Source organism: Carcharhinus amblyrhynchos, chromosome 9, assembly GCF_965287045.1.
Source record: "Carcharhinus amblyrhynchos chromosome 9, sCarAmb.v2.hapA, whole genome shotgun sequence".
Taxonomy (NCBI): domain Eukaryota; kingdom Metazoa; phylum Chordata; class Chondrichthyes; order Carcharhiniformes; family Carcharhinidae; genus Carcharhinus; species Carcharhinus amblyrhynchos.
The window spans coordinates 95,942,525-96,066,676 of NC_137332.1; the positions used below are offsets into that span (position 1 = coordinate 95,942,525).

Here is a 124,152-nt window from a genome sequence, read left to right on the forward strand (position 1 = left end):
GTTAATGTAAGCCTACTTGTGATAATAAATAAACTTCTAACTTTTCATTGGGAGAAGAAATTCTTGTTAAATGATCACCCCCTTATTCTGCGACTCTGCCCTCTGATCCTACACTCTCCCATGAATGGAAACATCCTCCCAACATTTACCCTGTCTAACCCCCTAAGACTCTTATATGTTTGAAACATATCACCGCTCATTCCTCGGAACTCCAAGGAGCACAGACACAATCTGTTTAATCTTTCCTCATATATCAGTCTCTCTGTGCCCAGGATCATCTGAGTAAATCTCCTCGATACTGCCTCCAGTGACAATATATTTCCTTAAATAAGGGGACCAAAACTGTCCGCGATACTCTAACTGCGGCCTCACTAATACCTTGTACCTTGACAGGGATGGTGGGGTGCTGCTGAGGGAGGGTGGATGGGAGTGAGGGTGTTTCACTGGGAGCCCGGGGCTGGGATTTATCGGTGCGCACCTCCAATTCCAGCCCCGCCCCCGTGACAGCCGCTCAGGCTCGCGCTTCCTCACATTCCAACTCCCGAACGTGAGGCGCCAACTGCCGCTGCGCGTGAAAGAAATGACAACTCAGGCATCACGGGCTGGGTCTCCCCCTGATTCCATACTGCCATCCTCACTGTGCAGGCCCAGGGACACATGGATAATGGACCAACAACAGAAAATGCTGGAAAATCTCAGCAGGTCTGACAGCATCTGTGGAGAGAGAGAGAGAGAGGAGCCAATGTTTGGTCAGAGCTGTGGGTCATCTCATTCTGACCAATGATCGTGTCGGGAAGGAGCTGCCCTCTGCTCTGTGATTGGCCCAGCAGACTGATTGACAGGTAAGTTCTGGGCGGGATTTCAAAGTGGTTCTCTCTGATTGTCTGTGAGAAAGTCACTGATCATTCTGGGAGCCCTGTGTCGGGGCACAGTGTGTTTCATTGTAAATCCACCCTGGAACACTGGATACTGGAAAAGCAGAGCGGTTCCAGCAGTATCTGTGCAGAGAGAAAAGAATGAACTTTCCCAGTCTGTATCTCTCTAGAGTTGACTGGGATTTTCCGCTGGGAAATGCCGGCTCCATTGGGGGAAATCTGCACCACCGTAAGATCCCAGCCTGGGCATGGAGAGGCAATCCTCTCTGTGAACTGTTTCACCCACCATCAGATGCTGCTGATGCTGATCCGTTCATCATTCATTTTCTGTCTCTATATTAAACAATTACAGTGACAGGGTAATAAACATTTCCACACACTACCCCCTGATCACAGTGAGAGCCATCCACACAGTGATAAACTTCAATAATCCCCCACTTTTCCCAATGTCAGAATCCTGTCTGAAACAGAATCAGATTAAACTGGGTCAGTGTTGATGCTGCAGAGTCTCAGAGCAGGGAATAAACACGGAATCAGTCACTCGGGACTGGTCTGTTATTTATCGTCATAACCAGGGAAGATGTGATGTGAATTGTGGATTGAAATGGAGAGAAACAGTGATATTTGGGAGGATGAAGTGTGAGACTATGGGGGCAGAGTTGGTGGGGGGGGAGCACAGGGAGATGGAGAAAAGGATCAGCAACATTCTGGGAACCCACTGTCCCGATTCCAATCAGTGACTGGGAATTAAACATTCGAAGGAGGAAACTAATATTGTTTATTGTGATTGGAAAACACAAAAAAAATGTTGATAAGGATCCAGTTTCCTGTCTTCATTAAAATGTGATCAGTTCCCTGAAGTTAAGCCACACAACCATAGGCTGAATGATTGATTAGTGTTGCAAAAAGAGCCGATGAAAGGGAAAGAATTTCTAACGTTTATTTATTTTTCACAAGTAGGCTTACATTAATACTGCAATGAAGTGAATGTGAAAATCCCCGAGCTGCCACACTCCGGCACCTGTTCAGGTACACTGAGGGAGAATTTAGCATGGCTAATTCACCTGTCCTGTGACCAGTTATTAGGAAATTGTCCATTTCCAGTTCCGACACTTCCATGTTGAGTTTCCTCCCCCATCAGGAATGAACATGAAAAGGGGCTTGAAAATTACGAAGAAGCCACACTGCAGACAACCATCATTTTAGCCTCTGCAGGCTTTGGGCCCAGTCAGGCCACCTGCCCCGACAAGGGTACAGACTGTTAGACTTATTAAAAACCTTGTGAAACTGCAATTTTTCCAGTCCGCTTTAGGTTTCCCAATTTGAAATTGAGCAGATGAATGGTCTGGTGTGAGTGCCCAGCAGTTGGCCAGGGAGGACAGTCCTCCCACAGTCCCTTTCAGCTTGCCTGGCTGTAAGAGCAGACACAGTTTGCCCTGTAGATGGACATTCCCCTCCCCTCACCACACTTCCCCTCACCCCCATTATGGAGGCCTGGCTTCTTTCCTGGTTTATTTTGATGTTTTTCGGAAGTGACTGACATGGACCTTCCTGTTGAAGCAGCTTCTCAGTTACACACCTTGTACTGCAGCTTGTCGAAAGCTGGAGGAATCCGAATTGGCTGTTGGGGAGCGAGCCCACTACTCTTAATTATAAGGGAAATGGTTTCCATGCCAATTATAAATGTTCTCCCACAGAACACCCTTAACTGTGATCTGTACCTGTGTGTGTACACCTCTCTTTGTAACTGTGAGTATGTGTATACATGAGCGTACTGTTTCTATTTGTGTGCGTATATAAGCATGTGTGTGCTTATTTGCGCACCAGTGTGCGTGCATGTCTGTGTGTTTACATGTGTCTGTTTGTGTATGCTTGTGGGTTCATGTGTGTGCTTACATATGTCTGTGTGTGTGTGTGTGTGTGTGTGTGCGCACGCGTGCTGGTGTATATGTACATGCTTACGTGAGGGTGTATGTGCATCCTCACTCCATAACCCATTCAATTATCAATTACAATTTAAATGCAAAACTTGCAACAATTCTACAAACCCTGTAAGACTGTTAAATTATTCAATTTCTTTCCAGTTGCTTCTTTTTTAGTCTCAATGGGATGTGAAAATTACTGGCTAGGCCAGTATTTATTGCCCATCCCTAGCTGCCCTCACAATGCTCTTAAAGTGGGAGTTCCTGGGTTTTGACCCAGTGACGGTGAAGGAATAACAGATATATTTCCAAGTTAGGGTGGTGTGTGGCTTGGAGCAGAACCTCCAGGTAGTGTGTGTTCCCAAGTATCTGCCGTCCTTGTCCTTCAAGGTGCTAGTGGGTTTATAAGATGCTGCCCAGGGAGCCTTGGTGAGTTCCTGCAGTGAATCTTATAGTTGATTCACACAGCTCCACTGTGTATCAGTGGTGGAGGGTTTGAATCATCGAATCCTCCAGTGCAGAAGGAGGTCTTTTGGCCCATTGATTCTGCACCGAACGCAATCCCACACTGGCCCCATCCCCATTAACTCATGCATTTAGCTGCAGTAATCCCCATGACACAAAAGGGTTATTTAGCCTGGCCAGTCCAGCTCACCCGCACATCTTTGGACTATGGGAGGAAATCGGAGCACCCGGAGGAAACACATGCAGACACGGGGAGAATGTGCAAACTTCACACAGAGAGTGACCCAAGAATCAAACCCGGGTCCCTGGGTGCTGTGAGGCAGCAGTACGAACCACTGTTCCACCATGCTGTTCCTTGTGGAATGGGTAGCAATGAAGTGTGCTGCTTTATCCTGAATAGTGTCTGTTGAGTTTCTTGAGTGTTTTTAGAGTTGCACTTATCGAGGCAAGTGGAGAGAATTCCATTACACAGAAACATAGAAAACAGAAGTAGGAGTAGGTTATTCCACCCTTTGAGACTTTTCACCATTCATTATGATCATGGCTGATCATCAAATTCAATATCCTGATCCCCTTTCCCCCATAACCCTAAATCCCAAAAGGCCCAAAAGCTCCATCTCATTTATTCTTGAAGTCAGATAATGTTTTGGCCTCACCTACTTTCTGTGGTACTGAATTCCACACATTCACCATTCTCAGGGTAAAGAAATTTCTCCTCACCTCAAACTATGACCCCTAGTTCTGGACTCCCCCACATTTGGAACATTCTTTCTGAATCTACCCTGTCTAATCCTGTTAGAATTTTATAAGTTTCAATGAGATCCCCTCTCTCTCTTCTAAACTCCAATGAATACAGTCCTCACCCTCCTGACTTGTGCCATGTAGATGGTGGACAGGTTTTGGGGAATCAGGAGGTGGTTACCCACTGCAGGATTCCTAATCTCTGACCTGTTCTTGTAACTACTGTATTTATATGGCTCATCCAGTTTTGTTCCTGGTCAATGGTAGGCCCCAGGATGTTGCTAATGGGGGATTCAGTCATGGTAATACCATTGAATGTCAAGGAGCAATAGTTAGATTCTCTCTTGTTGGAGATGATTGTTGCTTTGCACTTGTACAGCCCAAATATTACTTGTCACTTGTTAGTCCAAGCCTGGGTATAGTTCAGGTGCTGCTGCATTTTGGACATGGGCTGCTTCAATATCTGAGGAGACATAATGCAGCTGAACATTGTGTAATCATCAGTGAACATCCCCACTTCTGACATTATCATCGAAGGCAGGTCATTGATGAAGCAGCTGAAGATGGTTGGGACTGGGACACAAATTCCCTCAGGAATTCCTGTAGTGATGCCCAGAGACTGAGATAATTGGCCTCCAACCACACAACCACTATTTTTTGTGCAAGTTATGATTCCAACCAGTAGAGAGATTTCCCCCGATACCTATTATACCGGTTTTACAAGGGCTCCTTGATGCCATAACTCAGTCAAATGTGGCCTAGATGTCAAGAGCTGTCACTATCATCTCACCTCTGGAACTCAGTTCTTTTGTCCATGTTTGAATCAAACCTGGAATGAGGTCAGGAGCTGAGTGACCCCGGAGGAACCCAAACTGGGTGTCACTGAGCAGGTTATTCCCGCTTGATGGCACTGTTAATAACCCCTTCATCACTTTACTGATGATTGACAGTGGACTGATTGGGCTGTAATTGGCCCGGTTAAATTTGTCCTGATCCTAGTGTACAGCACATACATTTTCTCCATTGCCAGTGTTGTAGCTGTACTGGAACAGCTTGGCTAGGGGAGCAGCAAGTTCTGGAGCACAAGTCTTCAACACTATTGCCGAGATATTGTCCTTCCACACCAACACACTCACTTTGAGCTTCCCTACACTTCTCATTACTGAGAAGCTGGTGAGCCTTCACCTCCAGCTCACTGGGAAATGTGTTGAAGTTTGATTCTCTAAAGTTAGGACACGGCTTCCTCTCCTCTGTCTCTCGCACTGACATCTTCTTTTCTGTTAACAAGTCAATCAATGCTGATGGAAAACAGTGAATGATGCTGACATTTGGTCTGAACTCAGCCAGTTCACATTGGATTGAACATCACCAACTGTCCATTCTAATCATCACAAGCTGCTGAGTGAATGAATTAAACCTTTCCTGTGAAATCAGTGAAGAAGAATTCAGACAAGTCAAACACTGACAATTATTTATTGATTACAATCCATAGTTATCAGAATTACAGTGAAACATTGATTAAAGACTTCTCTCCATCAATAAATTATAGCTTAACGTTTATTTATTTGGGTCACAAGAAGGCTTACATTAACGCTGCGATGAAGTTACTGTGAAAATCCCCGTCGCCACATTCCAGTAGCTGATTCTTTACAGCGAGGGAGAATTTAGCATGGCCAATGCACCTAACCAGCACGTCTTTCGGACTGTGGGAGGAAACCAGAGCACCTAGAGTCATGGAGGTTTACAGCATGGAAATAGGCCCTTCAGCCCAACTTGTTCACATACCCAGTTTTTACCATTAAGCTAGTTTAGTCCGTAGCCCTTTAGACCAATCTTACTCTTGTAACATCAAAATGCTTTTTAAAAGACAAAAGTGTACCTGCCTCTACTACTTTAGGCAGCTGGTTCCAGCCACTCACCACCCTCTGTGTAAAAACATGGCTTCTCTCAATCCTTTTGTATCTTTCCCCTCTCGCCTTAAACCTATGTCCTCTAGTCTTAGACTTCCTTTTACTAAAAGATGTTGACCATCCACCTTATCTATGCCCCTCATTATTTTACGGACCTCTGTAAGATCACTCTTAAGCCTCCTAAGCTCCATCGAAAAAAGTCCCAGTCTATCCAGCCACTCCTTGTCACTCAAACCATCAAATCCCAGTAGCATCCTAGTAAGTCCCTGTGGTCACATAGTAGTTAGCATTGCTGCCTCACAGCACCAGGCAAAAGAGCATTTTTGAACACATCTGCATCAGAGCAAAGTGGACTGGTGTCTATCAATATGAAATCTGACATTCTGCAGTGTCTGACTCCACTCAGAATTACAATTTATATGAAGAAAATTAATTTCTCAGCAATCATTCACACTGAGAGATTTGACATGTTTTTCAGCCACTTCCTGTAACTATGATGGGAGGTCTTTCCCCATTGAGTGTCTCCAGTAGCTGCCCCAAGCTGTGTTGTGTCCCTCACCAGTATTCCTGGACCTTGCATTGCGACAATCTGAAACCCTCAGTCATGGAGAACCTTTTGCCCTGGAAGACTGTGAGTTTCAGGCTGATTTTCACTGAGTTGACGGTCCTCCAGGAGACAGTGTTTATCTCAGTGTGTGTTCCTGGGAACAGCCTGTACAGTGTCCAGTCCTGTATAAAGGAGCTGCTGGGGTGAACACTCTGTGACTGTGTGGGAATTCATCAGATCAAATTTCATTTTCCTTCATCTCAGACAACTTATAAAGTGAAGGGGAAAACTGCCCAGCACCAGAAAAATGTTTCCAACATCCTGATTGTCTTCTCCATTACTGGACTTCTCACACAGTCTTTTATACTGAGTCTAAAAAAGTCTTGATCAAAATCAGCAAACATTTAAAGATATTTAAAATTCTGAGTGATCAGAAAGTGAGAAAAGTGCACAAAATGTGAGTATTTCATTCCCAACAATCTGTCCCTCAGTCACTTACTGGAGCTGTTGTGTACATCCCACTTGGTGAATCTGCAGAAGTAAAATAAATATCAGTTAGAATGGGGAATAATCCATTCTCGGAGAGTGAGAACACAACAAGTGTGAGGGAATGGAGATTGTGTGAGAAATACTCATTCTCACACTCCCCTCCATCCTTACACTTTATGAAGATCCTGTAGATCTCTTCCATTCCATCCATATTCAGTAGGTGAGGATGTGAGTGTGTGCGGTGGCTTTAATGATCAATATTACACCTGGTCTGGGCTGATCACACAAAGGAAGATCAGACAGGGAACAAGATGTGTTTATACGTGTGTATCTGTGTGTGGGAATTAAATCAGTTCATTCAACAGTGTCCTGTACTCCCAGTACTGGAGATTCCCCACACTCACTCTGGCCCCTCAGTTCTACATTCCCCTCTCTCTGATTCTTACCTCTCCTTTGACTTTTCCAGATGATAATTCCGAATATAACAGCCAGTGCTGAGATCACTGATCCGATTATAATTCCAAGATGGGACCATCCCCCACTGTTTCCCGGGATTTCTGAAACACATTTGAATAATATGAGGATTGTCTCTGTTCCCGGATCCATTCCCAGTTCTGTGTTCATTGGGGACAATTTGAACTGAAGTCGCCCCAGTCCAAATGGGATTGGTTGAAGCTTTGGCCCCATGGTGGATAAGGGACTGTCTACGGACCTGCTCTGGATGGACTTCCAGAAGGTCATTGATAAAGTTCCACACAAGAGATTCTTGACAATAATCAGAGTGTTTGGAATTGAAGGGAATCTTTGCCATGGGGTGAAAATTGGTTGGGAGGGAGGAGGCAGGGAATGGAGAGAATGGGAATGTGCTCCCATTGGCAGGATGTGATAATTGCCCAAGGAGCTGTACTGGGGTCTCAACTTTTCACCATCGATATGAATGACTTGGTTGATGGAACACAGAGTTGTGTATCCAAGTTTACAGATGGGACTATATTAGAAGTCACAATGAAGGGACATTAACTGATTAAATTAATGAATTCCATCTGCCATAGTTTTCCCCAGTGTGGGGAAGCAGGGGATCATCCACATTAAATCTAATGAAGTAACATTAAATTATTTAACATGGGCAGTGGAAATCTGGAACTGTCTCCATAAAAGGCTGTGGATGCTGGGGTTTATTCAAATGAGGTGGAGAGGTTTTTGTTGGGTCAAGAGAGATGGTATGGTGGAGGGAAAGGTAGTGTAACAAAGCAGAAGGATACAGTAATGTTGCAAAGCAGCTATTTAGGTAATGATACCCAGACTGTGACAGGAAGGGACACAGTGAACAAACATTAAAAAAAAGCAGCAAATTGGGTCAAAGGGGGAAAAGTGATAGAGGCAAAATGAATGGCTCTTTACCTAAATGTACCTAGTATCTGGCAAAAAGTCATGAATTAACAGCACAAGTTGAGGTTAATATGCATGATCTGATAGCCATTATAGAGACATAGTTACAAGGACAGCAAAGTTGGAAATAAATATTGAGGGTTATGTGACTTTTTGTACAGCCGGACAGGAAGGAAAGGATGGTGAGGGAGTTTTGTTGGTGCGAGCTGGAATAAAGATAATAGCAAGAAATGGTCTTGGATCAGGAGATGTAGAATCCACATGGGTGCATTTCCAAAATAACAAGGGGTTGAGTGTAGCCCCTAACAGTAGCTAGACTACAGGACAGTGAATAGATCAGGAGATAATGACGACATGTAAAAAAGGCAGTACGTTATTCATGGGTGACTTGAATCTTCATGTTGATTGGGGAAATCAATTTGGCAGAGGTAGCCATGAGGAAGGATTCATAGCATGTATTTGGGAGTTTCCTAGAATAATATGTTGTGGATGCAACCAGGGATCAGGATATTTTGGACCTGGTCAAGTGTAATGAGGCAGGTTTAGTAAACAATCTCAGCATTAAAGATCCCCTGGAAACAGTGATCATAACATGATAGAATTTAGCATTCAGTTTGAGAATGAGAAACTTGGATCAGAAACAACTATGCTAAACTTCAACTGGTAATTACAAAGACATGAGGGTAGAGTTTGTGGAGTGGATTGGGAAAGGAATTTAGCAAAAAAAAGACAGCTGATCAACAACGACACTTGCTTCTAAAAAAAGTTCATAATGGACAGCAACAATATATCCTAGTGAGGAAGAAGGATTCCAGGAACAGAATAAATCAATCATGGTTATCCAAAGAAGTTATATATAATATTAACGTGAGAGAAAAAAAAACATAAAATGTGGTAATGGTTGGTGGTAATTTAGAGAATTAGTAAAGTTTTAAAATCTAACAAAAGATGACCAAAGATAATATAAAGAGGGAGAAGATAAACTATGAGCATAAACTTGCAAGAAATATAAAAATGGACAGTAAGAGTGTCTTTAGGTATATTAAGAGTAAGACAGAGGCCAAAAAGTGAACATGGCCTCCTTGGAGAATGAGGCTGGGGAAATAATTCCATGATCTATAACAATAGGGAACCAGAAAATGGCAGAAGTGTTAAATGAATACTTTGTGTTGGTATTCACAATGAAAGACACTAATAACATTCCAAAAATACTAAATCATTAAGCAGAAATGCTGAATAAAGGAGTGGGGGAAGAAGTGGGGAGCGCTAGAGAAAAACTACTAGGGAAGTTAATGGGGCTAAAGTCAGATAAATCCCATGGGCCTGTTGAATTGCATCCTAGGATATTAAACAATATAGCTACAGAGATTATACACTTCCAAGAATCTTTAAATTCTGGAATGTCCCAGAGGATTGGAAAACTGCCAATTATTCAAAAAGGGAGGGAGACAAAGTAAGCCTCAGCCTAACATTAAAAAATGTTAGCATCCAATATAAAAGATATAATAGCAAAGCATTTAGAAATACATAATATAATCAAGCAGAGTCAGCCCAGCTTCATGAAGGGGAAATCATACCCAACAAATTTATTAAAATTTGTTGAGGTGGTGACCAGCGAGAAAGATAAAGGGAAACCAATAAACGTAACAAACTTGGATTTCCAAAATGTGTTCAATAAGATATTAGAATATAGAACATAGAATATTAGTGCAGTACAGGCCCTTTGGCTCTTGATGTTGCACCAACCTGTGAAACTAATCTAAAGCCCATTTAACCTACACTATTCCAATATCATCCATATGTTTATCCAATGACCATTTAAATGACCTTAATGTTGGCGAGTCCACTACTGCTGCAGACAGGGCATTCCACGCCCTTACTACTCTGAGTATAGAACCTACTGCACAGAAGGCTACTTGATAAGACCCCTTGCTGCTGGTGGTAGTATATTCATATGAATAAAGGATTGGCAACTGATAGATGACAGAGTTGGGATAAGAGGGGCATTTTCAGGATGGCAACCTGTAACTAGTGGATTACGATGTGGAGATGCTGGCATTGGATTGGGGTAAAAACAGAAAGAAGTCTCACAACACCAGCTTAAAGTCCAACAGGTGTATTTGTAGCCAACGCCACAAGCTTTCAGAACAGGCTGTCCCTTCGTCAGGTGAGTGGGAGTTCAGATCACAAACAGGGCACAAAGACACAAACTCAATTTACATGCATAATGATTGGAATGTGCGTCTTTACAGCTAATCAAGGTACAGACAATGTGAGTGGAGAGAGCTTTAAGCACAGGTTAAAGAGATGTGTATTGTTTCCAGACAGGACAGTTAGTGAGATTTTGCAAGCCCAGGCAAGTTGTGGGGTTACAGATAGTGTGACATGAGCCCAAGATCCCGGTTGAGGCCGTCCTCATGTGTGCGGAACTTGGCTACCAGTCTCTGCTCAGCGACTCTGCACCGTTGTGTGTCGATAAGGCTGCCTTGGAGAATGCTTACCCAAAGACCAGAGGCTGAATGCCCATGACCGCTGAAGTGTTCCCCAACAGGAAGAGAACAGTCTTGCCTGGTGATTGTCAAGCGGTGTTCATTCATCATTGATGAAGATGAACATCTCGGCAAGGCCATCCCCACACCCCCACTTCTTGCCTTCAAACAACGGCACAACCTCAAACAGACCATTGTCCACTTAAAACTACCCAGCCTGCAGGAGAATAGTGACTACGACACCACACAACCTTGCCACAGTAACCTCTGTAAGACATGCTGGATCATCGACATGGATACCATCATCCCATGTGAGAATACCATCCACCAGGTACACGGTAAATACACTTGCAACTTGACCAACGTTGTCTACCTGATACGCTGCAGGAAAGGATGTCCTGAGGCATGGTACATTGGGGAGAACATGCAGATGCCACGACAACAGATGAATGAACACCGCTCGACAATCACCAGGCAAGCGTGTTCTCTTCCTGTTGGCGAACACTTCAGTGGTCACGGACATTCAGCCTCTGACCTTCGGGTAAGCGTTCTCTAAGGTGGCCTTCACGACACACGACAGCGCAGAGTCGCTGAGCAGAGACTGACAGCCAAGTTCCACACACATGAGGACGGCCTCAACAGGGATCTTGGGTTCATGTCGCACTATCTGTAATCCCATCAACTAGCCTGGACTTGCAAACTCCCACTAACTTTCCTGTATGGAAACAATACACATCCTTTTAACCTGTGCTTTTGCAAGTGAGATTTTGCAAGTCCAGGCAAGTTGTGGGGGTTACAGTTAGTGTGACATGAATCCGAGATCCCGGTTGAGGCCGTCCTCAGGTGTGTGGAACTTGGTTATCAGTTTCTGCTCTGCGACTCTGCGCTGTCATGCGTCGTGAAGGCCGCCTTGGGGAACACTTGCCCGAAGATCAGAGGCCGAATGCCTGTGACCGCTGAAATGTTCGCCAACAGGAAGGAAACAGTCTTCTGGTGATTGTCAAGCGGTGTTCATTCCTCTATTGTTGTAATGTCTGCATGGTCTCCCCAATGTACCAAGCCTCGGGACTCCTTTCCTGCAGCATATCAGGTAGACAATGTTGGCTGAATTGCAAGAGTATGCACAGTGTACCTGGTGGATGGTGTTCTCAAGTGAGATGATGGCATCCATGTCGATGATCCGGCATATCTTACAGAGGTTGCTGTGGCAGGGTTGTGTGGTGTTGGGGTCACTGTTCTCCTGAAGGCTGGGTAGCTTGCTGTGGACAATGGTCTGTTTGAGGTTGTGCAGTTGTTTGAAGGCAAGAAGTGGGGGTGTGGGGATGGCCTTGCCGAGATGTTCATCTTCATCAATGATGAACGAACACCACTTGACAATCACCAGGCAAGACTGTTCTCTTCCTGTTGCTCTCTCCACTCACATTGTTTATACCTTTAAGAATTGATTAGCTGTAAAGACTCACATTCCAATCATTATTCATGTAAATTAAATTTGTGTCTTTGTGCCCTGTTTGTGAACAGAACTCCCACTCACCTGACGAAGGGACAGCCTGTTCCAAAAGCCTGTGGCGTTTGTTACAAATAAACCTGTTGGACTTTAAGCTGGTGTTGTGAGACTTCTTTCTGTTACTAGTGGATTACCACAGGGATTAATGCTGGGACCACAATTATTTACAGTGTATATCATCAATGACTAGGACGAGGGAAGTGGAGGTACTATTGCCAAGGTTGTGGATGACACAAAAATAGGTAGGGAGGCAAATGGTGAAAATGACACAAAGGGCCCAATTTTACCTTTTTGATTCAAAATACTGGGCAGATTTGAAATTGGGAGTGTTTTAGATCTGGTCTCAGGAGTCCACATGTGCCTTCTGCCTGCAAAAATTCAGAATCGCCCGGCACAAGCCTGTGGACAGGGCTTAACACACCCAAAACCCTGCAGCTCCGATCGGCACCTCCAACTACGCATGCGCAGAAAGAAAGATGATAGAATGCTGCTCCCCTACCACATCCATCCTGGGCCAGATAATGCCTCCCTCTGGCCTTCACAGACATTGCCCCACTCCCCCAACATTCCTGATCCCTTTATCCCCCCACAGCCCCGCCACCCAGACAGATCGCGGGCCCCTCCTCCCTCCCCATCACTGAACTCAGGCGGAGTGACAGTGGACCACTCCTCCCTCCCCATCACTGAACAGAGTGGTAGCAGACCCCCCTTTCCTCTCACTGATCTCAGGCAGAGTGACAGCAAACCCCCTTCCCCCTCACTGAACTCATTCAGAGTGGCAGCAGGCCCCCCCCCTCACTGATCTCAGGCAGAATGACAATGGATTCCCACTTCCCCCTCAGTGATCTCAGACAGTGTGGCAGCGGACCCCCCCCTTTCCCCTCACTGATCCCAGGCAGAGTGGCAGTGGGCCGCCCCCACTGATCTCAAGCAGGAAGCTGTTGGACTCACCTCCCTCACACCCCCACCCCCGCCTCCAATCATGCATTTAAATGGCCATTGCGCCTGGTCCCGATCGTAGCTATTTTCGGGCCTTGGTAAACGGAGAACCGGCGCAGATTGCGCTATTTGCCTCACGCCCGACTTTACCAAGTTTTCGCACCTGAAAATGAATGCAACTTGATGGTAAAATGGGGCCCAAAGTGTGCACAGAGGGATGTGGACAGATTAGGTGAGTGCGAAAAAATTGGCAGACAGAAAATAATGCAGGGAAATGTGAAGTTGTGCACTTTGGTAAGAAGAATAAAGGAGCTGAATATTACTTAAATAGAGAAAGACTGCAAAAATCTGCAGCACAGAGGAATTTAGGGGTACTCATACATAAATCACAAAAAGCTAGTACATAGTTCAGCAAAAGGGGTGATCTTATAGAGACATAAGATAATGAAGGGGCTAGATAGGGTAGAGGCAGAGAGACTCTTTCTACTTAGAAAGGAAACCAGAACTAGAGGACACAGCCTCAAAATAAGGGGGAGTCAGTTTAGAACAGAGTTGAGGAGGAACGTCTTCTCTCAGAGGGTAGTGAATCTCTGGAATTCTCTGCCCATTGAAGTGGTGGAGGCTACCTCGTTGAATATGTTTAAGTCACGGGTAGATAGATTTCTGATCAATAAGGGAATTAAGGGTTATGGGGAGCAGGCGGGTAAGTGGAACTGATCCACTTCAGATCAGCCATGATCTTATTGAATAGTGGGGGAGGCTCAAAGGGCTAGGTGGCCTACTCCTGTTCCTATTTCTTATGTTCTTATTAGCAAGTAATAGAAAAGCAAATTGAATGTCGATCTCTATTTCAAAGGGAATGGAATATAAAAAAAAAGAAGTCTTGCTAAAACTATACTAGGCACCAGTTAATGGCACATCGGCAAAGCGGCTTGCGTTGCTACCTCACAGCACCAGGGAGCCAGGTCCAATATTGGCCTCGGCTCTATGTGGAGTTTGCACATTCTCCCTGTAACTGCGTGGGTTTCCTACAGGTGCTCAGTTGCCTCCCACAGTCCAAAGATGTGCAGATTATGTGGATTGGCTAAATTGACCCTAGTGTCAGGGGATTAGCAGGTTAAGTATGTGGGGTTACATGAATAGGGCTTGGTGGAATTGTGGTTGGTGCAGACTCGAGGGGGCAAATGGTCTGCTTCTGCGATGTAGGGATTCTTTGAATCTCATTCTGTTAGATTATAGCTCGAATACAGTGGGCAGTTTTCATCCTCTTATGGAGGCACTGAAGGCAGTTCAGAGAACGTTCACTAGGTTAATCCCAGGAATGGAGATATATTCTAATGAGGAGAGTTGACATGATTTTTAAGCAGTAAGAGAATCTAGGGTTATGGGAATCAGGTGGAAAAATGGAGTTAAGGATTTCCATATCAGATCAGTCATAATATTATTAAATAGCACAGCAGACTCAATGGGCCAAATGGCCTACACTGCAGCTACACCTTGTGGCCTTACAGCAGTGAAGTCATATCCAGTACAGTTCCTTACCCCACTGATGGAGCTTGGGCTCTGCCAGGCTGCTGTGTTCAATTTGACAGGAGTATTGATCCTCATCCCCAGCATTTATTTCAATCTCTTTCTGGATCTGATGGGTCCCATCGTGGTTCGGTCGAATCCCCGAGGATAGTGTCTCAGACATTACCTCTCCATTCCTTAGCCAGTTCACCTCGATGTCTACAGGATAAAAGCCAGTAACCAGGCAGGAGAGAGTGAGGGGCTTGTACTGACGATTGGGCTCACTTCTGGAGATGAAGACTTCAGGCTGAACTGTAATGGGAAAGGGTGAAAACACAAACAATAAACCCACACTGAATGGAATGGGAGAACGTTTCAATGAGCTGTATTTCATGTATTCTGGTGGGGTTGGGAGCAGGCAGAGCAAAAACAGAGAGATCCGCTGAGTCCGCATGCTACTTCAGATCATCCAATCAAGTGTCAAGACTACCAATTTGTGTCTGCCTAGCAGGAACTGTGCCAGTTGGCAGTGTGAAGGGGGTCGGTGCAGGAACTGTGCCAGTTGGCAGTGTGAAGGGGGTCGGTGCAGGAACTGTGCCAGTTGGCAGTGTGAAGGGGTCTCAGCACCCAATTAGGAATCTAGACAGGGATCTTGTGGAGCTAACAGGAAGATGGTCATGACTATACATTGAAGGTCCCCTGCTCTCTGAATGAGTTTTAGAAACAGCTCAAAAAAGTCAATAAATTATCTAAGAAGCTTAGAGACACAGTCCCTTCATCAACAGAATCTGCTGTTACATTCAACCACAATGCTGAGGACAGGAACTTTCTCTAAAACTTGTGTGGCTTCTTTATACCTGCTCTAAAGCATTTATAGATCCATAGACTTTTACAGCACAGAGGGGCCATTCAGCCCATCATGTCCATGTGGGTCCACAAAGATCTGACTACACGAATTTCATTTTCCAACATATTCCAATAGCCCTGGAGGTTATGGCAGAGCAAGTGAATATCTAAATCCTTCTGTAATGTTTGGTGAATTTCTGATTGTAGCAGCGAGTTCCACTCTACTGCAACCCTCTGAGTGAAAAGGTTTCTTTTCAACTCCTCCCTTAGATTTCTACTTCTATGTCCCTGGTTATTGACCCCTCCACTGATGGAAAAGGACATCCCTTTCCATGCTATCGATGTCCCTCATAATCCTAAACACTTCTATAAAGTCCCCTCTTCACTGCCCCAAGGAAAACAGTCCCAACCTATCCAATCTTTCCCCATAGCTGAGACCCTCCAGCCCAGGCAGCATCTCTGCACCCTTCCCAGTGCAATCAAACACTTCCTATAATATGGTGATCAGAACCACACACACTATTCCAGTTGTAGCCTAACGGTATTTTCTAAAGTTCCAGCATGACCTCCCCGCTCTTGTATTCTAGCTTTCAGCCAATAAAGGCAAGTATCCCATTTGCCTTCTTAACCAACCTTATCTACCTGTCCTGCTACCTTCTGCGATTTGTGGATCTGCATTCCAAGGCCTCTCAGTACTTTCCAGGACCTTACCATTCATGGTATTCCTTTACCTTGTTAACCCTCCCCATCTCTCACTTTTTCAGGTTGAATTCCATTTGCCGCTGCTCTGTCTACCTGACCAGTCTACTGATCCCTTCCTGCAGTCTACATCTACCCTCCTATTTGCTATTTACCATCCTAACAATTTTCCTGTCATCCGCAAACTTCTTGATCAAACCCACTATATTTAAGACCAAGTCATAAATGTACACCAGAAATAGTAAGTGCCTCATCCGTAGCCCTGTGGGACTCCACTGGAAACAGACTTCCAGTCACAGAAACATCCCTCACCCTCTGCTTCCTACATCTTAGTCAAGTTTGGATCCAATGTGCCACTTTGTGTTGGAGTCCACAGGCCCTTACTTTCTATTTGTTATGAGGGATCTTATCAAAAGCCTTGATAAGGTCCATATAGACCACAACAAATGTATTACCCTCATCAAGACTCCTAGTTACCTCCTCAGAAAAAGCTGATTAGATTTGTTCCCTTAACAAGTCTATGCTGACTCTCCCTGATCATTCTGTGTCTATTCAAGTGCAGATATATTCTATCTCTAACAATTCTGTCCAGTAACTTCTCCACCTCCAGCTTAGACTGACTGGCCTGAAATTTCCTCGTCTATCCCCTTTTTTTTGATAATGGGACAATGTTAGTTGTCCTCCAGTCCTCTGACCAAAGGGGATGTGAAAATTAGTGGCAGTGCCCCCGATATCTGCTCCATCCCCCTTTCAACAGCCTGGGACACATCTCAGCCGGGTCTGCGGGTTTATCCACTTTAAAGGCTGTTGAACATACCAGGATGTCCTCTCTCTAATACTCCACAGTGCTCTGTCCTGATGTCTACACTCACATTGTCCTTTCCCATTGTGAAGACTGATGAAGGTATTCACTGAGCACAATACCCAGGTCAGTCCCAAAAGTCTGTCTCCCCAATGACTGAACATTGCTATGGGCAACAAACAGATACACACAATTTCCTCTTTAGGAAGCAGACATTTCCATCTGCAGCTCACTAATGGTGTGACAAACTCAGATTCCCCAATCTCTATGATCGCACTACATTTAGGTAAATTTGGGACTGGGCTCAGACTGGGGATGCCTCAGTAATTCAGACATAGATCACTAAAGTCAGATCAAAAATGAGACTCCATGAGATACCTTTCCGTTCAAAATATTCCTTTCCAGCTTGTAAGTATCTTTTCAAATACTGCACACAATGTACTTCCAAAGTCCTTTTCCAGTGCTTGTTCCAGGATTCATTCAGATCCCATTCCTCTTTAGTCTTCACTGCAAAGTGATTGGTTGCCACCCATCTCATTCTGCTGGGCTCTAAACTAATATAGTCCTTTCCGTCAAATCCAAACCGCATCGATCTCTTAATGGAGCCGTCTTCAGTGACCTCGACAACCATAATCAACTGGAAAGTGTGAATTCCTGTCAGAGATTGATAATTAATGATCTATCATTAATGGAAAATCACTAACAATCAGATCAAAGTGGAAAGGGATCTAGTATCAGATAGAAAGGGGATTAGACTCAGAGTGATCAGAGGGGAAATCGGGGATCTAGTGTCAGATTGGATTACAGTGACAGCACGATCAGAAGGGATCCGGTATCAAAAGTGAGGATTGGAGTCACAGTGTGATCAGAGGAGACTGGGGATCCAGTATCAGATTGAAATGGGTGATTGTGCGGCCCGGGGGTCGGTGCCGGGACACGGACTGAGCTCAGCGGCCCGGGGGTCGGTGCCGGGACACGGACTGAGCTCAGCGGCCCGGGGGTCGGTGCCGGGACACGGACTGAGCTCAGCGGCCCGGGGGTCGGTGCCGGGACACGGACTGAGCTCAGCGGCCCGGGGGTCGGTGCCGGGACACGGACTGAGCTCAGCGGCCCGGGGGTCGGTGCCGGGACACGGACTGAGCTCAGCGGCCCGGGGGTCGGTGCCGGGACACGGACTGAGCTCAGCGGCCCGGGGGTCGGTGCCGGGACACGGACTGAGCTCAGCGGCCCGGGGGTCGGTGCCGGGACACGGACTGAGCTCAGCGGCCCGGGGGTCGGTGCTGGGGACACGGACTGAGCTCAGCGGCCCGGGGGTCGGTGCCGGGACACGGACTGAGCTCAGCGGCCCGGGGGTCGGTGCCGGGACACGGACTGAGCTCAGCGGCCCGGGGGTCGGTGCTGGGGGATAGACTGAGTTCTGCATTGGGTATTGTGTGATGAGAGAGATTTAATTAGCAACCTTGTGGTGCAAGATCCTTTGGGGAAGAGTGGTCATAATATGGTAGAATTCTTCATTAAGATGGCGAGTGACACATTAACTTGAAGACTAGAGTCCTGAACTTGAGGAAAACTAACTTTGATGGTGCATTGGCTAGGATAAACTAGCAAAAAATACTTGAGGGGTTGACAGTGGACGGTCAATGGCAGACATTTAAAGAACACGTGGATAAACTTCAACAACTGCATATCCCCGTCTCGTGTAAGAGTAAACTGGGGAAGGTGGCTCAACCATGGTGAACAAGGGAAAATCAGAGATAGTGTTAAAGCCAAAGAGGAGGCATAAAAATTGGCCAGAAAAAGCAGCAAACCTGAGAACTGGGAGAAATTTAAAATCCAGCAGAGGAGGACAGAGGTTTAATTGGGAAGGGGAAAATAGAAAACGAGGATAGGCTTGCAGAAAACATAAAAACTGACTTCAAACCTTCTGTAGGTATGTGAAGAAAAAAGGACTGGTGAAGACAAATGTAGGTCCCTTATAGTTAGGATCATAGGAATTCATAATGAACAAAGAGATGGCAGACCAGCTGACCAAATACTTTGGATCTGTCTTCACTAAGGAGGTCACAAGTAACCTTCCAGAAATAATAGGGGACAGAGGATCTAATATGAAGGAGGAACTGAAGGAGATCCTTATTAGTCAGGAAATTTTTTGGGGGGGAAATTGCTGGGATTAAAAGCCGGTCAGTCCCCAGGGCCTGATGTTATGCATCCCAGAGTACTTAAGGAAGTGGTCCTAAAAATAGCAGACAGGTTCCTATGGACTCTTAAAGAGTTCCAGTGGATTGGAGGGTAACTAATGTAACCCCACTTTTTGAAAAAAGAGGGAGCAAAAATGGGAATTATAGACTGGTTAGCCTGACATCAGTGGTGGGGAAAATGCTGGACTCAATTATTAAGGATATAATAATTGAGCATTTGGAAATCCAAGTCAACATGGATTCACTAAAGGGAAATTGTACTTCACAAATCTTCTGGAATTCATTGAGGATGTGACCAATAGAGTGGACAAGGGAGAATCAGTGGATGTTGTGTATCTGGACTTTCAAAAGGCTTTTGACAAAGTACCACACAAGAGATAGTGAGGGACGTTAAAGCTCATGGTATTGGGGGTAACGTATTGATGTGGATAGAGAACTGGTTCGCAGACAGGAAACTGACAGTGGGAATAAATGGGTCCTTTTCAGAGTGGCAGGCAGTCGGGTAATGATGGGGTCAGTGCTGGGACCCCAGCTATTCACAATGTACATTAACGCTTTGGACAAAGAATTGAATGCAATATCTCCAAATTTGCAAATGACACTAAGCTGTGTGGCAGTGTGCGCTGTGAGGACGATGCTATAAGGCTGCAGGGTGACTTGGATTGGCTAGCTGAATGGGCAAATATAACATAATGTGGATCAATGTGAGGTTATCCACTTTGATGGCAAAAACAGGAAGGAAGATTATTGCCATCTGAATGATGGTAGTTTAGGAAAAGGTGAAGTGCAACCTGGCCTGGTGTCATGGTGGAACAGTCGCTGAAGGTTGGCATGCAGGTACAGCAGGCAGCGAGGAAAGCTAATGGCATGCTTCTCTTCTTAGCAAGAGGATTTGAGTAAAGGAGTAGGGATGTCTTGCTGCATTATACAGGGTCTTGGTGAGACCACGTTGTGAGTTTTGTGTGAAGCTATGGTCTCTTAGTCTGAGGAAGAACAATCTTACTATTGAGGGAGTCCAGCGAAGGATCACCAGACTGATTACTGGAATGGTAGGACTGACATATGAAGAGAAATGGGATCGGCTGGGCTTGTACTCACTGGAATTTAGAAGAGTGAAATGGGATCTCATAGAAACATATAAAATCCTGATGGGATTGGACAGGCTGATGCTGGCAGAATGTTCCCGATGTTGGGTAAGTCCAGAACTAAGGGTCACAGTCTAAGAATAAGGGATAAGCCATTCAGGATGAGATGAGGATGAACTTCTTCACTCAGAGAGTTGTGAACCTGTGGAATTCTTTACCACAGAAAGCCGTTGCAGCCAGTTCATTAGATATGGTCAAGAGGGAGCTGGACATGGCCTTTGTGGTTAAAGGAATCAAAAGCTATGGAGAGAAAGTGGGATACGAAAAGTGCATGATCAGCCATGATCATATTGAATGGTGAAGCAGGCTTGAAGGGCTGTTTGGCCCACTCCTGCACCTATTTCCTATGTTTCTTACCCGATGTCTGGTTCATGCTCTTCATGACTGTAGACAGGTAATCCTTTGTTACGGTTGAATGTCTGTTTCCAATACTAGACAGATCATCCCAATAGGCCTGTTTGAAAGATTCTATCAGGAACTGCTGTCTGGGGATAGTCTGTCGAATGTTACTGTCGTGATAATTCACCTGAATTCCGTTGACCATCGCAACTTTAGTCACCTCAGGGAAATCTGTCATTCCGGAGACTGCGGTGTATACTGCAATTATTGAATCAGTAGCTGGAAAATAACCAATTACAGTGGCAGGTTAATAGACATTTCATTACACTACCCCCTGATCATAATGAGAACCATCCACACAGTGATAAACTCCAATAATCCCCCATTTTATCCCAATGTCAGAATCCTGTCTGAAACAGAATCAGATTAAACTGGGTCAGTATTGATGCTGCAGAGACTCAGAGCAGGGAGTAAACACAGAATCAGAGTCACTCCGGTCTGGTCTGTTGTTTATCGTCTTTGCAGTAATTTGTTTTTAAATTGCAGCAACCTTAAATCACTGGAAGGGATCCAGTTTTAGTTTCACTGTTGGTTATGAGCAGAATCCCGCACCATGGGATGAGGCGGGAGTGGAAACATTCACTGTATGAACAGTCTGACTGTCAAACAGGGGGATGGACAATCCAGATGGATCTCCACTGTCCTTCACACAGTTTTTTAATCACCCCTTTATACACACTCACTAAGATGTTGGTGGTCTGAGATAACCTGACCTATTCAACCATGAGGGCATCACAGCTGATCTTTGGTTGGGTGAAGCCTCTCCACAGTGTTTCAAAGACTTGAGCCCAGGAGTGATGAAGGTGTGTTGCTTCTCCCAGTTTTTTTTTGTTGTTTTTTATTAGTCACAAGTGGGGCTTACATCAACACTGCAATGAAGTTATTGTGAAATTCCCCGAGTCCCCAACTCCGGCACCTGTTCGGGTAAATGAACCTAACCAGCATGACTTTCAGACTGTGGGAGGAAACCAGAGGAAACCCACACAGATACAGGGAGAATGTGCAAACACCACACAGACCGTGACCCAAGCTGGGAATCGAACCCAGCTCATTGGCACTATGAGGCAGCAGTGCTAACTATTGTGCCACCATGCTGCCAATTGATATGAAAATTAAAATTGTCCATTTGAAGCATTTTCCATTTGTTCCAAGCTTCTCTGCTCTGGGTGTTTGTACATCCTGCTGTCAGGAGATCTGAACACCAATCCCATCAGGGTCTTCCACACTGTGCTGTCTTCAATGGTGTCAAATATCAGGCTGGCTGTATAACAGTGTCTGAGCAAACATCACCCATTTCAAACTCTCACCAAAAGATTCAAATTCACCCCAGAGAGAGAGAGAGTGAGAATGGAAGAGGGAATTCTGTACTTACCGGGAGAGACCCAGGAAAAACACAGGGAGATGGAGAAAAGGATCAGCAACATTCTGGGAATCCACTGTCCCAATTCCAATCAGTGACTGGGAATTAAACACTCTGAGGAGGAAACTAACACTGTTTATTGTGATTGGAATACACACAATAAACAAGCAGTCCAAGGAGATTCAGAAGGGCAGAAACGGTTCAGACCAGTCGTCTTATTTCCTCCTTTTACTGATTTTTATTTCTAGTTTGATCATTTCCTGAACTTAAACTTCCTGGTCAAGTTCTGATTGGTTAGCCTCAGAAAAATAGCCAATGATAGAATGAAGAATGAAGTGTCAGCAGTTACCAGGCAGATTAAACTCAGGCAGTCGTTACTCATCAGAAAACGCTGGGAAACCTCGGAAGGTCTGACAGCATCTGTGGAGCAAGAATACAGCCAATGTTTCGAGTCTGCATGACTCTTTGTCAGAGCTGAAGGCAAAGAAAATAGGACAAGATTTATGCTGTAAGGGTGGGATGGTGGGGGCTATAATGGATAGGGATGGCAAAGACAAAGGGAATGCAAATAGTGGCAATAAAGGCCAGGAATGGTGCTAATAGGATCCATTAACATCCATAATGTGTAAACAGTAGAACAGAAGTATAGAGTGTCAAACAACCTGTGGCATGTGGCAGATGGCCTTCACGGGGTGCAAAAAGGGGAAACAAGATGGAAAGTGAGATTTTAGAAGTGAAGGAATGAAACAATGGAAGAAAATAAAAATGACAGTAAGAATATAAAGTAATAAAAATGGATGAATAAGATAAAAAGAAATGAAATAAAATAAATGGAATTGCGTGAAGGGAGAGTTCATGCTCTGAAGACTCGGAATAGTGAAGCCCTGGCCAAGAAGAAGAAGGAGGCACATGACGTGCATAGGCAGCTGGAATCAAGTGAATCCCTTGAAGAGTATAGGGGTGTAGGAGTTGAGTTAAGAGAGAAATCAGGAGGGCAAAAAAGGGGCACGAGATTGTTTTTGCAGTTAAGGCAAAGGAGAATCCAAAGATCTTCTAAAAATACAAGTGCAAAAGAGTAACAAGGGAGAGAGTAGGACATCTTAAGGATCAACAAGGTCATCTATGTGCAGATCCACAAAAGATCCAAAATGACTATTTCTCATCAGTACTTATTGTTGAGAAAAGCATGGATGTTAGGAAATTTGGGGAAATAAATAGTGACGTCTTGAGGAATGTACATATAAAAGAGAAGGAGGTGCTGGAAGTCTTAAAGCACATCAAGGTACATAAATCCCCGGGACCTGATGAAATGTGTCCCAAGACATTGTGGGAGGCAAGGGAGGAAATTGTGGGTCACCTGACAGAGATATTTGAATCATCAATAGTCACAGGTGAGGTGCCTGAAGATTGGAGGGTGGCAAATGTTGTGCTTTTGTTTAAGAAGGGCTGCAGGGAAAAGCCTGGGAACTACAGGCTGGTGAGCCTCACATCTGTCATGGGTAAGCTGTTAGAAGGTATTTTGAGAGACAGCATGTACAGGCATTTGGAGAGGCAAGGACTGATTAGGGACAGTCAGCAAGGCTTTGTGGGTAGAAAATCATGTCTCACAAATTTGATAGAGTTTTTTGAAAAGGTAATCAAGAAGGTAGATGAGGGCAGTGTTGTTGATGTTGTCTACATGGATTTTAGCAAAATCTTTGACAAGTATGGTAGGTTGTTGTATAAGATTAAATCTCACGGGATCTAGGGTGAGGTAGCTAAATGGATACAAAATTGACTTGATGACAGAAGCCAGAGGGTGGTTGTAGAGGGTTGCTTTTCAAACTGGAGACCTGTGACCAGTGATGTGCCTCAGTGATCGGTGCTGGATTCATTATTATTTGTCTTTTATATGAATGATTTGGATGGGAATATAGGAGGCATTGTTAGTAAGTTTTCAGATGACGCCAAGACTGGTGGCATAGTGGACAGTGAAGAAGGTTATCTATGATTGCAATGGGATCTTGATCAATTGGGTCAGTGGGCTGATGAATGGCAGGTGGGTTTAGTTTAGATAAATGCATTTTGGTAGATTGAAGCAGAACAGGACTTACTCAGTTAATGCTAGGGCACTGGGGAGAGTTATAGATCAAAAAGATCTAGGAGTACGTGTTCAAAGCTCCTTGAAATTGGAGTCACAGGTAGACAGAGTGATGAAGAAGGCATTCAACATGCTTGGTTTCATCTGTCAGAACATTGAGTACAGGAGCTGGAATGTCTTGTTGAAGTTGTACAAGACATTGGTAAGGCCACACTTGGAATACTGTGTACAGTTCTGATCAACCTATTATAAAAAGGATGTTATTAAACTAGAAAGAGTGCAGAAGCAAATTACTGGGATGCTACCAGGACTTGATGGTTTGAGTTATAAGGAGAGGCTGCATAGAGTGGGGTTTTTTTCTCTGCAGCAGAGGAGGCTGAGGAGTGATCTTATAGAGGTCCACAAGTAATGAGGGGCATAGTCAATATCTTTTCCCAAAGGTACAGAAGTCTAAAACTAGAGAACACAGGTGTAAGGTGAAAGGGGAGAGATACAAAAGGTCCCAGAGGGGCAATTTTTTCACACAGAGTGGTGAGTGTCTGGAACAAGCTGCCAGAGGTAGTAGTAGAGGCAAGTACAATTTTACCTTTTAGACATTTACATGGGTAAAATGGGTATAGAGGGATCTGGACCAAACACAGGCAATTGGAACTAACTTAGGGGTTTAAGTAAAAAGTGGCAGCATGGACAAGTTGGGCCGAAGGGCGTATTTGCATGCTGTAAATCTCTATGACTTTATGAAGCTGTTGAACTCAATGTTCAGTCCGGAATGTTGCAAAATTCCTAATTAGATGCTTAAGTTAGAAGATTAGATGCTGTTCTTCCAGTTTGCGTTGGACTCTCTGTGCCTATCTCTGCTGCCCTCTCTCCCATCCCACAGATAGGCCCCTTTTGTATACTCTCCTGCCAATCAGTGGACATATAAAATGGCAAAGGATCGTTGTTGGTGCAGTCTTAAATGGACTGAATGGCCTCCTTCTGCACTGTGGGCATTCTGTGATTCAAATATATTGACAGGTTAGGTGAAAGGGCAGCAAACTGGCAATTGGAATTCAATGTGGAGAAATGTGAGCATGTTCACTTTGAATGAAGGAATGAGAAGGCAGATTATTATTTAAATGGAGAGAGACTGCAGAAAGCTGCAGCACAAAGGGACTCAGGGGGGTCCTTGTTCATGAAACCCAAAAGCTGTACCTGTACCCAACAGATACAGAAGGTAATAGGAATGGTAAACGGAATGTTGGCTATTATTTCAAGACAGCTGGAGCATAAAAGTGAAGAAGTGTTGCTGCAACTGTACAAGTTACTAATGAGGCCACAATTATGATACTGTGTACAGATTTTGATCCATTATTTAAGGAAATGTATACTGTCATTGGAGGCAGTACAGAGGAGATTTACTGGGATGATGCTGGGTACGGAGAGACTGCCATATGAGGACAGGTTAAACGGGTTGGATCTGTACTCAGGGTTCAGAGGAATGAGAGTGAAATGACTGAAACATTTCCGATTCTTAGGGGTTAGACAGGGTAAATGTTGAGAGGATGTTTCCATTCATGAGAGGGCGTAGAACCAGAGGGCAGAGTTGTGGAATAAGGGGATGATCATTTTAATTTTATTTTATTTTATTTATTATTGTCACATGTATTGACATACAGTGAAAAATACTTTGAGAAGGAAGTGAGAGAGTGCAGAATGTAGTGTTATAGTCATAGCTAGGATGCAGAGAAAGATCAACTTAATGCAAGGTAAGTCCATTCAAAACTCTGACAGCAGCAGGGAAGAAGCTGTTCTTGAGTCATTTGGTACATGACCTCAAACTTCTGTGTCTTTTTCCCGAAGGATGAAAATGGAAGGCAGAACGTCCCCTGAACCCAATGGCTTGCACTCCAGGATCTTAAAGGAGGGAACTACAGAGATCATGGATGCATTAGTTGGCAGCTTCCAAATATCCTTGCATTCTGAAACTGTGCCAAAGGATTAGAAACATGTCAATGTGGTGCTCGTGTTCAAAAAGGGAAAGAGGTGAAATATAGGAAACTACAGACCAGTTAGTCTAGCTTTGCTTGTTGGAAAATATTATTGAGGCGAGAATAGTAGTGCATTTGGAAAGTCAGCATCTGATCAAACACATTTAGCATGGTTTTCTAAAGAGGAAATAATATCTGACAAATTTACTGGAATTCTTTGAGGAGGTACCAGCCAGAGTAAATAGAGGGGAACCAGTAAATGTTATACATTTAGATTTTCAAAAGGCATTTGATAAGGTGCCATGGAAAAGGCTCCTATACAACATTGGAGCTCATGGTGTTGGAGGTAATATTGTGGCATGGATAGAGGATTGGCTAATTAACAGGAAGCAGCGAGTAGCTATAAAGGGATCTTTCTCAGGTTGGAGGGCAGTAACCAGGGCAGTGCCACAGTGATCAGTGCTGGGACCACAGATCATCACAACATATATGAATGATTTGCAGGAACAGGGTGTACTGTGGCCAATTTGTGGATGATACAAAGATGAGAGAGAAGGTAGGTTGTAAGGAAATAATAAATAGTTTACAGAGAGACATTGGCAGGTTAGGAGAGTGGACAGAAAAATTGCCAAATGGAATTCAGTGTGGGAAAATGTGAGATTGTTCAGTTTGAATGATAGAATGAAGAATCTATCTAACTCTGCCTTAAAAATATTCAAAGCTTCCACTGTCTTTGGAGGAAAAGAGATCCAGAGCATTGTGACCCTTTGAAAGAAAACATTTCTCCTCATCTCTGTCTTAAACAGGAGCCCCCTTATTTTAAACACTGACCCTGATTTCTAGATTCTCCCACAAGAGGATACATCCTCTCCACATCCATCCTGTCACTATCCCTCAGACTCTTACAGCTCACACCATGAACCCTCACACTGAGCTCTGTGTTCCTGGGTACCCCTGTGCTCACTGACCTGTAAGTTCCCAGTCAAGCAACCTATATATCCAGAAGATATAGGATCAAGTGGAGTCCATTCAGCCCATCGGGTCACCTCCACCATTCAATGAGATCATGATAGATCCTGATGTGATAATCCTCAGCTCCACTTTCCCACCTTATCCCCATAACCCTCCATTCCCTAGCTCATTAACAATCTGTCTATCTCAGCCTTGAACATACTGATGACCCAGCCTCTACAGCTCTCTGCCGTAAAGAATCGCAGAGACACTACGCACTGAGAGAAGAAACTCCTCCTCATCTCTGTCTTAAATGGGTGAGCACAGTAAGAAGTCTCACAACACCAAGTTAAAGTCCAACAGGTTTACTTGGTAGCACAAGCCACAAACTTTTAGAGCACTGCTCCTTCATCATGTCAGTGGGAGCTCTGTTCACAAACAGGGCATATAAAGACACAAACTCAATTTACAAAATAATGGTTGGAATGTGAGTCTTTACAGGTAATCAAGTCTTAAAGGTACAGACAATCTGAGTGGAGAGAGGGTTAAGCACAGGTTACAAAGATGTGTATTGTCTCCAGCCAGGACAGTTAGTGAGATTTTGCAAGCCCAGGCAAGTCATGGGGGTTACAGTTAGTGTGACATGAACCCAAGATCCCGGTTGAGGCCGTCCTCATATGTGCGGAACTTGGCTATTGGTTTCTGCTCAGTGATTTTGCGTTGTGTGTTTTGAAGGCTGTCTTGGAGAACGCTTACCCAAAGATCAGAGGCTGAATGCCTGTGACCGCTGAAGTGTTCCCCAACAAGAAGAGAACAGTCTTGCCTGGTGTTTGTCCATGCATCCGTTGTCATAGCGTCTGCATGGTCTCCCCAATGCACCTTGCCTGGGGATAGCCTTTCCTCCAAGATGATCGTGCATATCAACATATCATGGCTTAAACACCTTACTCTGAGATTTTGCCCACTGACCCTAGACTCTCCAACAAGGGGAAACAATCTCTCAGCATCTACCCTGTCAAACCCCCTGAGAATCCTCTATGCCTCAATAAGGTCACCTCTCATTCTTCTGAACTCCAATGAGTACAGGCCTAACCTACTCAACCTCTCCTCGTAAGAAAATCCCTCAACACCTGAGCTGAACCTCGTGAACCTTCTCTGGACTGCCTCCAATGCCAGTATATCTTTTCTTAGATAAGGGGACTAAAACTGTTCACAATTTTCAGTTTCAGGCCAGAAGTGGTCTAATTCGTGACTTGTGCAGTTTTAGCAAGCTTTCCCTATTTTTATTTTCCATTCCCTTTGAAATAAAGCCAGCATTTCCTCTGCCCTGGATTTTCACAGAATCATAGAATCCCTACAGAGCAGTCGGAGACCATTTGGCCCATTGAGTATGCACCGACAGAGCACCTTACTCAGGCCCAGGCTCAGCCCCTGCCCTATGCCCATACACTTACCCCACTACTACCCCTAACCTACACGTCTTGGGACACTAAGGAGCAAATTAGCACGGCCAATCCACCTAACCTGCACATCTTTAATCTGTTTTTTATTCACTCGTGGGAGGTGGATATCGCTGGCTGGGAGCATTTATTGCCCATCCCTTGTTGTCCGAGGGCAGTTAAAGGTCAACCACATTGCTGTGGCTCTGGAGTGGGGAGGAATTTTAGCCTCATGCAGAGATTCTCAGATATACATTGAAGCTGTAAAGACAGAGAAATGGTTTAACAAGCTACTGGTTACTTTGGGAGTTGACAAGCCCCAAAGAATCTATATCTCGAACACTTAACGGAACAGCAACCTTGGTGAGTTGTTGCAGTGGATCTTGAGAATTTTAAAATTGAAATCTCTCCATCCCTCACCCCTTCCTATTTCTGTAATCCCCTCCGGTTTCACAAACTCTGTGAGATCTCTGTGTTCCTCTCATTCTGACATCTCCAGTATCAGGGATTAGAATCTCCCCCACACTGGGAACTGTGCCTTCAGTAACCTCAGTCCTTCACTCTGTAATCCCCTCCCTACACCTCTCTGCAGCCTCTCTTTAAAACACTCCTTTAACCCTGGAATTTGGAGACAGTTTTTGTGCACTGAGCTGTGTGTGTCTCTGGGTCAATCTTTGTTTTATAAAGCTGTCCTTGGGGAGGTTTCACTTTGTGAAAGGCACTGGGTAAAGATTAGATTTTTATCAGCCTGAATCTGAACCAGTCTGAGTTTGATCTTCCTGGTAACTAGTGACAGGCTGGCTGTTTATCTCATTCATTGGTTAATTTTCTGAGACAAACCAATCAGACATCCTCTGGTTCTGCAAGAAGGAAATGCTCGATACAGACGGGAAAATGGAGTTTGGATAAGGTTTTGGGTTTTTATTTCATGTTTTCCCCCAGTTTATAAAGTTGTTTCATCCTCAGAGTGTTTAATTCCCAGTCACTGATTGGAATTGGGACAGTGGATTCCCAGAATGTTGCTGATCCTTTTCTCCATCTCCCTGTGTTTTTCCTGGGTCTCTCCCGGTAAGTACAGAATTCCCTCTTCCATTCTCACTCTCTCTCTCTGGGGTGAATTTGAATCTTTTGGGGAGAGTTTGAAATGGGTGATGTTTGCTCAGACACTGTTATACAGCCAGCCTGATATTTGATACCATTGAAGTCAGCACAGTGTGGAAGACTGATGGGATTTAGTGTCGAGGACATGTAGACACATGAAGGGCTGGTTCCTGGAATGAAGGGATTGTCCTATGAGGAAAAGGTCAGGTTTGTATCCATTGGAGTTTGGGAGAATGAGAGGTGATCTTATTGAAACAGAGAAGATTCTGAGGAGAGTTGACAAGATGGATGCTGAAAGGATGTTTCCCCTCGTGGGGGAGATGAGAGCTGGGGGGACACAGACTAAAACTGAGATCAGAGAAGCTGGGAGCAAATAGAAAATGATTCCAATGGACAATGTTAATTTTCACATCAATTGACGGAAGCAATAGCTGTGACGATGGTGATGTTCTATCATGCTTACTGGGTAGTTTTCAATATGTTTTATAAAGTGGCAAGGGAACAGGTTGTACTGGATTTAGTAACAAGGAAATAAACAATAATTAATATAAATCAGGACAGCAAAGGAAACAACTCCCAAACAGTGAACATCGCATGGTAGAGTTTGATGTTTAGCTCGAGGTGGGGAATTAAGTTGAAGAAAGGCTGAGACTTCCCTGGACTGAGAATGAAGCTGAGCCTGTTAACCTAGGTCCGGCTGTCAGGAACAGACCTACAGAGAAAAGTGAGAGCTGTTTAAAGGAGAATTTAGTACAGGACAAGACCAAAACATTCCCATAAAGGGCAACAGCTTCACTTCTGCCGACAGCCAAAGTCCAAATGTGGGGCGTGACAGTGTAAAGATTCAGGACATAGTTCAACACAGATATAGAGAGGTGTGTGGAAGCAGGTATAGAGTAAGGGAGTGGCTGGAGGGAGCTGTGAGGCCACTAAAGAACAACAGGTAGAGGAAGGTTTATCAACCTGGGATGCCCCACGGCCTCCATATAGACAATTAAGTATTGTTTGTAAGTCTAGTCACCAGGCCGATTTGGAAAAGACAGCAGGCAATTCATGTACAGCAAGATCCCAAAGACAGTCCTTCACATTGACCAGGTAATCTGTTTTGCTTATGTTGGTTCAGTGATCAACACGAACCCAGAGAAATGTACATAAACTATCTGCTTGTCTTTCAAATAGAATCATATAAACCCACCTGAGAGAGCAGAAAATGCAGCATTTCCAACAGTGTTCCCTAACACTGACCCTCTGACAATGCAGCACTCCCTCAGCACTGACCCTCTGACAATGCAGCTCTCCCTCAGTACTGACCCTCTGACAGTGCAGCACTGCCTCAGCACCGACCCTCTGACAGTGCAGCTCTCCCTCAGTACTGACCCTCTGACAATGCAGCACTCCCTCAGCACTGACCCTCTGACAGTGCAGCTGTCCCTCAGCACCGACCCTCTGACAGTGCAGCTCTTCCTCAGTACTGACCCTCTGACAATGCAGCACTCCCTCAGCATTGATCCTCTGACAGTGCAACACTCCCTCAGCACCGACCCTCTGACAGTGCAGCACTCCCTCAGCACTGACCCTCTGACAGTGCAGCACTCCCTCAGTACTGACCCTCTGACAGTGCAGCACTGCCTCAGCACCGACCCTCTGACAGTGCAGCACTCCGTCAGCACCGACCCTCTGACAGTGCAGCACTCCCTCAGTACTGACCCTCTGACAGTGCAGCACTCCCTCAGTACTGACCCTCTGACAGTGCAGCACTCCCTCAGTACTGACCCTCTGACAGTGCAGCACTGCCTCAGCACCGACCCTCTGACAGTGCAGCACTCCCTCAGTACTGACCCTCTGACAGTGCAGCACTCCCTCAGCACTGACCCTCTGACAGTGCAGCACTCCCTCAGTACTGACCCTCTGACAGTGCAGCAGTGCCTCAGCACTGACCCTCTGACAGTGCGGCACTCCCTCAGTACTGACCCTCTGACAGTGCAGCACTGCCTCAGCACCGACCCTCTGACAGTGCAGCACTCCCTCAGCACCGACCCTCTGACAGTGCAGCACTCCCTCAGCACCGACCCTCTGACAGTGCAGCACTGCCTCAGCACCGACCCTCTGACAGTGCAGTACTCCCTCAGTACTGACTCTCTGACAGTGCAGCACTGCCTCAGCACTGACCCTCTGACAGTGCGGCACCCCCTCAGTACTGACCCTCTGACAGTGCATCACTGCCACCCCCGCCCCCCCCCCAGTTGTTTTTAATCTCAGTCAGTCGATGCACAGTTTTTCATCTGAGCCTGGATTGCTGTTGTTGATTTGTGTTTGACTCGTTTTGAATAAGTTAGCACTGATTTCCTCCAGCGTTATTTCTCGTGTTCAGATAGAGCTGATTGGTGGGGTGGTGCGGGGGGGTGGGGAGTGGTGATGGTGGTCTTGGGAGTGTGACGGTGGGTGGGGGAGAGGGATGTGGTACAGTCTGTGTGTGAACGTCCTTCTGAATGCGGTGAATGTATTTGCCGAGACAGATAGCCACTCGTTGAGATATTACTACACCTCGATGTTGAACAGTGGTGGCCTGCCGCAGTTCATTCATGTTGGAGTGCTTGATGGCGTACCGATCACTTACTATGACAGCAATGGCAAGACAGACATAGCACGGCAACCATGGATGAACACATCAGTGGAGGAAGGTTATTGGGCTGAAGAGACACAGAGGCTGATGGATCGAGAGAAGCTGTCGATGGCCAATGTTCGCATCGCAACTAAGAGAACAGGCAGTGATGACAAAGGTAAGTGTACATTTGTGATTGAGAGTGAGCCAGGTTCACAGGGAGTGTGTAATCGTGAACACATTCATGTTAGAGAATGACCCAGGTTCATAGGGAGTTTGTAATAGTGAATATGCTCGTGTTAGAGAGTGGCCAGGTTCACAGAGAGTGTGTAATAGTGAACACATTCATGTTAGAGAGTGACCCAGGTTCACAAGGAGTGCGTAATAGTGAACACATTCATGTTAGAGACTTACTCAGGTTTACAGGGAGTGTGTAATAGTGAACAGACTCATGTTAGCGAGTGATCCAGATTCACAGAGTGTGTAATAGTGAACATACTGATGTTAGTGAATGAGCCAGGTTCACAGGGAGTGTGTAATAGTGAACATCCTCATGTTAGAAAGTTACCCAGGTTCACAAGGAGTGTGTAATGGTGAACACAGTTGTGTTAGAGAGTGACCCAGCTTCAAAGGGAGTGTATAGTAGTGAACACAGTCATATTAGAGATTTACTCAGGTTCACAGAGGCTGCAATAGTGAACACAGTCATGTTAGAGAGTGACCCAGGTTTACAGGGAGTGTATAATAGTGAACACATTCATAGAACATAGAACAGTACAGCACAGTATAGGCCCTTCGGCCCTCGATGTTGTGCCAGGATATGTCCAAACCCAAGATCAAGCTATCCCATTCCCAGTAATTCTGGTGTGCTCCATGTGCCTATCCAGTAACTGTTTGAAAGTTCCTAAAGTGTCCGACTCCACTATCACAGCAGGCAGTCCATTCCACACCCCAACCACTCTCTGAGTGAAGAATCTACCTTGGACATCTCTCCTATATCTCCTACCATGAACCTTATAGTTATGCCCCTTAGTAACAGCTACATCCACCTGAGGAAATAGTCTCTGCACGTCCACTCTATCTATACCCCTCATCATCTTATAAACCTCTCATCCTCCTCTGCTCTAAAGAGCCCCCAGCTCCCTCAACCTTTCCTCATAAGACCTACCCTGCAAACCAGGCAGCATCCTGGTAAATCTCCTCTGCACTCTCTGCAATGCTTCCACATGCTTCTTATAGTGAGGTGACCAGAACTGAACACAATATTCCAAATGTGGTCTCACCAATGTCCAGTCTGGTTGCAGCATTACCCCACGGCTCTTAAACTCAAACCTTGTGTTAATAAACGCTAACGCACTATAAGCCTTTTTTACGGCTTTATCCACTTGAGTGGCAACCTTCAGAGATCTGTGGATATGAACCCCAAGATCTCTCTGTTCCTCCACGTTCCTCAGAACCCTGCTGTTGACCCTGTAATCCGCATTCAAGTTTGTCCTATCAAAATGAATCACCTCACACTTATCAGGGTTAAACTGCATCTGCCGCTTTTCGGCCCAGCTCTGCATCCTATCAATGTCTCTTTGCAGTTTGCAAGAGCCCTCCATCTCACCCACTACTCCACCAATCTTGGTGTCGTCAGCAAATTTACTAACCCACCCTTCAGCCCCCTCTTCCAAGTCATTGATAAAAATCACAAAAAGCAGAGGACACAGCACTGACCCTGTGGTACACCGCTGGTAACTGGCTCCAGTCTGAAAATTTTCCTTCCATCACCACCCTCTGTCTTCTATGAGACAGCCAGTTACTTATCCAATCGGCCAAATTTCCTTCTATCCCAGACATCCTTATCTCCCTCTTGAGCCTACCATGGGGAACCTTATCAAAGGCCTTACTAAAATCCATGTATACGACATCAACTGCTTGACCTTCGTCCACACATAGTTACCTCCTCAAAGAATTCAATCAAATTTGTGAGGCAGGACTTACCCTCACGAAACGGGGCTGACTATCCCAGATTAAACTGCATCTTTCCAAATGGTCATACATCCTATCTTTCAGGACCCATTCCATTAACTTACTGACCATTGAAGTAAGACTAACTGACCTATAATTACCAGGGCCATTCCTATTTCCTTTCTTGAAGAGAGGAACAACATTTGCCACTCTCCAGTCCTCTGGCACTATCCCTGTGGACAGTGAGGACCCAAAGATCAAAGTTAAAGGCTCTACAGTCTTATCCCTTGCCTCCCGAAGTAGCCTAGGATGTATCCTATCTGGCCAGGGGACTTATCGACCCTCAGATTTTTCAAAATTGCTAATATATCTTCCCTCAGAACATCTACCTCCTCCATCCTATCAGCCTGTATCACATACTCATCCTCAAAAACATGGCCCCTCTCCTTAGTGAACATTGAAGAAAAGTATTCATTTCAACACCTCATCTATCTCTTCTGACTCCATGCACAAGTTCCCACTACTATCCTTGACTGGCCCTAACCTCATCCTGGTCATTCTTTTATTTCTCACATAAGAGTAAAAAGCCTTGGGGTTACCTTTTATCCCACTCGCCAAGGACTTCTCATGCTCCCTTCTAGCTCTCCTAAGCCTTTTAACTAATTTCTAGCTACCTTGTAACTCTCAAGCGACTCAACTGAACCTTGTTTTTTCATCCTTACATATGCTTCCTTTTTCCTCTTAGCAAGAAATTCAACCTCCCATGTGAACCATGGTTCCCTCACTTGGCCATTTCCTCCCTGCCTGCCAGGGACATACCTATCAAGGACATGCAGTATTTGTTTCTTGAAAAAGCTCCACTTTTCATTTGTGCCCATACCTGACAGTTTCTGCTCCCATCTTATGCTCCCTAATTCTAGCCTAATTGTGTCATAATTACCCCTGCCCCAGTTATAAACCTTGCCCTGTCGTGTGACCCTATCCCTCTCCATTGCAATAATGAAAGACACCGAATTATGGTCACTATCTCCAAAGTGCTCTCCGCAAACAAATCTAACACTTGGCCCGGTTCATTACCCAGTACCAAGCTCAATGTGGCCCTATCTCTTGTCGGCTTATCCACATATTGTGTCAGGAAACTCTCCTGCACACACTGTACAAAAAGTGTCCCATCCAAACTATTCGACCTATAAAGGTTCCAAACAATCTTTGGAAAGATAAAGCCACCCATGATAACTACCCTGTGACCTCCACACCTATCCATGATCTGCTTTGCCATTTCCTCCTCCACATCTCTATTACTATTTAGGGGCCTAGAGAAAACTCCTAACAACATGATCAATCCTTTCCTATTTCTAACTTCAGTCCATATTATCTCAGTAGGCAGATCGCCCTCGAAATGCCTTTCTGCAGCCGTTAAACTATCCTTGATTAACAATGCTACTCCTCCCCTTCTTTTACCGCCTTTCCTAGTCTTACTGAAACATCTATACCCTGGAACTGCCAACAACCACTCCTGTCCCTGTTCTAACCAGTCTCTGTAATGGCCACAACATCACAGTCCCAAGTACCAATCCATGCTCCCAAGTTCACCTACCTTATTCCTGATGCTCCTTGCATTGAAGTAGATACACTTCAACCCACCATCCCGTCTGTCTATACACTCCTGCGACCTTGAGACCTTCCTCAGTACCTCGTGACCCTCAACACTGGCTTTTGGACTACACCTCATTTTCCCAACCCCCTGACAAATTAGTTTAAACCCTCCTGAAGAGCTGACGCAAATTTCCCTCCCAGGATATTAGTGCCCCTCTGGTTTAGGTGCAAACCGTCCTGTTTGTAAGGTCCCACCTTCCCCAAAATGTGCTCCAATTATCCAAGTAAATGAAACCCTCTCTCCTACAGCATCCCTGCAGCCACATGTTAATCTACACTCTCTCTCTGTTCCTCAACTCACTAGCACCTCATGTAAGAGAGCGACTCAGATTCACAGAGACTGCGTAACAGTGAACATACTCATGTTAGAGAATGACCCAGGTTCATAGGGAGTGTGTAATAGTGAACACACGTGTTAGAGAGTAATCCAGGTTAACAGGGAGTGTGTAATAGTGAAACACGCTAGTGTTAGAGAATGACTCAGGTTCACAGAGTGTGTAATAGTGAACACACTCGTGTTAGAGAGTGACCCAGGTTCATAGGGAGTGTGTAAGAGTGAACACACTCATGTTAGAGAATGATTCAGGTTCACATGGAGTGTGTAATAGTGAACATACTCATGTTAGAGAGTGAGCTAGTTTCAAAGAGAGTGTGTATAGTGAACTCACCTGTGTTAGAGAGTCACCCAGGTTAACAGGGAGTTTGTAATCGTGAACATACTCGGTGTTGTCGTAGAGAACACATTCATGTTAGAGGGTTACCCACGAACACAGGAATGTGTAATAGTGAACACACTCCTCTGACAGCAGTGACCCAGGTTCAAGACAGTGTGTAATAGTGAACACACTCATGTTAGAGAGTTATCCAGGTTCACTGGGGTGTGTGTGTAATAGTGAAAACATCCATGTTAGAGAGTTACCCAGGTTCATGGTGTGTGTAATAGTGGACACACTCATGTTAGAGAGTGACCCATGCTCACAATGTGTGTGTAATAGTGAACACATTTGTGTTAGAGATTTACCCAGAGAGTGTGTAATAGAGAACATACACAGGTTAGAGATTTACCCAGGTTTACCGAGTGTGTAATAGTGAACACACTCTTGTTAGAAAGTGAACCAGGTTCAGAGGGAATGTGTAATAATGAATGTACTCAGGTTAGAGAATGATCCAGGTTCACAGTGTGTGTAATAGTGAACACACCCATGTTAGAGCTTTACTCAGTTTCACAGAGGCTATAATAGTGAACACACTCTAGTTAGGGAGTGACCCAGATTCACCAGGGGTGTGTAATAGTGAACACAGTCATGCTAGAGATTTACTCAGGTTCACAGAGGCTGCAATAGTGAACACACTCTAGTTAAAGAGTGACCCAAGTTCACAGGGAATGTGCAATAGTGAACACACTCATGTCAGAGAGTGACCCAGGTTCATAGAGAGAGTGTAATAGTGAACGCACTCATGTTAGTGAGTGAGCCAGGTTCAGAGGGAGCATGTAATAGTGAACACACTCATGTGATAGATATACTCAGGTTCACAGAGGCAGCAATAGTGAACACACTCATGTTAGAGAGTGACCCAGATTCACCAAGGGTGTGTCATGGTGAACACACTCCTTTTAGAGAGTGAGCCAAGTTCACAGCGTCTGTAATAGTGAACACCCTCGTGTTTGAAAGTGACCCAGGTTCACAGTGAGTGTGTAATAGTGAACATGCTCGTGTTAGAGCTTTACTCAGGTTCACAGGGAGTGTGTAATAGTGAAGACAATCATGTTAGTGAGTGTGTCTAACTTGTGTTAGGGAGTGTGTAATATAGAGTGAGTGGATAGTCTGCAGTCTCTTGTTTTTGAAAGGTTGGTGCTGATTATTGTTTTTCTGGCCTATCTTTAGCTCTGAACTTCCTGCAGTATACCTCAGGCTGTGAGGTGGGGGATGATGGGACTGTGAGCGGAGTTCGTCAATATGCCTTCAATGGACGTGAGTTCATCAGCTTTGATCTGGAGCACGCTACCTGGGTTGCAGCCTCACGTTTTGCCCAGTCCACACAGAACACGTGGAACCAGAACAAGGCTGACAACACGTACAAGAAACAGTACACCAAGAAGATCTGTGTCGATTGGCTGAACACCTACCTGGGATATGGAAATGGGGCCCTTAGTGGCAAAGGTATGCCTGAATTTCCATCCTGACTCACTCACAGCATCCATTAAACCCGAGAGGGTCACACACGCAAATATTCACCCATTGACAAGCACATTCCACCCATCCAGTTACAGTGCAAACATCTCCTGACCAGGAGAAATTCCACTGTAAGGGCACAGAGCACGCACACAGCAGAGTACACAGGGCACAGAATGGACACACAGCAGAATACACATGGCACAGAGCTGGCACACAGCAGAGTACATCGGGCACAGAGCTGGCACACAGCAGAATACACAGGCCACAGAATGGACACACAGCAGAGTACACAGGGCACAGAATGGGCACAAAGAGTACACAGGGCACAAAGCGGGTACATAGCAGAGTACACAGGGCACACAGCAGAGTACACAGGGCACAAAGCGGGTACACAGCAGAGTACACATGGCACAGAGCTGGCACACAGCAGAGTACACATGGCACAGAGCTGGCACACAGAGTACACATGGCACAGAATGGGCACATAGCAGAGTACACAGGGCACAGAATGGACACACAGCAGAGTACACATGGCACAGAGCTGGCACACAAAGTACACAGGACACAGAATGGGCACACAGCAGAGTACACAGGGCACAGAATGGACACACAGCACAGTACACATGGCACAGAATGGGCACAAAGCAGAGTACACAGGGCACAAAGCGGGTACACAGCAGAGTACACAGGGCACAGAATGGACATACAGCAGAGTACACAGGGCACAGAATGGGCACACAGCAGAGTACACAGGACACAGAATGGGCACACAGCAGAGTACACAGGACACAGTGGGCACACAGCAGAGTACACAGGGCACAGAATGGGCACACAGCAGAGTACACAGGACACAGAATGGGCACACAGCAGAGTACACAGGACACAGAATGGGCACACAGCAGAGTACACAGGCCACAGAATGGACACACAGCAGAGTTCACAGGGCACAGAATGGGCACAAAGCAGAGTACACAGGGCACAAAGCGGGTACACAGCAGGGTACACAGGGCACAGAATGGGCACACAGCAGAGTACACAGGGCACAGAATGGGCACACAGCAGAGGACACAGAATGGGCACACAGCAGAGTACACAGAACACAGAATGGGCACACAGCAGAGTACACAGGACACAGAATGGGCACGCAGCAGAGTACACAGGGCACAGAATGGGCACGCAGCAGAGTACACAGGGCACAGAATGGGCACGCAGCAGAGTACACAGGGCACAGAATGGGCACGCAGCAGAGTACACAGGGCACAGAATGGGCACGCAGCAGAGTACACAGGACACAGAATGGGCACACAGCAGAGTACACAGGACACAGAATGGGCACGCAGCAGAGTACACAGGGCACAGAATGGGCACGCAGCAGAGTACACAGGGCACAGAATGGGCACGCAGCAGAGTACACAGGACACAGAATGGACACACAGCAGAATACACAGGACACAGAATGGGCAGAGGGACAACAAACAGAGTACACAGGGCATGGGGACAAAGACAGCACACAGCACAGTACACAGGGCATGGAGGACACAGCAAGCAGTGAAGTATGCAGGGCACAGAGTACACAGGGCATGGGGCACACAGCAGAGTAGGTGCAGAGTGAGCACACAGCAGAGGACAAATGGCACGGGGCACAGAGCACATATGGGGCACACTGCAGAGTCACACAGGGCACAGTGCGGGCACAAAGTACAGGGTGCATATCATAGGTTACAGAACACAGCACCTGGTTAGGATAGAGGGCAGGAGGAGGAGGAGGGTATAGGGCAGAATGTGCAGTGTTATCCCAGGGCATTCAGTAACCCGCACTCTCTGCTGACCACACAAAGACAGGCTGATTCATGGACAGAGCTCCAATGACAGGGTGTCCCAATTCTCACACTCGTCATCCAGACACAACCCCCACCCTGACCTGAATTTACGTGACCCTCGTCACCTCACTCTTCCCCCGTTCACCCCCTCACTCTGCCATGCGCACCACCCCATACACAGGGACAAACACGTACGAGAGCAATAAGGAGTGGCCCCTGTGGAGGGCTGAGCACTGTGATAATGATTCACTGGGAGTCCAGGGCAGTGGGTGAAACTCTAACACGGTGCAATCCTTTTCATTCCACTGTCCTTCTCAATACCCCCTTTCCATCTGGACGACCTCAGCCCAACAGATCGAGTACAGTGTGTGGTCTCTCTCTGTCTCCTCAGTTGTCCCAGAGGTGCACGTCTATCACACAAAGAGCTCGGATGGCCAGAATCTCAATGTCCACTGTCATGTCACTGGCTTTCAGCCACGGGCCATCAATGTGAGCTGGTATAGAGATGGAGAGCCCCTGGATAGTCCCCAAAGCACTGGCATTCTACCCAACCACGATGGCACCCACCAGATAAGGATACACTTCCAGACCAAAGCCGGAGATCGCCGTAGCCACGTGTGCCACGTCCAACACAGCAGCCTGCCTGAGATATTGGAGAGACCCTGGGGTAAGGAATGTGAATGAGCGACCCGGGAGCGGAACGGGAACTCGCTGCCGGATCACCTGGCTCCAGAAATGGGAATGAACCGGGATAAAGCACCAGAATATTCCGGGGAGGGGAAGGAGGGATGGATGCCAGGGCAAGGGGCAAGAAAAGTCTGGCCAAAAGAATGTAATTACCCTGAGAGGAGGCATGAGAGCGACTCGGGATGAGCAATGGGAATAATCAGGGAACAGAATGGGAATGATGCTGAATAAGGAATAGATGGGGAGCCGGGATGGTCAGGATGGGGGAGTGAGTGGGAATTTGACAGGCACAAGGAATTTGGATCACCTGCAATAGGGAAAGGGAAATATGGGAGGTTCCAGGTCAGGGTCGGGGTCGGGGCGGTTCCGGATTGGAGACGGGGTCGGGGTCAGGGTCGGGGCGGTGCCGGCTCGGGGTTGGGGCGGTCCCAGCTCGGGGTCAGGGTGGTCCCAGCTCGGGGTCGGGGCGGTCCCGGCTCGGGGTCGGGGTCGGGACGGTCCCGGTTTGGGGTCGGGGCAGTCCTGGTTAGGGGTCGGGGCGGGTCGGGGTCAGGGTTGGGGCGGTGCCGGCTCGGGGTCGGGGCAGTCCTGGTTAGGGGTCGGGGCGGGTCGGGGCGGTGCCGAGTCGGGGTCGGGGCGGTGCCGGCTCGGGGTCGGGGCGGTCCCGGCTCGGGGTCGGGGCGGTGCCGGCTCGGGGTCGGGGCGGTGCCGGCTCGGGGTCGGGGCGGTCCCGGCTCGGGGTCGGGGCGGTGCCGAGTCGGGGTCGGGGCGGGTCGGGGTCGGGGCGGTCCCGGCTCGGGGTCGGGGCGGGTCGGGGTCGGGGCGGTGCCGGCTCGGGGTCGGGGCGGTCCCGGCTCGGGGTCGGGGCGGTCCCGGCTCGGGGTCGGGGCGGGTCGGGGTCGGGGCGGTGCCGAGTCGGGGTCGGGGCGGGTCGGGGTCGGGGCGGTGCCGGCTCGGGGTCGGGGCGGTCCCGGCTCGGGGTCGGGGCGGTCCCGGCTCGGGGTCGGGGCGGGTCGGGGTCGGGGCGGTGCCGAGTCGGGGTCGGGGCGGTCCCGGCTCGGGGTCGGGGCGGTCCCGGCTCGGGGTCGGGGCGGTGCCGGCTCGGGGTCGGGGCGGTCCCGGCTCGGGGTCGGGGCGGTGCCGGCTCGGGGTCGGGGCGGTGCCGGCTCGGGGTCGGGGCGGTGCCGGCTCGGGGTCGGGGCGGTCCCGGCTCGGGGTCGGGGCGGTGCCGGCTCGGGGTCGGGGCGGTCCCGGCTCGGGGTCGGGGCGGTCCCGGCTCGGGGTCGGGGCGGTGCCGGCTCGGGGTCGGGGCGGTCCCGGCTCGGGGTCGGGGCGGGTCGGGGTCGGGGCGGTGCCGAGTCGGGGTCGGGGCGGGTCGGGGTCGGGGTCGGGGCGGTGCCGGCTCGGGGTCGGGGCGGTCCCGGCTCGGGGTCGGGGCGGGTCGGGGTCGGGGCGGTGCCGGCTCGGGGTCGGGGCGGTCCCGGCTCGGGGTCGGGGCGGTGCCGGCTCGGGGTCGGGGCGGTCCCGGCTCGGGGTCGGGGCGGTGCCGGCTCGGGGTCGGGGCGGTCCCGGCTCGGGGTCGGGGCGGGTCGGGGTCGGGGCGGTGCCGGCTCGGGGTCGGGGCGGTGCCGAGTCGGGGTCGGGGCGGGTCGGGGTCGGGGCGGTGCCGGCTCAGGGTCGGGGCGGTCCCGGCTCGGGGTCGGGGCGGGTCGGGGTCGGGGCGGTGCCGGCTCGGGGTCGGGGCGGTGCCGAGTCGGGGTCGGGGCGGGTCGGGGTCGGGGCGGTGCCGAGTCGGGGTCGGGGCGGTGCCGGCTCAGGGTCGGGGCGGGTCGGGGTCGGGGCGGTCCCGGCTCGGGGTCGGGGCGGGTCGGGGTCGGGGCGGTCCCGGCTCGGGGTCGGGGCGGGTCGGGGTCGGGGCGGTGCCGAGTCGGGGTCGGGGCGGTGCCGGCTCGGGGTCGGGGCGGGTCGGGGTCGGGGCGGTGCCGGCTCGGGGTCGGGGCGGTGCCGGCTCGGGGTCGGGGCGGTGCCGAGTCGGGGCGGTCCCTCGGGAATCTGGGCATTGGGAGCTGAGCCTAACTGTTATTTATTCAGTTCAGAGTGACCATACCGGTATGATTGTTGGCGTGGTGGTGGTGGTGGTGATCCTGCTCGCTGGCAGTGTCGGTGCTTTTGTCTTTTACCGGAAATTTTACCGGAAACAGAAAATGGGATCCTGCTGCTGTGGTTTTGGTGGTAAGATTACATTCATACAAACATAGAAACTACACGCAGGAGTGGGCCATTCAGCCCGTCAAGCTGATCCACCATTCATTTTCATCAAATTCAATATCCTGATCCTCTCGGTCCCACATCCCTTGATCACTTTTGCCCCACAGCTATATCTAATTTATTCTTGAAATCAGACATCGTTTTGGCCTCAACTACTTCCTGTGTTAGTGAATTCCACACATTCACCACTCTCTGGGTGAAGACATTTCTCTTTACCTCAGTCCTAAAAGGTTTATCTCTTACCCTCAAACGATGAGCCCTGGTTCTGGACACTCCCACCATCGAGAACATTCTTCCTGAAGCTACTGTTAGAATTTTGATAAGTTTACATTTGGTTTACTCATTATCCCCTCATGTCCTCTCTCGAGAAGCTACAGGGCATGTCATTATGGTGAACTCGGGATGTAATAAAACACAGCACACACAGCAGCATCCCAGTAAGAGCAGTCAACAAGGGAGGTGATAAACTGTCACAGTTCAGATGGCTAAGAAGTGAACATTACCCACAATAAACAGCAACACGAGCCTCCCCTTACTTGCAGGAGGTCTTCCCCATTCATCCAACAAAACAAACTGTCTATGGAGTCACTAAAACACAGCATCTCTTGTCGTGGCGACACTGTCAGCACCGACCCTCTGACAGTGCAGCACTCCCTCAGTACTGACCCCCTGACAGTGCAGCACTCCCTCAGCACTGAGCCTCTGACAGTGCAGCACTCCTTCAGCACTGACCCTCTGACAGTGCAGCACTCCCTCAGCACTGACCCTCTGACAGTGCAGCACTCCCTCAGCACTGACCCTCTGACAGTGCAGTACTCCCTCAGTACTGACACTCTGACAGTGCAGCACTCCCTCAGTACTGACCCTCTGACAGTGCGGCACTCCCTCAGCACTGACCCTCTGACAGTGCAGCACTCCCTCAGTACTGACCCTCTGACAGTGCGGCACTCCCTCAGCACTGACCCTCTGACAGTGCGGCACTCCCTCAGCACTGACCCTCTGACAGTGCAGCACTCCCTCAGTACTGACCCTCTGACAGTGCAGCACTCCCTCAGTACTGACCCTCTGACAGTGCAGCACTCCCTCAGCACTGACCCTCTGACAGTGCGGCACTCCCTCAGCACTGACCCTCTGACAGTGCAGCACTCCCTCAGTACTGACCCTCTGACAGTGCGGCACTCCCTCAGTACTGACCCACTGACAGTGCGGCACTCCCTCAGTACTGACCCTCTGACAGTGCAGCACTCCCTCAGTACTGACCCTCTGACAGTGCGGCACTCCCTCAGTACTGACCCACTGACAGTGCGGCACTCCCTCAGTACTGACCCTCTGACAGTGCAGCACTCCCTCAGTACTGACCCTCTGACAGTGCGGTGCCCCCTCAGCACTGACCCTCTGACAGTGCGGCACTCCCTCAGCACCGACCCTCTGACAGTGCAGCACTCCCTCAGTACTGACCCTCTGACAGTGCAGCACTCCCTCAGTACTGACCCTCTGACAGTGCAGCACTCCCTCAGTACTGATCCTCTGACAGTGCAGCACTCCCTCAGTACTGACCCTCTGACAGTGCAGCACTCCCTCAGTACTGACCCTCTGACAGTGCAGCACTCCCTCAGTACTGACCCTCTGACAGTGCAGCACATCCCTTTTGTTTCCATTATTTCTCCGGTTGTAACTGGAGACGGACGGTCATAATTCCTGAGATTTTACACCCAGCTATTAATCTGACTGTACACAGATGATAAAATGTTTTGGAAACTCTCTCAGTGAATAATATATTCCCAATGATTTGTCAGTGTCTGAAGCTTTGTGTATTTACTCTTCAGGTTCTGAGAGTGATGTCTCCACGACAGGAAGTAAGTAAATTGGGAATACCGGGATACATGGACTAAATGTTTGCGCGGAATATTCCAGAATTGATGGCCTGCTGAGAATGATCACGGAGTCAACCAAAATGATGCGGTGCATGTCACGTGACACTGTCAGGTCCAGGGGCAGGAGGAGTGAATGAGGAAAGGAGGGGAGTGGAGGAGAGGAGAGGAGGGAAGGGGGATCAAGTGAGGGTATTGGGGAGTGTCAGACGAGTGTTGTGGTGGGAGAGGAGGTGAGGGTAGCTGAGAGGTGATAAGATGGAGGGGAGGGAACTGTGATTGAGGGTGTGGAAAGTGGGGGCGGCACGGTGGCACAGTGGTTAGCACTGCTGCCTCACAGCACCAGGGTTCCGGGTTCGATTCCCGGCTTGGGTGACTGTCTGTGTGGAGTTTGCACTTTCTCCCTGTGTTTGCGTGCGTTTCCTCCGGGTGATCCAGTTTTCTCCCACAGGCCGAAGATGTGAGGGTTGGGTGGATTGGCCGTGCTAAGTTGTCCCAGTATGTGTGGTTAGTTAGATTAGCCATGATAAATATGTGAAGTTATGGGTTAGGGCAGTGGGGTGGGCCAGGATAAATTACTCTGTCAAAGACCTGGTGCAGACCCAATGGGCCGAATGGCACTGCAGAGATTTTATGAGCTGGATTGGTAGGTGGGGGCCGTGGGGGCGCTTGAGAAATGGGAGGGGTGTGACAGCCTTTGAGGGGATTTGGCTGATGGACAGTAAGAGGGGATGGGGTCACTGGAGAATGGAGCTGTTGCTTCATGTTTACTGATAGCAATGAGGTTAACACTTGGTCCAGCACTGAGAGTCTCCCTCTCCTCCCTGCTTGGTGAATAGCCCCTTTCTCCTGAAATCTCTGCAATGATGGAACGAGAGGCAGTGAGTGTGGGCTTCTGTGAGTAGCTCACTGTTTAAGGTGTTAGAATTCCAGATCGCTCACTGTTGAGTTGGGTGAGCGGAGTCATTGGGGAGGTGGGTGGAGGGATGAGTGATGGGACAAAGGGCAGCCATAGCGGGGCGACCATTCACAAATCCACTCCCACAATCAGGGCAACCTCACACCAGAATCACACGGCACTGTGACATGACGTGGTGCGGGTCACGTGACACTGTAGGTCACGTGCCAGGATGCAGGTCACAATGGCACAACATTGGTCACAATGACATGGTAATGGTAACATGATGTGGCGTTGGTCACAGTGGCTCGGTGCAGGTCACATGAGACAGTGCTGATCACATGATGCAGTGCAGGTCACATGGGCTTAGTGCAGGTCACATGACATGTTGCAGGTCACAGGGCCTGGTGTGGGTCACAGTGGCTCGGTGCTGGTCACATGATGCAATGCAGGTCACATGACATGGTGCTGGTCACGGCTCGATGCTGGTCACATGACGCAGTGCTGGTCACAGGGCTCGGTGCTGGTCACATGACGCAGTGCTGGTCACAGGGCTCGGTGCTGGTCACATGACACAGTGCGGGTCACAGGGCTCAGTGCTGGTCACATGACGCAGTGCGGGTCACAGGGCTCGGTGCTGGTCCCACGTGCTGGGTTGACCCGGATGAAGTTGGCCTTCTATAAATGATGCTCTGTATTTGCTGACAGCTTGTCTTTTTCTGTTTCTTAGGTTCTAACAGTTCTCAGATTTCCTCAGAGAAGACAGAAGTTGAAGCTGGCAGAAATTTACTATCCTCAGACACCCACAGTTCACAGAACAGGATGGGGACTGTGCAGGAACCATTCCTTTCAACCCCAGACCCGGGTCCATGCAGGGAATAAGCCATGGTGCAAAGGAGCTGACAACACTTGTTGTTACGCCACATCCTGCCTGACTTTCTTTCTGAAGAACTTTAATTTCTTGGTGATTTGAGGTGACACAGATCTGTTTGTTGGATATCTTCCACTCGCTATAGGACTGACCTTGACTCTGCTCCTGTCACTCAATGCAACATAACCCGCTTCTACTGATTAATTCTCATTGGACCACCTCTATCATCTCCTGCCCCTTCCAATAGAGCCGGTGCTGACTCATCTGGCCAGTAGTGATAAAATGACCTGCTCCTAATGCTCTGAGGCACGAGTGATCCAGTGGATCAATGATCCTTTTCAGTAATCCTATCGAGGTCTGTTGACCTCTGTATTTATCCTTCACTGGCTGGGCAAACCTGTTTCTCCTGGCTGGCTCACTGCTAGCTGCTGGATTGGTGACTATCACCCCTTAGCAATTAAGGGTGGGTGACAGGAAGGATTTGTGACAGCAGCCACAGAGGCACCAGGGAAACTCTGAGTTGGGTTGATCCGGAGCTCTGTAACTTCCTGACAAATACGGATCATCAACTGGTCAGGTCTCACCATTCATCCTGCCATTGGAGGAACTAACACAAGTGGGAATATAAGAGTAGGGAGGTCTTGCTGCAACTGTACAGGGCACTGGTGAGGCCGCAGCTGGAGTACTGTGTGAAGTTTTGGTCGCTGCACTAGTGGAAGGATATATTGGCCTTGGAGGGAGTGCAGAGGAGGTTCACTAGGCTGATACCGGAGTTGAGGGGGTTGAACTATGAAGAGAAGCTGAGTAGACTGGGCTTGTACTCGTTGCAGTTTAGAAGGATGAGGGGGGATCTTATTGAGACGTATAAGATGATGAAGGGGATGGATAGGGTAGAGGTGGAGAGGTTCTTCCCGCTCAGAAGGGACAGTAGGACTAGAGGACACAGCCTCAAGATAAGGGGGGGGGGACAGTTTAGAACGGAGTTGAGGAGGAACTTCTACACTCAAAGGGTGGTGAATCTCTGGAATTCTCTGCCCGTTGAAGTGGTTGAGGCTGCCTCGCTAAATATATTTAAGACACGGGTAGATAGGTTTTTGGTAGGCAAGGGGATTAGGGTATGGGGAGAAAGCGGGAAAGTGGAACTGATCCATTTCAGATCAGCCATGATCTTATTGAATGGCGGGGCAGGTTCGAGGGGCTAGATGGCCAACTCCTGCTCCTATTTCTTATCTTCTTATGACATTGGTAATGAGCAGCCCTGGTATTGGGTATTGTGCACCCACTACTCCAGCAATGTATAGATGTTGCACAGTTGATTTAAAACCTGTTCCTTCTGGTGGTGGCATAGCTTGATGTTTGGGGGGTGGGGGGGGTGCAGATTAATGCTGGGGAGGGGCAGATTAGTACTTGGAGGATAGATGATTTGCTGCTGGGAGGGGGGAATGATGTTCAATGAGGCGGGGAGGGGGGGGGGGATTAGTGCTCAGGAAGGGGGAGCGCATCCGGAGGGGGAGAGCGCCCAGTGGAGGAGGGTGGGGGGGAGTGCTTGGACGGGGAGAGCGCTCAAATGGGTTTAATTTTTGGAGGTATTTAATGTTTTGATGGGTTTACCTATCAGGTGGATTTAATGCTTTGATAGAGTGCTAAATGCTTGGATGGGAAATACCAATGTCTTAATAAATATCAATTTATTCGTTTTACCTCAATCCTGTAAATTCTTTAATTTTGTTACTGAGATTTTCTCTCCTCTTTCTGTTCTTCCATCTCTATATTGTAATAATCTGCAATGAAACAATACATATACTGTAAATGAGTGAAACCCAGCGTGTGGCAGTGTCTCATCCTTATTTCCATCTAACAGATCCTGTGTTATTCCGGGGATATCTGGGACCACCATCCAGGCCGGCACTGGCTGTGGGAAATCCATAAAAACTTCCACTGCAATTGGGGTTAATTGGAAGGACTTGCGGCTGCCTGGGAGGGAGGCAGGGTGGGAGTGTAGAGAGAGGTAGGGACGGAGCGCAGAGGGAGGTGTGGGGGAAGGGTTTGAGAGCTGGTGGGAGAGGATATGGAGAAATATCAAGTGGGAGGAGACAGCCAGGGAGCAGGAAAATGGAGGAGGAGCTGGAGAGAAAGGAATACAGGTTGGCCAGTGAGGGAGGGTATTGGGGAGGGTGTAAGGGGGGGTGTTGGCATGGGGGAGGAGGGTCATTGTGTGTGTGGTGGGTGGGTATAGGGGGTGTTGGAGAGGTTGATGAAGAGGAATGGAAAGGACTGGCAGGGTGCAGTGAGCAGTAAAGGACAGACGTTGAGTTGACGCTATCCCTCAATCTTTCCCATTGCCTCCCCAAATCATCACAGTCCCTCCCTGAGTACTCTCCCTGCCCACTGCCCCTCCCCCACACTTCCTTCCTCCCCTACTGCCCCCCCCGCACTTCCATCCCCCGCTCTACCCTACCCCCACTTCACCTCCCTCCCCCGCTGCCCCTTTCATCCACTCGCCTCCCTCCTCACTTCCCTTCCCCCACCGCAACCCCTCCCCCCTGCACTCGCGTCTCCCCACACTCCCTTCCCTCCTGCCTCCCGCACTCTCCCTCCCTCCCCTCAATGTCTAAGGAGAGAGGGACCTGGAGTGTGGGAGTAGGATCAAGGAGTGATGAGTACAGCAGGGGGAGGACTAAGGAGTGAGAGGCCTGGGTGTCCGAGTGAGGGGGCAAGCAGAGAGGGGTGAAGAAATGAGGGGACAGGGTTTACATACAGGGTAATGAGGGGCAAAGGAGGAAGAGGTGGAGGAGTGAACGTGGTGAAAATATGGAGTAGAGGAGCGATGCTCTGAGGAATGAGAGAATTAACATTGAGGTGGGAAGGCGTAAGTTATGGAGGATTGAGGGGTGGATCAGTGAGGGGCGGAGGGAGAGGGTGCAGGAGTCTTGTCTTGAGCCTATCAGCAGGCAATACAAAGCAATACGAGCTGTGATTGGTCGAGTCCTGTTTGAGCGGGAAAACAGCGTCCGATCATTGAGAGTTTGATGAGTTTGGAGCCTGAGCCAGGGGCAAGGCTGTGAACTTATCAAGGGAGGGGGGGGAACGGGACGGGTGGAGGGTGCAGAGTGTGAGGGTTGAGGAGGAAGTCCTGGCAGTTGTTGAGGGCAGCAGCAGGGTAACTCGACCAGGCTGGCGGGCAAAGAACTGAGGGTGAGGTGAGGAGCCAGAGGCCAGATAGCCAGTGAGTGAGCCAGCTCATCTCCTAGGGTCATTGTCCAGCAGGGGTGAGGTGCGCAAAGGCCCCAGCGGTTAGCAAGGGGAGCAATGCAGCGAACCGTCCAGCCGGGCTGGATAACAAGCTGAAGCGAGGAGGCCAAATTGGCAGGCGGCCTAACCATCAAATGTTTTCCACATGCCTGCTCCAAGTGAGATCGCAACATATTAGTCTCTTTTAATCCACAGGTGTCGGTCCACCTTGTTGTCAAACGAGGGGCATGCACACGGTGGGTCGTGCGTGGGCTGCTCTTGGAGGTTTCGAGAGTAGCCTAGTACTTCGTGTCGCTGTGTGTGCTTAAAACTGGACCAGCAGATGGGCACCACAACAGCTCAGTGACTATCACTGCTAGCTGTGCAGATACATGGATTTGGGCCTGTTTCCTCCGGGTGCTCCGGTTTCCTCCCACACCCCAAAGATGTGCTCTTAGGCTGATTGGTGTACCAAATTGACCCTACATTATTCTCCCCTGAATCTGGCTACATTAGGGGTACCACTCACATACACACGGGGCAGGGTATGTGTAGGAAAATGCTTTGTTGAAATGGCGGCGCGGGCTTGTTGGGCCGAAGGGCCTGTTTCCCGTGCTGGGTTGTTCTTTGTTGTTCTATAATCCACTGATGTGTAGGCATCAAGAAAAAGACATACAAATTTTGAACAAACTCAAAATAATGTACAGCTCACTCACAGGATTCAGCTGCATTAACAACTGTTAGCATGGACAAATTCAGAAATCGCTCCACACTCTGGCTCCCAAATTACTTTATTTAACACCGGTGGAGAGGAAGCTTCTGTCTAATCCCAGCGCTTCCTTCCAGTAAAAGTCTCAACATTTATCCCTTGGTTGGAAGATACACTGACATAGTACATTCACACAGTTTGATTTAGCTGGATGTTACCCAGGCGAAGATAACCATTACTGTATCGTTTCTCAAACTGCAAAGACTTTGAAACCTATTTTTGTATAATAACCTGATACTGTCTTCATTCATGAGACCAGTCAGAGACATTGAAATACATTTGCAGACATTCAGAGCAGTGGGGTGCCTTGATGGGTGAGCCCTTGTTCTTTACTGTTCCTGATTGCAGCCTGATTTCTGGCAGTTATCAGGATCTCATTCTGTGATTGTTTTGTTGATGTGTCCTTGTGTATGTGCGAATGTCTTTGAGCTGGTGGACTTCACCATGTACAGACAGGACGTTCTGAGGTGTCAGCTTTTAAGCTATAAGATCTTTTAAGCTTGTTATGTCCCAAAGTGAATACTGAGTGCCTTCTTCTGTATCCTAGGGGGCCCATTTGTTCTCCCCCAACAGTCCCTCCTTTTGGTGGGGGCTGAACCTTCAGCCCCCGAAACCGACCCATTAATTTAGATTCGGATGTGCCCGGTACTCCCTGCTCTGGCACGTTCTGTGGTTAGAGGAGTCCCAGTGAATGTCAGATTAATTCCAACTGGGTTGAATTGCTCCTGCCCGCCGGCCTCTCCATGTTGTCCAGTGCCCTCGCTAAGGCCCTAATCTCCCTGCGCAGCACGTGCCATCTGCATGAGTGGCAAGTCGTAATGCCTCAAGAGAAAACTAACGCCAGCTGTATCCCCACAAGCATTTACAAAATTATGCTGATCCATGGATGAATGTCTACATTCATTCCCCAGTCTCAAACCATCTTTATCCAGTTTGGCTCTGTAGTGTGGTCTTTGTGTGCTGTTCAAGTGTTTTGATTTGTGCATGTAGAATCAGAGGTTCACAATATAGAAACAGACCCTTCGGCCCAACTTGTTCATTCTGCCCCTTTTTTTAACCCCATGCTAATCCCAATGCCCATGTTTAGCCCATATCCCTTGATACTTATGTCACCCATGTAACTGTCTATAAACACTTTTTAAAAGACAAAATTGTACCCGCCTCTATTACTACTTCTAGCAGCTTGTTCCAGACACTCATCAGAACCTCTGACCCTTTTGTATCTCTCCCCTCTCACCATAAACCTATGCCCTCTAGTTTTAGACTCCCCTACCTTTGGGGGAAAAATACTGATTATCTAGCTGATCTATGCCCCTCATTATTTTAGCATAACATCACTCTTAAGCCTCCTACACTCCAGAGAAAAAAGTCCCAGTCTATCCAAACTTTCCTTATAACTCAAACCGTCAAGTCCTGGAAGGATCCTCGTATATTTTTCTGCACTCTCTCTAGTTTAATAATATCCTTTCTATAATTAGGTGACCAGAACTGTAGACAGTATTCCAAGCGTGGCCTTACCAATACCTTATATAACTTCAACAAGACATCCCAACTCCTGTATTCAGTGTTGTGACCAATGAAACCAAGCGTGCCGAATGCCTTCTTCACCATTCTGTCCACCTGCGACTCCACTTTCAAAGAGCTATGAACATGTATCCCTAGATCTCTTTGTTCTGTAACTCTCTCCAGCACCCTACCCTGAGTAAGTCCTGCTCTGGTTCGCTCTAGCAAAATGCATCACTTCGCATTTATCTAAGTTAAACTCCATTCGTAGTTGGCGAAAGAGTTTGACAGAGTGTGCCACTTTAAGTTCCGTCAGTAGCTCTGCTAAGTGGGGAGGAGTTCCTCAGATTTGCTGTGGTATTTTAAATCTTTGTGTAGTTGGCCAGTGGCATTGAGGACTTTGGTGTCTGTGCCGGACCTATGTGATGTGTGCCTGACTGATAGTGATAGGCCGCCTTGGGGTGAAACAAATGTTAGGGTGGGGAATTGAACATTGCAGGCCATTATAGTGCAAGGTCGCCTCTGTAGTGGGAACACAGTATTTACTCTTGCCTCCATATCGTGCCCAGGCAAGGTGGGTGGGGGCAGTCACAATTTCCAGTGTACAGTCATCTGTGCAGTTAAAAGCACCCTCAGCCATCTCGCCCTGCCCTAGCGGGTGGGGACACACTGTAATCTCCCCTTTTGTTTGAGCCCACGAGGGAAGTGCTATACAATGTGTAATTCCCGTCAATAGGTTTCAGTCAAGTGGTAGCAGAGGGAAGAATTGCCCTTTACGATCCTGATATCTATCTGGTACAGGGGAAATGGTCCCCAGTCTTACGTGACAAGGGGTTATCATCCCCACTCCAGCAGCCTCGCTCACCTTGCATTCTGGGATCACTGGATACACCCGGGTCAGAGCACAATTGCCCAACTGCTGCCTCCCACAGTCTGAAAGACATGCTGGTTAGGTGCATTGACGTGAATAGGCGTCAGAGTTTGGCAACTAGGGGAATTTCACAGTAACTTCATTGCAGTGTCAATGTAAGCCTTACTTGTGACTAATAAATAAACTTTAAACTTTATAATCCTTAGAGCCCATGAAATTTTAACGGAATGCGTTAAACCTCAGGAATTATCCTGAAGTAAATAGGGTAGGAAAAGACACGCCACCCCCATATTCACCTCTGTCAGTCAAAGTTACACCAGTAAATGTTGAATACATCCCTGGGGTAGCAGTAGTAGGGGTAAGACAGGGGAACCAACAAGAAGCCCAGGGCAACAACCCTACACCACAACTCCAAATGACATGTGTCTCCCTCTTCCCCAGAGACCCCATGAAATTATGAGGCAAACTGCCTATTATAGAGTCAAAATCATAGAGATTTACAGTATGGAAACAGGCCCTTCAGCCCACCTTGTTCATGCCACCCCTTTTTTAAACCACTAAACTAGTCCCAATTGTCTGCATTTAGCCCATTTCCCTCTATATCCATCGTACCCATGTAACTGTCTAAACACTTTTTAAAAGACAAAATTGTACCCGCTACTAATACCTCTGGCAGATTTTTCTAGACACTCACCACCCTCTGTGTGAAAACATTGCCCCTCTGGACCCCTTTGTATCTCTCCCCTTTCACCTTAAACCTATGTCCTCTAGTTTTAGACTCCCCTACCTTTGGGAAAAGATATTGACTATCTAGCTGATCTATACCCATCATTATTTTTTGGACCTCTATAAGGTCACCCCCAAACCTCCGACTCGCCAGTGGAAAAAAGTCCCAGTCTCTCCAGTGGCAAAGCAATGCGGGGCTTTTGGCAGAAACTTAAAGAAATGCAGATCTGTCATCATCTCTACAACTGCGATGTTGCAGTGCGAGTGAGAGCCGAGAACTACCGGGCAAACCACCTACCGGAATGGGCCATGGCGTGTGGATCTGTCTGAGAACCGCCAGCAGCAGGAAGACAGTCTAACAAGCTTCAAAAAGGACATGACACGAACCCTGGGACACGCCCAGGAATTCAGTTGTAGGGGTGGTTCAGAACGAACTGGAAGGAGCTCAGGAGTAGGCGAATAGGAAATGGGAGGCATTCATGGCACCAGTTCCAGACACTTACCACCCCCTGTGTGAAAACATTGCCCCGCTGGACCCCTTTGTATCTCTCCCCTTTCACCTTAAACCTATGCCCTCTAATTTTAGACTCCCCTACCTTTGGGAAAAGATATTGACTATCTAGCTGACCTATACCCCACATTATTTTATGGACCTCTATAAGGTCACCCCCAAACCTCAATACCCAATGTAGATCACCAAATCCCAGCCTTTTTACAGTTATACAAGGATGGGTTCACCGGGTCGCTGTGATGCAGCAGTGCTAACCACTGTGCCACCCAGACTTTATCCCTTCCCTCTTTCCTCCACCACTCCCGCTGGTCGGCTCCCATCCTGCCTTAACCATCTTCCCGATTCATTTTGTTTTGTATCCGCTAGATAGCGTGCGAGAGGCCCTTCTGCCCTCCAACTCAATCTCGGTATCCTTCTTGATCTTTCTGGTTATGAATTAGTTCTCCCTGCGGCTCCCTGTCTCCAGGGGCCGCTGCACCGTCTACTTTAGTGAGCACAGATCCATTCCCAACCTGCTCTCAGAGCCCCCCCTTACAATGCGTGGCTTGCTGTAAGTTGGGTTGTTTTGCGAGCTGGGGGTGTACGGGCGGGACTAGTTTGTAAGGTTCCTGGTCGAGTCCTTAATCTGTCACTGTCGCAATGTCACCTGTAACAGTTTAAAACAAACTAATGGTATAATAACCCCACCCCAACACGATGAATCTTAACCAATACTTTGGCTGCCGGACAAATTCTACCCACAAGTTCTGGATTCACCGACCGCTAAACGGCGCCCAGTCTCTGGGGTAAATTTTAACAGAGTAAAGATGCTCAGTGTCCAGTCGAGAGTCGAATTTCGGACCAGCCCCCAACTGTTAGCATGGACAAATTCAGAAATCGCTCCACACTCTGGCTCCCAAATTACTTTATTTAACACCGGTGGAGAGAAAGCTTCTGTCTAATCCCAGCGCTTCCTTCCAGTAAAAAGTCTCAACATTTATCCCTTGGTTGGAAGATACACTGACATAGTACATTCACACAGTTTGATTTAGCTGGATGTTACCCGGGCGAAGATAATCATTACTGTATCGTTTCTCAAACTGCAAAGACATTGAAACCAATTTTTGTATAATAACCTGATACTGTCTTCATTCATGAGACCAGTCAGAGACATTGAAATACATTTGCAGACATTCAGAGCAGTGGGGTGCCTTGATGGGTGAGCCCTTGTTCTTTACTATTCCTGATTTCTGGCAGTTATCAGGATCTCATTCTGTGATTGTTTTGTTGATGTGTCCTTGTGTATGTGCGAATGTCTTTGAGCTGGTGGACTTCACCATGTACAGACAGGACGTTCTGAGGTGTTGGCTTTTAAGCTGTGATGTGGAGATGCCGGTGTTGGACTGGGGTGGGCACTGAGAAGTCTCACAACGCCAGGTTAAAGTGCAACAGGTTTATCTGGTAGCACAAGCTTTTGGAGCGCTGCTCCTTCATCAGTGAGTGGCCTACAGCTTTTAAGCTGTAAGATATTTTAGGTTTGATTTGTCCCAAAATGGATGTTGAGTGTCATCTTCTGTATCCTAGCTAAGGGGACCCATTTGCTCTCCCCCAACAATGACTGAAAATACGTCTTTATAATATTTTACTTACGATGATATAAGTGATGAATTTGTGAAGGAGATTCATCACTTATATCATCGTAAATAAAATATTATAAAGACGCATTCGAAATTCGACTCTCGACTGGACACTGAGCATCTTTACTCTGTTAAAATTTACCCCAGAGACTGGGCGCCGTTTAGCGGTCGGTGGATCCAGAACTTGTGGGTAGAATTTGTCCGGCAGCCAAAGTATTGGTTAAGATTCATCGTGTTGGGGTGGGGTTATTATATCATTAGTTTGTTTTAAACTGTTACAGGTGACATTGCGACAGTGACAGATTAAGGACTCGACCAGGAACCTTACAAACTAGTCCCGCCCGTACACCCCCAGCTCGCAAAACAACCCAACTTACAGCAAGCCACGCATTGTAAGGGGGGGCTCTGAGAGCAGGTTGGGAATGGATCTGTGCTCACTAAAGTAGACGGTGCAGCGGCCCCTGGAGACAGGGAGCCGCAGGGAGAACTAATTCATAACCAGAAAGATCAAGAAGGATACCGAGATTGAGTTGGAGGGCAGAAGGGTCTCTCGCACGCTATCTAGCGGATACAAAACAAAATGAATCGGGAAGATGGTTAAGGCAGGATGGGAGCCGACCAGCGGGAGTGGTGGAGGAAAGAGGGAAGGGATAAAGTGTGGGTGGCACAGTGGTTAGCACTGCTGCATCACAGCGACCCGGTGAACCCATCCTTGTATAACTGTAAAAAGGCTGGGATTTGGTGATCTACATTGGGTATCTAAATTTGCCGTGCCAACAAGGGATGAAGGAAGAAAGTCTTAGAAATATGTTCCTCTTTCATATTCTCTTGTTTAAGTTCTGTTTTTCACAATTGCAGATCTGATATAATGGCTGCAGCTGGTCAAATGCTGACAGTTCTAACCACAATTGCTCTGAAGACTGGCCCTTCAGACAGTTTCTTCCAGGGCAAAGAATGGAATCCTGCCAAACAGAGCCACTGATATTGGACTTGGACTAACACTGAACACCACTTGACTGGACATTTCATGGCGCTTTCTGTCCTGTAATGGGCTGGCTCTTTCTGTCCTGTAATGGGCTGGCGCTTTCTGTCCTGTAATGGGCTGGCTCATGAGCTGGGTTGACAGATCCTTTGTCCCCTTCATCATCGGGGCAAATTACCTTAATGCGCTGGCGATATGGTTTGGAGCAGCAGGGATATGTGCCAAAAACTGGGATAAGCACATCGCCAAAGCCAAACAAAAATTGGGCTTGTGGGAACAATGCTCCCTCTCGATCACCAGAAAAAACCCGGTGATCCGGCGTGAGGTGCTGTCCGTGTTGTTGTATGTGGCGCAGGTGTGGCCTATCCCCAAATCCTGTGCTGCAGCAGTGACGCAGGCCATCTTCAAGTTTATCTGGAGATCAAAGATGGATCGCGTCCAGAGGGAAACGATGCACAAATCTCCAGAGAACGGAGGGAAAAACCTTCCCAACGCCGCCCTTGTCCTGATGGCTACCTTTGTGTGCAACTGCATCAAGCTGTGTGTAGATCCTCGGTACACTAACAGCAATTGCCACTACCTTTCGAGGTTCTACCTGTCCTGAGTGTTGCGGAGGATGGGTCTGGCCACACTGCCATGGAACGCTCTGAGTAGTTGGACCGTCCCACAGCACCTGTCCTTCATGGAGAAATCTTTCCACAAACACTCCTTTGACCACATGATGATTAAGCAGAGGTCAGTGCGTAACGTCCTTGGGGCCCTGAGAGAAAAGGAGATGGCGGATCCTGTTAGATGGTTCCCTGAGCAGACTGTCAGTGTCATCTGGCAGAACACCTCATCACCAGAGCTCACAAACAAGTACCAAGATCTGGCTTGGCTGGTGGTGAGAAGGGCACTCCCCATCAGATCCTTTATCCACACTCGAGGTCTCAACAGCACCTCACACTGCCCTCGAAGTGGCTGCGGGGCTGATGAGATGGTCGCACACCTCCTTGCGGAATGTGCCTTTGCAAAGAAGGTCTGGAGTGAGATGCCGTGGTATTTGTTGAGGTTCATCCCGAGCAGCTCGGTGACACAGGACTCTGTGTTCTACGGGCTGTTTCCGGGGACGCACACCGAGACAAATATCAACTGCTGCTGGAAGGTCATCAACTCGGTGAAGGACGCACTTTTGTTCACCCGAAACTTGCTGATCTTCCTGCTGAAAGATTTGTCCTCGACTGAGTGTTGCAGACTGGCACATTCCAAGGTCCAGGACTATGGGCTGAGGGACGCGCTCAAGCTTGGGGCAGCCGCTGCAAAGGCACAATGGGGAAAGGCCACACTGTAATAATGCCTTTCAAATGAGGCAGACTGAGGCCTGGTAACCGCAGAATACCCTCGGCCTGCGTGTCTGTGTGTGAAACTGAAAAAACAACAGCACACAGTAAAATCTGAGGGATGTATGTAGTTTTAAGTAATGAATGTAATGTATAAATAAGCATGGTATTGTACTGGAAAAATGATTTTTTTTGCACTGTTTGTAATTTTTGGATCTGTTTTGCAATAGTTTATTTGAGAGTTTTTTTAATGAATAAAGTACATTTTTGAAAAAAAAACTCCTCAGCTGATCAGGAAAGATTGAGTAATTCTGTTCCTACCCTCTCCTGAAGTGCTTTGCAATCTGCCTTCATTTGGCACGCTTGCAACAGTGCTGAGCTTGGCTTGCAGATAGATGTTGACAGCAGGGCTGATGTTATGTTGCAATGGGGGAGTGAGCGGACTGAGCAGCTCTGCGGGCAGTGTGATGCCTCATACGTGGCTTTTCAGTTTATTCTGGGCTGCTGTTCCCGCACCTACCCTTTTTCCTGTGTTAGTCCGCTCTGCACACACTCACACACACCCACATACACATAAACCCATACACACACCCACACACACACATACGCACACACACAGAAACCCTAACCCACACAAACACATACACGCACACACACACAGGGCCAGACCAGATTCCAGTTGATGGGATGGGCTGAATAATTACCTCCAGCTCCTCCTCCCCTGCACACAGTATCAGACACACAGTGTGGGGAGATCTTTGATAAGGCTGCTGTGTTACAGGATCCTGGGCAGAGTGCAATTACTCAGTGGAAAACCCCTTGGGTCCAGTTGATCCTGGTCTCACTCCCAGTGTTACTCCAGAGTACTCTCAAAGTCTTCTCCAGGATGGAGTGTTGGAAAAGGAACTTGGCAAGGATACATTTTATCATATTGCCCCTGTGCGCAGCAATTCAAGTCCATGCAGGTAAGGAGAAAGGTGGCTGGATGATTGGGAATGAGATGGGGTCCAGTATGGTCACTGACCCACAGTGCCAGTCAAGCTGCCCTGAGATGCAGTGGTGTGAGGTGCCATGCTGCCTTACTCCACTGAATGCCTGCTCTACAGCAGAGGGAGAGAGTGCAGAGAGGGAACTTTTCAAACTTTCCCCCTCAGGAGGATAACAATATTGCCTCCAAACCAAGATAGAGGCCTGCACCGTCAGAGGGTCAGTGCTGAGGGAGTGCTGCACCATCAGAGGCTCAGTGCTGAGGGAGTGCCGCACCGTCTGAGGCTCAGTGCTGAGGGAGTGCCGCACCGTCTGAGGCTCAGTGCTGAGGGAGTGCCGCACCGTCAGAGGCTCAGTGCTGAGGGAGTGCCACACCGTCTGAGGCTCAGTGCTGAGGGAGTGCTGCACCGTCAGAGGCTCAGTGCTGAGGGAGTGCCGCACCGTCTGAGGCTCAGTGCTGAGGAAGTGCCGCACCGTCTGAGGCTCAGTGCTGAGGGAGTGCCGCACCGTCAGAGGCTCAGTGCTGAGGGAGTGCCGCACCGTCAGAGGCTCAGTGCTGAGGGAGTGCTGCACTGTCAGAGGCTCAGTGCTGAGGGAGTGCCGCACCATCAGAGGGTCAGTGCTGAGGGAGTGCCGCACCGTCTGAGGGTCAGTACTGAGGGAGTGCTGCAATGTCAGAGGGTCAGTGCTGAGGGAGTGCTGCACTGTCAGAGGGTCAGTACTGAGGGAGTGCTGCAATGTCAGAGGGTCAGTGCTGAAGGAGTACTTCACTGTCAGAGGGTCAGTACTGAGGGAGTGCTGCACTGTCAGAGGGTCAGTGCTGAAGGAGTACTTCACTGTCAGAGGGTCAGTACTGAGGGAGTGCTGCACTGTCAGAGGGTCAGTGCTGAGGGAGTGCTGTACTATCAGAGGGTCAGTGCTGAGGGAGTGCCGCACCGTCAGAGGCTCAGTGCTGAGGGAGTGCTGCACTGTTGACAGGGTATGGTTTCGAATGGGCTGTGGTAATAGCTGCGATGAAAATGCTGAAACGCCAACACTGAACGGGAATCAACTTTTTTTTGGAAAATGTCACAATCTATCTGCACCATGCCTGTAGGAAGTGCTGAGGTGAAGTAATGGTTAGCTGCTGCCTGTCCCTGCACTGATGTAGCTCTCTATGGGGAAGTGAGAGTGCTGGACTGCCTCCGAGATGCTCAGCAGAGTTTAGTCCGGATTTGACTCTGCTTTCAGCTATTTCCCAACCAGGCTGCCTGTTTTCCTACACGCATAGATACACTCAGAGGCACATGTGCGCACACACACACACACACACACACACACACGATTCCTGGGTGTCTGAGACTCACTAACGAGCCCAACACTTCTACCCTCCCCCTGACAGTGAGATGCACTGGGAAAAGGGGAAAATGGTGCCCTTTTCCAGTATCATTCCCAAGATGATCTGCACAGTTTTTTTCACTTTTCATAGAATCCGTACTGTGCAGGAGGAGGCCATTCTCCCCATCGAGTCAGCACCATCCAGGCTCTATACCCACACCACCACATGTTTACTCTGCTCGCCCCCCCTGACACTAATGGTCAATTTAGCATAGTCAATCAACCTAACCCACACATCTTTGGAATGTGGGAGGAAACCAGAGCACCCAGAGAAAACCCACGTAGACCCAGCGAGAATGTGCAGACTCCACACGGACAGTCACCTGAGCCAGGGATCAAACCCTGGTCCCTGGGGCTGTGAGGCAGCACTGCTGACCACTGTGCCACCGTGCTGCCCTTTTCAATGCTGAATGTGGGATCTTACTTTGTGTAATTTGGCTGTTGCCTTTCTCACATTCCATCCACAAGTCACACTTCGAAAGAGGTACTTCACGGGACTGAGGGGTTCTAGAAAGCTGTGTGGTCATGAGAGACGCAGATTGGATTGGGAATGCTGAGTGGAAACATGTTGCGGAATGAGACAGAGTTTCAATCCAAATGGACGGACCCTGAGCCTCAGGTCAAAGGTTAATTCCTCTGTCCTCCAGGCCAAAGGCCCCAAATTCAGGCTCACTGAGGCGCACCTCACCCCAGCCGCTCGCGGAGGCATTTGACGCAAGGCCCAATCCTTGGCCTTCCGCGGAGCCTAAGCACAGGCTGGAGTCTGCTTGGTGAAGGACGGTGACCAGGCCCGATTCCTGCTGCCCCTTCAGTTTTAACCTCTTCAACTCAGGTGTGCCTGGTGACTCTTGCCGTTTATCCTCTGGCACATCCCCAAAGAACGAAGAACAGAACAGCATGGGAAACTGGCCCTTCAGCCCAATGAGCCCGCGCCGCCATTTTAACATTGTGAGTGCCCTCTTCTACCTATGACCTTTGTCTACGCCTATTGGACTTCACAATAACAGAATCATAACCAGATTGAGGGACGACTAATTTAGGGACAATTTTTAGCACCAATCAGCCTAAGAGCACGTTTTTGGGGTGTGGGAGGAAACTGGAGCACCCGGAGAAAACCCACGCAAGCACGGGGAGAATGTGCAAACTCCCACAGACACTGACCCAAATCCATGTGTCTGCACAGCAAACAGTGACAGTCACCGAGCTGTCATATTGCCCGTCAGCTGGTCCAGTTTAAGTGTACACTAACGACGTGAAGCACTAGGCAGCTTTTGAAGCAACATCCAAGGGCAGCCCTCGCACGACCTACCGCGTGTATGTCCTTTGTCGGCCAACAAGGCGCACTGAAGTGCTTGCGTGGGTTTTCTCCGGGTGCTCCGGTTTCCTCCCACATCCCAAAGATGTGCTATTATGCTGATTGGAGGTAATAAATTGTCCCCAAATTAGTTTTCCCTCAATGTGGAATGCCATAAGCATAGATAAGGGTCATGGGTGGAGGGGGGGCTGGTAACGGTAAAATGGTGGTGCGGGCTCTTTGGGCCAAAGGGCCTGTTTCCCAGGCTGTTTTTGTTCTTTGTTCTTTGAATCCCTGTGGATCAAAAGAAAAGACATCAATAAACATGCACAACTTATACAGACATTCACAGAATCCCCAGGAGCTCAGAATTAAGACAAGTGAGCCATAAAATATGTTGGGAGGTCCATAGGAATCAATTGATTCCCAGGGACGTCCCAAGGCTCTTGATCTTTATTTAGAACAGTCTCCTGTATCCCTCCATCTCTAGTCCGCTCATGTGCCTATCTAAGTAAACATTACACAACTCTAGCGTGCCTGCCTCCACCACCCTAATTGGCAGTGCATTCCAGGCCCCCACCACCCTCTGTGTGAAAAATCTCCCTCTAACAACCTCGCCCCCCTCACCCTAAGCCCGTGGCCCCTTGTAATTTTTGTATCCAACCCAGGAAAAAGCTTACCACTGTTCACTCTATCTATACCCTTCATAATCTTATCCACCTCTATTAGATCTCCCCTCATTCTCCGTCTTTCTAAAGAGAACAGCCCCAATTTGCCCAATCTCTCCTCATAGCTCAGTCCTTCCATACCAGGCAGCATCCTGGTAAACCTCCTCTGCACTCTCTCCAGGGTCTCCGGTAGTAAGGCGACCAGAACTGGATGCAGTACTGCAAACGCGGTCGAACCAACGTTCTATACAACTGCAACATTAGACGCCAGCTCTTGTACTCTATATATACCCCTTCCTATAAAGGCAAACATACCATAGGCCTTCTTCGCCACCTTCTCCACCTGTACTGCCACCTTCAAGGACTTGTGCACTTGCACCCCTAGGTCCCTCTGTGTTTCTATACTCTTAATAGTCCGACAATTTATTGTATAACACCGCCCTACATTATTTCTTCCAAAATGCATCACCTCGCATTTACCTGGATTAAATTCCATCTGCCATTTCTCTGCCCAATATACCAGCCTATCTATACCCTGCTGTACTGCCTGACACTGGTCCTCACTATTAGCAAGTCCAGCCATCTTTTTGTCATCTGCAAACTTGCTGATCACACCACTTACTCCCTCTTCCAAGTCATTTATGTATATTACAAATAGCAGAGGTCCCAGTACTGAGCCCTGCGGCACACCACTAGTTACAGACCTCCAGCTAGAAAAAGACCCTTCCACTACTACTCTCTGTCTCTTGTTACCAAGCCAGTTCTCAATCCATCTAGACACCTGTCCTTGCATCCCATGAGCCTTAACCTTTTCCACCAACCTACCATGAGGGACTTTGTCAAATGCCTTACTGAAATCCATGTAGACGACATCCATGGCTCGTCCCTCGTAGACCGTTTTTGTCACATCCTCAAAAAATTCTACCAGATTCGTAAGGCACAACCTTCCCTTTACAAAGCCTTGCTGCCTATCACTAATCAGATTGCCCACTACCCATGACCACAGATTACCCCAAAAGCCTCATTCATGCTCGGGTTTGCCACTTGTCCGAGCCCCTGCCAGCAGTCTGGCACAGTTGCCATGCCAATTGTTCCACTGTCAAGAAGGGTCTCAGAATCCAGTCGCATAGTCCCCTACCTTTCCCTACTCACACCGTTCAACAGGGCCAAGAGAGATCAGGTCAGGAGGGGGCCATGCTAAGCTTTGTATTGCCAGGCAATTGGAGGACGAGGATAAAGGAATCTTGTTAAAGTTAAAGGGCTTTGTTGCGACCCCCCACCCGGATTTTCCACTCCACCCCCACCTCTCCAACCACGGCCTGTTTTCCAGTGGGAAATGGCCATTGGCCACTGGCGGGCTAATTCGGATCCATCAATGCCTACGGTGTTTTGTGCGGCTTGCCGTTGAAGAGTGGGGAGGGGGAGGAGGACTGGGAAAAGGCTATCCCTGGAAACTTGTGAGCAGCTTTGATCTCCATTAACGATGGACAGGCTTGGATTGGTGGCACTATAGCACACGTTCACCAGATTGGGCTCCACTAGTGAGCCACAGGCCATTGAAGCCCCTGGGTGGTTGGGGGCATGGCTGGGCATTGCCAATGGGGCAGTGCCCACCTGGCACACTGGCAGTGCCAGTGAAGCACAAGGTAAGTGTGCCGGGGCAGTGCCAAAGGGTTCCAATGTCTGTGGGGGGGGGGAGGGGGGAGGTGAAGGTCTCTCAGTTAACATGGTGACCAGAGCGCCTGAGCACATTGCAACTGGTTTCACCTATGTGTTTAGACTCCGCATCCCCTGTACTGGCACCAAGCTCCCAACTGTCTAAAAAAGTGGGAAAGATTGTGATGCAGAGCACCCCAATAGGACTGCCACGGGGGACTCCCTTTTTCTTTTCCTTGGGAAAATTCCATCATGTGTTTTTCAATCAGATCATCTGTGGAATGGTGGAGCAGGCTTGAAGGCCCAAGCGGCCTCCTCCTGTTCCGAATTCCTATGTTCCTATTTTAGAATCCTACAAGATTCAAGAAGGGGCTTGGCAGGATAGATAGACCCTGGGAGATCCCTTTCCCTGATTGGAGAATCCAGACCAAGGCTTAGCCTAACGGGGCGGGGGTGTTATTTAGGACCTTGATGAGGAGCAATTTCTTCATTCAAGGGTTTGCGAATCTTTGGATTTCTCTAACCCTGAATGTGGTGGTTGCTCCATCGTTGAATAAATTTAACTCAGATTCAGAAATCCCAAGGATAAGGTGGGTGGGAATGGAGGGGCGGGGGTGGTGGGAGGAGCGAGTGAGAAAGTGGAGATGAGTCTGAGGATCAGCCAAGATAATATTGAGTGACAAAGCAGGCTTGACAGGCTGTCTGGTCTAGCCCCCTTCCCATTGCGCGTGCATTTATTCCTTGCCCTGTCTCCCGGAGACGAGGGGTCGTAGGAGGTTCCCGTGCTGTACCGGAGGCTTAGGCCCACCCCTCATTCACGATCACTCTCTGCCTCATTACCTCAGGCTCGCACACCTTGCAGAACCTCTTCAACTACAACCTGCGGCTGGCTGGCCTTCCGGAATTCTCCGTGGTGGGGATGCTGGATGATCTGCAGACACAGTACTACGACAGCGACCAGAGGAAGAGCGAGCCTCGGCAGCAGTGGATGGCCCACAGCTTTACAGACAGCTACTGGCGTGAACAGACCAGGACCATGGAGTCTGTTCACCAGCTTCTCTCTCGTAACTTTGGTCAAGTCCTCCCACAATTTGGTGCGTCTGATTCAACATCCGCTTGACGTTTTGGTTAAAATGGAGCCAGATTGGCACCAACATGTGGGAAGTTTCACCCTGGGGAACTTTGGTGCTCGTGAGGGACAGTTAGAATGAATTCTTTAACTCTCCAGTTACAGAGTTCAATGGGGAAAGAAAAAACAACAACAGCTTGCATTTATCTAGCACCTTCACCGTAGGAGAATGTCCTAAGTTGTCTCTGAGGAGGAATTTGACTCTGACCCACACAAAGAGGCATCAGGCCAGACCTCTAAAGGTGGGCAAAGGGGCAGATTTTTGGAAGTAGCTTGAAGAAGGAAAGTGGGGTAGAGAAGTGTGTGGGATCGGCGGGGGAGCGGGGGGGGGTGATTTTGCAGAGTTGGGGAGTCAGACAGCTAGAAGACTGGGCCACCAAGGGTGGAGCGATTTTTTACAAATTCAGCTTTGCTCAATAGCCATAATCTGAACCTGAGGTAACACAGACAAGGATGAGGGTTACAGAGGCAGAGGAGATGGGCCGGGGATAAATTGACTAATGTTGCAGGTGTTATCCACTTGGTGACAGCAAGGACATCTGGTTGAAAGCTCGTAAAATCAGAGAATAGAGTCATAGACTCCCCACAGCTTGCACCGACAACAGTCCCACCCAGGCCCTATCCCGATAACCCCGTATATTTACACTGATAATCCACCTCATCTTGTGACATTAGGGTCAATTTATCATGGCCAATGTGCCTAACCTGCACATCTTTGCATTGTGGGAGGAAACCAGAGCACTTGGAGGATACCCACGCAGACATGGGGAGAATGTGCAAACTGCACGCACAAGTGACGCAAGCTGGGAATTGAACGCAGATGCGTGGCGCTGTGAGGCTGCAGGGTTAACCACTGTGCCGCTCAGCTCCCAATCTCAATAAAACAACGTGACTGCCAAGGGTCTGGTTTATTCTCAGGCTGTTGCCAGGAAGAGTGCTGATTCCTACAGCTCGGGAACAGAGCTTTAGTGGGAGTTGAAAACCGTGCCCACCATTTTCGAATTCCCGTTCTGATTCTCTTCCCGCACACAGCAGTGCACCAACTTCCATCTGTTTCCATAGCTAGTCATTCCCGGTCATTAGAGGCTTATAGCTTGAGGGATGCCACTCCACATGAAGCATGGCTGAGCAGGAGTCTCTGTGCTCTTAAGCCAGCCATTGGCGTGTTGGGAAGGATTTACAGGTCAATGTGCTCAGAGGCGGAACGCTACCCACTGCACCACAACACCTCCATCCACTGTCTTCCCAGTGTTTAATTGGAGGCAGATTCGATTCACCCAGTGTTGGACGTCAGATAAGCAGTCTGACAATATTGTGATAGAGGTGGTGACATTGAGCTGGGTGAACCTATAAAAACAACAGCTGTGTTTTCTGATGCCATCCACAGCAGCATGTAGATGGCAAATTGGTGCGATAAAGGTTGGATCCTTGGGGAATATCAGAGGTAATGGTGTGGATGGGGTGGGGGAGTGTGCAGGATGGTAATTCTCTTGCTATGACTAGCTGGTTTAGGAGTGGAACCCATTCAGTGCAGTTGTAACAAGTTGGACATTCATGAAGAACAAAACGGTATAATTAACTATGTGAAAGGGTGCAGACAGCAGCAGAAGGACCAGGAGGGATGGGCGGCCTTAATCACAGCCACAGAATGTCACCCAGCCCCAAATGTCAGTCACCAACCTCATCGTTATTCTTCACATTCACTGAATTACTCACTCCAATTCAGGGTCACCTGATTCACTCACTCACTCTCGCTCACTCACTCGTTCTGCCGCATTCCCTCTCTGGTTCACTCTCCTGCTGTCCCCTCTCTCATTCTTTCTCCCGCTCTCACTCCCTCTCTCCCTCTCGCTCCCTGTCTGCCTCTCGTTCCCTCCCCCCTTCTCACTCTGTTCCCCCCTCGCTCCCTCTCCCCCTCTTGCTCCCTCTCCCCCTCATTCCCTCTCCCCCTCTCATTCCCTCTCCCCCTCTCGTTCCCTCTCCCCCTCTGCTCCGTCTCCCCCCTCGCTCCCTCTGCCCCTCGCTCCCTCTCTCCCTCTCGTTCCCTCCCCACTTCTCGCTCCCTCCCCCTTCTCGCTCCCTCTCCCCCTCTCGCTCCCTCTCTCCCTCTCACTCTCCCTTATTTCTAGAGCTCCCCCTCACTCATTCACTCACTCACACTCTTGTTCTCTACCTCCTCGCTCACTCACTCTCTCTCAACCTCGCTTACTCTCTCTGTCTCTCCCCCACTTGCTTGCTCACTCTCTTTCTCCTCCTCACTTGCCCACTCTCTTCTCTTGCTTGCTTATTCACTCCACCTCTCTCTATTACACACACACTTTCTCTCTCACACACACTCACACACAGACACGCTCTCTCTCACACACACACACACATACGCTCTTTCACACACACATACACTCTCACATACACACACACATACACACTCTCTCTCTCACACACACACAAACACACACACACACACACACACACACACACACATACGCTCTCTCTCACACACACACATACACATGCACACACATATTCACTCTCTCACACATGCGCACACACATATACACTCACACACATACACTCACACACACGCACACATACACACTCTCTCTCACATACACACTCTCTCTCTCCCTTTCACACACACACACACTTTCTCTCTCACACACACTTTCACTCTCTCTCACATACACACTCTCTCTCTCTTTCACACATACACACTTTCTCTCTCACACACACTTTCACTCTCTCTCACACATACTTTCTCTCTTTCACACACACACTCTCACACACACACACACAGACACACACACTGTCTCACACACATTCACGGTCTCTCTCACACACACACACACACACTCTTTCTCACACACTCACGCACACACATATTCACTCTCACACATGCGCACACACACATACACTCTCACACACACATACACTCTCACACACACATACACTCACACACACACACACAAATACACTCTCTCTCACACACGCACACATACGCACTCTCTCTCACATACACACTCTCTCTCTTTCACACACACACACTTTCTCTTTCACACACACTTTCTCTATCACACACACTTTCACTCTCTCACACACACTTTCTCTCTTTCTCACACACACTTTCTCTCTTTCACACACACACTTTTTCTCTCTCACACACACACACACATACGCTCTCTCACACACACACTCACACACACACTTTCTCACATACACACTCTCACTCTCTTTCTCTCACTCATTTGCTTGCCCTCTCTCACACACTCACACTCACATTCACACATACTCACTCACAGCTGCACATTCTAGAGCCAGCTAGAAAGTGGATTACCCTGGACCAGGCAATATGCACTGAGACTGCATGAATCGATATCTGATGAGAAAAGCAGCCTCTGGGTGACAGTGATTATAACATAGTAAAATGCCATGTCCAGTTTGAAATGGCTCATGTTTTAAATTAATAAAAAGTAACTATAAAGGTATTAAAGGTAGCACAGTAACGTTACTGTTTCAGACCTTGAAGCTGCAATTGAATAACACTCAGGAAAAGGTTAATCCCAGTGAGAAAGAAAGGCTTGTTGTGAAGGATATATCATTCAAGCTAAATAAGAAAGTTCAGGAAAATCAAAAGCAACATTGTGTGAATCTTCAAGGATTATTAGTTGATCAGAGGATTAGACAGATTTTTATGAACCAACAAAGAATGACAGAAAAGGTAATACAGAGAGAGAAAGCAGAGATGAGAGAAAGAAGGCTAGGGATATAAAAACAGGCAGCAACAAGCTTCTACAAGTATTTAAATAGAAAAGGATTAACTAAAACTGGTGTTGGCTCCAGGAGAGTGGTCTGGGCAATTAATAACTTAAAAGAAAAAAACTGAGGTGGCATTGAACAAGATCTTTCATGGGCGATGACTTAGAAAACTTAGAATCCATAGAATCCCCACAGTGCAGAAGGAGACCATTTGGTCCATTGAGCCTGCACAGACAGCAATCCCACCCAGGCCCTATCCCCATAACCTCAGGTATTTACTCTGCTAATCCCCCTGGCACTAAAGGGTAATTTATCACAGACAATCCACCTAACCTGCACATCTTTGCACAATGAGAGGAAATCGAACCACCCAGAGGAAACCCACTCAGACACGGAGAGAATGAACAAACTCCACACAGTCACCTGAGGCTGGAATTGAAACTAGGTCCCATGCGCTGTGAGACAGGAGTGCTAACCACCGTGCCACTCCAAAGATTCCAAAAGAATCTCAAAGATTCTTGAATATCAAGAGATGATGATGAGGAATGAACTTATTACAATCCCCATCATCAGGGAAAAGGTACTGGAAAACCATTGGATCTCAGGGCTGACAAGGCCCCAGGAGCTCCACTTACCCACCCCCTCAGCATAACCCTTAACTGTTCAAAAATTGGTCTATCCTTGCCTTAAAAACATTCAATGAAACAGCCTCAACTGCTTCACTGGACAGGGAATTCCACAGATTCACAACCCTTTGTGTGAAGAAGTTCCTCCTTAACTCCTAAATCTGCTTCCACTTATTTTGAGGCTATGCCCCTTAGTTCTAGTTTCACCCGCCAGGGGAAACAACTTCCCTGCTTCTATCTTATCTATTCCCTTCATAACCTTATAAATTTCTATAAGACCTCCCCTCATTCTTCTGAATTCCAATGAGTATAGCCCCTGTCTACTCAGTCTCTCCTCTCAACTCCAGAATCAACCTAGTGAATCTCCTCTGCATCCCCTCCAGTGCCAGTATATCCTTTCTCAAGTAAGAAGATCAAAACAGTACACATACTCCAGGTGTGGCCTCACCAGCACCTTATACAGCTGCAAACATAACCTCGCTGTTTTTAAACTCCATCCCTCTGGCAATGAAGGAAAAATTCCATTTGCCTTCTTAATTACCTACTGCACCTGCAAACCAACTCCTTCAGATTCCTGCACAAGGACACCCAGGTCCCTCTGCACAGCAGCATGCTGTAATTTTTCACCATTTAAATAATGGCCCATTTTGCTGTTATTTCTACCAAAATGGGTGACCTCACATTTACCAATAGCAGACCCATTTGTTATAATATTCCAAACTTCCTTTGATTCTGGAAAGGTTCTAGCAAATTGAAAAATAACTAATTTAACACCTTTAATCAAAAAAGGAAGGAGTGAGAAAGCAATATATTATGGGCCAGTTAGCCTAGTGCCAGTTAACCTAACTAGCCATCAAGAAATTGCGAGAATCCATTATTAAAGAAGGTACAGAAGGATACTTAAAATACAGAGATTAGAGACAAATGGGTATTTTTTTGGATTGGCAAGTGTAACTAATAGGGTGCCTGCTGTGGGATCAGTGCTGGGTCCTCAACAACTTTCAATCTATATCAATGAAGGGACTATGTGTATAGTAGTTAAGGTTGCCACTGACACCAAGCTAGGTAGGAATGTAAGTTATCAAGAGGAACTGGGGAGTTTGTGAAGCGACATGGGACAGGTGAAGTGGGTGGACTAGATTTTGGCAGATGGAGTATAATGTGGAAAATGGGAGTTTGTTCACTTTGGCAGGAAGAATAGAGAGAGGTTGCAGAGGTCTACGGTACAAAGGGAGCTGAGTGTCCTGGTACACAAATCACACAAAGTTAGCATGCAAGTGCAACAAGTGATGAGGTAGGCAAATCGAATATTTGTGTCTATTGGAAGAGGAATGGAATATAGAAATAGGGAAGTTTAACTGTAGCTGTACATGGCTTCCTTATTTAAAAATATATAAAACTGCTTTAAAAGCAGTTCAGGAATGAGTCACTGGCTTCATCCCTGGAAAAAAAATGGCTTATCTTATGAGGAAAGGTTGAGCAGATTAGACTGATACAAAGAGTGAGAGGTGATCTCATTGAAAAATATAAGGTCATGAGGGAGCCTGTTCGGGTGGATATCTGTTCCTTCTTGTGGAGTGGAGTGGGGGAATTATGCTTTGCCCAGCAGAGTGAGAGAGACATGGAGATTTCAGCCTGTAATGTGTTGACCTGTTGATCTTTGTCAGGGATCCAGTACATCCAGGGGCTCTGGAGCTGTACGCTACAAAACACCAAGAGCACCAACAGCTTGATAAGGATAAAAACTGACTATGGAGAGATTCAATGTGAAATGGCCACAGTGCATTGCAGGGGGACAGGCTTCCTCAGTATGCTGACAAAAGAGTTTGAACAAATCCTCAGCACTAATATCACTTTCGTCCACTTACTAAACACCAGCTGCGTTCAACATCTGCAGAAAACTCTTCAAGATGGTAAAGCAGCCCTGGAAAGAAAAGGCAAGTGGAACACAACACTTAGCTTCACAATGAGATCTGTATTAAGAGTGGATCTGGATTCAGATTTTTAAGGAGGACGAAGGGATTGACTAAGAAGGGGAAAATAGAGTATGAAAGTAAGCAAGCGGGGAACACATATACTGACTGTAAAAGTTTCTGTAGGTATGTAAAGAGAAAAAGATTGACAAGAATGCATGTAGGCCCCTTAAAGTCAGAAACAGGAGAATTCATAATGGGAAACAAAGAAATGGCTGAGGAACTAGATGTTTACTTGGCTTCTATCTTCACAAAGGAAGACATGAATAATGTACCAGAAGTCCTGAGAGAAACAAGTTTTAGCGAGGAGCTGAAGAAAATCAGCATTAATAGAGAAATAGTTTTGGGGAAATTGATGGGATTGAAGGTAGATAAATCTCCAGGGCCTGATAATCTTCATCCTAGGGTACTTAAGGAAGTGGCCCTGGAAATAGTGATCCATTGGTGGTCATTTTCCAAAATACCTTGGACTCAGGAGTGGTTCCTACTGATTGGAGGGTAGCTAATATAAGCCTGTTATTCAAAAAGGGAGGTGGAGAGAAAACAGGGAATTATAAACCAGTGAACCTAATGTCGGTACTGGAGAAGTTGCTGGAGTCCATTATAAAGGATTTCATAACTGAGCATTTGAAAAACAGTGGTTTAATCAGACAAAATCAGCATGGATTTACAGAAGGGAAATCATGCCTGACAAACCTATTGGAATTTTTTGAGGTTGTAACCTAGTTGAGTTGACCAAGGAGAACCGGTGGATGTGGTTCATTTAGACTTTCAGAAGGCTTTCGACAAGGACTCACAGAGCTCACTACTATGTAAAGTTAAAGTGCAAGGGATTACAGGTAGTGTCTTGAGATGGTTAGACAGGAAGGACAACAGGCAGGAAGAAAAGAGATGGCGTAAATGGATTATTTCTGATTGGCAGTCAGTGATTAGTGAGGTTCTGTAGGGATTTGTGCTGGCACCCCAACTGTTCTTCTTATATATTAATGGTCTGGAAGAGGGAACTAAATGTATTATCTCCAAATTTGCAGATGATACAAAGTTGGGTGGGAGAGAGAGCTGTGAGGAGGGTGAAGAGATACTTCAGCATGATGTGGACAGGCTGAGTGTGTGAGCGTATGCATGGCAGATGCAATACAATGTGGATAAATGTGAGATTATCCACTTTGGTAGCAATAATTGGAAGACAGATTATTACTTGAATGGGCATAAATTGAGAGAGGTGAATACACTATGAGACCTTGATGTCCTCGTACATCAGTTACTGAAAGTAAGTGCGCAGGTACAGCAGGCAGTAAAGAAGGCAAATGGTATGTTGGCCTTCATAGTGAGAAGATTTGAGTATCGGAATAGGGGTGTTTTACAGTAATTGTACAGGATGTTGTTGAGGTCACACTTATTATGTATTATGTGCAGTGATGATCTTATCTGAGGAAGAATGTCGTTGCTATAGAGGGAGTACAGTGAAGATTTACCAGGCTGATGGCAGGTCTGTCATATAAGGAGGGACTAAATCAGTTAGGATTATATTCACTGGAGTTTAGAAGAGTGAGAATGGATCTAGTAGAATTCGAACAGGGTTTAGACAGGGTAGATTCAGAAAGAATGTTCCTAATGGTAGGGGAATTCAGAACTAGGGGGTCACAGTTTGGGGATAAGGGGTAAACCTTTTAAAACTGAGGGAAGGAGACATTTCTTCACCCAGAGGGTGGTGAATGTGTGGAATTCGCTATCACAGAAAGTAGTTGGGGGCAAAAATGTCTAATTTCAAGAAGATATAGCTCTGGAGGCTAAAGGGATCAAGGGATATGAGAAGAAGGTGGGGGGGGATCAGGATATTGAATGATTATCAGCCATGATCAAAATGAATGATGGAGCAGGCTTGAAGGGCCGAATGGCCTACTCCTATTTCTAGTTTCTATGTTTCTATATTTCTATGATTATGAATGTAACATGTGGCTTAAAGATTGAATTTAAGTTTCCTGAAATAGTGCTTCCGATTCTCTGTTCTTCCTCAGTTGCCCCTGAGGTGCTGGTTTTCAATACGAACCTCACCCAGTCTCTCCTGTGCCTCGTCACTCCTTTCTATCCGCGAGGTGTCAATGCCACCTGGCTACGGGATGGAGAGCCCGTGGTGGATGAGCTTACGGTGACGGTTCTACCAAACCATGATGCCACATACAGAATGGAGATTCTCATTGACCTTGATGGCAACAACCCAAGGAGCTACACGTGTCAGGTTCAACACAGCAGCCGGCCCAGGACACTGACAGTGAGGGCAGGTAAGTTATCCAGAAAGATAGAGCACCAAGGATGGCCATTCGGGCCATCATGCCCATTCCAGCTCTCTGAAAGACTGGGCCAAGCAGGCAAGCACTGTCCAAGTTCACTCTCCACTGCCTTGCAAAGCTGTCCCTTAGAAAGATATCTAATTCCTTTTTGAAAGTCATTCCTGCCCCACCCCACCTTGCCCATTTATAGCCACTCACAGCACCTTGCTGGATGATAAAATGTCCTCACCTCTCCTTGCTTAGATTAAATTTGTATTTACACTTCCTGACTCTCGACCTGACAATAGGAACTGAAATGGAGTAACTGGAGATGGGGGGGGGGGGGGGGGGGCGCAAATGATAAGTGTTGACCAACATTTGGGCTGGAGAGTAACTGAGTGTCAACTACAAACAATGTCAATCATGGTGAGGTCAGGGGTCAAAATATGCACTTGCTCGTTTGGGTTTTATAGGCACCCAAGCAAGGCATTGCGAGTTTGACCAAAACTAACCCCTTGACTGATTTCCTGGAGTCTGGAAGAGAAGGTGCATCGAGGTAGCGGAATGAATCTTGGGCATGTGGACTTTCAGAAGGCACTTGACAAAGTGCCACACGGGACATAAGCAGAGTGGCGAAAAGGGCAGAAACAAAGCGAATTGGGTTTAACGTCGGGAAGGAAGAAGTGATGCAGCTTTGGAGGATTAAGGTGGAAAAAAAGTATCACTAATAGCCACCATTTTGAAAAGTGAAAACTTGGGATGGGATCTTCCCTGACCCCGACCCCTCCATGGTGCGTTTCCTGACAACGAATGTACTTTACTGCTACTCGCTGGGGGATCTTCAAGTCCCCTCCATATCTACGGTGTTTTGTATGGGTCACCCATCCTGCTGGTGGGGAACCTGCCTTGTGGGGCACCCACTTTCTGGGGGATTTCCTTTTGGCAGGACTGGAAGATCCTATCATTGGGACTGGAAAATCCACCAGTGGGAAGGACTGAAAAATCCCATTCTTGGTGACCACATAGTCAAAATCCTGAAAAAGATGGCACAACATTTTAAAACATGCTGGGGGGAGTCTTACGGTAAAGGGGTGGGGGGGGGCACCATTTAGGGCTGAGAATAGGAGAAATTTCTTCTCTCAAAGGGGTGCAGATCTTTGAAATTCCCAACTCCGGATAGCTCTGGGTGTTCTATCGTTAAAGATTTCTGGTCTCTTGGAGAATTTAGGAATACAGGGAATAATGGGAAAGTTGGAGTTGATGACCAAGACCAGCCAGGAATGGATAAAATGGCAGAGAAATCTCGACGGGCCAAGTTCTCAGTTCCTGCTCCTGTAACTTGTGTTCTTCTGGTGATCAGGTGGTTATCAAAGTGGATGGGTTACTTAGTTTATAAAGAGAGGCACAGAATATAAACTCAAATCATGGCATGTAGGACTTAATAAACTCAAATCATGGCATGTAGGACTTAATAAGCCAATGCTTCAGACTCAGGTGGAAACCTGTGGATAATTCCAGATGCCACACAATAGGAAAGATGTACAGAAATATACATGAGGCAGTTTGTGATGGATGAGGGGCTTGAGTTACAAAGAAAGATGGGGAAGATTTGGACTGTTTTCTTGGAAAAGTGAAGGTTATGAGGTACTGTAGATTACAGCATATAAATCGACCCCATTTTTCCCGCCCTAAGAAACATATTTTGACAAATACTCGCTTTATAAGTTGACTAACCCCCTCCACCCTTTTCCATCACGAATCTACACACATTAGTGTTTGGCCTCAATTTCTCACTACACAAATGCATGTTTTACTTCCAGTTCCTTATAAGGGGTGAAGCCGGGGACGCAGGTTGTGTTGTAGAGTTGTGTGGGTGTTTGAGATACATTGGCACATAGCAGGTCTCCATGTAGTGAGCGACAAAGCTGGTAACCACACCACTGCCCACCTTCCCAACACCTTCAGTTCACTTTTACACTCAGAATCTCGGTCAACCCAGCTTGTTTTTTGTCGGGATTTTACAAGGCCTCAAAGGTCAACGTCAAGCGGGGCAGGTATACCCACTCTGGGCAGTCACTCAGGAAGCGGCGAGCGATTCGGACGCTGGGTTTTACCCATTCAAGTGCAACGGGGGAGAAAGGTGGGGCAGGGGTAGAGTGGGCGATCCATTGTCTGTGTCTCAATACCCGTTGGTGCGAGAATTGGAAGTTGAGCGTTTGGGCGGATTGTTGTTTTGGGGAAGGTGGGAGGGGTAAATGGGGAAGGAGGGGTGCCTCCATTATCAGCACCAATTACGAGTGTGGTAAAGGGGCAGGGGGATAGATTCAGACATTCAGCTGCCGGTATTTCACTGTCGTTGCTCCTTCACGTGCTTGTGTGTGTTTTTGCACAGGAGTCGGGGGGTTGAGTGAGATGATTTCTTCAGGCCCAGTGCTGGGGCTCCTGGCTGCGCTAGCACTAATGGGAGGAATGGCCTAGTGAGCCGGGGCAGTGAGGAGCGAGGAGAAGATACAATCACGGGTGAGTGATGAATCAGACATTTCCTACAGTGCAGAAGGGTGCCATTTGGCCCATTGAGCTGCACTGATCAAGCACCCTACCTAGGCCCACCCCCAATCCTATCCCCTTAACCCTACGTATTTACCCCACTAACCCCCCTAACCTTCACATCTTGTGACACAAGGGTCAATTTAACAAGGCCAATCCAGCTAACCTCCACATCTTTGGAGTGTGGGAAGAAACTGGAGCACCCGGAGGACACAGACACAGGTGACTGACTGTCTCCATGCTATTCAGGGGGGTTTAAACTGATTCAGAGGGGGGATTGGAACCTGAATTATAGCTCCAATGTACAGGAGGGTGAGAACAGGGAGGTCATGGATAAGGTTTCTAGGTCACAGCAGTGTATTGGCAGGCGGGAGGGTGGTTTGAAGTGTGTATACTTTAATGCGAGGAGCATATGCAATAAGGTGGATGAACTTGCAGCCTGGATTGGTGCCTGGGACTTCGATGTTGTGGCCATTTCAGAGACATGGATAGAGCAGGGACAGGAGTGGTTGTTGCAGGTTCCGGGGTTCAGATGTTTCAGTCAGAGCAGAGAAGGTGGTAGAAGAGGGGGAGGCGTGGCATTGTTAGTCAAGGACTGTATTACGGTGGCAGAAAGGATGTTTGATGTGGACCTGTCTATTGAGGTAGTATGGGCTGAGATTAGAAACAAGAAAGGAGAGGTCACCCTGCTGGGAGTTTTTTATAGGCCTCCAAAAAGTTCCAGAGATGTAGAGGAAAGGATTGCAAAGATGATCCTGGATAGGTGCAAAAGTAACAGGGTAGTTGTTATGGGGGACTTTAACTTTACAAATATCCTTCGGAAAAGCTATAGTTCAAGTACGTTAGAGGGGTCAGTTTTTGTCCAATGTGTTCAGGAAGGTTTCCTGACACAGTATGTAGATAGGCCAACAAAAGGTGAAGCTACATTGGATTTGGTACTGGGTAATGAACGAGACCAGCTGTTAGACTTGAAGGTAGGTGAGCACTTTGGTCATAGTGACTACACTTCAGTTACGTTTACCTTAGTGATAGAAAGGGATAGGTTTATACCGAAGGGCAGAAGTTACAGCTGGGGGAAAGGTAATTATGAGGCTAGTAGGTGAGATTTAGGATACATAGGGTGGAGTAGGAAATTGCAGGGGCTGGGAACATCTGAAATGTGGAGCTTATTCAAGGAGCAGCTATTGCGAGTCCTTGATAAATATGTACCTGTTAGGCAGGGAGGAAGTGGTTGAGCGAGGGAACCGTGGTGTACTAAAGAAGTTGAATCTCTGGTGAAGAGGAAGAAGGAGGCTTATGTAAAAATGTGACGTGAAGGCTCAGTTAGGGCACTGGAGAGTTATAAATTAGCCAGCAAGGAGCTAAAGAGAGAGTTAAGAAGAGCTAGAAGAGGACATGAGAAGACTTGGGCGGATAGGATCAAGGAAAATCCTAACGCTTTCTACAGGTATGTCAAGAATAAAAGATTGGTTAGGGCAAGATTAGGGCCAGTCAGAGACAGCAGTGGGAAGTTGTGCGTGGAGCCTGAAGAGATAGGAGAGGCACTGAATGAGTATTTTTCATCAGTATTCACGCAGGAAAAAGTCAGTGTAGTCGAGGAGAATACTGCGACACCAGGTAGTAGACTGGATGGGATTGAGGTACATAAGGAGGAGGTGTTGGCAATTCTTGAGAGTGTGAAAATAGATAAGTCCCCTGGGCCGGATGGGATTTACCCTAGAATTCTCTGGGAGGCTAGGGAGGAGATTGCAGAGCCTTTGGCTTTGATCTTCATGTCGTCATTGGCTTCAGGTATAGTGCCTGAAGACTGGAGGATAGCCAATGTTGTCCCCTTCTTCAAGAAGGGGAGTAGAGACCATTCTGGGAATTATAGACCGGTGAGCCTTACTTCTGTTGTGGGCAAAGTTTTGGAAAGAATTATAAGGGAAAGGATTTATAATCATCTAGAGGGAAATAAATTGATTAGGGATAGTCAACACGGTTTTGTGAAGGGTAGGTCGTGCCTCACAAACCTTATCGAGTTTTTTGAAAAGGTGACCAAAGAGGTGGATAGGGGTAAGGCAGTTGACGTGGTGTATATGGATTTTAGCAAAGCTTTTGATAAGGTTCCCCATGGTAGGCTATTGCAGAAAATGCAGATGCATGGGATTGAGGGTGATTTAGCAGTTTGGTTCAGGAATTGGCTAGCTGATAGAAGACAGAGGGTGGTTGTTGATGGGAAATATTCAACCTGGAGTTCAGTTACAAGTGGTGTACCTCAGGAATCTGTTTTGGGGCCTCTGCTGTTTGTCATTTTTATAAATTACCTAGATGAGGGTGTAGAAGGATGGATTAGTAAATTTGCTGACGACACCAAAGTTGGAGGAGTTGTAGACAGTGAGGATGGATGTTACAGTTTGCAGAGGGACATAGATAAGCTGCATTGCTGGGCTGAGAGGTGGCAAATGGAGTTTAATATGGAAAAGTGTGAGGTGATTCACTTTGGTAAGAGCAACAGGAGTACAGAATATAGGGCTAATGGAAAGACTCTTGGTAGTGTTGATGAGCGTAGAGATCTCGGTGTACATATACATAGCTCCCTGAAAGTTGGCACCCAGGTTGATAAGGTTGTTAAGAAGGCATACGGGGTATTAGCTTTTATTGGTAGAGGGATTGAATTTCGGAGCCATGAGGTCATGTTGCAACTGTACAAAACTCTGGTGCAGCCGCACTTGGAGTATTGCGTACAGTTCTGGTCACCGCATTATAAGAAAGATGTGGAGGCATTGGAAAGGGTGCAGAGGAGGTTTACCAGGATGTTGCCTGGTATGGTGGGGAGGTCTTATGAGGAAAGGCTGAGGGACTTGAGGTTATTTTCATTGGAGAGAAGAAGGTTATGAGGTGACCTAATTGAGGCATACAAGATGATCAAAGGATTGGATAGGGTGGACAGTGAGAGCCTTTTTCCTCGGATGGTGATGGCTAACATGAGGGGACATAGCTTTAACTTAAGGGGTGGTAATTATAGGATGGATGTCAGAGGTAGGTTCTTTATTCAGAGGGTAGTAAGGTCGTGGAATGCCCTGCCTGCAGCAGTTGTGGACTCGCCAACTTTAAGGGCGTTCAAATGGTCAGTGGATAAGCATATGGATAACATCGGAATAGTTTAGGTTAGAGGGTCATTAGATTGGTTCCACTGGTCGGCACAATATTGAGGGCTGAAGGGCCTGTGCTGCGCTGTGATGTTCTATGGCTCTGTGCAGACTCCACACAGACAGCGATCCAAGGCCGGAATCGAACCCGGGTTCCCGGTGCTGTGAGGCAGCAGTCTAACCGCTGTGCCACTGTGCCGCCCAAGGGGCATTCCACTCTCACATCTTATTTGACCCTGAAGACACAAATGACAAGTTAGTATGTGGCAATGTTCCAGCTCTAACCTCCTCCTGTTTCTCCTCTCCAGATCAGCATCAACTCCCCAATGAACCTGAGGCTCCCGCCAGCTTTCCAGCTCTGAATCAGCAGGATGGACACTCTCTCTCTCCCTTTCTCCCTCTCTCGCTCTGTTATACTGATGAGTGACTGAGCAGCATCATCACTGCCTCTAACATGATCACGTGGGACTTGGGAGGTGGACTTTTTTGCCAATTTGCATTGCATTGTTTTGTTTGTAAACTAGATTTTAACAAAATGTTTAGTCCTGGACACAGGTTCAATGATTTGACCTTTGAATCCTGGGGTCTGTATCGCATATTGCCCTTTGACCCCTGACTGTTTAGTCACCACCCTGAACATTGAACCCTGGGCTCAGTACAGTGTTTTGTCCTTTCAACCCCACAGCAGGGCAGCATGGTGGCACATTGGTTAGCACTGCTGCCTCACAGCACCAGGGACTCAGATTCGATTCTGGCCTTGGGTGACTGTGTGGACTTTACACATTCTCCCCCTGTCTGCGTGGGTTTCCTCTGGGTGCTCCAGTTTCCTCCCACACTCTAATGACATGCTGGTTAGGTGCACTGGCCATGCTACATTCTCCTTCAGTGCACCTTAACAGACAGCATAGTATGGTGAGCTAGGGCATTTGCACAGTGGCTTCACTGCAGTATTAACGTAAGCCTACTTGTGACACTAATAAGTTTTAAAAAAAGTCTAGCCAGCACCCTGATCTTTGAACCCTGGGATCTGTATGGATCTTGACCTGTGACCCTTGACTGGCCGGGCTGAAGGGCCGAAGGGCCTGTTCCTGTGCTGTAATTGTCTTTGTTTTTTGACTGGTCAGCACCTTGACCTTTGAACCTTACCTGCTAGGGAATACAGAATAGTCTGTCGTGAGTTAGGTATAGAGTCAACTCTTATCCAATTCTGAGCCGTTCCCAAGTATTGGAACAAAATGTCAGGCTCACGCTGTGAAAGGGCTCAGGGAACTAAAAATATTGATGGGACAGTGACCATTACGGGGTAACTGACAGTGTCTCGCCCACAGTGGGAATTCTAGAGACCAACATCGGACAGTTAGCAAGCTATCACACTCCGACACCATAAAGTATAATAGAAATCCCTGGCAGCTCAGGAGAGAGAAAGCAACACGGTTATACTTTGTGATTAACATGTGATTGGTTAGCCCCTGTATACTGGGATAGCCATTCACCCAGTCAGATGAGGCAGATTGCACCAATCAGAACAGCCCACCAGTGGACTACACTGCAATGAGTCACCGTCGAGGGATACGCAAACTGCTAGCTGCTCAGTAATGTTGCTGAGAAAAGGTACATGCAGTCGAACTTTTTCACTTGGCACTCAGCAGATCTGAGTGGTACACAGACTCTTCAATTTTCTGTTTATTCTTTCATGTAATGTGGGCATAGCTAGAAAGCCCTTGAGCTGAATGCTTTGCCTGGCCATTTCAGAGGGCAGTTAAGAGTCAAGCACATTGCTGTGGGTCTGGAATCACGTCTAAGGATGTAAGTGAACCAGATGGGTTTTGTTTTTCACAACAATGACGGGTGGTTTCATGGTCACCGTTACTGAGACTAGCTTTCAATTCCAGAGTTTTATTAACTGAATTCAAATTCCTGCAGCTGCCATGGTAGGATTGGAATTCATGCCCCCAGAACATTAACCTGAGTCTCTGGATGACTAGCTCAGTGACATTACCATTACACCACCATCTTCCCACCGGGGTCTGCTGTTAACAAGCATGGACAAGAGTGTAATTAAAATAGGAGCAATGTACTGGGGGTGTTGGAAATCTGAAATTAAAAACTGAAAAGGCTGCAAATACTTGGCAAAAGACATTTGTTTCAAGTCACTTCATTGAAACAGAAATCGCCTCTGTCAAGTGTGCAGGCTCTCTCAATTCCTCAATTTGCTTTTAGAAGCATAGAATCCTGACAGTGCAGGAAGAGGCCATTTGGCCCATCAAGAATGCACCGACCACAATCCCACCCAGGCCCTATTCCAGCAACCCCACATATTTATCTGCTAATCCCCCTGACACTAAGCTCAATTTAGCACGGCCAATCAACCTAACCTGCACATCTTTGGATTGTGGGAGGAAACCGGAGCACCCAGAGGAAACCCATGCAGACACAGGGAGAACGTGCAATCTCCACGCAGACAGTCACCCAAGGCCAAAGTTGAATCTGGGTCCTTGGCACTGTGAGGCAGCAGTGCTAACCACTGCACCACCCGTGCTGTCCATTAACACCGTTTCTTAACTGAAATCTTTATTTTGAAATGTGTTGTGTTTCCTTCCCCCGCCCCCTCGGTATTAAAGATGTGTATTGAGAACAGATTATCCTAAGCGAATGCAGAGTAAGGCATGCTTGCCTTTATTGGTCGCTACATTCAGTACAAGAGCCAGGATGTCATGTTTCAGCTTTATTAAACTTTGGTAAGGCCTCACTTCGAGTACTGTGTTCAATTCTGGACATCACATTACAGGAAGAATGTGGAAGCTTTGGGGAGGGTGTAGAAGAGGTTTACCAGGATGCTGCCTGGATTAGAGGGTATGAGCTATTAGGAGGGGCTGGACAAACTGGGATTGTTTTCTCTGGAGGGGGGGAGGCTGAGGGGAGATCTGATAGAAATTATGAGAGGCAGAAATAGGGTTGACCGTCAGAATCTTTTTCCCAGAATTGAAATGACTAATACTAGGGGAACATGCACTTAAGGTGTGAGGGGGCAAGTTTAAAGGAGATGTGAGGGACAAATGTTTTACACATAGGTGTCTGGAAAGTGCTGCCAGAGGTGGTGGTGCAGGCAGATATGATAGGAGGTTTAAAGGGGCTTTTTGATAAGTACATGAATATGCGAGGAACAGAGGGATATGGACCAAACCAGGCAGAAGGGATTAGCTTAAATTGGAATTGTGGGCCAAAGGGCCTGTTCCTGTGCTGCACTGTTCTATGTTCACTCAATGAAGCCAGGATGAAAATTTCACATGGGATAGAAGCTGGTCTCACCAAGCAGGCAGCTAATTAATCCCTACTGTCACCTTTGCTTCGTACATCTGATTGAAGGATGTGGGTACGCGTGTGTGTCAGAGTGTGTGTGTGTCAGTGTCAGAATGTGTGTGTCAGAGTGTGTGTCAGAATGTGTGTGTGTCAGAGTGTGTATGTGTCAGTGTCAGAGTGTGTTCTGTCAGAGTGTGTGTTGTGTCAGTGTCAGAGTGTGCGTGTGTCAGAGTGTGTGTGTGTCAGAGTGTGTGTGTGGCAGAGTGTGAGTGTGTGTGCGTGTGTATGTATGTATCAGAGTGCATGAGTGTCAGAGTGTGTATGTGTCAATGTCAGTGTGTGCGTGTGTCCTCAGCACTGACCCCGAGACAGCACGGTGTGTCCTCAGCACTGACCCCCAGGGCACACGGTGTGTCCTCAGCACTGACCCCGAGACAGCACGGTGTGTCCTCAGCACTGACCCCGAGACAGCACGGTGTATCCTCAGCACTGACCCCCAGGGCACACGGTGTGTCCTCAGCACTGACCCCCAGACAGCACGGTGTATCCTCAGCACTGACCCCCAGACAGCACGGTGTGTCCTCAGCACTGACCCCCAGACAGCACGGTGTGTCCTCAGCACTGACCCCCAGGCAGCACGGTGTGTCCTCAGCACTGACCCCCAGGGCACACGGTGTGTCCTCAGCACTGACCCCGAGACAGCACGGTGTGTCCTCAGCACTGACCCCCAGACAGCACGGTGTGTCCTCAGCACTGACCCCCAGACAGCACGGTGTGTCCTCAGCACTGACCCCGAGACAGCACGGTGTATCCTCAGCACTGACCCCCAGGGCACACGGTGTGTCCTCAGCACTGACCCCCAGACAGCACGGTGTGTCCTCAGCACTGACCCCCAGGCAGCACGGTGTGTCCTCAGCACTGACCCCCAGGGCACACGGTGTGTCCTCAGCACTGACCCCGAGACAGCACGGTGTGTCCTCAGCACTGACCCCCAGACAGCACGGTGTGTCCTCAGCACTGACCCCCAGACAGCACGGTGTGTCCTCAGCACTGACCCCCAGACAGCACGGTGTGTCCTCAGCACTGACCCCGAGACAGCACGGTGTATCCTCAGCACTGACCCCGAGACAGCACGGTGTGTCCTCAGCACTGACCCCGAGACAGCACGGTGTGTCCTCAGCACTGACCCCCAGACAGCACGGTGTGTCCTCAGCACTGACCCCCAGACAGCACGGTGTGTCCTCAGCACTGACCCCCAGACAGCACGGTGTGTCCTCAGCACTGACCCCGAGACAGCACGGTGTGTCCTCAGCACTGACCCCCAGACAGCACGGTGTGTCCTCAGCACTGACCCCCAGACAGCACGGTGTGTCCTCAGCACTGACCCCCAGACAGCACGGTGTGTCCTCAGCACTGACCCCCAGACAGCACGGTGTGTCCTCAGCACTGACCCCCAGACAGCACGGTGTGTCCTCAGCACTGACCCCCAGACAGCACGGTGTATCCTCAGCACTGACCCCGAGACAGCACGGTGTGTCCTCAGCACTGACCCCCAGGGCACACGGTGTGTCCTCAGCACTGACCCCCAGACAGCACGGTGTGTCCTCAGCACTGACCCCCAGGCAGCACGGTGTGTCCTCAGCACTGACCCCCAGGGCACACGGTGTGTCCTCAGCACTGACCCCGAGACAGCACGGTGTGTCCTCAGCACTGACCCCGAGACAGCACGGTGTATCCTCAGCACTGACCCCCAGGGCACACGGTGTGTCCTCAGCACTGACCCCCAGACAGCACGGTGTGTCCTCAGCACTGACCCCCAGGCAGCACGGTGTGTCCTCAGCACTGACCCCCAGGGCACACGGTGTGTCCTCAGCACTGACCCCGAGACAGCACGGTGTGTCCTCAGCACTGACCCCCAGACAGCACGGTGTGTCCTCAGCACTGACCCCCAGACAGCACGGTGTGTCCTCAGCACTGACCCCGAGACAGCACGGTGTATCCTCAGCACTGACCCCCAGGGCACACGGTGTGTCCTCAGCACTGACCCCCAGACAGCACGGTGTGTCCTCAGCACTGACCCCCAGGCAGCACGGTGTGTCCTCAGCACTGACCCCCAGGGCACACGGTGTGTCCTCAGCACTGACCCCGAGACAGCACGGTGTGTCCTCAGCACTGACCCCCAGACAGCACGGTGTGTCCTCAGCACTGACCCCCAGACAGCACGGTGTGTCCTCAGCACTGACCCCCAGACAGCACGGTGTGTCCTCAGCACTGACCCCCAGACAGCACGGTGTGTCCTCAGCACTGACCCCGAGACAGCACGGTGTGTCCTCAGCACTGACCCCGAGACAGCACGGTGTGTCCTCAGCACTGACCCCCAGGCAGCACGGTGTGTCCTCAGCACTGACCCCCCAGACAGCACGGTGTGTCCTCAGCACTGACCCCCAGACAGCACGGTGTGTCCTCAGCACTGACCCCCAGACAGCACGGTGTGTCCTCAGCACTGACCCCCAGACAGCACGGTGTGTCCTCAGCACTGACCCCCAGACAGCACGGTGTGTCCTCAGCACTGACCCCCAGACAGCACGGTGTGTCCTCAGCACTGACCCCCAGACAGCACGGTGTGTCCTCAGCACTGACCCCCAGACAGCACGGTGTGTCCTCAGCACTGACCCCGAGACAGCACGGTGTGTCCTCAGCACTGACCCCCAGACAGCACGGTGTGTCCTCAGCACTGACCCCCAGACAGCACGGTGTGTCCTCAGCACTGACCCCCAGACAGCACGGTGTGTCCTCAGCACTGACCCCCAGGGCACACGGTGTGTCCTCAGCACTGACCCCGAGACAGCACGGTGTGTCCTCAGCACTGACCCCGAGACAGCACGGTGTATCCTCAGCACTGACCCCCAGGGCACACGGTGTGTCCTCAGCACTGACCCCCAGACAGCACGGTGTGTCCTCAGCACTGACCCCCAGGCAGCACGGTGTGTCCTCAGCACTGACCCCCAGGGCACACGGTGTGTCCTCAGCACTGACCCCGAGACAGCACGGTGTGTCCTCAGCACTGAACCCCAGACAGCACGGTGTGTCCTCAGCACTGACCCCCAGACAGCACGGTGTGTCCTCAGCACTGACCCCGAGACAGCACGGTGTATCCTCAGCACTGACCCCCAGGGCACACGGTGTGTCCTCAGCACTGACCCCCAGACAGCACGGTGTGTCCTCAGCACTGACCCCCATGCAGCACGGTGTGTCCTCAGCACTGACCCCCAGGGCACACGGTGTGTCCTCAGCACTGACCCCGAGACAGCACGGTGTGTCCTCAGCACTGACCCCCAGACAGCACGGTGTGTCCTCAGCACTGACCCCCAGACAGCACGGTGTGTCCTCAGCACTGACCCCCAGACAGCACGGTGTGTCCTCAGCACTGACCCCCAGACAGCACGGTGTGTCCTCAGCACTGACCCCGAGACAGCACGGTGTATCCTCAGCACTGACCCCGAGACAGCACGGTGTGTCCTCAGCACTGACCCCGAGACAGCACGGTGTGTCCTCAGCACTGACCCCGAGACAGCACGGTGTGTCCTCAGCACTGACCCCCAGGCAGCACGGTGTGTCCTCAGCACTGACCCCCCAGACAGCACGGTGTGTCCTCAGCACTGACCCCCAGACAGCACGGTGTGTCCTCAGCACTGACCCCCAGACAGCACGGTGTGTCCTCAGCACTGACCCCCAGACAGCACGGTGTGTCCTCAGCACTGACCCCCAGACAGCACGGTGTGTCCTCAGCACTGACCCCCAGACAGCACGGTGTGTCCTCAGCACTGACCCCCAGACAGCACGGTGTGTCCTCAGCACTGACCCCCAGACAGCACGGTGTGTCCTCAGCACTGACCCCGAGACAGCACGGTGTGTCCTCAGCACTGACCCCCAGACAGCACGGTGTGTCCTCAGCACTGACCCCCAGACAGCACGGTGTGTCCTCAGCACTGACCCCCAGACAGCACGGTGTGTCCTCAGCACTGACCCCCAGACAGCACGGTGTGTCCTCAGCACTGACCCCCAGACAGCACGGTGTGTCCTCAGCACTGACCCCCAGACAGCACGGTGTGTCCTCAGCACTGACCCCCAGACAGCACGGTGTGTCCTCAGCACTGACCCCCAGACAGCACGGTGTGTCCTCAGCACTGACCCCCAGGCAGCACGGTGTGTCCTCAGCACTGACCCCCAGGGCACACGGTATGTCCTCAGCACTGACCTCCAGGCAGCACGGTGTGTCCTCAGCACTGACCTCCAGACAGCACGGTATGTCCTCAGCACTGACCCCCAGGGCACACGGTGTGCCCTCAGCACTGACCTCCAGACAGCACGGTGTGTCCTCAGCACTGACCCCCAGGGCACACGGTGTGTCCTCAGCACTGACCTCCAGGCAGCACGGTGTGTCCTCAGCACTGACCCCCAGGGCACACGGTGTGTCCTCAGCACTGACCTCCAGGCAGCACGGTGTGTCCTCAGCACTGACCCCCAGGGCACACGGTGTGTCCTCAGCACTGACCCCCAGGGCACACGGTGTGTCCTCAGCACTGACCCCCAGGCAGCACGGTGTGTCCTCAGCACTGACCCCCAGGCAGCACGGTGTGTCCTCAGCACTGACCCCCAGGCAGCACGGTGTGTCCTCAGCACTGACCCCCCAGACAGCACGGTGTGTCCTCAGCACTGACCCCCAGGCAGCACGGTGTGTCCTCAGCACTGACCCCCAGGCAGCACGGTGTGTCCTCAGCACTGACCCCCAGGCAGCACGGTGTGTCCTCAGCACTGACCCCCAGGGCACACGGTGTGTCCTCAGCACTGACCCCCAGGCAGCACGGTGTGTCCTCAGCACTGACCCCCCAGGCAGCACGGTGTGTCCTCAGCACTGACCCCCAGGGCACACGGTGTGTCCTCAGCACTGACCCAGTTTTAGATGGGACTGGGGGGAGATTGGGACTGGGGGGAGATTAGGACTGGGGAGCAGATTGGGACAGGGGAGAGTTTGGGACTGGGGAAGAGATTGGAACTGGGGAGCAGATTGGGACTGGGGGGAAAATGGGATTGGGGACAGATTGGGACTGGGGACAGATTGGGACTGGGGAAGAGATTAGGACTGGGGAGAGATTGGGACTGGGGGGAAAATGGGATTGGGGACAGATTGGGACTGGGGAGCAGATTAGGACTGGGGGGCAGATTGGGACTGGGGGAAGATTGGGACTGGGGGGAGATTGGGACTGGGGGGAGATTGGGACTGGGGGGAGATTGGGACTGGGGAGAGATTGGGACTGGGGGGAGATTGGGACTGGGGGGAGATTGGGACTGGGGGGAGATTGGGACTGGGGGGAGATTGGGACTGGGGAGAGATTGGGACTGGGGGGAGATTGGGACTGGGGGGAGATTGGGACTGGGGGGAGATTGGGACTGGGGAGAGATTGGGACTGGGGGGCAGATTGGGACTGGGGGGAGATTAGGTCTGGGGGGCAGATTGGGACTGGGGAGAGATTGGGACTGGGGAGCAGATTGGGACTGGGGGGCAGATTGTGACTGGGGGGAGATTGGGACTGGGGAGCAGATTGGGACTGGGGGGAAAATGGGATTGGGGACAGATTGGGACTGGGGGAAGATTGGGACAGGGGAGAGTTTGGGACTGGGGGGCAGATTAGGACTGGGGGGGAGATTGGGACTGGGGAGCAGATTGGGACTGGGGGGCAGATTAGGACTGGGGAGCAGATTGGGACTGGGGGGCAGATTGTGACTGGGGGGAGATTGGGACTGGGGAAGAGATTGGGACTGGGGAGAGATTGGGACTGGGGGGCAGATTGTGACTGGGGGGAGATTGGGACAGGGGAAGAGATTGGGACTGGGGAGCAGATTGGGACTGGGGGGAAAATGGGATTGGGGACAGATTGGGACTGGGGGAAGATTGGGACAGGGGAGAGTTTGGGACTGGGGGGCAGATTAGGACTGGGGGGGAGATTGGGATTGGGGGCAGATTGGGACTGGGGGAGATTTACACTGGGGAGAGATTAGGATTGGGGGTCATTGGGACTGGGGGAGAAATTGGGACTAGGCAGAGATTGGGACTGGGCAGAGATTTTGATTTTGATTTTGATTTGATTTATTATTGTTACATGTATTAACATACAGTGAAAAGTATTGTTTCTTGCACACTATACAGACTAAGCATACCACTCATAGAGAAGGAAATGAGAGAATGCAGAGTGTAGTGTTACAGTCATGGATAGGGTGTAGAGAAAGATCAACTTAATGCAAAGTAAATCCTTTCAAAGGTCTGACAGTAGCTGGGAAGAAGCAGTTCCTGAGTTGGTTGGAATGTGACCTCAGACTTTTGTATCTTTTTCCCAAAGGAAGAAGGTGGAAGAGAGAATGTCTGGGGTGTGTGGGGTCCTTAATTCTGCTGGCTGATTTGCCAAGACAATGGGAAGTGTAGACAGAGTCGATGGATGAGAGGTTGGTTTGCGTGATGGATTGGGCTACGTTCATGACCTTTTGTAGTTTCATGCAGTCCTGGGCAGAGCAGGAGCCATACCAAGCTATAATACAACCAGAAAGAGTGCTTTCTATAGTACATCTGTAAAAGTTGGTGAGAGTTGTAGCTTTTTCCTCAGTCTTCTGAGAAAGTAAAGATGTTGGTGGGCTTTCTTAACAATAGTGTTGGCATGGAGGGGAGCCAGGACAGGGGTTATTGGTGATCTAGACACCTAAAAACTTGAAGCTTGTGACCTTTTCTACTTTGTCCCCATTGATATAGACAGAGGCATGTTCTCCTCTACGCTTCCTGAAATCGATGACAATCTCCTTCGTTTTGTTGACATTGAGGGAGAGATTATTGTTGCTGTACCAGTTCACCAGATTCTCTATCTCATTCCTGTACTCTGTCTCGTCATTGTTTGAGATCCGACGCACTACGGTGGTGTCGTCAGCAAACTTGAAAATTGAATTGGAGGGGAATTTGGCCACACAGTCATAGTTGTATAAGGAATATAGATGGGGGCTGAGAACACAACCTTGTGGAGTACCGCGTTGAGGATGATTGTGGAGGAGGTGTTATTGCCTATCCTTACTGATTGTGGTCTCTGTGATCGGAAGTTCAGGATCTAGTTGCAGAGAAAGGCACCGAGGTCCAGGCCACGGAGTTTGGAGATGAGTTTCATGGGAATAATGGTGTTGAAGGCTGAGTTGTAGTCAATAAATAGGAGACTGACATAAGTGTCCTTGTTATCTAGGTGTTCCAGGGTTGAGTGCAAGCTCAGGGAGATGGCGAGTGCTATGGAACTATTGCGACAGTAGGCAAACTATAATGGATCCGGGAGGCTGGAATTGATTCATGCCATGACTTGCCTTTTGAAGCACTTCATAATGATGGATGTCAGAGGCACTGGCTGATAGTCATTAGGGCACACTGCTTGGTTTTCCTTTGGTACCGGGATGATTGGGACTGGGGGAAAGATTGGGACTGGGGAGAGATTGGAACCAGGGGAAAATTTGGGACTGGGGAGAGATTGGGATTGGGGAGAGATTGGAACTGGGGGAAAGATTGTGACTGGGAAGACTGGGACAAGGGAGAGATTGGGATTGGGGAGAGATTGGAACTGGAGGAAAGATTGAGACTGGGAAGACTGGGACAGGGGTGAGATTGGGACCCGGGCAGAGATTAGGACTGGTGTGGAGATTGGGACTGGGATGAGATTGGGTCCTGGGAGAGAGGGGTGCGATTGGGACTGGGAGAGACCGGGATCAGGGGAGAGATTGGGACCGGGAAGTGGGGTGGAGGAGATTAGGTCTTGGCAGGGGAGAGAAGGGGGGGGGTGAGATTGGGACGGGGGGAGAGATTAGGATCAGGGGAAAGATTGGGACTGGGGAGAAATTGGGACCGGGGGAGATTTGGATCAGAGGGAAATTGGGACTGGAGGAAAGATTAGGACTGGGGGAGAGATTGAGACGGGGGGAGAGATTGGGACCGGGTGGATATTGAGGTTTGGGAAAGATTGGGACTAGGGGGAGATTGGGACTGGGGGAAGAGATTGGGTCTGGGGGAGAGATTGGGACTGTGGGGGGATTAGATTTGGGGGAGCAATCGGGACTGGGGGAGAGATTGGAACTGGGGGAAGAGATTGGGTCTGGAGGGGCAGATTGGGACTGGGGTGGAGATGAGGACTGGGTGGAGATTGAGACAGGATGGGAGATTTGGATGGGACGAGGGATTGGGGCTGGGCGGGATGGGGGGAGATTGGGACTGGAGAGAGATTTGGACATACGCCCTACTTCCTTTTTTCTTCCCATGCCTGGCACAGCAGGAGAAAAATAAGAAACATGCTCCCGAATGTTTCCACAGCTAGTTTATCCTGGAACAGGGCACGATCCTGTCACTGGAGGCTGCTGCTTGAAGGGCACTACTCCACACCAAGTATAGCTGACCCGGACACTCTGCTACTCTGATTACCCGCCTTGGGCATATTGGAAGGATTGATAATCAGTCTGTTTTGGCCTCGGCGTAAACGCATCTTCTGTGATCACCAAGTCCTGAAGTGGGATTTGAAGTTGGAACTCCTGGCGCAGAGGCAGCGATGCCATCCACATGTAAATGTAAACATCACCGTAGTCCCAGTTGACCATGAACTGCTGTCCCCTTTGAAGGGGAGAGCTGACTGGTAGTCAATTAACCAGAGGGTCACTGCACCTCAGGCGAGGGGCAAGATTGAGAAGGCAGGGCCTTCACGGATAATTTCAGCTGGTATGGGAATTAAGCCCACGCTGATGGCATCATTAACCAGCCGTTCAGCCAACTGAGCTAAGCCAACTCCTTAACGGGCAGTTCCATGTGGGGGATTGGTGTTGGAGCAGAGATCTGGCAGGATTCCTCAAACACCCATCAGGGTGAAGACACTGGCTGTCTTGTCTCTCCAACCAAAGGTCAGAATCATCTAGAAACCCTCCCATGGCAGGAAGGTTGACCCTGTGCCCTTTTAATTGTGACTACCGCAGTCACTCTGCCCGCCACTGCTATAGCAGGGCACGTTGTGGAAGCTGATATGAACAGCAAGCTCTCCCTCCCTCCCTCCCTTCTCCTCCTGGATTGATGGGTCCTGACCCTGTTGAGCAAGAGAGCGAGGCTGTAGGTCACTGAGGCCAGGTAAGCAGGAATGGAGCTGGCTCGCTTGTCACAGTGCTTCAGGTACCCAGGCAATTCTCAAGTTCCTCAGTCTCTCTGTGACGTCCCAAAACAGAAGTGTTTTGCCCTCTCTGATAACAGCAATGGTGGGAGACCATCAGAGGTTGACGCTTTGCGACTCTGTTGCCTTCATTCACAATCCTCACCCTACCTCCAATAAGTGAAGGTGGTGGTGAACTGCCCTCTTGAACCATCCATGTGGTTAGATACACCCACAGCACTGCAGGGAAGGAGGGTAATGAGACGTTTAGGCATTTTTTCAAACCCTCCCCTTGCACAGCCTCCTTTTGCAGCAGGAATCAACACCTGTCAGCCCATGGAAAATAAAACACAAGGATTTAAAGGGACCTCGCAAGAGTTAGCACTCATTTCGTGCTCCATGGCAGCCATTGCTGCCTCAGTGCTTGCGACCCTGGAATCTCATCTTGCAACCTCAGTGGGGGTCGTGATCCACAGTTTGAATGGCAGAGCTCCCCAATCCCCCAGAAGGCCAACATGTTATTTGCCTTCCTAACTGCATGCTAACTTTGTGTGTTCATTATGTAAGTGCACCCTGAACACCAGCATTTACAGGCTTCATGTGCTTCAGGAAAAGAAGTTTGCTTTCCTATTATAACCACCAAAGTGAATAACCTCAGGCTTCTCCAGATTATATTCCAGATGCCATATTATTTACCACTCATGTGGTCTGTCCATGGACAAATTCTCCGACCTCTCAGCAGTGGGAGGCAGCCTGCAGTTTGCTGGCAGTAGGATTCACTGGTCCCACCCCATGCTCCTGGGAAACCCGTGTGAGTGAACTATAAGTGAGACCAAAGAATCCCCCCAGCTTGAAAAGCCAGAGATTCTGGCCATATCGCTTTGCAGCCTCTTTATTCCACCTCACAGCTTACATTCCCACCTAGCTTTGTATTTCCAGGAGATTTAGATAGATTACTCTCTGCCTTTTCATCTAATTTATGAGTAAAGATTGTAAATAGTCAAGGTCCCAGCAATGATCCTTGTGACCTCCCAGTCATCAAAGCCTGCCAAATGGGACTTGAAAATGTCCCATTTATCCCGACTCCATGCTTCCCGTCCAGTACACAATTCCCTATCCGTACTATTATATTTGTTATATCACCACCCCCCCACCCCCACCGCCCCACAGCACCTTATCTTTCTTATTAAGGTTTTGAAAATCCAAGTATACTACATCTACTAGTTCCTCTGTAACTACCCTTCTGTTAACATGCCAGCAAAAACTTTAATAAACCTTTCGTTTCATGTGTGCGTGCGTCCACGTGTGTGTGCACCATGTATATGTGTGTGCGCGTGTTCTTGTGTGTGTGTGTGTATGTGCACACACGCATGAGCACATGCATGTGTGTATGTGTGTGTGTGTGTATGCATGCATTCGGGTGTATGCGTGTGCATGTGTGTGTGTATGTGTGTGTGTGGAGTCCCATAACATAACCCTGGCAGCCCTCACAGTCTGCCTACCTCTCCCCTGAAGTATCTATGTTGCTTGTCCCATACAATATCCAGATGTCCCCATATAGTTTGAATTCCCCTTTCCTGGGTCCCATTATATATTAAGGAAGTTCCCTCACAGTCTACCTCCTCCCCCACCTCAGTGTGCCTCCAGTTACTGGGCACACCCCACACTGCCCAGCCGCTACATATAAAGAAATAAAGTCAACCGGAAGCTGTTCCAAAGACATGACAGGCATAGAATTGGAAACAGTGCCAACACAATCCTTCTCCTCTGCTCTAATGCAACCCTGATGTGGATGTGCTGGTGTTGGACTGGGTAAACACAGTAAAAAGTCTGACAACACCAGGTTTTAGTCCAACCGATTTATTTGATAGTAAACTCACAAGCTTTCGAGGGGACTCCCTCTTCGTCAGGTGAATGGAGAGTTCTGGCCTCAGACAGAGCATATAAAGCACAGACAGTTTAGAGATTATTGATTAGAATGCGAATCTTTACACCTAACCTGCTGTTCGAGTCCTAAAGTGTCAGCCACTTTAGGACTCGAACAGCAGGTTAGGTGTAAAGATGCGCATTCTAATCAGAGTCCCCTCGAAAGCTTGTGAGTTTACTATCAAATAAATCGGTTGGACTAAAACCTGGTGTTGTCAGACTTTTTACTAGTGCAACCCCCCACTCCTCACCCTCCCAGCTTCTAATTAGAGAGTTTAAACTAATTTGGCACTTTGGAGGTTTTGGGGGTAGTGAAACAGGAAGAAGCATTGGAGAGAAGAACAAAGGGACATGGAGGACAGAGAGAGACAGACAGCGCGAGAGTGAAGAATACATCCAAAATGAGAGGGGATAGTGGGAGCGGGGAAGATGGAGATAGAGAAATGGGGTGGTGAAATGCATGGGTTTCAAGGTTCTTCTTAAACATATAAGATCATAAAATGCAGGAGCAGAAGTAGGCCATTTGGTCCATCAAATCTGCTCTGCCATTCAATGAGATCAGGACTGAATTGATACATTAATCCTCAACTCCACTTTCTCACCTTATCCCCATATCCATCGAATCCCTTATCTTCACATCACGCTGTTCTCATTAACCCTTTGGGGAAAGTGGTGGAACGATTCCCCAGCTGTTTGTCAGCCTGTTGCATATCCACGGCCAGTGGGTCCTGGTGTTGGATTTGAATCTGAAGTTTCTGTTCCCGAGCGAGGGACACTAGCGCTACACCACAAGGTCTCCTCCAGAGTCTGAGCACATGTGGGTAAATGCACTCAGCGTTGTTAAATAGGGTTGTTGAGCTGCAGCTACCTGGAATTTAGTGACAACAAGAAAGAGTTGGATACACACAGGGAGGAACGGGAAACTAAAATTCCCAACGGCAAGCTAGTCAGGAAGCGAGGGAAGGAGCAAAGTCATAGAAACCTACAGTGCCGAAAGAGGTCCTTCGGTCCATTGAGTCTGCATTGAACACAATCCCACCCAGGCCCTACCCCCATATCCCCACTAATCCCTCTAACCTACGCATCCCTGGATACTAAGGGGCAATTTCTTAGCATGGCCAATCAACCTAACCCCCACATCTTTGGACTGTGGGAGAAAACTGGAGTACCCATGCAGACACGAGGAGAATGTGCAAACTCCACACAGACAGTGACCCGAGCCGGGAATCGAACCCACGACCCGGGAGCTGTGAAGCAGCAGTGCTAACCACTGTGCTACTGTGCCACCCTGCTACCATGCTGCCCAAAAGTTGACCGTTTGATTAAAGAAAGCCGTTAAAAGGGCTCGTGCATTTGAGGGGGACAGAACGAAATCTATTTCATTTGAATTAGAGCAGAAGAGGAGTCATCACATTACTGGGTGTTCACTGTCAATGGGGGGAGAGGGAAGAAGGCATAGCAGAAGGTGACTGGTAGGGTCGAATGTGGGAATGATTAAATGACAAAAGGGATGATGGTACGAGAGGAAAAAGATGGTAATGAGACAAGATGGAAAGAGATATGTCTGGGGGAGGTGTGAAGAGAATGATCATGGACAGTTGCTGTCCAGGGAGGAGACAGAGTGATTCCTGACCCTGGGGTACGAGGGTGTTCTCCTCATGATCACATATCCTGCTGTCGGCATGGTGGCACAGTGGTTGCCTCACAGCGCCAGGGACATGGCTTCAATTCAGCATTAGTAACACTGTGTGTGGAGTCTGCACATTATCCCCGTGTCTGCCTGGGTTTCCTCCAGGTGTTCCGGTTTCCTCCCCCAGTCCAATGATGCGCAAGTTAGGTTAATTGGCCATTCTAAATTGCTCCTCAGTGTCAGGGAGACTAACAGGATAAATATGCGAGTGTTAAGAAGATAGGCCTGGGTGCGATTGTTGTCGGTTTAGGCTCGATAGGCCGAATGATCTCCTTCTGCACTGGAGAGATTCTATCATTCTGTCTGAATTGCTCTCATTCACCTGTCCCCAAACACCTCGACGAAATGTTCAGAAAGGGTCGCCCTCGAGTGGCTGGCAATGACTGCAAGTGCAAACCATCTGGATTTCCTGCGCTGTTTCAAACTGGACGCAGTGACCTCTTCATGCAGACATGGTGATGCTGTCAGAACTTCCTCAATTGGCGTGAGTTTTTGACTCCCCAGTCGCCCAGTAGGTGGTGGTGGTGGGTGTGTGGGTGGGAGATGTCTTGGGGTGGGGGGAATGTTGAAATCGGGGAGCAAGATAACAAAACTTTAAAATTGTAAACGATTTGCGATGGGGGCCCTTGACCATTTATTTATTGTGCCACGTCAGCAATCATCACTTCTACCACTATCACCAAGATCTTCTTGATGTAGTTGTGTTGCTTTCATGTGGATCGTAACTCTTGCAAATCCATCCCTTTCCTTCCAACCTCCTGTCTTCCACTTCCTCTGTCGCAAATAACTACTGTATTTTCTTATTGTGTGGGTTGTGGGAGTCACTGACACATCCCTAATTGCCCTTGAACTGATTGGCTTGCTAGGCCACCTTGCCATGAGCCTGCAATTACATATAGGCCAGACCAGGTAAGGACAGCAGATTTCCTTCCAGAAAGGACATTTGTGAACCAGATAGATTTTTACTAGAATCGACATCATTAGATTTTTAATAGCAATTTTTATTGAATTCAAATTCCACCATTTGCCGTGGTGACATTCGAATCTTGGTACCCAGAGCATTACCCTGAGTCTCTGGATTACTTATCCAGTGACGATACCTCTGCATCACCAGTTCCTCACAAGCAAACTCAAGTTTAAATCCAGCATTGCTTAGAACAGTACAGCGCAGTACAGGCCCGTTGGCCCTCTATGTTGTGCCAAGCTATGTCCAAACCCAAGATCAAGCTATTCCACTCCCTATCGTTCTGGTGCTTATCTCTCGATTATATTTATATCTGCATTGTAAAAGCAAAACACAGCAGAGGCTGGACATTAGAAATTGCTACAGTATGCGTGACAAGTGGGATAGAGTGAATATTTCAGACCAGTGACCTTCCATCAGACCTCTGCACTTAACTGTTAATTCCATGTCCAAAGATATGTGGGTTAGGCTGATTGGCCAGGCTAAATTGCCCCTGAGTGTCAGGGAGTCCAGCAAGATAAATACTTAGGGTTATGGGGAGAGGGCCTGAGTGGGATTGCTGTCAGTGCAGGGTTGATGAGCTGAATAGCCTCTTTCTGTGCTGTAGGATTGTGTTGTCCTATGTGACTCTGTATTACTAGTTTATCAGTTTTGTTTTGTCATATCTTATTTCCTGGTCAGAGATTGATTTTCCTGTGCTGTGCTCCATTTCTCTACAATGTGTGCATCTGATATGCTGCCTCACGATTGGCCCATGCTGCCAGCTGTTCAACTGCAGGAGGCCCATCCCTCAAACACGTTGTGCCTCAAACTCACGGATCACACTTCCCTCACCCTCCCTCAGGAGAAAGTGGCAGCCACAGCTAACTAGCAGTGCCAGGGCAGGTGACACGTCTACCTGTGTAAATGTGCAGGATACAGGCACAGTGAGGGTTCGTTGAGCTCATGGGAGTCAGTGCTGGTACTGTAGCCACCCCCCCCAACCAAATGTTCCCCTGCAAGAGTGAACAATCAGGGTACAGGGCTGGAGGACGGTGAATCCTGGGACAGGGAGGCTATGACATGGAAGTAAGTGATAAGGGAAACCAAGAAAATGGGAAGATGTGAATGTAGCAGCAGGAATGGGCCATTCAGCCCTTCGAGGCTGTTCAGCCACTGAATAAGACCACGGCTGATGAATGGATACCAATTGAAAAATTCAATATAAAAGTATGGGAGGTGGTGACACTAAGGTAGCAGCTTCTGAGTTTCCTGCGATGTTACTTTCATTGTCAGTGAAGCGGGTAGCTGCAAGGAAGAATTTGCATTTCTGTTGCCCCTCTCACTGGCCTGTGACTGATTTGAGGATGAATTCCAGCTCCCCCTCTTCCCAACTCTAATGTGCCAGAGCCTGGCGCCACCCCAGGGATTCTGGGTGTCAGAGTCTGCTTCAAAGACCAAGACTGCCAGTGACTGAGACAAGTCACTCACAGGACTGGCATTGCCAGTTTTGTGCCATTTGGGGTCACTTAGTTCCATAGCTCAAATCTTGGGGGAGAATCTCCCTTTCCTGAATCTGGGACTGCAACTGAGTTTGAGCTGTTAGTGAGTCACTCCAGTTGGAATTTGATGCTTTTATTGAAACAAGAAGAATATAAACACAATTAGGACAAGATACATTAGTTAAAATTTATAACAGTAAAGCAATTGATCAACCAATTCTACAAAGTTGTTTGGGCAGGTGCCATGTTGCAGCTGCAGAATGTGGGAACTCATGGATACCTCTGAGGTTCAACTCAAACACGTCAGTAGCGTGGCAGTTGGAGGAACCTTGGCTCAGATTCACTGAGCTGGAGACCAAGCTATGAGGAAATGCAATACATCATGGAGGGGGAAAAGTACACCTTGTGCCAAGTGTCTAACCCAGTTTATAGTGAGGGAGGGAAGGGTGCAGCCGCTAGTGAGGCAGGTCTGGGCACTAAGAAGTACAAGTGGAGAAGTCTCAGCCTTTCCAATTATCCAACAGGTTCCAGATTTTTGCAGATTGCATGAAAGAAAGCATAGGCTGCAAGGTGGACAAGCAAATTGACCAGGGTGCTGGGAAAACTGAGAGCTGTACCACTGGGGCAGTCTTCATCTGAACCAGACAAGACCAGAGTTCTGGCAGGTTCTATAATTAGGGTGGCAGAGAGGGCACTGACTACCAGATAAGAAACAGCAATGTTATCAAACATTGGTAAGCCATCAAACTGTAGTGACAATATAGAACAATGTAGAAATCATGGGGTAGAATTTCCCCAAAATTGCACAGACTGTTGGATCAGGAGAGAAAAGCAGTGTGAAACACACTGGCTTCACAGGCGCCTTTTTTCACCGGATTAAACAGGTACCTTTTATCACTAGATTAAATAGCACTCTGTGCAATTTCAGAGATCTGGTGAGGATCACGTAGCCAGTTGGAGGATTGGGACCTAAACATACTGGCAACGCTGCCAATCTGAGCCATTTATAGGGTTCCCTGATCTCAAAGTTATATTTAAGGTACTCCATCCATTCCAAAAGACACCAGGACACCACAAGCATCACACCCCTCCCCAACACAACGCTAAGATTGGGGCACTCCCAGCAGCTTCCTCCCCTTTCCCATACAAGTATAATCTCTCTGTACCTCGCATATATCAATTTTAAACATTAGATGACCTGTGATATCCTCGATGAGGGCTGAATATCAATCTGAATTCATTGCAATCTCACACAACACTTTAGGACGCTTTAGAACATAGAACATAGAACATTACAGCGCAGAACAGGCCCTTCGGCCCACGATGTTGCGCCGACCAGCTTTTTAAAAAAAAACAACACTAACCCACTAATCTAAACCAATCCCATTTCGTCCATAAACCTATCCACAGATCTCTTAAACGCCCCCAAACTAGGCACATTTACAACTGCAGCTGGCAGGGCATTCCAGTCCCTCACCACCCTCTGGGTAAAGAACCTACCCCTGACATCAGTCCTATAACTACCCCCCCTTAATTTAAAGCCATGCCCCCTCGTGCTAGCTTTCTCCATCCGAGGAAAAAGGCTATCACTATCCACCCTGTCTAAACCTCTAATCATCTTATATGTTTCTATGGTTCAAAGTGACGGAGTTTAAGAGCCCCGTCACCCATACCGGGAGATTGAGGATAGAGGAAAGGGAAGAGTTTCTCAGTGAATGTGTCGGTAAAAATGTAGAGAACGGACATATCATTGGCATTGTAAAAGATCACCTGTCCCCCCTCATAGTCCAAGAAAACTCCGATTGTTCTGAGTCGCACATTCGTAGTCAGTGGGACAAAATATTGTTCATTTGCTCCATATTTATGATCTCTCCACCCCACACTCCAATACCCTTCATTCGGATTCAGTGTGAGCTTTCCTTTCCTATTGGCTGACTCTCTGGCCACACCCACTGTGTGGGTGCCACTGACCTCCACCTCCCAGTAATGTTTCCCTGATGTGAATCCCTGGGACACCAGGACACAACGACACTCATCAAACCTCTCCGATTTAACACGAAGTGGTAAATTCTTGAATTTCACACAGGTCTGGCCATCAGACAGGACAAAGTCACGATGCACTGTACTTGGGTCCAGTGTCAGTGAGTCAGGAGCTGGAGGAAAGGAATGAGAGAACAGGTTCAACATTTTTCATAGAAGGACATACATGGACACAGTTTATAACTGTATTCAGCAAACCGCCCATAAATTCAATATCATTAACTATTTCCAGACCCCAGTGTGTACAGTGAACAGATATTACAGACTGGGTACGGTGTATGGTTAGATATATTCCCAGACTCCAGTGTGTCCAGTGAACAGATATTACAGACTGGGTACGGTGTACAAAGAACAAAGAACAAAATCAGCCCGGGAAACAGGCCCTTCGGCCCAACGAGCCCGCGCTGCCATTTCAACACCACCAGTCCCCCTCTCTACCCATGACCCCTGTCTAATGTTTTATGGCCATCCACATTAAGGGAATCTGATTTAGGGACAATTTATTCCTGCCAGTCAGCCTAATAGCACATCTTTGGGGTGTGGGAGGAAACCGGAGCACCCGGAGAAAACCCACGCAAGCACGGGGAGAATGCGCAAACTCCCACAGACACCGGCCCAAATCCATGTGTCTGCACAGCAATCAGCGATAGTCACTGAGCTGTCGTCTTGCCCAGTATCTGGTCCAGTTTAGGCACACACTAACGACATGAAGCACTAGGCCAATCTCGAACAACCAAGAGCAGCCCCAGTACGACCCATCGCGTGTATGCCCCTCGTTGGACAACAAGGCGGACCGACTTAAAACCTGTGAATGAAAAGAGAAAAAACGTTATTATCATACCATATCCAATTACATTACCAGGGACGCCCCAATGCTAATGACCCTTATTTAAAACAATCTCCTATATCCACCCACCTCCAACCCAGTCATGTGCCTGTCTAAGTTACTCTTAAATGACTCTAGCGTCCTTGCCTCCACCACCTTACTTGGCAGAGTATTCCATACCCCCACTACCCTCTGTGTGAAAAACCTCCCTCTAATATCTGTGTTGTACCTCTCCCCCCTCACCTTAAGTCCATGTCCCCTTGTCCTACGTGTCTCTATCATAGGAAATAGTCTCTATCATAGGAAATAGTGAACAGATATTACAGACTGGGTACGGTGTACAGTTAGATATATTCCCAGACTCCAGTGTGTACAATGAACAGATATTACAGACTGGGTACGGTGTACAGTTAGATATATTCCCAGACTCCAGCTACGCTCCCTCGTCTCCTCCCCTAGGATTGAGACTGGAAAATAAAAGAACTAGGAGCAGGAATAGGCAATTCAGCCCCTCAAGTTTGCTCTGCCATTCAATACAATCATGGCTGATCTTGTTTCAGGCTCATCTTCACCTTCCTCCCATCCCCCTCCCTTGGTGGACAAGGCTGTGGAGAGGAGGCAGAGATTAGCCATGACCATATTATGGAGGCAATCTTGATGTTAGCTTGTCTCTGTGTTCCAGCATTGTATTTATATAAATGAAAAAAATTGAAACAAGAAAACTGCATGTTCCCATCGAACTCCATGAACACCCCATTCTCCATCAATGCAAGTCTCTGCTGTCTCCTGCCCCATCGTGCACTTGACCTTTTACAGACTGCCCCCCACCTACCATTCTTTACCTTTACTCCTTCATCCCAACTCACCTCGTATCATTTGGATATTTCATTGACAACTCCAATGAGCTGATGCACTTTTTATACATAATCATGCAAACTTTTAACATTGCTGAAGGTCTCTTATATCTCTATACTGGCTACTAGCTGAATCATAGAATCCCTACAGTGCAGAAGGAGGCCATTCAGTCCATCCATTCTGCACCGACTCTCCGTCAGAGCATCCCATCGAGGCTCTATCCCTGTAACTCCACACATTTCCTATTGCTAATCCTCCTAACTGAAACATCTTGGGACACTAAGGGGCAATTTAACATGGCCAGTACACCTAACCTGCATGCCGTTGGACTGTGAGAGGAAACCAGAGCACCCGGAGGAAACCTACACAGACATGAGGAGAATGCAAACTCCACACCGACAATCACCCAAGACTGGAATTGAACCTGGGTCCCTGGCGCTGTGAAGCAACAGTACTGATCACTGTGCCACCACCAGCTCTTAACTGGTCTAATCTGCGCACTCCAGGTTTCATACTTCCGGCCTACCACAATCCAACTTCTGTGGAGGCAACTGATCATTTATCGGATCAGCTGCCTTGGTAATACACCCCTACCTGAGCTCCCAGGAAAATGGAGGGACTGTGTTCGGGGGAAGAGGTCTGGGATTTCTGGTCTCATTCAACCTTTTCACCAAGGCCGGGAGGTTCTGAAGTGGTGAAAATTTGCGTCTGAGTGACTGGGTGTCAAGTAAGAGGATGTTCTAATCCTCTCAATGCTTGGATCACTCAATCTCAGATTTCACATAAAGAACAGTCCCTGGAGAGGGGACCCTGATGCTGCTGCCCTAGTGATCTGTACCCAGTAACAGGCAGCACCTTCAGGAGAGGGGGATGAGGGCAGAAAGCTGTACAGACAGTGGACACCAAGCTGAGGAGTTTCTTACCTGGAAAGATGATCCGTTTCATTGCCTTCCACACTGGGTAGAGAAACAGGCCTTGGAATCCTGCATATTTCTGTTTTGGAAACATCACTATCTCTTCATTCAGTTTAAAGACATCACTTCTATCTGAATCTGAATCTTCAAATCCATATTCATCTTCATCATCATCACTCTCCTCTGAATCTTCCACATCCTTCCCTTTATCCAGGTAGCTGTGTGAATGGGATTGATTTAATCACTCACAGGTTGTGATCATTGTGTAAAACCCTGTGTGTTTGGATTAGATACTCACCTTTCTTTCAGTCTTTTCAGTTCCTGTGGGACAGAGAATCAGAAACATTTTAATAAATATACATGCTGCTGTTTAGATTATAATTTTCAATGATGTAGAGTCAATGATTTTAGTTAAATGTGAAAGGATCTGGGTGGAGTTTTCAGTGATGTGTTCCACTGATTTGATACCTCATCAGATATCACCCTCTTCCCTTCCATGTCCAACCCCGAATGCTCGGACAGAGTTTGCTCTGTTGTTGAAGACTTTGAAGGTTCATTGATCAGATCCTTTCATTTTTATTCACTTTGTTCCCAATAACTCAGGGCATCTCGCTGGTCTGTACAACTCTGACCTTGGAACCGTGGTTTGGGAACATGATTTCAGTGTCTGCTCAATGAGGAAATGTCAATAACCTGTCAGATATTCAGATGTTGGGTCACAAACTATTTCTGGGTATGTGAAGCCATCGAGTTCATCAATTCACCACCAGACTATCAGTGATCCCCTCCCACCCTCATTGCATCACCTAAATGCATGCTCAGCTAACGCTACCAGACTCAGGAGAATGAAATCATTTGATCTTCAGACTCATATTAAGATGTACATTTACAGCTTTAGAAATACACAAATATGGTTTGGATATTAACAGCTTTAAAGTCAACTATGGGAGTCTTTTAGGCATGATGGGAAAGTTAGCCAACACAGAGGAATGATGGGAAAGCTACTATGAGGACTCGCCTCATAATCACGAATTGTAAAATCCTAACTATGGTCACAATTTGGAGAAGAAGGCATTAAGGAGATAGCAGAGCAGATAGGGAGTCAGGAGGTCCACTCTACGTAGGTAACTGGCCATCTTTTTAAAACATTGGATGGGATTTTGCACTCCCACCCAACCCAAAACTGGAAATTCCTGTTTGATGTCAACAGATCTTTAAATGGTCTGTCAAATTTTCTGTCCAGCCCATGAAGTTCCCCTTGGCAGGTGGGACATGAAATTTACTCTCATTGTGTTTTCTCTGTAACTGATTTGTTGAGACATGTGTGTGAGGCTTAGACCAAGTGATCTAAGTTGTGTATAGAAACAGCATTTGGGGTGAGATGTCTATGGAAGGGCAGCAAGGACTAATCTCCCAACACTTGTTGGATAAAAAGCTTAGGCACTGGAACACTCACCCTTGTTTGGCCTTACCCTTTGACTACATGTCCAATAGGCCTTTGCATGGGGAGGTCTTCTGGCGCAGTGGGTAGCACCACTTCTTTTGAGCCAGAAGCTCCAGGTTCCAGTCCCACCCCAGGATCTGATGGCCAAGGAAGGTATGTTCATAACGCAGCAAAATAGGTTGAGAGTGTCAATCTACAAATGCTTCCCAACACGCCAATAGCTGGCAGCCAGAGCAGGAAAGACTGCTGGTCAGCTAAATGATGGAAAGAAATGGGAGCCTCTATTGTCACTATCCATACTTGCAGGCTACAAAACTTTGACTTGCTGTCTCAATCCTCTTTGGCCTCCTGACTTCTCAACATTTCTATCATACTGCAGGCTGCATTTTGACTTTGGTACATATAGACTTGCTCACCCAACTAACAGTCCTCTCCATTCCTGTTAACCTTTGAGTTCAAATCAGCAGAAGCATTAGTGGGGTGACAGAGCTGATAGGACAGTTTATTCTGTCACCAAGATAAAGGCCAAATAGTGCATTTGGAAACCTGAATTAAAAATTGAAAACAATGGAAAAACCCAGCAGGCCTGGGAGCAGACGTGTGAGAGAAAGAGTGCTAATGTTTTGTGTTTATCTGAGCTTTCTGAGGGACTGTTCAGAATAGGTTTGGAAGAAATGTCATAGAAAACTCTAACTTTCCCTGAACAACTATTCTGGTTACACAGTTGAAACCTTCTGATGTTTGCGGTTTTAATCGTGTTTTTTGGATGGTTCCTACTGCAAGATAATTAGAACATAGAAAAACTACAACACAAACAGGCCCTTCGGATCACAAGCTGTGCCAATCATATCCCTACCTACTAGGCTTACCTATAACTCTCAATCCTATTAAGTCCCAAGCACTCAGCCAGAAGTCTCTTAAAAGACTCTATCGAATCTTCCTCCACCACAACCGATGGCAGCCGATTCCACTCACCCACCACCCTCTGAGTGAAAAACTTACCCCTGACATCTCCTCTGTACCTACTCCCCAGAACCTTAAACCTGTGTCCTCTCGTAGCAACCATTTCAGCCCTGGGAAAAAGCCTCTGAGAACCCACCTGATCAATACCTCTCAACATCTGATACACCTTTATCAGGTCACCTCTCATCCTTCATCTCTCCAGGAGAAAAGACGAGCTCTCTCATCCTATCCTCATAAGGCATGCCACCCAATCCAGGCAACATCTTTGTAAATCTCTCTGCACCCTTTCAATAGCTTCCACATCCCTCCTGTAATGATACGACCAGAATTGAGCACAGTACTCCAAATGGGGTCTGACTAGGGTCTTATAAAGCTGCAGCATTGCCTCCCTACTCATAAACTCAATCCCTCGATTAACGAAGGCCAGTACACCATATGCATTCTTAACCACATCCTCCACCTGAGAGGCCAATTTAAGTGTCCTATGGACCCAAACCCCAAGGTCCTTCTGATACTCTACACTGCTAAGAATCTTACCCTTGATATTATTCTCCTTCATCCCATTTGACCTGCCAAAATGTACCACTACACATTTATCCGGGTTGAAGTCCATCTGCCACTTCTCCGCCCAGTCTTGCATCCTATCTATGTCATGCTGCAACTTCTGACATCCCTCCAAACTATCCGCAACACCACCAACCTTTGTGTCATTGGCAAACTTACCAACCCATCCCTCCACTTCCTCATCCAGGTCATTTACGAAAATCACAAACAGCAAGGGTCCTAGAACAGATCCCTGGGGCACTCTACTGGTGACCGACCTCCATGCAGAAAAAGATCCACCTACAACCACTCTCTGCCTTCTGTGGGCAAGCCAGTTCTGGATCTACAAGGCAACAGCCCCTTGGATCCCATGCCCTCTCATTTTCTCAAGAAGTCTTGCATGGTGGACCTTATCGAACACCTTGCTGAAGTCCATATAAACCACATCCACCGCTCTTCCTTCATCAATGTGTTTAGTCACATTTTCAAAGAACTCAACCAGGCTCATAAGGCACGATTTGCCTTTGACAAAGTTGTGCTGACTACTTTTGAGCATACTAAGCTTCTCTAAATGTTCATAAATCCTGTCTCTCAGGCTCTTCTCCATCAACTTACCAACCACTGAGGTTAGATTCATCGGTCGGTAATTTCCTGGGCTGTCCCTCTTCCCTTTCTTGAATATAGGAACCACATCTGCAATCCTCCAATCCTCTGGTACCTCTCCCGTCTCCATCGACGATGCAAAGATCATCGCCAGAGGCTCTCCAATCTCTTTCCTCGCCTCCCACAGTAACCTGGGGTACATCCTATCTGGTCCTGGCGACTTATCTATCTTGATGCTATTCAAAAGTTCCAACACATCCTCTTTCATTTTCTTAATTATCCAATCGAACATCCACTGACAATGATCCAAAGCTCAGAAGTTATGAGGCAATTCTATCGAAATACAGAAAGTCAGTGAAAGGAAAACAGGCCATTTGGCCCATCTGTTTAATGCTGGTGTTAATACAGTACTCCATATTAGTCCATTCCTATCTGGGTAAGCAGAGTTTTCCTATCTGTTTGATGAATTCTGTTTCCCAGTTTGGATTTCTCTACAAGCAGAAATATATCCTACATAGAATTCATCAAAGCTCATCAAGCCAGTGTGAGGTGGTGACAGTGTGGGACAGTTTCCTCAACACTCTGAGTTCAATCCTGATTGACAGTCCTCAGTTATACTGCACATTACATACTATTGGAAGAACATAAGAACATAAGAACTAAGAGCAGGAGTAGGCCATCTGGCCTCAAGCCTGTTCCGCTATTCAATAAGATCATGGCTGATTTTTTTGTGGACTCAGCTCCACTCACTCATCCGCTCACCATCACCATTCATTCCTTTACTGTTCAAAAATTTATCTATCATTGCCTTAAAAACATTCAATTAGGTAGCCTCAACTGCTTCACTGGGCAGGGAATTCCACAGATTCACAACCCTTTGTGTGACGAAGTTCCTCCTCAACTCAGTCTTAAATCTGCTTCCCCTTATTTTGAGGCCATGCCCCTTAGTTTCACCTGCCAGTGGAAACAACTTCCCTGCTTCTATCCTATCTATTCCCTTCATAATCTTACATGTTTCTATAAGATCTCCCCTCATTCTTCTGAATTCCAATGAGTATAGGCCCAGTCTACTTAATCTCTCCTCATAAGCCAACCCTCTCAACTCTGGAATCAACCTCTCTTCTGCAGCTCCTTCAGTGCCAGTATATCCTTTCTCAAGTAAGGAGACCAAAACTGTACACAGTACTCCAGGTGTGCCCTCACTACCACCTTATACAACTGCAACATAATCTTGTTTTTAAACTCCATTCCTCTCGCAATGAAGGAAAAATTCCATTTGCCTTCTTAATTATCTGCTGCAGCTGTAAATCAACTCCTTCAGATTCCTGCACAAGTACACCCAGGTCCCTCTGCACAGCAGCATGCTGCAATTTTTCATCATTTAAATAATAGTCCATTTTGCTACCAAAAATGGATAACCTCGCATTTACAAATGTGATGGGGTTTGCGGGGCGGGGGAATGATAGCCATACTAGAAGCTATGGCAGCAAACAGTAGCCATATTAATAACTATGTCCAGTGAAAGTGTTGAACCATGAAAAAGCAAGCACATAGTTTAACAGCAGAGACATGTACATCAGGAAAGTAAGCTGCTATACAAAGGACAACTGTCTGAGTATACAGATCTTTCGGATAAGCAGAAAGCGAGGACAATGTCTTAGTCTGGCAGAGGCCATTAACACAGTAAAAAGTCTGACAACACCAGGTTTTAGTCCAACCGATACCGATCAGAGGCCATTAAACCATGGCATTTGGAAATGGGAGGATTGATTTTTGTTATAACATTCAGGCACAGCTGGGGTGTCCAAAGATAGTTGGAACAATAACCTCACACTGATTGGATATTATAATTAAGCAAGTGTATGCTGATTGGGATTGGTTTTAATAACTGTATCTTATGAATGATAACTGTGGATGGATTGAGATAACTCCTATACTTTGATTGATATATGCTAATTACTTGTAATCAAATTTGAATCTATAACTACCTGTGTATTTCTGAACTCTGTTCTCAATACTCAGACTGGCTTTAATGGTTTAATAAGGGTCCTTGTAGCTCGAGTCTTCAATCATTTTAAACCACTCTGTCATTTTGTCTGGCTACTTGAGGGAAATGATAGTTATAACTACATTAACAAGCGGAGCATCATAGAAGCAATAGGGTTTGACCCTATTATAAAATGCTATTTACAATCACACCAACAGTTTGGGGATTGGGTTATAAAGGGTCACCTTGAGAAAGGAGACACTGTCTTGCTGCTCGATGTCCACAGAAAGGTTCAATATCTTGCCCTCAAGTGAAGTCAGTTCCTCTTCTATTTTCCTCAGATTCTTCTCCATTGCTCGCAGATCATCTTCCTTTTGTTTCGTCAGCTCTTCGATTAAATGTTTCTCTTCGCCTTCAAGATATTGATGGATTTTGGCAAATTGTGTGGAGATGTCTTGCTCCAGGGATCCAGTGAGTTGCTATGACAAGTGAGAGAGATTGTTTAAACAGCGGGTTGTTAAAGGGTTGCAGTGTTGAAAGAGAGCTGAAATCATACTCACCTCCAGTTCTGAAATCTCCCTCTCCTGCTGCTGTTTGAGTTCACTTTGATTTTTCTTTTTATTCTCCATGGAATCCAAGGGTAATTTCAGCTGCTCCTAAAAATGGAATTAGATCTCAGTGTGATCCAATGTAATGTCTGAAAACTGTAAGGGGACAGGTGTTAACATGTGCCACGAGCACTTTATAACTGGCAGAGTGAAAGGTATTCAATTTGACAACTTCAAATCAATCAATGGAATATGAAAGAGATGTGTGAGTTTGATAGGAAGGATGTTGAGATGTGAAAATCTGTGAGGACAGTGAGAAAATCAGTAATAAATCCAATAGTGAATTCAAGATAAATCTCGTCGCATAAAGAATGGTTATAACATGGAATTTACTGCCATAATGAATAGGTAAGAACATAAGAAATAGGAGCAGGAATAGACCAAACAACTCGAGAAACCTGCACCATCATTCAATGTGGCTGATCTTCAGCCTCAATGCCACTTGTCTGCCTGCTCCCAATATCCTCTGGTTCCCTGAGAGAAGCAACTCACCAAGGTTCCATTGACAGCACCATCCAAGCCCGCAAATGCTACCAACCAGAAAGACAAGGGTAGCAAATACCTGGGAACACCACCACCTGGAAATTCCCCTCCTAGGCACTCATCATCCTGACTTGGAAATATATTGCTGTTCCTTCACTATTGTTGGGTCAAAATCTTGGAAGCACCTTTCAAAAGGGCTGGATGGTAGCTCACTGCTACCATCTCAAGGGAAGTTAAGATTGGGCAATAAATATTGGCCGAGCCAACAATATCCCCATTCCATTAAAGATCAAGATTTTTGCCATCTCAGCGTTGAATATGCTCAACAAAGGAGCATCCACAACCCTTATAAGGTAGACATTTCCACAAATGTCGGAGTGAAGTAATTAATCCTCATCTCAGTCCTAAATGATTGAGCAGTTATTGTGAGAATATGCTTGTGTTCACAATCCCCCCTCTCCCCCTTCTCCTTCAGGGGAACAATCTCTTGATTTCGACAGGGACACACTCATTCAGCATCTTAAATGTTTCAGTGAGATTTCAGTATGCTAAGCTCCAGAGAGCACAGCCTCAAATTATTTAGTCTCATTGGACAGCGCTCTCGCCCCGCCTCACCTCATCTGCTCTTTAAACTACATGGAGTTGCCTTTGTGAACTCCAGGATTGACTATTGCGATGTATTGCTGCCTGCTCTCTTAGATTCTTCCCTCCTTAAATCTTACATCATTTGTTGCCCAACATTCTGCCGCCCACATCTTAACTCAGACCAAGTGCTGTTCACCTTTCACACTGTCCTCCATTGGATTCTGGTCAAACAAAGTCTCGATTTTAACATTCTCATCTTTCTGTTCAAATCCCTCCATGGCCTCATCTGTCCCTTTCTACCAAATCTCCTCCGTCTCCTTGAAGTTATCTGCACTCTTCCAATTCTGACCTCTTGAGCACATCCAATTTTAATTGCTCCCTCATTGGAGGCTGTGCCTTCTGATAGTCTTGGCCCCATGCACTGGAATTCCCTCCCTACACCTCTCTGTTTCTTTCCCTCACTTTCCTCCTTTAAGCTACTCCTTAAAAACCTACCTCTTTGATCAAGTGTTTGGTTTCGACCCTCATAGCACCTTACAGTGGCTGTGTATCAAACACCTTTTTTTTGCACACAATTCTAAAACCCTTTGCAGTGTCTCTGATGAGCTTGATAAATATAAGTTCAGTTCTAAATGATTTTTGATGGTTATCGGACTGAGGGAATGAGTGAGACCTTGAAAGGATTTGAACGGATGAGACATTTAAATCTGTAGAGTTGTAGTATCTGTCCACATGTTCAATGAGGGAGTTGGGGGAGGGGGTTGTAGGGGTGGTTGTCTAAGCATCGCCTAGCTTCCTGGAGTAATAAATTGTTCATCATCAAAAATGAACAACACCAGCATGGGTGGCACAGTAGTTAGCACTGCTGCCTTACAGTGCTGGGGAACCTGGTTCGATTCCCAACTTGCCTGTGTGGAGTTTGCAGGTTCTCCCTTTGTCTGCATGGGTTTCTTCCGGGTGTTCCGGATTTTTCCACACTCCAAAGATGCGTGAGTTAGGTGGACTGGTCATGATAAATTGTCCCTTCGTGTCTGGGAGGATTAGCAGGGTAGATATGTGGGGTTACAGGAATAGGGCCTGGGGGGATTGTGGTCAGTGCAGGCTTGATGGGCTGAATGGCCTCCTTCTGTACAGAAAGGATTGTATGAATCTATGATCTGGGATTCTATGATCTGATCACCTCAGTTAAAGCTACATTATATGACAATAATAGTGGTCTGTAATAAAGGAAACTCACTTAATGCTATATTACACTACATTAATAGTGTAACACAATCTGTAATAAAGGAAACTTACTTAAAGCTACATTACACAACAGCTAACCTTACTTATCCTCCAGGATTATCCTGGAGTTCATCCAGGATTAAAGTTTAATCTCTTTTTTTAAGTTTACTTATTAATACCACAAGTAGGCTTACATTAACACTGCAATGAAGTTACTGTGAAAATCCCTAGTTGTCACACTCCTGCGCTTGTTTGGATACACTGAGAGAGAGTTTAGCATGGCTGATGGACCTAACCAGCACGTTTTTTTGGACTGTGGGAGGAAACCAGAACACCCAGAGGAAACCCATGCAGGCACAGGGAGAATGTGTAGGCTCAACACAGGCAGTCACCCAAACTGAGAATTGAACCTGGGTCTTTGGTGCTCTGCGGCACTGTATCAGCAATCTACTGAGAGCTATCTAAGAAAGGCATACTTTTACAAAAAAATTCATGTTTTTTTTATTTTTCACACATTTGTTTAAGGTCTTGAAGTATTGTCAAATGGAGGATGAAGGTTTTTTGACCCACAGTCAAGAATCATCCTAACTTACAACAACCTTACAAACTTACAAACTTACAAGGGAAGCAAGTACAGAAGAGATGTCAGGGGTAAGTTTTTCACTCAGAGGGTGGTGAGTGAGTGGAATCGGCTGCCGTTGGTGGTGGTAGAGGCGAACTCGCTGGGGTCTTTTAAAAGACTTCTGGATGAGTATATGGGATTTAATGGGACTGGGAGTTATGGATAGTTCTATGGCTTGGTAGGTATAGATGTGATCAGTACAACTTGTGGGCCGAAGGGCCTGTTTGTGCTGTAGTGTTCTATGTTCTATGTAACATTCCTGTCCTGCCGCTGCCTACGGTGTTTTCCTGGCACACTGCCAGGGAAAAGGCTGCGGATGGGTGGATGGTAGCTATTGGTGGGACCTGCCTGCAGGACTGGCTGGAAAATTTAAACTAACGAATCTGTTTATTCTCCAGCTGACTGTACAGCCTGGTTTTGCCAGCATGTTGAGGCCCTGTTTCCCTGTATCTCAGCATGAAACACACCCTCTTGATTTTTCTTTTGGCAGTGTTGTAAGGTCTGGAGGGAAACTTGCCAGTTTTCTGACTGAAAATAACACTCTGCCATTTTTTAGGAAGACTTAGCCTCTCTGAACGTGAGGGTGGACACTTCAGGTAACCAATGGTGTGGAAGGCCATAGGGATGTTTAGAAGCCAAGAGGTCAAGTGATAAGAATTCCCTGAAAATCCTCAAGTGCAGCCAAGCAACACCAGGTTCACAACACACAGCTTGTAATTAAGGAAACCTGACCTACATTAAACAATGGTGCTGTTTAAAAACAGGTTGGAACATTTTTGTGCACGCACAACCAACATGCTCTCAAATACCTCACTGTGACCAATTATAAAATTTTATGCTGCTGAAGGAGGCCACTCAGCCCACTGTGACCATGCTGTCTTTCTGAAAGAGTCGCTCACCTGGTCCCAACCCGCTATCTTTTCCCCTTCACCTGTAAACTTTTCATTTCAGATAATTGTCAAATTCTGTTTCAAAAGGTACAATTGACCCCACTTCTCCCACATTCTCAGGTGGTATATTAAAGATTCCAGCCTCAAAAACCTTTTCTCTAGTTGCCGTCACTTCTTTTGCCAAGCACCTTAAATTCATAAAATCCTTACAGTGCAAAAGAGGCCATTCAGCCCATTGAGTTTGCACCAACTCTCTGATAGATTAATTTACCAGGCCCACTTCTCTACCCTATCCCTATAACCTAACACATTTACAATGGCTAACCCATCCAACCTACACACCTTGGGACACTAAGGGACAATTTAGCATGGCCAATGCACCTAACCTGCATATCTTTAAACTATGGGAGGAATCTGGAGAACCCTGAGGAAACCCACACAGACTAGGGAAAAAATGCAAACTCCACATGGACAGCCATCCGAGACTGCAATTGCACCCACTTCCCTACTGTTGTGAGGCAGCGGTGCTAACCACTGTGCCACCCACTTATGTAGAATCTTCAATTCCTTATATTTTTCTGACTATTGTTTAGAAATGTTAAGATCCCAAGGCGATTAAAAAACCACTCAGAGGATGGTGGGAATCTGGAATGCGCTGCCTGGGAAGGTAGTGGATGCTGGAAACCTTACAACCTTTAAAAAATATTTGGATGAGCACTTAAAATATCATAACATTCATGGATGCAGGACAAATGAAGAAAATGGGATCAGCAAGACTTCATTGGTAGTTATTGTCAGTGCACATGGGCTGAAGGGTCTTTTCTGTGTTGAATGATTCAATGATTCTGCCAGCAGGTGGAATGTGTATAGAGAAATCTCAAGAGACAAAGAACAAAGAAAATTACAGCACAGAAACAGGCCCTTCGGCCCTCCAAGCCTGCACCAACCATGCTGCCTGACTTAATTAAAATCCCCTACCCATCCAGGGACCATATCACTCTATTCCCATCTTATTCATGTACTTGTCAAGATGCCCTTTAAAAGTCACTACCCTATTTGCTTCCACTATCTCCCCGGCAATGAATTCCAGACATCCGCTATGCTCTGTGTAAAAATTCTGCCTCGTGCATCTCCTTTAACCTTGCCCTTTTCACTTTAAACCTATGCCCTCTAGCAATTGACTCTTCCATCCTGGGAAAAAGCTTCTGACTATCCACTCTGTCCCTGTCTCTCATAATTTTGTAGACTTCTATTAGGTCTCCCCTCAACCTCCATCGCTCCAGTGAGAACAAAACAAGTTTCTCCAATCTCTCCTCATAGCTAATGCCCTCCATACCAGGCAACATCCTGGTAAATCTTTTCTATACCCTCTCCAAAGCTTCCACATCCTTCTGGTAGTGCGGTGACCAGAATTGAACACTATATTCCAAGTGCGGCGTAACTAAGGTTCTATAAAACTGCAACATGACTCACCAATTTTTAAACTCAATGCTCTGGATGATGAAGGCAAGCATACCATATGCCTTCTTGAATACCTTCTCCACCTGTATTACCACTTTTAGTGACCTGTGTACCTGTACACCCAGATCCCTTTGCCTATCAATATTTTTAAGGGTTCTGCCATTTATTGTATATATTTCCTATCTGTATTAGACCTTCCAAAATTTATTACCTCACATTTGTTCAGATTAAACTCCATCTGCCATCTCTCTGCCCATGTCTCCAACTGTTCTATATCCTGCTGTATCCTCAGATGGTCCTCATCACGATCCGCAAATTCACCAACCTTTGTGTCATCCGCAAACTTACTAATCAATCCAGTTTCATTTTCCTCCAAATCATTTATATATATTACAAACAGCAAAGGTCCCAGCACTGATCCCTGAGGAACACCAATTGCAACGGACCTCCATTCAGAAATATGCCCTTCTACTGCTACCTTCTGCCTTCTTTGACTGAGCCAGTTTTGTATCCACCTTGCCAGCTCAGCTCTGATCCCATGAGACTTCATCTTCTGCACCAGTCTGCCATGAGTTACAAGTGGTGTACCTCAAGGATCTGTTTTGGGGCCACTGCTGTTTGTCATTTTTATAAATGACCTGGATGAGGGTGTAGAAGGATGGGTTAGTAAATTTGCTGATGACACCAAAGTCGGAGGAGTTGTAGACAGTGAGGGTGGATGCTACAGTTTGCAGAGGGACATAGATAAGCTGCAGAGCTGGGCCGAGAGGTGGCAAATGGAGTTTAATACGGAAAAGTGTGAGGTGATTCACTTTGGTAAGAGTAACAGGAGTACAGAATATAGGGCTAATGGAAGGACTCTTAGTAGTGTTGATGAGCAGAGAGATCTCGGTGTACATGTGCATAGCTCCCCGAAAGTTGGCACCCAGGTTGATAAGGTTGTTAAGAAGGCGTATGGTGTGTTAGCTTTTATTGGTAGAGGGATTGAATTTCGGAGCTGTGAGGTCATGTTACAACTGTACAAAACTCTGGTGCAGCCGCACTTGGAGTATTGAGTATAGTTCTGGTCGCCGCATTATAAGAAAGATGTGGAGGCATTGGAAAGGGTGCAGGGGAGGTTTACCAGGATGTTGCCTGGTATGGTGGGAAGGTCTTATGAGGAAAGGCTGAGGGACTTGAGGTTATTTTCATTAGAGAGAAGAAGGTTATGAGGTGACCTAATTGAGGCATACAAGATGATCAGAGGATTGGATAGGGTGGACAGTGAGAGCCTTTTTCCTCGGGTGGTGATGGCTAACACGAGGTGACATAGCTTTAAATTAAGGGGTGGTAGTTATAGGACGGATGTCAGAAGTAGGTTCTTTACTCAGAGGGTAGTAAGGGCGTGGAATGCCCTGCCTGCAGCAGTTGTTGACACACCAACTTTAAGGGCGTTCAAATGGTCAGTGGATAGGCATATGGATAACATTGGAATAGTTTAGGTTAGAGGGTCATTAGATTGGTTCCACTGGTTGGCGCAACATCGAGGGCTGAAGGGCCTGTACTGCGCTGTAATGTTCTATGTTCTATAAGGGACCTTATCAAAGGCCTTATTGAAGTCTGTGTAGACAACATCCACTGCCCGACCCTCATCAATCATCTTCGACACTTCCTTGAAAAATTCAATCAAGTTCGAGAGTCACAACCTCCCCTTCACAAAACCATCTTGCCTCTCACTAATATGTCCACTTATTTCCTAGTGGGAATAAATCCTGTTTTGAAGAATCCTCTCCAATAATTTCACTACCACTGGCGTAAGGCTTACTGGCCTGTAATTACCTGGATTATTCTTGCTACCCTTCTTAAACAAAGGAACAACATTGGCTCTTGTTCAATCCTCTGGGACCTCCCCTGTAGCCAGTGAGGATACAAAGATTTCTCTCAAGGCCCCAGCAATTTCCTCCCTTGCCTCTCTCAATTCCTACCTCTACTCTGGGGTATATCCCATCAGGCCCTGGGGACTTGTCTACCTCACTGTTTCTCAAGAACCCCAATACCTCCTCCTTTTTGATCTCAACATGACTCAAACTATCTACACATCCTTTCCCAGACTCATCATCCATCAAGTCCTTCTCTTTGGTGAATACTGATGCAAAATACTCATTTAATACCTCACCCATTTCCTCTGACTCCACACATAGTTTCCCTTTCTTGTCCTTGAGTGGGCCAACCCTCTTTCTGGTTACCCTCTTGCTCTTTATATATGTATAAAAAGAATTGGGATTTTCCTTAATCCTGCTGGCCAATGCTTTCTCATGACTCCTTTTAATCCTTCTTACTCCTTGCTTAAGTTTCTTTCTACTTTCTTTGTATTTCACACTTGCTTCGTGTGTTCCCAGCCTCCTAGGTTTGACAAATGCTTCTTTTTTCTCTTTGACTAGGCTCACAATATCTCTCGTTATCCAAAGTTCCTAAAACTTGCCATACTTATCCTTCGTCCTTACAGGAATGTGCCTGTCTTGAATCCTTATTAACTTACACTTGAAAGCCTCCCACATGCCAGATGTTGATTTGCCCTCAAACATGTGCCCCCAATCTACATTCTTCAGTTCCTGCCTAACATTATTGTAATTAGCCTTCCCCCAATTTAGTACCTTAACTTGAGGACTACACTTAACTTTATCCATCAGTACCTTAAAACTTACTGAATTGCTGTCATTGTTCCCGAACTGCTCCCCTACTGAAACATCAACCACCTGGCCGGGTTCATTCCCCAATACCTGTATGGCCCCTTCCCTAGTTGGACTATCTACATGCTCTTTCAGGAAGCCCTCCTGGATGCTCTTTATAAACTCTGCCCCATCCACACCCCTAGCACCAAGGGAGTCCCAGTCAATATAGGGGAAATTAAAATCTGCCACCACAACAACCCTGTTACTTTTGCACCTTGCCAAAATCTGGCTACTATCTGCTCCTCAATCTCCCACTGGCAGTTGAATGGCCTATAGTAAATCCTCAACATTTTGACTGCACTTTTCCTATTCCTGAGCTCTACCCATATTGCCTTGTGGTATGAGTCCTCCAATGTGTCCTCCCCAGAGTGCTATTCCCCTTAACCAGTAGTGCAACTCCCCCACTGCCAAATGTGTGGACTCTCCCCCACACCCTCTATCCTGCCTGAAACATCTGTATCCTGGAATGTTAAGCTACCAATTCTGTCCTTCCCTTAGCCAAGTCTCTGTAATGGCAACAACATCATAGTTCCTGGTACTAATTCAATCTCCTGTAACCCTGATAGTCTTCAAATAAAGAAGCCTTCATTTCGTTTGCTAATCAGCTTTTAGAGCGTTTGTTTGGAGAACAATTAATGTTTGCCACCAGAATGACCAGTGTGGAATTGTCAGTGCTGAAGTGAGCGAATGGGGGACACTGAGCAAGACTTGCCCATTCACTCCAAACAGCCCAATTTACAATTGAATGCGCACATAGAGACTGGCCACTGTGGCCCCTTACCTTGTATTTTTGAACTACCTTCTGCATTGAAATGAACCTGTGGTCTGAATGTGGGGGAGAGTCCACACATTTGGCACATATCAGAATCTCATCATCCTCACAGAACAGTATCAGCTTCTCCCCGTGTTCCTCACAGAGAGACTGCTCCCTCCCTGTGTCTCCATCCAGCTTCTCCCCGTGTTCCTCACAGAGAGACTGCTCCCTCCCTGTGTCTTCATCCAGCTTCTCCCTGTGTTCCTCCTCCAGTTTCAGCTCCAGTTTCCTGGTTTTCTCACAGAGATTAGCTAGCACCCTGTTACTGGCGAAACTTCTCCGGGGGATAAGCTGCTGACATTCCGGGCAGGACACAGCCTGACGCTGCTTTCCCCAACACTTCTGGATACAGGATTTACAGAAGTTATGATCACAATCCAGCCTCACCGGTTCCACAAACAGAGACTGACAGATGGAGCAGGTTAAATCCTCACTCAGAGATAAGAAGTGTTTACTGACAGCCATCTCTGTTGCTTCTGTTATTCGCTGAACTTTCAGTTTCATTTCACCCAGACTGCATCAGTTAAATTATCTGGGAAATATCTATCTCTTTGAAAGTCAGACGTCTAAAGACACAATGGAATTATTTGTTTTTGCTCTAGAGTTTTGAATGGGGATACAAATCTGGGAAAGAGCTGGAAATTCCAGTCTGATTTCTCTGAGCAGAACAATCTCTCCACCCCTCTGTCTGAAATTCTCCCAGTTCCAGATTTATTGTAGCCTTCTCCTCAAAATGGGTGAAAATAGCACAGAGGTTTCTGGGGCAGGCTGGAGGTCGGACATCACAACCAGACAATCTTGTTTCAAAGAGTCAAAAGCCTGAGGGTGGGGTGGTTGAGGGAGGAGTATTAGCTGCCTACTTTCAGCATAAGAAGTCTCACACCAGCTTAAAGACCAACAGGTTTATTTGGTAGCAAACGCCACTAGTTTTCAGAGCGCTGCTCTTTCATCAGGTGAGTAGGGAGTTCTGATCACAAACAGGGCATATAAAGACACACACTCAGTTTACACAATACTGATTAGAATGCGAGTCTTTACAGCTAATCAAATCTTAAAGGTGCGGAAAATGTGGGTGGAGATAGCATTAAGCATAGGTTAAAGAAATGTGTATTGTCTCCAGGCTGTACAATAAGTGAGATTTTGCAAGCCCAGCCAAATCATGGGGGTTACAGATAGTGTGACATGAATCCAAGATCCCGGATGAGGCCGTCTTCAAGTGTGCGGAACTTGGCTATCAGTCTCTGCTCAAGGACTCTGCACTGTCATGTGTCGTGAAGGCCACCTTGGAGAACGCTTACCCGAAGATCAGAGGCCGAATGCCTATGACCACTGAAGTTTTTGCCAACAGGAAGAGAACAGTCTTGCCTTGTGATTGTCAAGCAGTATTCATTCATCAGTTGTCGTAGCGTCTTCATGGTGCCCCCAATGCATCATGCCTCAGGACATCCTTTCCTGCAACGTATCAGGTGGACAACGTTGGCCGAATTGCAAGAGTATGTGCCGTGTACCTGGTGGATGGTGTTCTCACATGAGATGATGGCATCCGTGTCAATGATCCGGCATGTCTTGCAGAGGTTGCTGTGGCAGGGTTGTGTAGTGTTATAGTTATTGTTCTCTTGAAGGCTGGATGGTTTGCTGCAAACAATGATCTGTTTGAGGTTGTGCAGTTGTTTGAAGGCAAGAAGTGGGGGTGTGGGGGCGGCCTTGGCGAGATGTTCATCTTCATCAATGACATGTTGAAGACTCGGGAGAACACGTCGTAGCTTCGCCGCTCCGGGGAAGCACTGGACAGCAAAGGGTATTCTGTCCATCGTGTCCCATGTTTGTCTTCTGAGGAGGTCGGTGCAGTTTTTTGCTGTGGCGCGTCAGATACTTTCAGCATACCTTTGGATCCTGACATCCTGCCTGTGGATGATGTTGCTTAGGGACAGTGCTGAGGATGAGAAAAAGAACTGAATGTGGATAGATCCTGGTGGGGGTCACTGCAGGAGTTCATTTTTATTTACGGAATGTATTCGTTGCTAGCTAGGCCAACATTTATTGTTCAACCCTACTTGCATTTGATAATAAGATGATGATTGGTCTTCTTGAACCCCCACAGTCCCTGAGTTGTAATTGCTGTTTGCGAAAGAGCTCCAGGATTTTGACCCAGCGACATTGAAGGAACGGCAATATATTTCCAAGACCAAGGATGGTGAGTGATTTGGAGGTGATGGTGTTCCCAGGTATCTGCTGCCCTTGTCCTTCTAAATGGTACAAGTTGTGGGTTTGGAAGGTGCTACCTCAGGAACCTTGGCGACTTCCTGCAGTGCATCTTGTAGATGGTAACAATGGCTCTCGCTGTGCATCGGTGGTGAAGGGATTGAATGTTTGTGGAAGGGGTAACAATCATTTGTGCTGCTTTGTCCTTGATGGTGTTGAGCTTCTTGATTGTTGTTATTTTACAGCAGGTTCTCTGGTGAGGACTGTACATGTTAGAATGGAACTAAGTGGGAAGCAGTCCCTGTAGAGATGGACGCTGAGTGGTGGAAGGAAGGTTGTGTGGCTCACTGTCTTAGTGTTAATGTCAGCAGGGAGGATAAAGAGGGGCATTGTCATTGTCACAGGAAGAGGGAATGTCATTTTTGTGGCAGTTTAGGAATGTTCAGGCACTGTGGTAGGGATGGAAACCTGGTAGTCGGTGTCCGTATGGAGTTGGGAAAACTGGGTACAGATTTGGGACATGGACTTTGGGGAGGGAAAAGAAGACAGGCATGGGTCCCTGGTGATGGAAATTTTAAAAAATGTAAATACATAAAATCTCTGAAAGAAACATGACAAAACATTTCAAATTGTTATAGCAGTAAAGTCACATTTTCTCCAGAGAACAAGATGCAATCTGAGGTACTTCAATTCAATAATGGGAACATAACAGGCTTTTCAATTTTCATTACAGGGAGTACATTTCTGTTCAAGCTATATACATTGGTCACATTGCACTGTGGGGCGGCATGGTAGCACAATAGTTAGCACTACTGTTCAATTCTTGGCTTGGGTCACTGTCTGTGTGGAATTTTCACGATCTCTCCTTGTCAGTGTGGGTTTCCTCTGGGTGCCCTGGTTTCCTCCCACATTCTGAAAGACGTGCTGGTTAGGTGCATTGACCCAAACAGGCGCTGGACTGTGGCGATGAGGGAAATTTCACAGTAACTTCATTGCAGTGTTGATGTAAGATTTACTTGTGACTAACAAACAAACCTTGCTCTATGGTGCTTCAATACAGTTACATATCATTTGGGTTAGGCACACAATATGAGGACTTGTACCTAGTTAGCAGCCACTCAGTCTACATTGGCTGAAAGTTCTTACACAGTGGCTTTTCCCCATTGCGCCGTGGCAGCGGCTGCCCCAGATTTGAGTGCGTTCCTCAGCATTGCGACCTGGGTTTTGGAATGTGCCAATCTGCAGCACCACTGACTGTTACCCACCAATGACCTATCCTAACTGAGATAGATTCAATACAGAAGCATGGACATGCATGGTGAAAGTATGCCAAGTTTAAACCACTGGTTCTGTTTTTAAAGGTGCTGGGGTTGAAGCACTAAGCTGTATTCTCTCCTGACTTCCTCTACTTGCCCCGATGATAGGTGAGTATTTACACTTATTCATTTACACACTTTCTCTGCTCTAGCTGCAATGATAGAGGCAGCAGACATTCTTTGTGAGGTAGGGGGTGGTTATTTTTATTTTAAGTATGTTTAAAAGATGTTTAAAATATTTGAAATGCACAGAAAGTTAAAGATTTACTTTTTTAAATCTTCTTACCGTTTTGCAATGACACACTGTTAATTTCCAGTGAAAAGTATAGTTATGTGTAATAAAATGGATTTGCAGTGTCTGTAATAAGTCTCCACTCAAGTCTATTTTGCTGTGTACTTTAAGCAGTGTTGTTTACCCCAGTTTTAAGAGTCTCCCTGACGCAATGTTGATCCTTAGAGACCTCTTAAGATATAGGGTTAGATTTACAGCGGGAAATATGCAACTTTGTTATTTCAACTGCTTTAGGAAAGACTAGTTACTGGGATTTCTGTGGAGAATGTGGAACCGGAGCAACCGTTGGTTGTGGGACTGAGAAGCCAGAATGGCCACCAGATCCTGGAATAAATAGCCTGCTTTTTTTGTCTGTCCAGCCTGGCCCTTTAAATGGAGAAGAGCTTACCACTGAACTGAAGCACTCTACCAGAGCTAGGGAGTCTCCAGACTGATCAAATCTTTGGTGAGTTTTCCAGACGTTTCCTTGTTAACCATTTGAACTAGAGCCTATAGTGTGATATACTAATCCTGTTCTTCATTCCTACATAAATGCATTTGGGATTTTGAGGGGGAAGGAGTGTGATAGCATGGCCCTTTAAGGATGGATGGTTCCCAAGGGTTGTGATTGGTGAGAACCCTACTGATCGCCATGGCAAGAAGCTGAGCAAATCAGCAGGAAGGTGTGTACCATGGTTCAAGGAGGGACTTGCAGTTGGGGTCAGAGAGCCGATTAGAGCTAATCTAGTCTGAGATTGTTTGCTATATATTACTCTGTATTTGGTAATAAATCCTTTATTGATTCAAGCCACATTGAGTCACCCTCGATCTATCACAGTAACAATGAGGATTTGGTGATGTTACAACACATGGCTAGATGCTGGGGGGGCCTCTGGGTAGCTCCACTGAGGAGGAATTGGGGGGTTGTGTTAGTGTGGAGGGTTCATTTTTTTAAAATTGGAAATCGATAATAAGGGTGCCCTGACCTGGGGATTCCAGCTATTTCTGACCCTGTTCAGCTGCTGTGACGGTGTGAACTATGTCTCCAGCATTTGTTTTTGAAGTGTTTAGAAGTATGGCAGGAAAAGCCAGCAGTGCAGCTGGTGAGCTCCAACCCACTTTTCTCGCCTGAGTCAAAACTTAAAGAAACCCAGAAAATTCTGGGAATTCTGCAGTGAGTAGCTTACTACCTGAGTCCTCAAAGCCTGTCCTCCTTAAAGAGAAAATGTTATTACACTCCTTCTCCCAAAATGCCAAATACGCCTAGGTAGGAATGAAGAACAGAATTAATAAGGTACCAAGTCTGTCTACAAGGCTCAAGCCAGGAGCGTGATGGAATATTCCCCTCTTACCTGAAATGGGTGCAGCTCCAACAACACTCAAGAAGTTCAATGCCATCCAGGACATAGCAACCTGCTTAACTGTTAACCCATTACCACCATAACCATTCACTTTGCCCCACCACCGACAAACAGTAGCAGCCATCTGTACCACAAAAAGTTGCACTGCAGGAACTCACCAAGATCCTTAGGCAGTACATTCCAAACCCATACTATTTCCATCTAGAAGACAAGGGCAGCAGATACCTGGGAACTCCACCACCTGGAATTTCCCGTGACGTTGTACAAGACATTGGTAAGGCCTCACTTGGAATACTGTGTACAGTCCTAGTCACCCTATTCTAGAAAGGATCTTATTAAACTAGAAAAAATGCAGAAAAGATTTACCAGATGCTACTGGGACTAGATGGATTGAGTTGTAAGAAGAGGCTGGATTGGGACAGGGGGAGAGTTTGGGACTGGGGGGAGAGATTGGGACTTGGAGAAGAGATTGTGGTTGCAGGGGAGATTGTTACAGGGGGAGAGACATTTGGATTCCAAAAGAGGAAATGACGGAAAATCTCAGCAGGTTTGGCAGCATCTGTAAGGGAGGAAAAGAGCTGACCTTTCGAGTCCAGATAACATAAGAACATAAGAGCATAAGAAATAGGAGCAGGAGTAGGCCAACTAGCCCTTCGAGCCTGCCCCGCCATTCAATAAGATCATGGCTGATCTGTCGTGGCTCAGTTCCACATTCCCGCCCTCTCCCCATAACCCTCAATCCCCTCTCTTATCAAAAACCCATCAACCTGCATCTTAAAAATATTTAGCGAGGCAGCCTCCACCACTTCAACGGGCAGAGAATTCCAGAGATTCACCACCCTTTGAGTGAAGAAGTTCCTCCTCAACTCTGTTCTAAACCGCCCCCCCTTTATCTTGAGGCTGTGCCCCCTAGTCCTACTATCCTTTCTGAGCGGGAAGAGCCTCTCCACCTCTATCCTATCCATCCCATTCATCATCTTATACGTGTCAATGAGATCCCCCCTCATTCTTCTAAACTCTAACGAGTACAAGCCTAATTTATTCAGCCTCTCCTCATAGCTCAACACCCTCAACTCCGGCATCAGCCTAGTAAACCTCCTCTGCACTCCCTCCAAGGCCAAAATATCCTTGCGTAAGTACGGCGCCCAAAACTGCACACAGTACTCCAGCTGCGGCCTCACCAATGCCCTATACAGCCGCAGCAAGACCTCCCTACTTTTATATTCAATCCCCCTCGCGATGAAGGCCAGCATCCCATTCGCCTTCCTGACCACCTGCTGCACCTGCAGGCTGGGTTTTTGCGACTCATGCACAAGGACCCCGAGGTCCCTCTGCACCGTCGCCTGCTGCA

General features: G+C 47.7%; 3 protein-coding genes across 3 annotated transcripts; 1 reads left to right on the plus strand and 2 right to left on the minus strand.

Moving 5' to 3' along the window:
- Positions 1 to 5,505: 5,505 nt before the first annotated feature.
- Positions 5,506 to 22,465, minus strand: LOC145348111 (class I histocompatibility antigen, F10 alpha chain-like). Its single transcript, XM_080196256.1, has 6 exons — positions 22,244 to 22,465; positions 20,830 to 21,090; positions 17,508 to 17,783; positions 14,816 to 15,094; positions 7,396 to 7,506; positions 5,506 to 6,991 (listed from the first exon to the last, which is right to left on the minus strand). The coding sequence occupies exons 1-6, from the start codon at positions 22,293 to 22,295 to the stop codon at positions 6,948 to 6,950; spliced, it is 1,023 nt and encodes a 340-aa protein (XP_080052382.1). The 5' UTR covers positions 22,296 to 22,465; the 3' UTR covers positions 5,506 to 6,947.
- Positions 22,466 to 29,531: 7,066 nt separating this feature from the next.
- Positions 29,532 to 82,263, plus strand: LOC145348630 (uncharacterized). Its single transcript, XM_080196796.1, has 15 exons — positions 29,532 to 29,739; positions 32,289 to 32,552; positions 37,870 to 38,145; positions 40,372 to 40,647; positions 42,759 to 42,899; positions 44,762 to 44,791; positions 46,435 to 46,575; positions 53,803 to 53,989; positions 56,661 to 56,749; positions 58,802 to 59,068; positions 64,931 to 65,179; positions 71,261 to 71,530; positions 73,585 to 73,848; positions 76,229 to 76,356; positions 79,823 to 82,263. Exons 1-14 carry the CDS (start codon positions 29,688 to 29,690, stop codon positions 76,312 to 76,314), a joined length of 2,592 nt encoding a protein of 863 aa, XP_080052922.1. The 5' UTR covers positions 29,532 to 29,687; the 3' UTR covers positions 76,315 to 76,356; positions 79,823 to 82,263.
- Positions 82,264 to 99,707: 17,444 nt separating this feature from the next.
- Positions 99,708 to 118,390, minus strand: LOC145348631 (zinc-binding protein A33-like). The gene is made up of 6 exons (XM_080196797.1): positions 117,619 to 118,390; positions 108,814 to 108,909; positions 108,499 to 108,732; positions 103,012 to 103,034; positions 102,723 to 102,931; positions 99,708 to 100,231 (listed from the first exon to the last, which is right to left on the minus strand). Exons 1-6 carry the CDS (start codon positions 118,153 to 118,155, stop codon positions 99,708 to 99,710), a joined length of 1,623 nt encoding a protein of 540 aa, XP_080052923.1. The 5' UTR covers positions 118,156 to 118,390.
- Between the last annotated feature and the right edge of the window lie 5,762 nt (positions 118,391 to 124,152).

Excerpts from the sequence above, each read along its gene's own strand:
- LOC145348111 (XM_080196256.1), bottom strand. The coding sequence starts at position 22,295 with ATGTTGCTGATCCTTTTCTCCATCTCCCTGTGTTTTTCCTGGGTCTCT. Across the intron at positions 15,095-17,507 it reads GGAATATTTTGAACGGAAAG|TTCAGCCTGAAGTCTTCATC; the intron begins GTATCTCATGGA and ends TTCCCATTACAG. Across the intron at positions 6,992-7,395 it reads CTGGAAAAGTCAAAGGAGAG|ATTCACCAAGTGGGATGTAC; the intron begins GTAAGAATCAGA and ends TTACTTCTGCAG.
- LOC145348630 (XM_080196796.1), top strand. The coding sequence starts at position 29,688 with ATGTTGCTGATCCTTTTCTCCATCTCCCTGTGTTTTTCCTGGGTCTCT. Across the intron at positions 53,990-56,660 it reads CTACCGGAATGGGCCATGGC|ATCTGATATAATGGCTGCAG; the intron begins GTGTGGATCTGT and ends TCACAATTGCAG. Across the intron at positions 56,750-58,801 it reads TTCAGACAGTTTCTTCCAGG|AATTACCTCCAGCTCCTCCT; the intron begins GCAAAGAATGGA and ends GATGGGCTGAAT.
- LOC145348631 (XM_080196797.1), bottom strand. The coding sequence starts at position 118,155 with ATGAAACTGAAAGTTCAGCGAATAACAGAAGCAACAGAGATGGCTGTC. Across the intron at positions 108,910-117,618 it reads AGGTAGTTCAAAAATACAAG|GAGCAGCTGAAATTACCCTT; the intron begins GTAAGGGGCCAC and ends TTCCATTTTTAG. Across the intron at positions 100,232-102,722 it reads GAAACGGATCATCTTTCCAG|CTCCTGACTCACTGACACTG; the intron begins GTAAGAAACTCC and ends CCTTTCCTCCAG.